This window comes from Lonchura striata, chromosome 27 (assembly GCF_046129695.1).
Source record: "Lonchura striata isolate bLonStr1 chromosome 27, bLonStr1.mat, whole genome shotgun sequence".
Classification (NCBI taxonomy): Eukaryota; Metazoa; Chordata; class Aves; order Passeriformes; family Estrildidae; genus Lonchura; species Lonchura striata.
This window is the reverse complement of record NC_134629.1, coordinates 4755969-4889691: the sequence shown is the minus strand read 5'-3', so window position 1 is coordinate 4889691 and position 133723 is coordinate 4755969. Positions and strand designations below refer to the sequence as shown.

Here is a 133723-nt window from a genome sequence, read left to right as displayed (position 1 = left end):
TGCCAGGAACGGGGGGTTTTCCCCTGTCCACCTTCCCAAAACATCCTTTCCAGGAAAAATGCATTTGAACACCAGGTCACTCACTCAGTGGGTCCTTGGCAGGACTTCTCACGGCAATCCCGATGGTTTATTTTAATGATTAAGCCCAAATTCCTGTCTGGGAGCAGCCATAGCTCGTGGCTCCTGCTCTGTGGGTGACATTTTCCTTTCCTGGTGGGCTTCTCTGATGGCTCTGCAGGCCAGGATGGGATCCCAGTGGGCACCAGATCAGGGGTTACCCTTGGCCTTGGGGCACGCTGAGGGTACTCGGGACAGCCCTGGGAAAGCTCAGTCCCTCTGAGGGAAGCAGGTGCAGGTGGAATGAGGGCACTGCGGTGCAGTAGAGGCTGGGAGCAGTGCCTGCTCTGATCCTGGTGGGCTCTTCCATGATCCCAGGTCATCCCACCTGTCTGAGCAATCCCTGCTCCTTTCTTCTCCAAGGATCAGTTCTTTCTCTCATCCTTTTTCTTCCATGAAATGAAGTTTCCAAACCTAGGTCTAGCCCATGGGAACAACGAGTTTGGCTTAAAGAGCATCTCCCAGTGCACAGTGAGCCAGGAAGCCTCTCCAGGTGATGGGATCCAAATGGATTTTGAAGCCTTTTGATTCCCAGTTCCTGCACAGCATTGTGTCTTGTGTCCCACATCTTCCCCATCCCTGGAAGTGTTCAATGATAGGGCTTGGAACAACACAAACTAGTGGAAGAGGTGGAATGGGATGAGTTTTGAGGTCTCTTCCTACCCAAACTGTTCCATAATTCCATGATTAGATGCTGGAGTTGGGCCCAAAATCCCTCTGCCTCAGAAAGGAGCAGAAGGACGATGTTTCAGGATGAAAACTGCCTTTAATTCTTGGGACAAGCAGTGTGGAACCCTATTTTTCACTGGGATCACTGCAGCCACTCTGCTTTGAGATAGGTGAGGGTTTTCCAAGTGCTGTGTCCTTCCAGCAGGATGGGTTTGACTTGCAGGACGCATGGGATGTGTTGGAAGAGGATTTAGCCTCTCCTTTCAGGGCTGAAGCTCCTGTTGGCCCACCTGGTGAGTTGAGGGCCCAGGGGAGTTCTGTGGAGGGGGGGCACTATGGGGGACCCTGGTTTCAGTGCCCGTGGTGCTGCTCCTGGGCATTTTTGGTGCTTGTAGGGGGGGATCCTGTGGCTTCTCCCTCCTGGAGAAAGGAGGACCCCTTCCCAGCTTAGCATCCGCCCCCCTCGTTTGCTGCCCCTCGTTTGCTGCCCCTCGTTTGCTGCCCCTCGTTTGCTGCCCCTCGTTTGCTGCCCCTCGTTGCTGCTCCTGCTGCCCTCCCAGCCCCGGGAGAGGCTGAGCTGACTCAGGCAGGTCCTGCTCTTCCTGATGTTCTCGGTGCTCCTCCTTGGCCAGGTATTTGGTTCAGTTTGGGATGGGCTGGTCCCCAAAACAGGGCTTTTCAGCCTTCCTGGCTGACAGAAATCCTGCTGGAAAGGGACAGGGACAAAGGAAGGTGGGGATAAGGTGGAGAAAGGGATGAAGGGTCCGGCCCCATCCAGCTGCCCTGCTGTGTGCCATCGGGAGTGCACACCTCCCTGTGTGCTCACAGCCTGCGTTGAATCCTGCTGGGGTTGGCATGCGGGGTGATCCAGGATCTCCCACTCCGGGTGTGTCACCGTGTGTGCTTCTTTGGGGGCTGAGGCTGGGAGATTTAAACCATCACAGGGAGCCTTGAAGATGCTTCAACCCCCTTGGGCAAACCTGGGAAATCTGTAACCCTTCCCTGGACACTGGGGGTAACTTCCAGCACCTGGAACTCCCCGGGTTATTGGCTCAGTATGTTCAGGCAGAGTGGAACCATTTCTTTATCAAGGCTCCCCAAGTAATTGGTGTTTATTAATGAGGAATAAACTGGGAATCGGCCCCAAGGGATCTGAGTTGGAGGTAGAGCAGAACTGACGGAGCTCTGGAGGGAATGAGAGGGTGAGCAGGAGCCAGGTAAGGGAGCTGCCCCTGGAACGGGAGCTGCCCCTGGAACGGGAATTGTCCCTGGAATGGGAGCTGTGCTGGGCTGGTCACGCACAGCTGGGAATGGCCAGTGCTGTGGGACGGGGAATGGCCAGTGCCGTGGGACAGGGAATGGCCAGTGCTGTGGGACGGGGAATGGCCAGTGCTGTGGGATAGGGAATGGCCACGCTGTGGGACAGGGAATGGCCAGTGCTGTGGGACGGGGAATGGCCAGTGCTGTGGGACAGGGAATGGCCACGCTGTGGGACAGGGAATGGCCACGCTGTGGGACGGGGAATGGCCACGCACGGCTGGGAATGGCCAGTGCTGTGGGACGGGGAATGGTCACACTGTGGGACGGGGAATGGCCACGCTGTGGGACGGGGAATGGCCACGCTGTGGGACGGGGAATGGCCACGCTGTGGGACGGGGAATGGCCACGCTGTGGGACGGGGAATGGCCAGTGCTGTGGGACAGGGAATGGCCAGTGCTGTGGGACGGGGAATGGCCACGCTGTGACACGGGGAATGGCCAGTGCTGTGGGACGGGGAATGGCCACGCTGTGGGACGGGGAATGGCCACGCTGTGGGACGGGGAATGGCCACGCTGTGGGACGGGGAATGGCCAGTGCTGTGGGACAGGGAATGGCCAGTGCTGTGGGACAGGGAATGGCCACGCTGTGGGACGGGGAATGGCCACGCACGGCTGGGAATGGCCAGTGCTGTGGGACGGGGAATGGCCAGTGCTGTGGGACGGGGAATGGCCACGCTGTGACACGGGGAATGGCCACGCTGTGACACGGGGAATGGCCAGTGCTGTGGGACGGGGAATGGCCAGTGCTGTGGGACGGGGAATGGCCACGCTGTGACACGGGGAATGGCCAGTGCTGTGGGATGGGGAATGGCCAGTGCTGTGGGATAGGGAATGGCCAGTGCTGTGGGACAGGAATGGCCAGTGCTGTGGGAGGGGGAATGGCCAGTGCTGTGGGACAGGGAATGGCCAGTGCTGTGGGATGGGGAATGGCCACGCTGTGGGATGGGGAATGGCCAGTGCTGTGGGACAGGGAATGGCCACGCACGGCTGGGAATGGCCACGCTGTGGGACGGGGAATGGCCACGCTGTGGCCACAACGGGACAGGGCAGAGCAGCTTTTGGTTCTGCTGCTGGAGCCTCCCCAAGGTCAGCTCAGGTTTAAAAAAACAGAAGGAGGAGAGGATTTATTTTGTGAAATGTGTGGTTTGGTTTGTTTTATTCAGTTTGGCTGGGTGGGGCAGGCGTTTCCTGCTCCACTGAGGGCTGGGCTTGGAGGTTCCAGTTTGGGACTGGGCACTGCTCAGTTTGGCTTGGGGGCTTTGAGCGCCCCTTCCTTCAGCTCTGCCCTGTTCCCTCTCTGCAGGTCCCTCTGGGGAAGGGAAGGGGCCAGGCTGGGGACACGTCAGGGTGGGACAGAGGGGCTGGGGGAGGTCCATGGCCCTCGAAGGACAGTGCCCAGCCCCAGGTGGGCACAGAGGGGGAACACTGCAGCCACAGGGGTGGGGGACACTGCAGGGATGCTGCAGGGACAGGAGGTGGGCACGGAGGGGACACTGCAGCCCTTCCTCCCCTCCTCTCCTGCCCTGTGCTGGGATCAGGCTGCGGGGGCTGGGAACGAGAGAATTCGATGCCAGAGTGGAGATATTTGTGTACCCTGATTTGGGGGGTGGCTGGGGGGAGCTCTGCCACCTTCCCAGACTCCTTTCCGTCCCTGCTCCTGCTCTCACTTCGTTATTCCTTCTCTTACCTTCACCTATTCCTTCTCCCTCTCACTCCTCCCTTCTCCTCTCCCTTCTCGTGTCCCATTCCCTCTCCCACCTCCTCTTTTCCTTGCTTTCTGCACCCGCCTAGAGCTGTCCACATCTCTTCCCCGCTTCCTTCTGGAATGCCAAAGGCTCTTTCTGATTTCTGGGTGAAACACGGAGAAGCTGAAACTCGGCCCCAAGCAGGCGTCAGAGCCCAGGAATGTCCCGCGGGGCTGGGACGGCCGGCCGGGACCTGCCCCAGGAGCGTTTGTTTCCCACTCAGCTGAGCTTTGGCTCACGGAGTTTCCAGGAAATGCCAGGTATTGACAAAAAAGCCCCAAACAGGACTACAGGGGCTGTGAGTCCCCATGCCTGCGGGGATGCTGCTGGCTCTGCCCGCTGGGCAGAGGGGCTGGGTGGTCGTGGCTCCAGCCACGGATCCAGCTCTGGGTGCTGGAGCTGCCCCAGCAGCGTCGCCCTGATGGCATCAAGCACTGGAGTCCTGGAATGGGAAGGGACATCAAGGCCCATCCAGTGCCACCCCTACCATGGGAGCAGCTCTGCAGGTGAGGTCTCACCTGATGGGGCTAAGCAGCAGAACTCCCCTCCCCTGCTGCCCATGCTGGGGGTGCTGAGGAGCTGAGGGGGCTCTGCTTCATCTCCAAACCTTCTTTTTTCACCTGAAATTACCCCAAAGTCCAGGAATGGATTTCCCAGGGAAGCTGTGGCTGCCCTGGGTCCCTGGCAGTGCCCAAAGCCAGGTTGGATGGGGCTTGGAGCACCCTGGGATAGTGGGAGGTGTCCCTGCCCATGGCTGGGGTGGCACTGGATGGGCTTTAGGGTCCCTTCCCACCCAAACTATTCCATGAATCTCCAGCTCTTTCTGTTGTCCATTCTCTTCACGCTGGGCTGTACTGAGAGCCTGGAGGTTCCCAGTTCCCTCTGCCACAACCAGTCCTGTTACTTTGGCAAATGGCTTCTCCTTTCCCAACATCCCACTAATAAAAGAAGCAGGAATGAGAGGCACAGGAAGGATTTACAGCTTGGTGTTTCCCAATCCCCGCCGAGTCAATGACTTCATTCCCTTCAGCAGCACCCAGATCCAGCTCCGATCCTGACGGGCTCTTGTGTCATTTTAATGAGGCTTTTGTTTGCTCTGGGTGTCACTCCCAGGCTCTGGAGCATGAAGAAGCAGCTGCAGCTGTGGCTTCTTGGAGCCTTTGGCTCTTCTGGAGCTGTGGGAGGTTTAGGAGCCAGCTCTCTGTTTTGCAACAGGTTCTGTGCATTCAATACACTGTGATCAGCTTTTTTTTTTGGTTAGAAAAGGGCGTGTGACATCCCAGTGACAATTAGAGGAGGATGTTTGCATCTGGAATTGCAGGAACATCCTTTTGGGGATTTGTGGTCAGAGAAATCCCAGCCTGCAGTGGCTCCTCTCCCAAAATCTGTGTAGCAGCAGGAACTTTAAGGGTGGGATATCTCTGGATATGGTTTTTTTTCCCTGTGAGGATTTGGGCTCATCCACAAACTGGGAGTAGAGGATGGTGGGAGTGGGAGAAGGGATAGTGCCACTGCTGGAGGCAGGAGCTGTGTGGGGACGAACTGAGGGACATCTGGTGGGCTCAGGGTGGCAGCACCTCAGCTGGAGAACCAGGGCCTTGTGTCTGTAGTTTCCAGGGCCACATGCCCAAATCACCAGGAAAAAGGTCTATTTTTTCCCATTTTTTTCCTGGCCACTTATGGGAATTAGATCCATCTCCCACTTTTCCCCTTGTGCTACCAGAACCTTTCTGGTTGTGTAAAGCAGGCCATGGCCAGACCTCACCACAGCATCACCGGAGTGCCTTGTCCTGCTTCCTAAATCATGGACTGATGGAATTGTTGCAGTTGGAAAGGTATGCAAGATCAACCTCGGACCCAGAGCCCATAAACCTGTGTCCCCAAGTGCCACATCCACTCTCTGAACACTTCCTGGGATGGGGCCTCCACCACTGCCCTGGGCAGCTGTGCCAGGGCTGGACAGCTTTTTCCATGGAGACATTTTCCCAAATCTCCAACGCTGTGGTGCAGGGTGGAGAGGGGCTGAGTCCCAGCCCTGGAATTCCTGCAGAGGGGCACTCTTGGGGCTGGTGGATTCCTGGAGCTGCCGCCCATCCTGGTGCACCTCGGAGGGGAATCGAGTCTGTGCCCCGGGTGGGTTTGGGGCCAGGGATGGAGGCTCGGGCCCCAGCCAGCACCAGAGGCAGAGGCAGGAATCTCCTGTGCTCTGCTGCTCCTGGCCCCGGGAGGCTGGGCTGACGTGGCCCGAGGCCTGTGGCTGTCCCCACGTGTGTGACGTGTGCCAGGGCCACCTGTAATCCCTGTAAAGTCAGAGACCAGGGCTGAGTCATCCCCAGTTTTAACTCCTGGGCTCAGATTCTGAGGTGCTGAGTCACACCCAGAGCACTTAGGGAGCTCATCCTGCCTCGGAGGGGCTGTTCTGTCCCGGTTTTTGGGTGACAGAAGCTCTTCCCTGCACTGAGGAGCTCTGGAGCCCATGGAATGCAGGAAGAAACATTCTCAGCATGGAATTATGGAGTGGTTCAGTAGGAAGAAGGTTAAAGCCCCTCCAGTCCCACCCGTGCCATGGCAGGGACACCTCCCACTGTCCCAGGCTGCTCCAAGCCCCATCCAGCCTGGCCTCGGGCACTGCCAGGGATGGGGCATCATGGAGAACTCTTCTTTTTCACTGTTTCTCCCTGTCTCCTTCTGCTCCCGTGGGAGGTGGGAAGTGCCACAGGTGGAGCTCGAGGCTGGAGCTGGCTTTGGGACACAGGTGGGTGTGGGTGTGAGGCTGTTGGGAGCTGGGGCTGGAGGAGGGTTCCAGGTGTGGCCCCTGCTCCATGGAATGCTGGACCTGCTCATCCCTCCCCTCCTAGGGTGGCATTGATGTCCTCGGCAGTGTGGGCGGGTCCAAGGCAATTATCATTACAATTATAATTATTGTTGACAGCGCTGAGTGCATTGATTAGGAGGGGCCGAGACAGACAGACAGACAGACGGGCCCCACCCTCTGCTCCATCAGCACCAGGGCTGGGCTGCAGCAGCTCCAAGGCTGCAATCCTGCCCTTTGCTCCCACTCTCCTTCCTGGTTCCAGGTCTCCACCCCGGAGAAGACCAGAGCAAAGGAGCGAATGGCACCTTCCTTCTGGAAGCTTCCGACTGTCATCTTTGGGTTCAGTCTGGCCCTGGAGCAGGTCCTGCTACTGAGATAAAAATGCCAGGATAAAATCCCTGACTGGGGTGACAGATGGGAAGGCTGAAATCCCAGATTTGGGAGCTCGGTTCTCCCTAGTTCTGTAGGAGGAGAACCCCCTGTGAGCCGGGCTGGCCCCTCGGAGGCAGGGATAACTCAGGGGTTACAGCAGCTGTAAAATCCTTGTAAAACGTTCTTTGTTTGCTCTGCTCCCATTCCTCCAGAGCAGCCAGTGACTCACGGGCTGGAGGCGTTGCTCCTTCCCCCAGCCCCTCTTCTCTCCTGCTCCTTCTCCTGCCCCAAAATGGGCTCTGGGTTCTCAGCTTGGAGCTGTTTTGGGAATGCCTTTCAATCTCCCCTTGTGACCAGCCAAATCTCTTACATTTCTGAGGTATTTAAGAAACGCATAGAAATACAAGAAATACATAGAAAACATTTGGGGTGAACAAACCCTGTTTGTTCAAACAAATCTGTTTGATTTTGCCAAAGATCCTGGAATTCCCTCCTGGTGGCAGAGGGCGAGGAGCAGCTCCATCCCGTGTCCTCCCTGGGGCGAGGATGGCACTGGATTCTGTGGGAGATGTTGAGCCCCAAGTCCTTGCCCATCATTCCCTTTGCCAAGGGCTGCACAAACAGAATTGGGATGGCTGCTGATGGGAACTGAACGTTCTGGGGGCAGTGAGATCCTTCCAGGATCCTTCCTGGATTCCGAAATGGGATCCACTGATGGAAAGTGACTTTGCGTCATTGACTCTGCGCAAGGAGAGGGAGGAGGGCTTTGATAAGAGCGCTTTTGGGAGGACTCTGCTGGATCATCTCCCTCCTTGCTCTGCTTCTTGCACCGTTCCCTCTGACCTGGGCAGGACTCAGGCCCCAGACACCTGCAATAATCCTGAGCTCTGCCATCCTGGTTTATTCCAGCTCCCATAAACTGATGTTCCCTCGGGGTGACCTCGCAGTTTCCATCTGCTCCGGAAAGGCCACCTGAGCTTGGAGCCAACAGGGGCAGGGACATGGGAGGAGCTGCTGAGGCCACGTGGGATCCTGGACAAGACAAGCCAGGGAGTGGTGGGGACATGGGACCATCAGGGATGGTCCAGGAGCATCCTCACCTTGGGAAGGTTACCTGGAGAAATATGGATGGAGAAAGGAGAATTTCCTAATGATTCTGTGTTTTGGGGCAGATCAGCCTGGATTGTGTCACTTCAGGAAAGACCCTGAGGGGCTGGGGTGAACTCAGAGATGGGAACAGGGCAGGGAAGGGGCTGGAGCAGCAGGGAAGGGTCTGGAGAACTCCCAGGGGATCGGGGGCACTCAGCCTGGAGAAGAGGAGGCTCGGGGACCTTGTGGCTCTGCACAGCTCCTGACAGGAGGGGACAGCCGGGGCAGTGTCCAGCTCTGCTCCCAGGGAGCAGGGACAGAGAGGAGGAGAGGGAACGGCCTCAGGCTGGGCCAGGGGAGGCTCAGGTTGGACATCAGGAGGGATTTTCCCATGGGAAGAGTGGTTGGCCATTGGACGGGGAGGTTTGATGTGCCCATCCCTGGAGGTGTCCAAGGAAGGACTGGATGTGGCACTCAGTGCTCCGGGCTGGTGACAAGGTGGGGATTGGGCACAGCTGGGACTCGATTGTCTGGAAGGGCTTTTCCCACCTCAGGGATTCTGGGATTCTGTGTTTGTAGCTCAGGGTGTCTGGAATCTGCTCTGTCCCTGGGAGGATTTGCAGTTTCCACCAGATCAACCCCTTGGAACATGAGCAGACCAAAGTCAGATGGAATTTTGTGAGGAGAGAACAGGAGTTTGCCATCTTCTCCTGACATGTGTCTTTTCCAGAAAAACTGAGCCCAGCATTCCTAGTGCTGGCAGTTTCACCCAGTGCTGAGAATTGAAGTTTTAATTTCTTTGTTTGTTTTTCCTTAAGGTTTTGGCTGTGGGATGGACTCTTGACTTTCATGTCAAAATTATGCAGGTGATGATGATTATCCATAATTATAACTATATTTATACATATACCTTCAGGTTTTCTTGTAATCACAAGGTCTTGTAATTTGGGGGAAAGGGGAAGAAAACAGCTTTAAAAGGGGAAAAGAACAGATTTAAAGGGGAACATCTTTAAAGGGGAAAAAAACAGGTTCTTGTCCAGTGAGCTGGAGAGGGGGAAGGTGCATGGCTGCAATACTGGTATCACTGGCCAGGGGCTGTGCACAAATCACCAACGGGACGGGACTGCTGAGGAACGCGTCCCGAGCTGTTTATTTTCCAGCATCAGTCTCATTACACGGTTATGACAATGGGAAGATGCCAGCAGCTCACACCCCGGGTAGCAGACAAAGAACTTAACGTTACAACTTATTTTAAAAGCGTTTTGACCAATCACACAAAGCAAAAGCATATTGACAGTAGTTCTATCCAACCACTATAAGCACACGTGCCTTTGGTTAAAACAATGCTTGCTTATTTCAAATACAATACCTGCTTGTAAGCCTTAAGATACAATGCACAGAGCTCCATTATTAAGCTTAAAACTTCCTAATATCTCACTAGATATACTTTTCTGCAACTTAGGGAGTTATTCTAGCCAAGCATTAACACACTGACCATTGTTCTATTTGTCTTTACTTTCTACTTCTTGTATAATTTTTCTGCTGACAAATCTTATGGCTACTGCTCAGCTCTGATCACAGATCTGCTGCTTCTGAATCCTGCCTTTTGCATCTTTCCCCAAACCCTCTGATTTTAAGGATTCCCACAACTGGGATACCTTCCCCATGTGTCAGACCACGTTCCATGTCCCCGGGAAGGATCCCTGGGAAGGATCCTGGTCTGGGCTGGATTTCTGGTGTGTCCAGGAGCTCCTGGCAGTGGGCAGAGCAGTGGGGGTGGAAAAGCTCCTCTGCAAAGAGGGCAGGAGGAATGTGGGTCTCCATGCATGGCGGAAAGGCAGCCCCATCGCTGCACTGAGCACCTGGGAGGGGCTGGAAGGAGAAATTCCAGCAGGAGGAACTCCTTGGGGGGGTCCAACTTGTACATAGAATCATGGAAAACCTGAGATAGAAGGGGCTCATGAAGATTATAGATTCCAACTCCTGAACCTGCACAGGACACCCCCAAATCCCTCCAATCCTAAAATCCCAATCCTGACCACGCTGTCCAAGTGCTCCTGGAGCTCTGCCAGCCTTGGGGCCGTGACCATTCCCTGGGGAGCCTGGGCAGTGCCCCAGCAGCCTCTGGGTGAGGAACCTTTTTCCAATATCCATCCTGGCCCTCCCTGGCACAGCTCCAGCTGTTCCCTGAGTCCTGTCCTTGGTCCCAGTTCCTTGTGGTGCTGGTGATTGGTTTTGTGCTGTATCCAAACATTTAGGATTTTGGCTGATAGCCCTTTTGGGTTGCAGCAAACAGGAGAAGTGTGGACAACTCTGAGCTCCAAGAGCCATTTCCCAGAGACGGATTTCATGGCCAGCAGCTTCCAGGAGTGGCCAAGAGCCGAGCCCAGCCTCAGCAGGGTGGGCAGAGCCATAGGAGAGGTGAAATGCAGCTCCTGGAGGGAATTAGGAGCTTGTGGGAAGCTTTGGGAACACAGCTGGATCTGTCACCCTGGGCAAGCTGAGACAATGCCCTAGGTGCCCCGGGGACCTTGGGGCTCATGGAGAATGATGCATGATTTAGGAAAATTTCCTCCCTGTGAGAGTGGAGAGGCCTTGGAGTGGATTTCCCATAGAAGCTGTGGCTGTCCCATCCCTGGAGATGTCCAAGGCCAGGTTGGACAGGGCTTGGAGCAGCCTGGGAAAGTGGGAGGTGTCCCTGCCCATGGCAGAGGCGTCACTGGATGAGCTTTAAGGTCCCTTCCCACCCGAACCATTTGATGATTCCATGATCCCATTATTCTGTTCCTACTTGTCCCTGTGATAATTCATATTTGGGTTTTGCTGTGTTGCAGCAAGAGAAATGCCTGGATGAGAGTTTCCTGGATGAGAAATGCCTGCATGAGGAATTCCTGGAAGCCTTGGACCTGTTTGGGTGAGCCTGGACCTGGCCGCCTCTGGCAGAGCCCTGATTCCTGTCCCAGTGCAGGGCTGGAAAAGTGGAGAGGAAAATGAGGTTTCCATGTGTAAACCCACGTGAAGTTGCAGCCTGAACAATCCACTGGCCTCTGCCAAAGGCTCTGGAGCAGGGAGAGGCCATGGCAGGGAATTCAGGGCCTCGAAAAAGCCACTTCATGGAACGTGAGGAGTTTGGCCCGTTCAGGTTGTGTGGGATAAAGCTCGGAGTGTGTGACTGGGATGGTGGAAGGTGTCCCTGTCCAGGCCAGGGGATTCCATTGCATAAACCCCAAGGTCCCTTCCAACCCAAACCATTCCATGATGGTTGCGGGACAGGCTGTGGATGTGTCTATTTGGACTCCAGCAAGGCCTTTGGCACTGCCTCCCACAGCACACTCCTGGAAAAGCTGCAGCCCACGGCTGGGACAGGAGCACTCTGTGCTGGGCTCAGAACCAGCTGCATGGCCAGCCCAGAGCGTGCTGCAGCCAGCTGGGGACAGGCACCAGTGGTGTCCCTCAGGCTCTGTGCTGGGACCAGTTCTATTTAATATTTTTATAGACGACATGGATGAGGGCATCGAGTCCTTCATTAGTAAATCTGCAGAAAACACTAAGCTGGGAGTGTGTGTTGATCTATTGGACGGAAGGAGGGCTCTGCAGGGAGACTTAGATCGGTTGGATGGATGGGCAGAGTCCAGCATGAAGTTTAATAAGTCTAAGTGCCGAGTTCTACATTTTGGCCACAAAAATCCCCTACAATGTTACAAGCTGGGGACAGTGTGGCTGGCCAGTGTTCAGGTAGAAAGGGACCTGGGGGTGCTGGTGGACAGCTGGTTGAACATGAGCCAGCCGTGTGCCTTGGTGGCCAGGAAGGCCAATGGCTCCTGGCCTGGATCAGGAATGGCGTGGCCAGCAGGAGCAGGGAGGTCATTCTTCCCCTGTACTCGGTGCTGGTGAGGGCACACCTCGAGTGCCGTGTCCAGCTCTGGGCCCTCAGTTTGGGAAGGACGTTGAGATGCTTGAGCACGTCCAGAGGAGGCGACGAGGCTGCTGAGGGGCTTGGAACACAAGTCCTGTGAGGAATGTTTGAAGGAACTGGGGTTGTTCAGCCTGGAGAAGAGGAGGCTCAGGGGTGACCTTATCGCTCTCTACAATTTCCTGAAGGGAGGTTGTAGACAGGTGGGGGTTGGTCTCTTTCACCAAGCAGCACTAGCAGAACAAGAGGACACAGTCTCAAGCTACATCAGGGAAGGTACAGGTTGGATATTAGGAAAAAAAAAATCACTGAAAGAATAATAAAGTACTGGAATTGTCTTCCCAGGGAGGTGGTGGAATCACCATCTCTGGATGTGTTTAAAAAAAGACTGGACATGGCATTCAGTGCTATCATCTAGTTGAGGTGTCAGGGCATAGGTTGGACTTATGATCTTAGAGGTCTCTTCCAACCTCATTATTCTGTGATTCTGTGAGTCTGTGATTCTGTGATTCTGTGATATGATTCCCGTCAATGGGGGAATCCCATCAGGCTCACAGGAATTGCTGCAGTGGCAGGGACAGAAAACTAAACCAGGCACCATTTAAAGGACATCCAATGGGACACAGGGTCCCACGTGCTGCCGGGAAGGAGGCAGCAGCCTTTGGAACAGATGATCCCTGCGGATCAGCAGCTGTTGCCAGGCTGGGAAGGGCACTCCCTGTCGCCGAGCTCTGGGCTGGAGCTGCGTCATTCCATTGGCTTTATGGCCTGGTGACACAGGAAATGGGCCTGGAATCCATAAAATCCTGATAAACCTGATAAACCTCATCCCGATAATCCTCCAGTTGTGGAATGTCCTGAGCTGGATCCTGAGGATCATCGAGGCCAACTCTTGCCTGGTGACATCCAACACCTGCGCTTGGGATGCAGGAGAATAAGTTCCCTTTGACCAGTTTCTACTCACAGGAATTATGATGAGCTGGAAACTTTGATTAACTTTGATTAACTTTGATCAACTTTGATCCTGGAAGGAAATCTGGGTTTGCAGTGTGGGGAAATATTCGGCATCTTGGGAAAGGTGCTGTTGTGTTCCCATTGATTTTGGGTGGGTTTAGCAGGAATAAAAGCTTGGCAGTGCCTTTGGATGTCAGGAGAATTCCTTGAGATGTACTGAGGAATTTTTCCATGGAAAGGATGGTCAGACACTCTAGTGATGGAGTCCCCATCCCACAATGTACCCAAAGAATATGGCACTCGGGGCTCTGGTGGGGACTGGTCATAGCTTGGATTCCATGATCTGGGAGGGCATTTCCAACCTCAATGATCCTGGGATTCTGGAATTCTGACAGCCCCAAGTGCCCCATCTGGGATGTCGCCATCCCCCAGAGCCTCCTGCCTCCCTGAGGCCAGAGATTGTCCCAGTATCCCATATCCATTCCCAGCCGTGAGCCCACGCAGGCATTGGGAGGTGTTGGAACAATAGTTGTGGGATTCAGGGCCCTTTGGATCAGACACCAGCAGCAGGGCCTGTGCAAGCAGAACCTATGGACACTCCTGCTCCCAAAAGCTTTCAATCCAAACATGGAAATCCAGGCAGGCAGCAGGACGGATCCCCTGAGATAACACAGGAGGTGTGGAAACCCCACAAGAACACATTCCCAATGCATAATTTCACTCACCTGTAAAGGTTTTCCTCTTCCAGTGCAATATTTGAGTTTGTTAAATCGTTTTTTTTTTTTGCACTTTCCAGCTGGAATTGCAAGCCTGGCTTGTTTTCCCAAGGATTCATGAAGGGATTGATCATTTGTTGGAGTTTGGCTGCTCTGGAAGCGCTGGAGCCAGTCCTAGGTGTGCAGAGCCAGGGGTGATATGACTCCCAGCATGGCAGGCAGGGAAATCACTTCCCCAAAAAGTCAAAAGTGAGCCCGGTGTCACCAAACCCCAATCCCTGGGGTCACTCACTAGGGCTAGGAGGAATTTACCGGTCGGAGCAGTTGTGGAGCAACCCCGGGTTGCCATGGAACAATAACACAACAAACCATGGGACACCTCTGGTGGCCACGTGGCTTCAGCCTGGGCTCAGACAGGGAATATCCACCTGGCAGGGGGGGAAGGGAGCAAAACTGGGAACCGCAAGCAGGGATCAGCTGCCTGATCCCACCTGGATTGCTCGTGGTGAAGGGAAGGAGGGTTGGACTTGGGTTGAAGATGGGCTCCCCCTGACCCAAATCCAGGGTGAAGTCCAGCTCCCCAGTGCCAAACTGGGATTCCTGGAGGGTACTGGGAGCAGCTTTGCCTTTGTGGCAAAAGGTTGGGATTCACCTGCCTGGATTGCTCCTCCTGTGCCTCTCATGTTGTGTAAAAGCTCCTGTGTGGTGATCCAGGCTGGAATCCAGCCTGCGAACAGCCAGAGCTGGGTGGGAATTGTTGCCTGAGTGTCAGTCCCACACTCAGCTTCCAGCCCTGCTTTCTCGGGACATCCCAGCGCTGTTCAGGAGCCGCCTGGCTGTGTGAGGCTGGACACTGCCCTGCTTCCAGCTGTGGATGGATGGAGAGGTCCCTGTCCTGTCCTCCAGCCCCAGGAGAGGTGCAGGGCATGTCTGTAACACTCCACTTTGTCTGCACTCAACTGATTATTTTTATAATCCCAGGATCAATAATTAGGCTGGAAAAGACCTCTGAGATCATAGAGTCCAACCTGTGATGGTGGGAGCCAAGCCAGGTGCACGGCTGGCAGGAATCTTGCAGGAATCCTGCCCCATCTCTCTTCCTGGATCGAATTCCCCCTTTTCACTCTTTAAAAAGAGAATTTCCCTGTAGCCAGCAGGCTTCTCCTCTCCCCCCAGAGCAGGACGGGTGGATTTTGAGCAGGCTGAGTTTGCAGCCGGCCTTATCTCCCTGTCCTGGGGACGGAAAAGCTGAAGGGTGACACTTTCAGGCCAGACTTTGTAATCTCCTGGGAATTTACGACCTGATAGTGAAGGGCTGAGGCCCTCTGGGACTATTTGGAAATGGTGAAAACCCTGAAACCCAATTTTTTCTCTGCTTTTTCTTCATAGAACTCCAAAATTCAAGCAAGGGCCCAGAATGCTGAGGCAGGATTTTAATCGTGTTTCCTTTTGAATGTGGACTAAATGTCGGGTGGGTGCAACCCTCCTAACCCACTTCGGTTTTGAGGATTTATTTGAGGGATTAGCAGGAGAGGGAAGGGCAAATGCATCCCCCTGGGCGGGCAGGCTCTGGGTACTGCTGGCAGGGCTCGGACAGTGCCCTGGTTTATACTGAACAGCCAGGACGTGGCGCCGGGGCCCCTTTATCAGCTTTGGGCCGTGGCCAGGGGAGAGCCCGCCGCAGCACTTCCCAATCCATGTGCGTCCCCTGTGCCCGCTCGTCGTGGCAGCCGCCGGGGCGCGGAGCCCGCAGGATCGCGGCTCGGCGCTCGGGTGGCGGGGACGCGCCGGGTGCGTCCCGTCCCTTCCCTGCGGCCCTTCCCTCCTCCGCTGGAGGGTGGGAATGCAGCCAGGCACACCCAGCCCCGAGCAGTAAAACGATCCCCGCGGTGCCCTTGGGCCAAGCCCAGCTTTTCTAACGGATAAAAGGGGAGGCGGCGGCAGCGCTCTCACTGCCGAGCCGCAGCGCAGCCGGTCCCAGCTCCAGCAGCATGTCCCGCTCCGTCACCTTCAGCTCCCGCTCGGCCGCCGGGCCGGCGCTCAGCCAGCTGCGGGTCAGCTCCGTCTCCTCCGGCCGCAGCTCCGGGCTCGGCCGCGCCGGCGGCTTCGGCAGCGCCAGCCTCTACAGCCTGGGCTCGGCCGGCAAGAGAGCCAGCCTGGCCGGGGGCGGCTCCTTCAGCGCCCGCTCGGGATACGGCTTCGGCGGCAGCCTCAGCCCCGGCGGCATCCAGGAGGTCACCGTCAACCAGAGCCTCCTGACGCCCCTCAACCTGGAGATCGACCCCAGCATCCAGAGGGTCCGCAAGGAGGAGAAGGAGCAGATCAAGACCCTGAACAACAAATTTGCCTCCTTCATTGACAAGGTGAGGGCTTGGACGGGCTCGGAGCTCTGGGGGTGCTGAGCAGTAGCTAGGGCCCAAAATCGGTTTAGTCACGAACCGGGTGAGGATCAGTCCTGGAGAATGTGGTGGGATTTGCCCACTGCAATCAAATAATTCTTATTATTTGTTGTATTAAAGCCTTGATGGCATATAATCCTTATCATTTGATGTATTAAAGCCCCGATGGCATTGCCAACAGAACAGGTCGCCTTGCTCAGGTTGCCTTTGCAGCCTTGATTTACCTAGGATTGCCCAAATGGGGGGGCAGGCTTTGCACCCCCACCCCAGCACCAGATCTGGGAAGGGAGAGGGTCCTGGAGGGAGTTTTCCCAAGACAGCAGCTAAAACCAGAGTCTGTCCCAGGAGATGGAACCACAGCGTGCCCTGGGTGTTTACACTGCCCTTCACAACTTGGCTCTCTTGCACTAATTAACCTTGTGTAAATCCCACTCTGGCATCCCCGAAATGTGAAGAATCCAGCCCTGGAGTTGGAGCAATTGAAGGGTTTGATGTCTGGGGCAGGTTTGATGTCAAGTGTCAGCCTAGCAGAATCTGCTTTTCTTTAGTTCTTCCAAAGCCTCAAAGTCGCAAACCAGGTCCGAGAGCAGCCAACCTCTTTAGCATGGGCTCCATGACCCTCCTCTGGTGCTTCCCGTGAGCACCCAAATTCCTGGGCTAGGATTTCCATCTGCAGCCCAGTCCTTCCATCCCCTGGAGCCTATGCTCCCCTCTCTCCCACCATCCCAAATGACCCCTGCTCTCCCTCTCAGGTGCGGTTCCTGGAGCAGCAGAACAAGATGCTGGAGACCAAGTGGAGCCTCCTCCAGGAGCAGAAGACGACACGAAGCAACATCGCTCCCATGTTCGAGACCTACATCAGCAACCTGCGTCGGCAGCTGGACGGGCTCCTGGCAGACAAGGGGCGCCTTGAGGGAGAGCTCAAGAACATGCAGGACCTGGTGGAGGACTTCAAGACCAAGTAAAGTATCAGTGTCCCCCTAAATCAGTGGTGACAGTATCAGTGTTCCCCTAATGGGGTGGTGGAGCTGCCAGCTGGGCCAGTGTCTGGGCATGGATGTCCCCAGTTCTCCTGCCAGGGAGGGAGATGTTTTCTGGCCTGGAATGAGGCGTTTAGTGCAGGGAAACTGTCTGGATTCTTCTGCTCATTGTTTCCGACACCTTGTTCCTCCATGAGCCTGTGCCTCCATCCTCTTGGCTTTGCTTTGGGGCCTGCTCAGGCTTGGAAGTGGAATCTTGGGGCCTCCTCAGGGTTGAAGGTGACATTCTGGGGCCTCCCTGGGGTTGGAGGTGGTGCTCTGGGGCCTCCTCGGGGTCAGAAGTGGTTCTTTGGGGTGGCCAGAGCCCCAACAGCTCCACAGGAGCTCCTGGCTGATTTCCTGGGCAGGGAATGGAGCAGCTGCCCTGCAATTCTTCAGTGATTTCAGTGTCACCTGGGAGGAGCCACAGAAGAAAGGTGGCCTTTGTCCCAGCCCGGGACAGCCCAACCCAGCCAGGAAATACCTCTGAGAAGGGAAGGGAAGAATAGGACAGAGCTGGCAAACTGGATCAGGCAGGAACTGCAAACAAACACAGCTGATAATTCCCAGGGTGTGTTTAGGGAGGGTCAATACCTAGAGATTCCCAGAGAGCTGCTTGGGAATGATGCTGCCCCCAGCCCTGCCTGATTATTCACAATCGGCCTTGGAATCTCTGCAAGGAGCTGGTTTGCAGCCAGAGGGATTAAACCCCAAAGTTTAGTTACATTCCCATGGATTCAGTCCATGGACTCATGGATTTATTCCTGTAGCCTACAGATCCATGGAAAGCCAAACCCTCTGTGTGCTAGCAGAAGCAAAGCAGGAATTAGGAGCTGAGGGAGTGAGGATGCAGTAACTAGAATGCAGAACCTGCTGCTCCCCGTTTATATGGAGAAAATCTCAATTATTGATGGAAAACCTAAACCATGATGTGCTCTGGGGGTGCCTGTGGCCTCTTTTCCATAGGTTTGGTTTCTACAGGAATTCCCAGATGATATTTAGGGGAGGAAAGGCTCCAGCCCCTAACTCAGGAATTGCAGGGGGTGAGGGTGTGGAGCCAGCTGGGATCATGCTACTCACGGGGCTCAGTTCTAAGGAGTGAGTGTTCTGGGCTTTCAGAGGTGCATTGGGACACTATTGGACAATTTAGGAAGAAATTCTTCCCTGTGAGGGTGGGGAAACCCTGGATTGGATTTCCCAGAGCAGCTGTGGCTGCCCCTGGATCCCTGGCAATGCCCAAGGCCAGGCTGGACAGGGCTTGGAGGAGCCTGGGATGGCAGAAGGTGTCCCTGCCCATGGCAGGAGTGGGAATGGGATGAGCTTTATGGTCTCTACAAACCCAAATCATTCCAAGATTCCATGCTTTACCAGCTCATTGACCAGCTTGGTGGAGCTGCCCCCAAGAAAATGAGGAATTTGATGATCCATTCTGGAAGAATTCAGTGTTTTTACCTCTCTCTGCTGATCCCTTGTGTGCAGAGGTGGCGCCTCTGCGTCACTTCCTGGGATTTATTCCTCTGGAATAGCACTGGCGGCTCACTGACCTCCAGAGGGGCAATGTCCATTAGTCCTGGTGTGGATGGGCACAATTCCAGGTGGGAGCGGGAGGGAGGGGCAGGGAGGCTGGGCAGGTGAAGCAGCTCCTGCTTTGGAAGGCAAATTCCAGCTCTGGCCATGCAGGGCCTATGAAAATAAAGAGCCTTAACCTGGCAACAATTCCCAAACAGCCAAAGTGCTTCCTGCTCTGTTCCTTGGATGGCTTTCTGGATTCCCAGATCCCCAGAGCAGACTGGGGTGGATGTTTGGGCCGGTCGGGAGTGCACAGACAGGTCCAGGTGGGCTCCAAGATCCAGGTTTGCAAATCAGTCGAGGTCTTGTAAAATCAATGGAGAGGAATTTTTATCTGCTGGAGACGTTCAGGTGAACCCCCGGAGACTTTCAGATGAGCCCCTCATCTGAGGGTGAACACCTAAAGAATGGGAGTCACCAAGACTGGAATTTGGTGAGGCTTTGGAGGAGAATGAGGGTAATTAATTACCTTTGGCTCTTCCCAGGACAGTGCCATGTGTTAAACACCTGCAAAATGTTGCCAACAGTCTGGAGGAGGGAAGTGCAGAGTGGAAGCAGCTCCAGCAGGTGCTGGGATCAGCCCAGAGGAGTTTGTGGGATCTGTTTGTGCCTCTCCTGCTTTGAATTTGCTCCCTGAAGGGTTGGTGAAAAAGTGAGGGCACAGACTGGACGCACCCCAAAGGAGGAGTAGGAATCTTCTGAAGCACAGGGAATTTTAAGGATGGTGGGAGAGCAGAGTGGGATGCTTCTCAGGTGGTGGTGGTGGTGGTGGTGGTGGTGTGGAGCAGCTCATCCAGGGCAGACCTGTGGCACCACTGGTGCACCAGCCCTGGGGAATGGCTGGGCTGGCTCCCAGGAAATGGAGGCATAGAGAAGAAATCTGGGATAACCTTTGACTGGGATGTTTTTCCTGTTATCCAGACTCTAACTTCACAGAAATCCCTTTTTTTTGGCAGATACGAAGATGAGATCAACAAGCGCACGGCAGCTGAAAATGAGTTTGTGGTGCTCAAGAAGGTGAATATCATTGTGGGTCAGGGAATCCTCAGATGGCTTGGGTGGCAAGGGACCTTAAAATCCATCCCATTCCCACCCCTGCCGTGGGCAGGGACACCTTCCATGGGCCCAGGGTGCTCCAAGCCCCATCCAGCTTTGGACACTTCCAGGGATGGGGCAGCCGTGGCTCTTCCCTGGGATCGATCATCAGTGTGTGCAGCCCTTCCCCCTGTTTGCCCCTACTCACAGTTTACTCTTTGCCCTACTCACAGTCTACTCCAGCTCTGATGAAGCTCTGAGGGGCAGAATTCCATCCAAAGGCTGCTCAAGGGAAGCCTTGAGGTTTCCACACATGCAGGGAAGAGGTCCCAGGGGTATTGGAGATGATGCCAGATCCTTCTTTGGGATCTTTCCTGAGGTCTCCATGCCCAACCTGACACTGAACTTGCAAACAGGGATCCAAGGGATCCCCAGGACGCTCAGGATCTGCAGTCCAGCAGTGGTCAGTGCCCTGGGAGATTTTTGTAGGCCCTGGGGTACCACTGGGACACCTGGAGCTGCTTTGGGGAACTCTCATTTGGAAGCCACCAGAGGCTGGGTGGGCTCAGACATCAAAGCTCCACAATCTCAATGGCTTATTCCTCATTTTTCCAGGATGTGGATGCTGCCTACATGAACAAAGTGGAGCTGGAGGCCAAGGTGGATGCTCTGACGGATGAGATCAACTTCCTGAGGGCTTTCCATGAGGCGGTGAGGACCCTTCTGCTCCTTCAGAGGGGGACAACAGGGAATGCTGGCTGGGAAAATGAACATGGGGAAGGTGATGGATTCATGGAGTCTTTCCTTCCATAAGACAAAACTATGCCTGCAAGTGAAGTGATTCCTCTGAATTCTGTGGATTGTCACATGGATTTCTCTCTGTGTGGGATATGGGATGGATGGATTGCAGATATAAGGGGACAGAGGTTGTATTTGGAATGCTGTTTGCATGAAAACAAAGAAAATGAGTGGCTGGGGGAGGTGGTGCTGTGTGACAGGAATGAAGGAAAGCTGCTTGTTCCAGGCTCCTTCCTCCTCCCCATTGTTTGCAAGATCAGGGATTACCTGAGCTGGACACACATCCTTGAGAGAGGTGCTGGAATTTGGCCCCTCCAGGTTCTGTACTAGCTGGGTTGTTGTCTGAGGAATGGGATAACAGTGGGATAAGCAGCCCTGCTGCCAAAGTAGGGATAAAGAGCTCCAGCTCTGCTGTTTGCTGTTGCTCTGTGCTTTGCAAGGTTGGTTCCCTCCTAATTAATAATTATTTTGATGGAATTCTTGTCTGCCTCCCTTTCCCTTTTCTCCTTGCATTCTCCCTTTAATGAGCTTCTAAAAGGGGGTTCCTGAAACCTCACTGATTAATGGGCCTGGTTTTCCTGCAGGAGCTGAACGAGCTGCAGGCCCAGATCTCCGACACCTCCGTGGTGCTGTCCATGGACAACAGCCGGAACCTGGACCTGGACAGCATCATCGCCGAGGTCAAGGCACAGTACGAGGAGATCGCCAACCGCAGCCGCGCCGAGGCCGAGTCCTGGTACCAGAGCAAGGTGAGCTTTGGGAGGGGAGAAGGATCCAGCGACACCTTGGAGCCCCTGCCAGTGCCTAAAGGGGCTTCAAGAGAGCTGGAGAAGGCCTGAAGTGATGAGACACAGGGAATGGCTTCCCTGTGCAAAAGGGCAGGGATAGATGGGATACTGGGAAGGAATTCCTCCCTGTGAGGGTGGGGAGGCCCTGGAATGGATTTCCCAGGGAAGCTGTTGCTGCCCCATCCCTGGAAGTGTCCAAGGCCAGGTTGGATGGGGCTTGGAGTACCCTGGCACAGTGGAAGGTGTCCCTGCCCATGGCAGGGGTGATGCTGAATGGGCTTTAATGTCCCTTCCAAGCCAAACCCTTCCATGATCCCCAGCTCTGTCACCTGTATCCCCTGTACCATGAGTGGGGGGGCTCTGTCCTGCTCATTCCCTGCCATCCTCACCCCATCACTCTGTGTCCCGCTGCTCTGTCCCAGTATGAGGCGCTGCAGGTGACAGCTGGGAAGCACGGGGATGACCTGAGGAACACCAAGAACGAGATCACGGAGATCAACAGGGTCATCCAGAGGATCCAGGGGGAGATCGAGAATGCCAAGGCCCAGGTGAGGAGTTGCCCCTCTCCTGTCCTTCTCTGGTCTTGGAGCTGGGATCTGGCACTGATCCCTCTGGGGGCCTGGGACAGCATCTGAGGGAGCGGCTGGGGAGGGTCGGTGTGGATACTGGGAAAAGCTTCTTCCCCCAGAGGATGTCTGGCACTGAGCAGGCTCCCCAGGGAATGGTCACAGCCCCAAGGCTTCCAGGGCTCCAGCAACCTTTGGACAGCACTCTCAAGTGTTGAATTTCAGGGTTAGTGGGATTTGTAGGGTTGTCATGTGCTGAGCCATGATGGTGCTTGTGGATCCCTTCCAACTCTGGACATTCTGCGATGTTAGGGATGTTTCAGGGGTCTGGGTGTCACACAACCCCTTGAACTTGGTGATTTCACAGATCTTTTCCAACCTTCACAATTCCATGGTCTCTCAGATCCATTCTGGGGTGGCTGCACTGCTCATCCCAAAGGATTTTAGTTCTGCTGAGGAAGGGGGAGCACTGGGAGCAGGGCGATCCTGCCAGGAAGGTGGATTTGGAAGAGGATGAGTGGAAATCACCCCTGGGACACAGAGGGGCCCCCACACAGCGGTTGTGCCCTCTTGTTCCTGGGATCATTGTCCACTCCCTTTCTCAGTAGAGAACACCATGTTTGGGCACACACACAGAGATTTGGGGAGCTCTGTTTGCTTTCACTGGGGTTTTATCGCTTTATCAGGGTCGTGGCTTAGGTCTGGCCTGGAGCTCCCAAAGCTTCAGATAAAGCTGGTGATTCATCCCGGATTATTTGGTTTCAGGGCAGGGAGGCTCTGGCACTGGCTAGGAGCTGTCCAGGTGGGGCTCCCTTGGACAATGGATGGGAGCACAAAGCCTCTTGGGAGGCCTTTGTGCCAAACACGGAGGTTTGGGAGCTGTGGGGGCACAGCTGGGGCTGGTCTTGGGGTGGCTGTGGGTGTTTGGTAGCTCCAGGTGTTCTCTAGTCCACACCCGCCCAATCTCAGCCAAAGCCTGCCCATCTCTGGAAAAACTCTGGGGAAATTAGCAGAGAAGACCTGAGCTTTCCTGAACCCCAAAGGATCTGTGGGATTTCCTGAATCCCAAAGGACTGGGAAGCTGAGGATCACTTGAAAAGAGTCTAGCCAATGGAGAGAAACTTGGTCTTCCTTCTGGGAGACCTTGGAAGGAGATGAGTTTCCATCTCCATCTAATGCCCAAGAAACCAGGTAGGGATGAAGACCCAGGGATCCAGGTGAGCTCCATGTCCACAAAGCGGGTCTGGGCAGCAGAGCCAGAGGTTTGGAGTCCAGGATCCTCCCCCAGGGATCAGGAGCCCCCTGATGTGGCTGCTCTGTCCCTGCAGCGAGCAAAGCTGGAGGCGGCCGTGGCTGAGGCCGAGGAGCGCGGGGAACTGGCCCTCAAGGATGCCAGGGCCAAGCTGGAGGAGCTGGAGGCCGCTCTGCAGAAAGCCAAGGCTGACATGGCCCGGCAGCTCCGGGAGTACCAGGAGCTCATGAACGTCAAGCTGGCCCTGGACATCGAGATCGCGACCTACAGGAAGCTGCTGGAGGGCGAGGAGAGCAGGTGAGGACAGCTGGGGGGATGGTGAGCAAAGATTCCCCGTATTCCCTCTGGGAGGGATCCAGCCCTTTGCTCCCTTTGCCTGGGGACACTGTGAGAGCCCAGTTCTGATTTCCACAAGGAAATGCACACAAGGAAACTTTTGAAAAACTGAGTTCTGGTCCTGGAAATTCTTTGGCAGAAGAGCCAAACTGGCAGATTTTGAAGAGAAAAAAAAAAGACTGGGCAAAATAAGTGAAGAAGGAAAAATTTGGTTTCCATCATGTTTGATGCTGTGGCAGAACATTTCCAAGAGAAAATCCCTGTGGAATTAGGACAGAACCTCTGTGCTTTGTCCTCCCCCACAGTGGTGATAACAAAGCTGGTAAATGCAGGGCTGGAACAAAGCCCAGGAGGGCGCAGGGATCCTCCCTGGATCGGGTACAGTTGGAGTAGTAACTCCCTGCCTCTTCCTCCTCCTCGACCCCCAGGACCAAGGAAAACTGAGTTTAATCCCTCCCCTTGCCTTTATCTTTCCAGGTTGGCTGGGGATGGAGTTGGCAACGTCAACATCTGTGAGTGGATTTTGTTGTTTGTAGTGGTTCCACCTCATTCTAAACCCATGGAAGGGGGCTCAGAGTGTCCCAGTTCACCCAGTTGAGCCCCTCCTCAGTGGGAGCACCCTCGGACTGGGGGTGGTGCTGGGGCTCCATCCCAAGTTCAGCTTCAACTCACCCTGATGAAATTGGAATTGGGGCAGCATTTATCTTCCTTTCCTCCCATTTTTGTATGGATAGAAAAGCAATAATGGAAAACCCATTCCCTAGGGTTGGGAATTAGTGCACAGGTGATGGCAGAGGGCATTTTTCAGCTTGGGAACTGTTGGATCCTCACCTGGCCCAGACCTTGGGCAGGAGCTGCTTACTCGGGAATGCTCCAAAGCAGTGGCTCTGATTTTCAGCCACTTAATTCCTGCTGGGAATTGGGGAACCACATTCCCACAGCTTTGGGGCACCAGGAGATGAGCTGAATGTGTTTGTGAAATGGGATTCTCCATGGATTTTCTAGGGGCTCTCCATGAGTGCTCCAAGCTCAGGGGATCCTGAGCCAGGTTGGGTGATGGAGTGACATGACAAGAAGGAAGGACTTTAAACTGAAAAAGGGGAGGCTTAAATGGGATATCAGGAAGAAACTCTTCCCTGTGAGGATGGGGAGCCCCTGGAATGGCTTTCCAAGAAGATACCCCATCCCTGGCAGTGCCCAAGGCTGGGTTGGACAGGGTTGGAGCACCCTGGGACAGTGGGAGGTGTCCCTGCCCATGGCAGGGGTGGCACTGGATGGGCTTTAATGTTCTTCCCACCCAAACCATTCCATGATCCCATGGGAGCCTTTCCTGAGGGTGCCCAGCTGGGTGCAGTTTCCAGGTGCTCACATTCCCTTTGCTCACATTTCCCAGCTGTGGTCAGCTCCAGCGGCGGGGGTGGATATTCCAGCTCCAGCGGATTCCTGGGAGCAGGGATCGGAGGAGGCCTCAGCCTGGGATCAGGAATGGGCAGTGGAGCACTCGGGTTCTCCTCTGGAGGCTCCACCAAGTCCTACACCATCACCACCACCTCCTCCAGCCGGAGAAGCGTCAGGAAGTAACTCCAAGAATGGAGCTCGGCATTCCCAGAACCTGAGGGAAACCATGGAAAGAAAAGTCTTGGAGCCTTTTGCAGGATGAATTGGCTGCAAAATGCCTGCAGTGCTGAGGCCCTGCCCCTGTCCTGCCGGGGCTTGATCCTGCACTCTTGGATTTCAACCATTCCTCTGGGAGCAGGACCAAGCCTGGGGGGTGAAATTTATCCCGGGATGCAGGTGGGGTATCCCTGCTGTTACCTTGTGCTTGGTACCCTCTGCTCCGGGCTGGATTTCACCCTTGGAAAGGCAAATCCCACATTTCTGCTCTGCTTCTGTAAAAGACCTGAAGATTTTCTCCCTCTTAACAGGATTTGGAAGGCGCTAATCCCTCAGGCTCCTCAGCCCCTGCCGAGGGCTCACCCTGGGTTGGGTTTTTAAAATATACCAGGAAGAAAACAGGCTTGGGTCTCCCCTTATTTTCTTTGGAAATGGGCTCAGGGTTGGGGTTCAACATTCTCCTGTGACTGAAGCTTTTTCTGACCAAAGGCAGCTCTGACATTTATTCCAGGCTCCTGGTAGCAAAATAACTCCTCAAGAACCTCCTACACCCTTTCCCTCTCTTTAAATGAAGCCCAAAGCTTGAGGGATCTAAAACTGCTTCAAATGCCATGTGTCCTACTGAATTGGGAGATAAACTCCCTATTTTTGGGTGTCTCTGTTTACCACTCCCTATTTAGGGCTGTTTAGTGATATCTAGGGTCTCCTGCAGTGATGGTTCAGTTGATACCCCATTACAAAAACTCCTTGTTCCTGCCAAAATGGGTCTTCAACATACCAGGGAAGTTGTTGTTACTGCAGGAGGAAGAGTTTTTAGGAAGCTAACTCCAAGGACCTGCTCCCAGTTTTTGTGTTGATGTTCAGTCCTGGCACTGGGGTTTGGGTTGGATTTTTACAGTTTTTATGTCTCTCACAAGTCGTTTAATAAAGTTTCCCTTTTAGCTGCATGTCCAGTCTCAGCCAAGTTCTTTGTGCTGCTCTGGGTGCTCAGGAGCTCTGGAAAAGATGCAGGAATCGCCTTTCTGCCAGGTCCAGAGCCTGCCCTGGCTCTGTCACCTGAGGCAGGGCTGTGGGCAGGAGCAGGCTTTGGGATTTGCTGCCTGCACAGCTCATTCCTGGCTGGGTTTTGCCTGCCTGGAGTCTGGGCAGAGGGATGGGGGGAGTTTGTTTGGAGTCATGGTTTGAGCTCAGGACTGAAGTGGAATCTGGTTTTAAGGGGAGGGAGGAGCGGGATCTTTGCCCTTCTCCCTCCTGGATTCCCTGGAAAAAAACAGCCAAAATCCTGAGCATGGAAAAGATGCTTTTGTGTCCCAGTGCAACGGGAAACGTGGGGAATTTTGTTCCCAGCTTTGTTCCCAGCTTTGTTCCCACCTTTGCCACAATCCACTGTCCCTGTCCCAGCCCTGGCTCCCTCGTGGGAATGTTTGAGCCTCCTTGGAGCTGGGAGATGGGGTCTGGCTCATTGGGAGCAAGGGCACAATTCCTTCTGCCTGGGGCTCCGGGGGAGCTGGGCCCATCCCAGGGCTGGCTGTCTCTCCCAGCCCTGTCCCAGCCTGTGGGGACAACCCCGGCTGGAGCCGCAGCTCAGTGGAGCCAGGGCCAGAGGCTTTGGGATCACTTGGGAATGCTGATTCCCCTGCGATGAGGGGTGAATCCTTGATGAATTCAGCTGCCTCTTACCCTGCCACGGCCCAGCACCACCCAGCTGATCTGTTCTGAGCCAGTCTGGGGAGAGAGTGCCACTGTTTGTCATCCTTTGCGTGGCTTTGGGATACTTGGGCAGGAATTGTGTGGTTTTGGGATACTTGGGAGGAGCTGTGGGTCTCACTCAGCATTACCAGGGATTTCCAAGTGCTCCAGTGCTGCTCTTTGAATTTTTGGCTGCCAGGACTTGGGAAGGGCAGTTGGTCTGGGTGGCTGCAGGTGACAGCCCTGAGGATCGGGGCCGTCCGGAGGGAGCCGGGCAGCGGCCTGGGGGGATCTGCTGAGGTTTCACAAGCCCGAGGGCAGGAGCTGGGTCAGGGCGACCCCCGGATGGAGCAGCCCTGGGAGAAGGAGCTGGGGGTGCCGGGGGCTGAGAGCTGGGCAGGACCCAGAGACCCCCGAGCTGGGCTGAGCCCAGCGTGGGCAGAGGGAGGGCGGCTCTGCCCTCTGCCCCTGTGCCCAGGTGAGACCCCACCTGCAGAGCTGCTCCAGCCCTGGGCCCGCACAGGGACACGAGGAGCTGCTGGAGAGAGCCCCGAGGAGCCTCGGAGCTGCTGCAGGGCTGGAGCCCCTCTGGAGCCGGGCTGGGAGAGCTGGGGGGGCTCACCTCACTGCAGGGAGAGCTCAGAGCCCCGCCAGGGCCTGAAGGGGCTCCAGGAGAGCTGGGGAGGGAGCGGGGACAAGGATGGAGGGACGGGAGCCAGGGAATGGATTGCTGGTGCCAGGGGCAGGGATGGATGGGAGATTGGGCACCCTGCTTCAAGGTTGGAATTATTGAAGTTTAGGATCATCAAGTCCTGGTTGAGAATTTCATCTGATGCTTCAAAGGAATGAAAAATGAAATGGCCTGAAAGCAGCAGGGCCTGGGCTCAGCTCCCCTGAGCAGGGAGGAATAGAATAGGAGAGAGGGAAATTCCCATCCTTGGAAGACTCCCATCTGGGCAGCCTCATTGGCTTGATGAGGTTATAAAGGGCAGCACCGCAGGGAGAGGAACTTTTCCATCTCTTCTTGCTGGAGATGGTGGGATTTGGTGCTCTTGTTGTTTTCCTGGGAAGACGGGAGGGGAGGGGAGGGGAGGGCAGGGGAGGGGAGGGGAGGGGAGGGGAGGGGAGGGGAGGGGAGGGGAGGGGAGGGGAGGGGAGGGGAGGGGAGGGGAGGGGTGGACTGGGGGTTGAGGGTGCCTTTGCTGAGCTGAGCAGGACCTGGTCAAGTCCCTGGGACAAGGAGCTGCCTCCCCTCCTCCCACCTCATGTTAATCACTTGTGGGAATGGAAAGACCAGGGAACTACACAAAAGGATCTGGTTTTAATGGGAGAGATGAGAGATATTAGCCTTTCTTTCTCCTGGATTCCCAAGAAAAAAAATAGCAAAAATCTTGAGCATGAAAATGACTGTTTTTTTCTCCAAGCAACAGGAAATGTGGGGCTTTGTTCCCAGCACTGCCATGATCCACACATCTTCCCGGACACCCTTCCCATGGGAGCTGCTGCTGCTTCTGCTGCTCAGATTCCGGTGCTCCAGCCCCAGCCCTGCTGGTCCAGTGGGAATTTCTGGGTGCTGATCCTGGGGCACTTCCGAAGCCAGGATTTGGGATGTAGGTGAGACCTCACTGGGAGTGGAATGTGGCTGCAAAGGGCAGAGGAAAGGAATTGAAATTCCCTGGAGAAGAGGCGGATTTTGGTAGGTGAATATTCCAGCTTACAAGGTGTTTATGGGAAGGCACCTTCCCCACAAAGTGTGTGGAGAGTGCGAAAAGGGTCACATTATTTGTCTGTCTGTAAATTCCAACGCCTTTGGCCTCCAGTGAAAGCCTGATCCTGTATCCCGCTGTCCCGACAGTGGGATTGGCTCCTGGCATGTGTTTGCAGCTCTGTGGGGCTGGATGGGATGAGCTGACCTGTGCAGGACTGCCTGGTGGGCTCACAGCTCTGGAATAACTTTGTTCAGGAGTTTTGCCTCCCAGCACATAGAACTGAAGTAGTTGAGGAGTCCTGGAGTCCTTTCCCCCTCCGGCTCTCCTCACTCTCCAGCAGATCCCTGAAGGTGACAGTCTCCATGTTCAGGGCCAGCCTGAGGTTCAGGCCCAGCATGAGCTCCTGGAACTCACAGAGCTGCAGGGCCAGGTCAGCCTCGGCCTTTTCCAGAGCCATTTCCAGCTCGGAGACTTTGTTCTTTGCATCCATGACAGCAGCCCCAAGCTCAGCACTCTGCAAGGAATGGGACACAGCAGGGAGTGGGACACGGCCAGTCCTGGCTGTCAGGGGTGACAGGGGTGAGGCTGTCACAGCTCTGGGAGCAGCAGCAGCTCCTGAAGAGCCTTTACAAGTTGCTCCAGTATCAGGAAAGGTGGCTGTGGAGTTCTTTGGAGCAGCAAATCTGCCCTCCTTGCAGAAGTTCCCACACATGGCTGTGCTCACCTGGCCCATTGCGCTCCCAGTTTCTCACCTGGCCCTTGGTGATCCTGATTTCTCTCTCCAGTCTCTGGACCATCTCTGCCTGCTCAGCTGTCCTGGGTTGCTTCCTGCAGTGACTCTCATCTCCTCCAACTAAAGTCACAGCCATGGAATGGTTTGGGTTGGAAGCTCATCCCGTCCCACCCGTGCCATGGGCAGGGACACCTCCCACTGTCCCAGGCTGCTCCCAGCCCTGTCCAGCCTGGCCTTGGCCACTGCCAGGGATCCAGGGACAGCCTCAGCTTCTCTGGGAAATCCATTCCACGGCCTCCCCACCTTCACAGGAAGGAATTTCTTCCCAATATATCTCATCTAAACCTTCCCTCCCTCTACTTAAGGCTGCTCCTTGTCCCATAGACAGCTCAAAAGGTGTCGTTGTATATCCCAAAACACTTATTGAGTTAAACCAGAGCAGATCAGGGAGCAGGAGGTGTTTCCGTGGGGTTGAAGTTGGCCTGAAGAGAGGTGCCCCCCCACCCTCCACCCTTTCCAGGTGCTCTCACTTTGTTTTCCTGCCAGGCCTGGGCTCGTGCCCAGCTCCTGCAGACGACGTTCCTGTGCCGGGCCCTGACGCCCTCGATGGTTCCTCCGGGTGTGGATCTCGGCTGTTGCCCTTCACAGAAGTGTCTGGGGCCTGCAGCCAGTGGAGCTCCTGGTGGGGACACGGGCTGAGCCTGCTGTGCACCCAGTCCAGCCCCAAACTGGTGCCACCCCACTGTCCAGTCGGGTCCCCCTTTGCCGTGACCATTTCACAGTGAAACACTGAGAGTCCTGGACCACGCCCTGCTCCCCCAGGAGAACCAGATTCTAAATCCAGCTGGAAAATGGGAATTTGAGGGAACCCAGGGCACAGGAAATATTTCTCTGTCTGCTCTGAGGGGTCATGACCCCCAGAGAAGCACGGACTTTGACCCTCATTCATGGAGAAAGTTTCCAAGACTTCGATATAGAGTAGTCTCCACAAAATTGTGAAATAGATTATTGAGTATAGTATAGCATATCACTTGGGTGAGAAATTTAGGTTTTGGGATTTTTAGTATGTTGCAGATGGGAACAAGATGGAGGTTTTAGGGCAGAGGCAGGTTGTTCATCTTCACTTACTTCTTCCCTCTTCTTCATAGGTTTGGGTGATATCTTGTAATTGGACAGAAAAGTCAGCATTGTGGGCTTTGAGGAATCAGTTATTGGGTTAAAAGGGAAAATAATCTAGGTGTCATTTCTTAATAGGATAGTTTAGTCTTAAAAGACTTTGTAACAAGAGATTGTTGGCCATTTTTGTGGCGCACAGAGTCTGCTACAGACGGCGTGCAAAACTTTAGATAACAATAAACAGAGGCCAAAGACTGAAAAAGTCCTTTGCGTCTCCTTTTCCTGACACAGAACGGCTCCAGGAGGGTTTCCCCCTGACAGGGGAGCCCCCAGGCAGGGGCCCAGCGAGGGGCCCAGAAAGCAATAGGAATTCCTGCTGGAGTCCTGGGGAAGCCTCTCACCTCTCTGTAGAAGGTTCTCAGGATTTCACCATCTCCCTTCAGCCTCTCCACCTTGGCTTCCAGCTCAGCTTTGGCCAGGGGAACGCTCTCTGTGTTCTGGAGATGCTTTGGGGATGGAAAGAGGAATTTGAGGAGGGAGAGCAGACTTGGGGCTGCCCTCAAGGTCGGTGCCATGACCGTGCTCTGGTTCCTGGGATCTGGGGTCTGATTGGAGTTTGAACAAACCCAACTTCTGCTGGTTTTTGTTTCCTGTGCTGCCTTGGAGAAAGAAGTCACTGCAACCACCCAAAAACCTGAACCAGAAGGGGAAAGTTCAACCAGTGAGTCCCTTGCTCACCATCCGCAGGACAAGTAGCTCCTCCTGGGCATGTGTCTGTGGGCTCTGCTCATCCCTGGACCTGTGTGGGAAAATGGGAGGTTTTGCTGGAGTTCAGCACAATTCCCTAATTCTTTGGGTTCCTTCAGGCCACAAGTGAAAAAAATGAAAGTCTGATTTTTTTCACTCTCCCCAGACAGTGTTTTGGGATACCTTACTCTTATTTTGTAGCCCATGGGAAAACAAATGTGTTTTCAGAGAGGTTTCTGCTGCAGAACTGCTGTTGTGCGACGTCAAATAGCTGCTGAACACTTGGAAATCTTGAATTTCTGAGTCAGGAAGGAGGGAAAGCAAATGTGGAAGAGGGAAATTTTGCTTCTTTCATGTGTCTGTAAATGTGGATGTTACTTTCTCCACTGAGATTTTTCCATCTTCTTCACCTCCACCACGGGAATCTGCTGGAGGTGAATCTATTTCATCTCCACCTACGAGTTCTCTGCAAACCATTTGCTACCCCAAAAAGTCTAGTGTTTCTGCCCGTTCACAAATTTCAAACAACATTTTGAGCTCTGAAGTTGCATTTCCTTGGTTTTTACTCACATTTTCCTGTTGGTTTTCCAACCCTGCTTTGCTGCTCTCAGGCCTGTTTGTAACTGGGCTCTGCTGCTCCTGAGGACTCCCAGTTTATCCCTCAAATTCCAGATAAATGCTCTGAGCATGGCCTTGATGGTGCTTTGTGACTCTGCAGGAAGCTCCACTTGGTCTCCAGCACCTTCTTCTGCTGATCCAGGAGCAAAACCTGAATCCCAGAGAGGAAAATGGGAAATGGGATGAGGATTGTGAAGATGGTGGCGAAGAGTCTGGAGGGCCCCCATGAGGAGCAGCTTAGGTAATTTGGTTTGTCCGGGTGGGGAAGATGAAACTGAGAGGAGACTCATTGGGGGCTGAAGCTTCATCCTGAGGGACAGTTCCAGTCTCTGCTCTGGGGATCAAGGACAGGACCCAGGGAATGGCTGGAGCTGTGCCAGGAGAGGGTCAAGCTGGATATCAGGAAAAGGCTCTTCCCAAGAAGGTGGTCAGGCTCTGAACAGGCTCCCCAGGGAATGGTCACAGCCCCAAGGCTGTCAGAGCTCCAGGAATGTCTGGACAATGCCCTTGGGCACAGGGTGGGATTTTGAGGAGCCTGTGCAGTGCCAGGGCTTAGACTGAATGATCCCTGTGGGTCTTTTCCCAGGCATCCCATGGCAAAGTGCTGATGCCCTGGCAGTGGGATGTGTTCCTGCTCTTGGCACACCTGACAGCGTTTTCCAATCCAGCAGCTTTTGTTTGGGGGCACCGGTGTGGAAATGCACAAAAAAGCAAAGACATTCTCAAAACCAGCTCTGCAACAAATTTGGGCTGTGCAGAGAGGGCTGAGAGGGGACTGGAGGGGCAGCTGGAACTGGTTTTATCTTGTTCCCTGCCCCAGTCAGGCCCAGGGATCAGAGCAGCAGTGCCTGGACACCAAGGTTTTGTAAATACCAAGGTTCTCCCCTGACAGCTTGTGCAAGCTCCCTTGATGTCTCTAATGAGTTGTCCTGCCAGGAGTCTGTGCCCTTTCTGTGCCCTTTCCATGCCCTGTCCATGCCCAACACCTCCCTTGTGCTGCAGACCCTGGGAACTGGAGCTGGGGGAGGTTCTCAGCTCACCTGGTCAATGAGTGAAGCAAATTCATTTTTGAGGGTCTCAAGCTGCTACTTCTCTTGATACTTCACCATCTGCACACTGGGATGGAGCTCTGGGCAGAGCAGCAGCTCTGGGGTGGTGATGATGATGGGGGTGATGGCGATGAGGGTGATGGTGATGGGGGTGAAGGTGGTTCAGAGGGTGATGATGATGGGGGTTGATGGTGATGGGGATGATGATGATGGGGGTGATGGTGGTTCAGGGTGTGATGATGATGGGGGTGAAGGTGGTTCAGAGGATGATGATGATGGGGGTGATGGTTCAGGGTGTGATGATGATGAGGGTGATGGTGGTTGAGAGGGTGATGGTGATGGGGGTGATGGTGACTCAGGGTGTGATGATGATGGGGGTTGATGGTGATGGGGGTGATGATGATGGGGGTGATGGTTCAGGGAGTGATGGTGATTGGGGTGATGGTGCTGGAGGTGATGCTAATGGGGGTGATGGTGGTTCAGAGGGTGATGATGATGGGGGTGATGGTTCAGGGTGTGATGATGATGGGGGTGATGGTGTTTCAGGGTGTGATGATGAGGGTGATGGTGGTTGAGGGGGTGATGGTGATGGGGCTGATGGTGTTTCAGGGTGTGATGATGATGGGGATGATGGTGGTTGAGAGGGTGATGGTGATGGGGGTGATGATGGTTCAGAGGGTGATGATGATGGGGGTGATGGTGTTTCAGGGTGTGATGATGATGGGGATGATGGTGCAGGGCTCTGCCTAGCCTGGAACCAAAGTTGGCACTGCTGTAGCCAAACCCTGATTTGGCTGCACCAAAACTCTCTCCACATCTTGCAGGACAACTTCCACCTGCCTTTCTGGGCCTCAACAATGAACCATCACAGTTTCTGCTGCTGGAAAGTGTCACACTGTGGGAGGTGGAGCCTCGGTGGGATTTGCTGCAGTTCCAGCAGTGATGGTCTCTGCTGTGTCCTCACTGATGTTACAACTGGTGGTAGCTCAGTCATTGGCTGTACTGGACCCTTCACTCGGTGCTCAGGTTACTGACGAGCCTGAGAGGTGCAGCTCATCCAAATCCCATCAGAACTGCCTTTATTGTTCCCATGCTCTGTAAGAGGTTTGGAAAACCACAACTTGGGATTGCAATGGACACCTCAGTGTCCTGAGTCATCGTTCCCCAGGCTTTGGTCGTTCCCTGTCCCAGACAGTCTCTGGTCACCTCCACAACTGCAGTCTTTGTGTCCAAGGAGCTGCTGTCATTCCAGGGTTCCTCTCAGTTCCTCACATCGAGGAGAGCAGGAACATGAGGAATACTGACAGAGTGAGGAGATGAGTCACTGATCAAATCCTTGGTAGGATTTTGGGGGCTGCAGTCCCAGAATCTGGAGGTTTGAGGCCAAACCTTTGTTTCTGGGGATGTGAGTGACTTAGCAGCAGCAAGAAATGGACAGAGGATGTGTCACAGACAGGGAAACCCTGTGTGTGGTTGGGTTGGGAATATCAACCTTTAAAAAGTCTTTTTAATACAAATTTGGAAATCTGAAGAATGAAGCCCTTGGCATCTCTCTTCCCTATCAGGTTGGAACAAATTCTTTTGGATATTGCCCAAATAGTGCAGGAGTAACGTCTTTGAAATGCAGAGCAATTGACTGACATATATGCTTGGAACACCAAAATCTCTGGGATTTAGTGATGGGTTGTGGGAGCCCAATTCCATAGAGCCCCTGGAGGGACATGGCAGGAAGTGCAAAGGAAAAGCTGTTGCAGCTTTACAGAGGCTCCTCAGTGCCCTTGGATGAAGCACTCCACCTTGGCTTTCAGCTTGACTTTGCTCACGGAGGCACAATCCATGTGTCCTGGAGCACTCAAAGGGTCTGGGAAGTGAAAAAGAAAAGTGTTTAGTGCCAGCAGATAATGCAGATACAAATTTCCAGGGCTACTCTCTTCAAGCACACACATTTCCCTATGCTGTTAAAGCCTTTTACTCCCTGATCCTCTCAGGAAGACAATGAATGTCACTGGACACAGAGAGGAGAAGGAAAATTTGGGCCAGCTGGGGTTCCAAATATCCTAAATGAACACATTCAGCTAAAGTTGACCCACTTAAGGTGGGATTCTACTCTTTTTAATTAAAATCTGCACAAAAGTTGGCCCTTAGGTCCCTCTAGAGACTCCAGAGAGGGAGAGGCCTCATTTTCCTACTGACAACACTGGCTGCTGTTCTCCCTAAAAGCCTGGAATAAATGTTGTATTTGGTTGAAACAGCTGTCAGTGCATCAAACTTCTCCTCTGAACAGGCGTGGTGGGGGGTTCATTCTTCATATCTGCATGGGGAGGAAAAACCAATTTTGCTCCTCATTATTCAGCTTAAACACATGGTGGGATCCTTGGGATTGTCCTGGGCAGAGGTAGGAGTTTGACTTGATGATCCAGCTCAGGATATTCCATGATTAATCAGGAATATTAATCTAATCCTTCTCTTCCACCTCCAAATGCCCAACTCCAGCAGCTGTTGATGGAAGTCACCCACGAGCAGCTGGAGCAGATCCTGATCCTTGTGCAGCCTTTGCCATCCCCAAGATCATGGAGTGGCACCTCTCATCACTTGCAGGAGTGTCTTCCATGCGGAATTGCTGCCAGGAAAACCAGACCTGGGCATGCATTTCTGCTGGCATTGTTGGGCAAATCCCTGTGAGTTTGGACTCTACATGTATTTATTTTTCAGTGAAAGAGGTGTTCAGAGTGACAAAACTGCAGGAAAGGTGGATAAATCTTTCCTGGAGACATGAAATAGGTGATTTTCAGTCCCACCTTGCTGGAATATCAGCAGGGCTCTGTGACGTGGGTGGGAACACTAAATTCCTTTGGCTGCAATGGGATAGGGCTTAGCCCTGGAAATCCCTCTTCCAGAAGTGCTTTTATGTGATTTTTTTGGCATCCCCATGGCCTGGGAACATGTTCTGCTCCATGGAGAAGTTCCTGCATGTAACCCCAAAAGCCACTCAGTGTTTCAGGGTGAAGCTGTGTGGGAGTTCTGGGAGTTGAGCATTTTCTTTGGGATCCAGCCTAACAGGAGCTCAGAGAGTTCAGCATTTTCCTGGTTGGGCCCTGGGTGGGTTGGCAGCTCCTGGGAAACAGAAGGAGTGAGGTTGGTTTGTTCTCTCCAGGTGTTTAATTGCAGAGCTGGGCTGATCTTGGCACCTCCAGCCTGGCTGACCCGGCCCAAACCCTGGCTTGGGAGCTTCTCCCTGCCCTGGAATCGCATCCTTGGTAACTCTGGTCTGGTGGCTCTGCCAGCTGTTCCAGACAGGGGATGGAGATAAAGCCTGACTGCTTTCCCTCGTCTGGAATGAGCGTTTCCAAAGGTTTAGCTCTGGTGCTTGGGATCCATCTTCCTTGGTTTTAAATTCCTCTGGAGCATTCCTGCTCTTCTGACACCTCCAGGGACTGCCTAAAGTGCTCTCAGTCAGTGGAGCTGCTCCTGGGGAACAACTTTGGACCCCAAATTGTCTTTCTGCTCCTTGGCTGGTTGGGATGGTGGTGTCCATGCCAGGTGAAACCAGCCCCACCTTCTGGTCTCTGTTGGCTGTTAAACGTGGAAAACATCCCAAGGTGCTGCTCTGGGATCTCTCCCAGTGCTCCGGTGTTCCTCCTCTTCTCAGAACAGGGACAGGGAGGAGTGGGAGACGGGAAGGCTCTGAGCAGCAGCTGGTGACGAGGCCAAATCTTCTAAAATTACTCTAAAATGACACTTTCAAGGGGATTTCATGGTGGCACAGAAACCCTACACTGCTCATTGTTTGATTGCAGTTTATTGAAGAAATTTAATACAATTCATATAAAAAGTTCATCAGGAACAGAAAATGGGGTGAATGAGCTGGTTACATTTTGGCACAGAATTTCCCAACCCTTTTCTTGAAAAAAAAAAACAAACAAACAAAAAAAAACCCCAAAAACCAAAAAACTATACTCAAAGGTGTTAAACCAAAGAAGAGATGTTTTTCCAAATTATGTAAACATTATAGTTTGTGTTTTCAACAATTGTTGTTCATACTTTTTTTTTTTTTCCCCCTTCTAATCCCGTTTTTTTCTCTGTTTCTAACCTGTCTCCAGCTTCTGAGAAGGGGAATGATTTTCTGCTGGGACACCTCTGCATTGTGTGGGCTTTGGGCTTAAAATGATCCCTTCTGTGTGGGTGAAGAATTAATTGGACATTAGAGAGAGCACTTTCACCTATGGAAAATTAAAGTTGAATTTTGGGATGTAGGTAGAGCAGGAGAGCCCTGGAGTGAGCCAGCAATGCCAGAGGAATTGGGGAATGGAGAAACTGCCTGTGGGAAGATGTTTTGTTTTCAATTTCGTAAGAATTTGGGGAGTGAGGGAGGAGTAGGTGGGAGGGAGCACCATGGGCTCAACTCTCCTGGATTCCTAGGCAGGTGAAAGAACAGGCTCTGTTTCCAGATGTAAACAAAATTCTTGCCCCTCCTCTAGATCGGCAGTGGGGCACTGGGAAGGTGCTCGCTGAGCTCTGACGTTAATGAGACTCATTAATGAGACAGCTGATTATTCACTGACAAGCGGCGCTCAGGGAGGGATATGCAGGGGAATTGTCTGGACTGGGAGAGCGAGCATTCCCAAGCTGAGAAACAGCACTGGGAAAGTTTTTCCTCAATGGCAAAGTGACAAGCAGGGATTTTGAGATGATTCCAAGGCTTTGTGCTGGCAGGTGAAGGTGCTGCTTGCCTTTCTGTGCTGCAGCTGAGTGGAGCTCACTTCACTCAGCTCTGGTGGCTTTCCTGGCTGGTGCTTTTAGACACAAATCTCACGCTGGAGCTGCTTCCTGCTCCGGAGCTGAATCCCCCCATTCCAAAACCCGTCCCCAGCCCCAGTATGTTCCCACCTCTGCAGCTGCTCCCAGGTAAGAACACAACTGCGGTGGGAAAGCAGGGGCACAAGGTTTGTTTGGAACAGCACAAAGGAATTTCAAGCTTTAGTTTCACACATTCAAATTATTTCTTGGACAGTCTATCACTGACTGGATTTCACACATCTTATTCTTGGGCTTTTCTTCCTGGTCTGAGGCATCTGAGTCCCCCAAGGGACAATCTCAATGTATAAATCCCTTCAAGTTCAAATCTGGTCAAGGAAAATGTGTCTCAGGCTCTTTGGCCTCCTTAGTCCCACCTAAAGGGCTGGAAAAATTATATTAATTTTTGTGCAGATAACTACAAGCTGCATCTTGTCTTATCCTCAGTTCCAGGTACAAGCAAGGAATCACTTAATATATTGTTTGTGAGATGAATTACTTACAAATATTTTTGGCAACAACACCTTCTCCAGACAGCCTGGAAGAAAGAGAGGATGGAGAAGTCAGGGCTCCTTATAAGATAATTTCAAGCAGTATTTTTGCACCAGGGACCTTGGAAAACAGACACGGTGTGGCTGATGGGGACTATCCAAGAGGATTTGGAATGACACCTGTTACTGTGTAGGATGGGGGTGAATTCCCTCTGCAAAATTTTGTGACACTTTCACCTCCTTGCAAGGCGAAAGTGAGAACATGGTTGGATTTGGACATGACTTGGCTTGCAGGGGCGGTTCCCACCTGCTCTCCTCTCCCTCCAGCAGCTTCCTGTAGGTCGCAATCTCGATGTCCAAGGCCAGCTTGACATTCATGAGCTCCTGGTACTCCCGGAGCTGCCGGGCCATGCCAGCCTTGGCTTTCTGCAGAGCGGCCTCCAGCTCCTCCAGCTTGGCCCTGGCATCCTTGAGGACGATGTCCCCATGCTGCTCCATGTCAGTGATGGCCATCTGCAGCCCAGCCACCTGCAGGAACAAGTCCAGGGACCACATGATGGGTCTGGATCCCAATTTTCAGGCCCCTTCCATCCAGGGGTGGAGACGGGAGTGGCACACGTTTCGTGTGGTCCTGTGCCTGCCCCTTCACACTGGGATGTCTGAGCGGAGCTGCTGGACCAGGTGGTTCATCTCTGAGATCCCCACCCTGGTGTTCTGGAGGTCATCCCTGTGCCAGCCAGCCTAGAGCTGCAGGTCCTTGTACTGGGTGGGCAGGGAGGGGACATGGGGGACAGGCAGAGACTGACCCTGCCCTGATCCCCTCTTCACCAGGACTTTCCACACTCATCCCCTTGAACTTCCTCCTTCTGTGTCCTTCTGCATCTCCATCTCTCATTGTCAAAGCAGCATTTTCCCACAGAATCGTGAAAAATCATGGAAAGTTGGAGAAGACTTTTAAGATCATCAAGTCCCACTTCCAAACATCTCCAAGGAACTATTTGAACTCCTCTCCAAATCCACTTAATTTTTCACCTTTCCCCCCTATCCTCGCTGCTTGTTCTCTCCAGTATAAATCATCCTTTGGGAAATGCTAAACAAAATTCTCCCTGTTTGTTTTCACCTCCTCACCTTGCTCTGGTGCACGACTCAGCCCTGGCACGGCTCCAGTTGGTGATCTCCTCATTCTGTGCCTTGATCTCGGTGATGATGCTGTCCATGTCCGGGTTCCAGCTGCTGTCCATGGACAGCACCACCGAGATCTGGCTCTGTTTCTGGGACAGCTGCTGTAAGTCAAACAAATTCATCTTCTGTCCCAAATGTTTCACTGTTTGTCCTGAGCCAAAGTGTAGAAGAGAGCTGGGGAGGAGCTGTAGTACTGATGTGAGAGATGCTACTCACTTCAAAAAATTTAGAAAGGTTTATTAAACCTTATCAAAAATACAGCAGAAGACTGAATAGAGAAAATATTACGGTGCTGGTAGCAAAGGATTTTTCCCACCATGTTCTCACCCACACCATGGAGGTTTTGCCTTTTAACCCTTTAACTCTTCCCAAAGTTCTGTCCATCGACTCCAGTGGTGGAGATCACGTCCTTAAATCTTGATTGGGGGCCAAGTAACAAGCCAGCCCTCCCAAATGTCCCAAAGCCAAGCTGTCCCCTGATAACAATGTAAGGGGTAAAACATAACTTTAAATCAATAAAACTTCTCTTAACATATATACATGGTATTTGCCTTTTAATTGTGAGAGTCAACCATCACATTCCTCATCTATCACACTGACCAGCTCTTGGGCTCTTTGAGCCTCTGGAGCCTGGGAAAATGGGGGAACAGCAGATGGGAAATTTGGGATGCTCTTACTACTTAATAGAGGGCTTGTAGGAAGTTTATCTCATCTGTCAATGCATCCACCTTGGTCCCCTGATCCACCTTGTTCACTTAGGCAGCATCCACATCATGAAATGGTGAAAACAGAGCTTGGACTAGGCCTTCTCTGGGTCATTGGGTGAAGTCTTTGTATCTAACACAAACCTTTGGAGTTTCAGATTAAATTAAGAACTGAAATACAATATTAAACCAGAAATGGAGGATTTCTTGATTTCTGTCCCTTTAAACAGAACCAAGAGTTAAGTGATTTCTCACCTCTACCTTTTTTTTGGGAGGGGAGGTGGGAGGATGTCCATGGATCCAAACAATGTCACACCACTGAATTTCCCTTTTCCTGCCAGTGCCCAGACACATATTTTGTACAATACTTGAAACAGCAGAAGCTTCTTACTGTGTCTCCTGCAGGTGAGACCAAGGGTCTGTGGATGCTGGGATTGGACACAGAAAGGCTGAGGACTGGCAGAGCATCTGGTGAAGGGACAAGGTCTGCATGACCCAGGCTGATCTGGGGGACCAGATCAGTGGGATCTGTGGAATCTGTGCTGACCTGTGGGACATTCCTGAGTTTGTGATGAGGGACCTGAAGCAAGGAGGAATTTCAGCCCAGCACTGCTCCACTGGCACAACCAGGTGTTTCTGCTTCCTGGGACTCCAGCTGTGCCCCGTGGTGTGGGCCTGGCACTGCTGGATACAAAGAGTCATTTGAATGTGGTTTGCCTTTCCAAAGCTGTCCCTGCTTTGGTGGTGGTGCCTCTTCACCTTCTTGAACACGACAAAGTTGTTCTCTGCTGTTGTGTGCTTGTGGATCTCCTCCTCTACCTCTGGGGAGGGAGAGCTCAGAATCCCTTCGGAGCCTCCACCAGGGGCCTGTACAAACCCCCTCTTCACAACAGGAGAGACCAAAGGGTCTCTTCCTGTGGTCATTTATCAATAATCCACAGATTTTTGGAGGGAGCAGCACGGGAGCAGAATCATTGATGGAGCTTTATTTTTTCTACTTATGTCACTGATTATGACAGAAAAGTCAGCACCCCTGCACTGGTGGGTAGGAAGGGCCGTCTAGAAAAGCTGAAGGTCCTCATTAAATGTACCTTTTGTCCTGTGAATGGGAGCCTTGTGCTCCCAAAATATTCTGGGTGGGGCCAGGGGTGAGCTCATTGCCACACCTGGTTCATCAGGAGAGCTGGAATCTGCGATGCAGCTCCAGCGGGATGGCCGGGGAGGAGGGCAGGGGGCGGCCTGGGCAGGGAGAGTCCAGGCCACGCTTCTGGGAAAGGTCAAAACCCAGCGGGAGCCTGGAGCCATGCCCAGCTCCCATGGAACGTTTAAGTGGGGGAGATGAAAGAGAGAAAGAGAGGAGTTCAAAGGATGGAGTCCGTGCAGGTAATAAACCACTGCTCTCTCCTGGCCCTTTCATGGGGGAAGATTTATTCCCATCAGGAATATCCATCCCTGAATATAATTTCCATTAAGCAGAGCCCCAGCTTTGCATCTATTTGTGGGTCTCGAAGCTCTTGGCCATGTAGAGGAGAAAAGTTAATGACTGTCTTCCAGTTGCTGTATTAATGTTTGGCCCAGAGAAATCAGAGGTTTGGGTTGGAAGGGACCTTAAAGATCATGTCATTCCAATTCCCATATTAGAAAGTAAAATTGGGATCTAAAAAGTTTAAAATAGTTAAAGGTGGGAAGGACAAGTTCCCAGGAAGCGGGGCAGGAGCCCGATGTCCTGTTGTAGATGCAAGAGGATGGTCCTTGCCCAGCAATGTGTGTGATGTCATTGAGCTTCTCCCAGAATCCACCGATCCCAAAGGAATATTTGGCACTCTGTCAGACACAAGCGGAGCTCCAAAGTCCAAACTGCTTCTCTGACGTGATCTTTGACTGTTCAAGGATTTCATGTGCATGCTGCTTTCCTTCCCCAGGGTAGTCAAGGATGTTTCAATGGTGTTTTGGGGTGGGAAGGAACTTACCCTGTTCGGAAAGGTGGCACAGAGTGGCAGGCACATGATCTCCTGGGAAAGGAGAGCAGAGGGTTCAGGCAGGGTGCATGTGCCCTTGTTGGGAGCTGGGACGAGCACCTCATTCCCACATCTCATTTTTCTGGTTCCGCACTGACAATTTAAACTCCTCATTTATTCATATCCATTCCCAGCAGATTCCTCATGGCTGTGAGAGCAGACACAAATACTGGATGGATGTTTTCCTGAAGTGCAAAAAGCAGAGGAGAGAGGGAACTCCTGCTCCCAACAGCCCAAAGATTTGCTGAGCTGAAACTCAGGCCCAGGATCCTGGCGACTTTCCATGGGGTGGGAGGTAACTCCTCACTTTCCAAAGTGCTCAAATTATCCAATACACTGAATGAATTCTGATTTAGTTTTAAACTAAAGGAGGAAAGATTTATTGGGAAGAAATTCCTCCCTGTGAGGGTGGGGAGGCTCTGGAATGGATTTCCCTGGAAGCTGTTGCTGCCCCATCCCTGGAAGTGTCCAAGGTCAGGTTGGATGGGGCTTGGAGCAGCCTGGGATGGCAGGAGGTGTCCCTGCCCATGGCAGCAGGTGGGATGAGATGATCTTTAATGTCCTGTCCCATCCAAACCTTTCCATCATTCTGAGGTCACGGGTTTTTTTGGGCTGTCTTGGGCCTTTTCACTGACACAAGAAGAACAGAGTGAAGTAAAACTGGACAGGTCTTTCTATGGGTGTTGCCTACCTGACCCTGAAATCAACCACCACATCCTGCATGGCCTTGTTATAAATGAATTCCCAATTTATTAATGAAGGAAAATTTATTAAATGGCCCAAATATAAATTTAGAGAATAACAATGAAAAGCTACTATCAAAAAAAAGGTCAGTGCTGAGCCCAGGTATCGGCGCTGGGTGAGAAACAGGTTTGACCGCTGCAGCAGAGGGTCTCCCATGCTTTCACACCAACTGTCCTGCCCAAGCGATTTTTGTACGATTTTTCTTGCCCAAGGCAGAGTCCCTTTTCTTCCTTTTTGGAGTGCACGTATTCATGTGGAGCTCTTTCTCTGTGGCAAGTTGAACAATACATGTCTGGAGAGTGATGAACACCCGTGATCACGTTCCTGGAATTCAGTATTGAGATGTATCTCCCTGATGGCTCTGGCTATCTCAGTTTTGGATATTTATTGTGTATTTATTGTCCAGCATTCCTTGGACTACCTTGATGGATGATCCATCTCTGGGCGGGCCACGTTCATTGATTGCAAATGAAGTCCTCCCTCCTTTGTCCAGCTGGTTTCCACATTGTGTTGCAATCCCTGTCAGTGGCTTGTGCATTTTAAAAACTTCTTATAAGAGTTTATCTTGACAGTACATAACTATAAAATATATGACAACTTTATTTGCATGAATTATCATATACACATATAACAGCCTTGAGCTCAGAGCTGAGCTGTAGCCTCTCCTGTCCCAGAGCTGCCACCTCATGTTGCTGATGTACAACTCAAACATGGGCTCCAGGTTATTCTGCACAATTTTCTGGCCTTTCAAGAGGCTACATTTTGCCTCCAGAACTTTGTTTTGTTGCTCCAGGAACTGCACCTGAAACCTATCAGAACAATATAAATAATTCAGGATCCTCAACTCAAAACTTGCCTTGCTTTTCATGAAATGGAAGTTTAATATGGCAGGGATTGTAAATGTTTTCTGTAATTTAAAGCATGATTTGATGGGCATGTTACCAAAAGGTCATTGGTGGGAAGATCTGGGAGAGAGGAGAAATATTCAGCTGCAAGGAAACCTGGAGAAATAATTTGCTCCGTATTCAGGTTGTCAGAAAGGGCTATATGGACAGTCTGGATATGGAACAAAGTCCTGCACAAAATCCTTAGCTCTGCTTTAATAATTTAGGATTAAATTTCTAATGTTAAGAACTTCCTGATTCCATCTCCAGGTAAGGCCAGAGCTGGAGGAGCAGAATGTGCCTCACCTTGTTGATGAAGGAGGCAAATTTGTTGTTGAAGGATTTAATCTGGTCCTTGTCCTCCTGCCACACCTGCTGCATGTCAGGGTCAATCTCCAGGTTCAGGGGCACCAAGAGGCATTGGTTGAGCATTGTTGCCAGGTAATAATTGACATTGACTCCATGATTACAGAAGGCTGATCAATTGCTTCATTATATCATCTTATAATATATTGTACTATATATCTTAAGAAACTCAGAAACCCGTACAGCCAGTTGGATACAACTTTGACCTAATTGGTCAATCAATCCAAACACCATCCAATGTCTAATTAAGGAATCACTCTTTGGTAAACAAATCTCCATGACACATTCCACAAGGGCGCAACAGCAGGTGCAACAAGTGGACATAAGAACAGCTTCTCATTATTTTCTCTGATTTTCTCATAGCTTCCCCAGGAAAATGCCTGGGAAAGTCTGTGCCTGCTCTCTGTGGCCAGACCATGACCTTTTGGATCCCTCCAGGGCCACATCCAAGCCCTGCTCCTCCAGCTCTGCTATGTCTGGGACTGTATCCTGGTCTGGCAGCCCCAGGTCCTCTGCTCAAGGCCTCGTGGTCGCCCCGAGGCTGTGAAGGCTCCTCCTGCTGAAGGCTCCTCTGGCCCTTCCCATGCCTCCAGCAGGGCTGTGGGACACGGACATGGAGCTGCAGCTGCTTCCCTGGACGGGCATCGTGGCAGGAGCAGCACCAACTCCACAAGACCCAGGACTGAAAGGGAACAATGAGGTGAGGTGGCAGAGGAGCAGGAATCAGCTCTAATGCCATAGGCTGGCAGTGACAGCTCGTAAAACTTTCTGACTTATATTTTATAAGCTGTTTTTCAAAGAGGAGATTACTGGCTGGGCAAAAAAATTCCATTTCCATCCACAAGTTGCCTTTGGGTTTGGTTTTAGCTTGGTTAAAGTGGTTCCTGTTTAAAGCCAATGAGACTGAAGATGCCATGAGAGGGAATCCAGAGATTGGGAAAATGGCAGTTTGATGTGCTTTGCTAAAGAAAAATCCTGACTCTGCCCCCAGATTTCCAAACTGTGCTGATCCAGGCAAGAAGTTCCTGTCTTGGTCTGCACTCCTGAGCTTCCCAGGCAGAACTTCACCTGCACTGAGGTGCTGCTGGTAAAGGTAGGGATTTGGGAGACACCAGTGCCTTTCTGGGAGCCCAGGTACTTTGAGTCCAAATGCCGAATGATGAGAATTCTGAAAGTCCAGGGTCCCCTGAGAGAAAACAGCCTGACGTGTGAAAGTCCTGCTCATCAGATCAGTCACAGAATGTCCTGGGCTGGAAGGCACCCACAGGGACCGTTGAATCCAACCCCTGGCCCTGCACAGACACCCCAAAATCCCACCCTATGCCAAAGGACATAGTCCAAATGCTTCTGGAGCTCTGGCAGCCTTGGGGCTGTGACCATTTGTAGTGGTTTTGGTTCACCCATTTGAAATTCCTGGCCAATGAACCAATTAATGTGGTGGGTCTAGCGCAGGTCACACACCAGCCCACCCACTAGAATATACTTACTCATTTCCTGCTGTGAGATAGGATTAGGAGAAAGGCAAAGCAGGCTTAAAACTTTAAAAGGGTATAAAGAAAGCTTTATTAATAATAACAACCAAAAGAAATAATAATAAGAATTAGAATAAAATCTTGGGAACACTTCTCCCCTCTACAACCTTTTCTTTCCTACTCACAATATACAGAAACAACTCGGTTTATCTCTTCTAGAATATTTGTTCTTCAATTCACTTAGGGAGAGGAGTCCCTATAGTTAATTTATGTAGACTTCTCCACAAGAAAACAGTTTTTTCATGGCTTTTAATTTCCACGAATAGCAGCCACCTGGGAATCTGCAATTGTGAAGAGCCTCACATCTTTCACAGCTTTCCCACAGGTGCTTTTATAGGCTATGTCAAGTTATGGGATATTAGTTTGAGGATGAGCTGTTCCAGAGCAAAGGTTTTCTTTATCAATCTCTGAGACCATCTTCATCTCTGAGAACAGAAGTCTTCTTCTTCTTCTTTCTGTGGGGCAGAGGGCCTTCATCACTCTTCCCTCTCTCTCTGTTCAAACTTCTCATGGGATCACAGCTGTCACTGCGCCACTCCCTGTGTCCACTCAGGGACTCCCGGCTCGCTCCGGCACAGCGGACTGCGGGTCACTCTCCCGTGCCTCGGCAGGTCGGGAGGGTGCCTGAGGCTTTTGGCCTTGTGGGTGAGACGGTTGTGACGATGGTGGAAGAAAGGAGTCAGCTCCAGTCAGGGATGAAGTCTGGGTTTATTAAGGAGAATTACGAAGAGATCCGCAACCCAGGGGAACCAACTGACAGAATCCCCTCAACTGGGCCATGCAGCACAATATAAACGGGGGTGGAAACAGCAGGGGAGATCACCCACCCACCAAGGGGAATGTTCGGGGAGTGGAAGGTGGGGAGACAGACACATGGGGAATTCAGTAGGGGAGGTGGGAAGGAGGGAACCTGGCCCCTGTCCAATCACTTGACACCCTTTGTGAAAGGTTCTGGATGAGTGGGATGTGGAGTTGAGTGATGGACAAGGCACCAGGGAGGGGACAGGGCAATGATCCAGCAAACTGGGGGGAGATTGACATCAGGGAAGGAGGTGGGGATTGACATACAAGGAAAGGGATACTTCAGGGTAAAACCATGGTGGGGGGTAAAGGATGAACCATTACAGACTGGTACAAAATCATGAAACTTAAAAACACAATGCAACACACAGCTACTTCAACATTTGCTAACTTTAGCATTAAGGCCTTTGCTCATATCTATAATTTGAACACTTGATCTCCTCATACTTTTCAATGAGTTACAAGGAAAAAGAGTCTGATTTATCAATTGCATCTTTATCCATAGCTTTACAAGAGAATTTCATCCCCAAGATCAAGGCATCTCCTCATCCCTTCCATCTGGGAATTGACTCTTTCTTTACTGACCTTGGTGTCTTCATGTTATTCCACTACATGTTCTCACTCTGTTCTTTTCTCTCACCTGGGGGAGGATTGCTGTCTGTAGGTCTCATCTGTGTACTGAAAGAGTTAATATCTCACCCAGGCCTGCATATGGTTATGTGATTTCTCCCAGGTGGTGGTGGAACTCTTTACGGTAGGGACCATCCTGGGGCAGGGCCAGGATCTCAGCAGCCAGGCCAGAGCACAGCAGAAGCATGGCCAGGGCTGATGGCTTCTCCTGCCCTGCCCAGGGGTTGCGGATGAACCCCAGCAGTGGCAGAATCTTGGCCGAGCTGGCTTGGCCCGGGGCTGCTCCTGGTGCCAGACCCAGCTTGGCCTGGGCTGGTGGCAGGGCAGAGCTTAGTAGCAACAAGGTTGTTATAGATAAAAATTGATCCAGACAAATTAAAAATGCAAAATAGAAATTTTATTATAGTGATCAAATTCTCTCTGAGCCAGCCACAAGGAAAAGGACAGTGCCCAGCCCAGGACTGGCACTGGGTACATCACAGAGTGGATAGCCTCAACAGAGGGTCCCTCTATGCCCACACACCACCCTCCCGGTACAAGAGGTTTTTATAGGGAATATTTCACCCGAGGCCGGGATTTCAGTGATCAGCCTTTTCTTTCCATTCAAAGTCCAACATATTCATAAAGTCTCTTTGTGTTGAGTTGGACAATCCGGTGTCCGGTGGTGATGAATCTCCCTGATGTAGTTACTGGAACATGGCATTCAGATGTACCACCCTGGAGGGTTCCAGTGATTCCAATCTCGAGTTGCTGCCGGGTGATCATCGCCTGGGTTCCTGTATCACCTCAAGAAATGACCCATCTCTGGACGAGCCACATGTATTAGTTTGCAAATGAGGTTTTGTCAGAGACTGGTTTTCAAATATGTGGGGACAACTCCCAATGCCGATGTGTGTGTGCTTCCAACAATATCAAATATTACATACATCATATAATATTGGCACAAATTATATTCATTACATACCACAAGATGTTAACAACCGCAGCCTGGCCCAGCCTCGGCCCCGTGGCTTTCCCTGCTCTGCCCGGCAGCCGATGGGGACTGGCGGCTCCCCGGGATGGTGCCCGGCCCCACGGCAGAGCCCACCCAGCCCAGCCTGGCTGAGATGGGGCCTGGGCCGGCCTTGTCACCTGCTCTCAGGCTGGAAGATAAATGAGAATTCCCAGGATTTTTTGTTTTCAACAAGTGTGTTTACAGAGGCGTGTTCAGCTTTCTAGTGGTTTAATAAAATGTCAATATTCAGAACAACTCACTGATTGGTTTTATCAGGCACAGAGGAAGCTCCCAGCAGCTCTGCTCAAAAAAACCTCACTTCTGTGGTGGCTCCAATGATAAAACCAGCACACCATTCCCTGGGGAGCCTGTTCAGTGCCCCAGCACCCTCTGGGGAAGAACCGTTCCTGATAGCCAACCTAAACTTCCCCGACACAGCTCCAGCCATTCCTGGGGTCCTGTCCCTGGTCCCCAGAGCAGAGATTGGAGCCGTCCCTCAGGATGAAGCTGCAGCCCCTGAGGAGTCTCACCTCAGTCTCCTCTTTTCCAAGGTGGACAAACCAAGCCTCAGCTGCTCCTTGTGTGGCCCCTGCAGACCCTTCCCCATCCATGTAGCTCTGGATAGAGCTTTGATGGTGGATGGTGCTTAAATAACAAACCAAACTCCAGCTCTGCTGCTGTCAGTAGGATGTGGACCGGAGAGGCCGGACAAAGATGTGCAGGTGCTGAAGAAGACAAGCAACTTCCTTTCCAGTGCCCTGAGGGTCTTTCACTGTCTCACAACCTCCTCTGGGACATTATTCCTCCAAAAGAGGGTTACTTTGGGGGTTTTATGGGTGTTTTCCATTTCTAATTATGGTAATGGCAGTGGAGGTGTTTTATCAGTCCCTGTAGATGTGTGGGCAGATCAGACAAGCTGCAGCACTCATTTTCTTGGGAAAACCGGATTTATATCCCTCCATGACTCATCCCATTCGATTACAGAAGTTTGAGCACAACTACTGTGGCATAAGGCTGAGACGTCTTTAATGTAGGAATTAAGATAAAGGACTTTCTCTTGTGCCAAGTAGGAAGGGTACATATCTTCCCATCCTCATGGAAATGGAACATCCAAATGTTCTGTTCCTGTTGGATATGAGGTCCATGGAGTTGGAGAGGAAGGGGCTGTCTCAACTTCTGTGTGACTTTTTTTACCTTCAAAGCAGCAAAGTTACTGTACTATGCCAACCACCCTTTGCCACAAGTAAGATAAAAGAATTTGAATTAATAAGAGGATGCAACATAATTAGTTCCACATGCCTTTTATTAGACAAACACTGGGAAATGAAGAATGTTGAGGGTCAAAGCACAAATGAGAGCACAGCATTTTTTATATAAATAGTGACAGATGGGTTTGATTTCCAAATCTTTTGAAGGAGCTGGATGAGAATTGGACCCAAGAGAAGCCTAAGCGCTGGTGGCACTGGGGGCTGGAGTCAGTTCCTCAATAACATCCCCTGGTGGAAGAGCTGGTGGAGATGGACTTGAAGCTGGAGCTGCTGCCTCCGAGCACGCATGAGCCACCTGTGCCGTATCCGCTTCCGGAGATGTAGCCCATTCCCATTCCAGCACAGACCTCGCCTCCAGCCCCACCGCTGGGGCTCAGGCAGCTCCTGCTTCCATATCCCATTCCTGAAGTGGTTCTGGTCACAGCTGCCAGAGGAAAACACCCTCGTGAGAGGAATCCACAGGCAGTGGATGAGTGGGATAGGCTCTGAGCCGGGGTGGGAAGTAGATCTAGAAAGTGCCAAATATCTCCAGAAGTTACTTACAAATGTTCACTGAGCCGGCGCCTTCCCCAGAGAGCCTGTCAGGGAGCAAAATAGAGCCAGTGAGACTTCAAAGGGAACTCGTGAGCAGGACCTGCTCACAAAGGCAGGAAAATTTCCATTGAATATTTTTGACAGATGAGAAGTTTGTATGAAAGGCTGCTGTTCCCAAACAGCTCCTCTTCACAGGCACTCACTGGTCTTCAAACAGCTTTCAGGTCTGAATGTGGGCCCAGACCTGACAGGGTCTTTAACTCCACTGCACCTCTGAAAACTGGTCTCACCCACCTGCACTCCTCGCCCTCCAGCAGCTTCCTGTAAGTCACAATCTCGATGTCCAGGGCCAGCTTGACATTCATGAGCTCCTGGTACTCCCGGAGTTGTCGGGCCAGGTCGGCCTTAGCTTTCTGCAAGGCTGTCTCCAGGTCCTCAAGTTTGGTCCTGGCGTCCTTGAGGGCCATCTCCCCACGCTGTTCTGCATCAGTGATGGCTGTCTGCAACCCAGTGACCTGCAGGGGAAAATCCAGATTTTCTTTCTTTATCAAGAGCATAATCCATCTCTTTATATCCTGAGGTCCCAATCCCAGGTCTGATATTTGGGTTAACATCAATAGGTGTGATCTTAACCATCACTGATCCATAAACTGAATTCAATTTGTTGAACTGATCCATGTTCTGAGCCAGGTGACAATCTGGATTTACCTCCGCAACTCTCAGAATTTCCTTGCGGTCATTGATACTACACTGAGTAACTCTTGGTGATGTCACTACTCTGATACAAATCCTGTCATATTCATTCCTGATCCAGCAGAACTCCCTTGGTTGAATTTATTTTTATTCCCTGGGCAACTCAGAGGTCAGGTCACAGCAAGAGTTATATCTGATGCATTGCTGGTGCCCTTTACCTGTTTTTTCACGCTGTCAATCTCAGATCGGAGACGCTGGATGTGGCGGTTGATCTCCGAGATCTCCTGCTTGGTGTTCCGGAGGTCGTCCCCATGCCTGCCAGCCGTGGCCTGCAGCTCCTCGTACTGTCACAGAGAGGGACAACCAGTCAAAGGAAAATAAGCTGGATTTAGAGCCCAACACAGTGTAGGTCTGGGGGTGTTTGCGCTGCAAAATGTGTGTGTGTTCCCAATCCCAAATTAACACTTCTGAATTTCATAGGGTTATTAAATCTGAAGATATTCTGTGTTTCAAAATCACAGTGGGATCCACCTCCCCGGGGGAATCTGGGGATGGGAGGATGGTTTTCCCATTGCAGGAGCCTTGCCAGGTGCTTACCCTGGATTGGTACCAGGACTCGGCCTCGGCGCGGCTCCGGTTGGCGATCTCTTCGTACTGCGCCTTCACCTCGGCGATGATGCCCTCCATGTTCAGGCTCCGGTTGTTGTCCATGGTCAGGATGACAGAGGTGTCGGAGATCTGGCTCTGTATCTGGGACAGCTCCTGCAAAAGCAGCAAATTTTCCTGAGAGTCACAATACAAATGTTGCTTGGAGGATGGAAAGCCCCAGGGTTAGAGGGGAGAACTGGGTGAACAAAAGGATATTTCCAAGACAGCTTCATGCAGAAATGTGAAATGGAAAAACCATTGAATTATTTAGTGCAACAGAGGGGAAAGAGGGGAAAATAATTAGCCCTGAGGCTCTGAAATGAGAAAGGAAGGCAAGGACTCGGAGAAGGATATAAGCTTTGGTGCTCACTGCTTCGTAGAGGGCTCTGAGGAAGTCGATCTCTTCTGTGAGTGAATCCAGCCTGGCCTGCTGCTTTGTCTTGTCCATATAGGCAGTGTCCACCTCCTAGGAGAGGAGACACATCACCAGAATGAGATGAGTTTCAGAGAAGCAGAGGAAAAGATGGAGAAGAGGTTTATTGTAGGGCTGGGACGCCGTGTGGGTGGGCACCCACCTTTTTCAGGGTCACAAACTCGATCTCGACATCCGCGTGTTTGTTGAGCTCCTCTTCATATCTGTGGAATGGAGGTGGAGGGGTGGTCTAGGCTTGTTTTAAAATTATTTCGTGTTTTCAGGACCAGCCTCTAAATTTTTTTGTATGCACAGTTCTGCATCTTGTTCTTTTTGCCCTGTATTTTTCTGCCTGTGACTTTTCAGCCATATCTTGTATTAAACTCAGGCTTTTCTCAAAGTATTAAATCAGCAAAAAGGCTTTTCCCCCCATGTTTCCTGCATCTGTTGCAGCCCACCCAGGCTCAGGAAGACCATGAACAGACTCACTTGTTCTTGAAGTCCTCAGCAATGCTGTGCATCTTGCTCAGCTCCCCTGCCAGGTTCTCCTTGTCTGTCATTAGGCTGCTCAGGTGCCTCCTGAGGTTGTTTACGTAGGTGTCAAAGAGGGGCTCAATGTTCTTTCTCACTGTTTTGTTCCCTTGTTCTTGCAGAAGAGCCCATTTGGTCTCCAGGACCTTGTTTTGTTGTTCAAGGAATCGGACCTGGAGAGAGAAGGGTGTTTTAAGATGGTTTTCCTTGGAGCTGTGAGGGACATCCTGCAAGGATTCACTTGCTGGAAGGTGGGAGGTCTCAGCCCTTCAGGAACAGCTGACAATTTAAATACTCCTGCTCTCTTTCCCAACTCTGCTTCCTTACATCCAGTACCACCACTTTGTCCCTGTTTTCTGGTCTCACTGAAGCATTCTTTCAGGATGTATGTAAATGGTCTCAAAGCTGGAAACCCTCAGGATTTGTTCCCAGGCTCCTGGGATTTTCTAAGTGGCAGTATAGGAGCAGCAAAATTGTGGTTAAAGATATAATTCACCCTTGTTTGTGCTTCCCCACCAAAGAATCACCACAGCATAACCAGGAATCTCAGATCTCACCTTGTCGATGAAGGAGGCAAATTTATTGTTGAGGGTTTGAATCTGATCCTTCTCATCCTTACGGATACTCTTGATTTTGGGGTGAAAGTCCAGGTTGAGCGGCTTCAGAAGGCTCTGGTTGATTGACACTTCATGGATGCCCCCAACTGGAACAGCAGGGAATCCAGGGCCACCACCAAACCCAAACGGACCAGCAACTGCCCCACCAAACCCATAGGAGATCCCAGTGCCAGCACCAAAACCTGCAGGTCCGTAGGAGACACCACCTCTTCCAGCTACGGAGATCCTCTGGCATTCGCCAAGGCTGTGGAGGCTCCTGCTTCCAAACCCTCCAATGAACCTTCCATAGCCAGTGGTGGCCCCACAGCTTCCAGCTTGGGATACGGGGCGCAGGCAGAGGCTGGAGCTGCTGGCATTTGGGATGAAGGCAGAAGCAGAGCTGAAGCTAGTTCTGCCCAAGCTCCTCACAGTGCACTGGCGGGACATGGCAGCTGCCAGGAGTGATCCAAGGAGTAAAGGAATGAGAGGATGTGGCTGGAGGTGAAGCTGTGCTCCCCCAGCCTGGGACTGGCCCTTTATACCCTCCTGAGGAGGGGATGGTTCCAGTGTGGGGCTTATCCCACTGATTAACTGGGCCCGGCACACCCACAGTGAGTTCACCATGAGCATCTATGGAGCTTTCAAAAAAGGGCAGAGGTTGCATTTTTTTTGTGTTGAAATATCTGAGAAAACCTCGATAGTGGCTTCTCAGCTCCTGTTTGCAGCCACCCCTTTCCCACTCCCTCCTTCCACTGCTGCAGGAGATGGTTCCTTGTTGGGCAAGTGCTTGCTCATCTCCAGTCCATGGATGAATCAACACAGGTTGTGTAAGGTTAATTCGGTTGATTTTGGAATGTTGGTTTGTGATGCAGGGTCTGAACTTTGAGAAGTCTCTGATCATGGGCTGAGGTTTTGAGCAAACTCCAGAGGGGCAACAGCACCTCAGGTCCCAACCTGATGGGAACTGTTCCCTTGTTCTTGTGCCTAGATGAGAATTCTTTAAAGCACAACTGGTGCAGGAGAGGGAAAGAGGTGATGGAGGGAGGGCCAGGGTGGTGATGGGGGAGTCTTTGAGCATCCACCACCAAAAAACAGCTGGGGAGTGGGAAGGATGTGGAGAGAATTTTATGGATGGTGTTCTCAGACCTTTTCTTTCTGTGAAAACTGTCCATATTCCACAGAGTCATCAGGGTTGGAAGAGACCTTCAGGATGATCCAGTTCAGCTGCCAGCCTAGCATTACCATGACCACCTTAAACCATGTATCCAAATGTGCCAAATCACCCTGATTTGGACTGACAACAGATGGTGAAATACCAGAACGTGCTCCAGAAGGGAGTTTCTGTCATCTGTGATGCCACAAACGCTGACTCGGCGATTTCTCAGGGCTTCACCTGTGCAGATTTTTGATCCGTTTCCTGAGTCATGGGATGACCTTGTCTCTACATGGTGTTACCAGGCTGCCCTCCCCACGCCTGTTGTTATCCCCCTCTTACTCACCAGGAAATTCAGTGCTGACAACATTGCTCACAGACAACTCTCTTCACTCCTACCCTCTGTGGCTTCCAGGAAAGCCAAACAGGGCATTTCGCTGGTGAAGGACATGGTGTCGGCTCCAGCACACAGGGGATTGTCCTAGAGCAGGTGAGATGCTCCCAGCTCTCTCCTGGTGCCTTGTCTGGATTCCCAGGGGTGGGCATACTTTTCCCAGCCCCTGCAGCCCCTGGGGTTTGTCATGGTTTGTCTCTACTGCAGGTGCCTGAGCTGAGCACCCACTCCTTGGAGGAGGTGGCAGCCCTCCCACAGAGCATTCCTGGGAATCCATAGCTTTCCCCAGCCATGTCCAGGCACTGGGATGTGCTGCAGGTGTTTGCAGGTGCACATTTCAGGAGCTTGTCCTGGCACACATGGCAGCCGGACAAAAAAGTGAGTGTGACCAGAAGATCTCAGGCAGGAAATGGATGGTTTCTCATCATCTTGTGTTGTTTTTCAACCAAGATTTTTAATTTTTATTTCCATTTTTCTCTCTGTTCTTGTAACATTTGCATTATATACCCTGGAATGGCAATAACTGTCCTGGGAGTGTTTCCGCTCTGTGTGTTACAACAAGCAGCAATTTTTAAGAGAGAGGAGCTCCTGTGACTGAGCCTCGGGCTGTCCTAAAGAATTCTATAAAATCCTTATGGGCACCAACCTGCAATCAGCTCCCTCCACACACTGCAAATCCAGGCCCCTGAGTGCCAGCGCCATCCATGTCATTATGACTAAGGCTTTAATCTGGGCTGGGCTGCAATTAATGGGAATCATTTTCTCCTGCTGAAATACCAGCCCCAGGTCATGGCTGCAATCTGATGGGATGCAAGAGGTGACAGCCTGGAGACCAGGGCCCTGCTCTTCAGCAGGGACAGCTGTAGATTGGTTGAGAATCCAGAAGTGTGATGCCCTGGAAGAACAAATATTCTGGCTCTGGCATTTCCTGGGCTGGGTGACAGGCTTTGAACTCCCTGTGCTGTGATCCAGGTGTGTATACAGTGGGCAGCACCTCCTGATGTCCCTGTTGGATGTGGGACCAAGTGTTGGTGTCACAGAGGATGGAAACTCCCTTCTGGGCCAGATTCGGATATTTCCTGATCAGGGTGATTTGGCACATTTGGGTTTAGGGTGGTCATGGTAATGCTAGGCTGGCAGCTGAACTGGATCATCCTGAAGGTCTCTTCCAACCCTGATGACTCTGTGGAATATGGACAGTTTTCACAGAAAGAAAAGGTCTGAGAACACTATCCATAAAATTCTCTCCACATCCTTCCCACTCCCCAGCTCTTTTTTGGTGGTGGATGCTCAAAGACTCCTGCTAATGCCCCATGTAGTGACCCCGCACAGCATGAGGGGCTGGAGTGTGTCCACAGACAGGAAGGGAACTGGGAAACGGACTGGAGCACCAGGGAAGGGGCTGGAGAACTCCTGAGGGACCTGCAATGGCTCAGCCTGGAAAAAAGGAGGCTCAGGGAATTCCCTGACAGGAGGAGGCAGCCAGGGGAGAGTCAGGCTCTGCTCCAAGGGAACAACAGGACAAGAGGAAGCAGCCTCAGACTGTGCCAGGGGAGGTTTAGGTTGGACATCAGGGGGAATTTCTCCATGGGCATTGGCAGGGGCTGCCCAGGGGGGTTTGGAGTCTTCATCCTGGAGGTGTCCAAGGAAAGCCTGGATGTGGCATTTGGTACTGTGGGCTGGGTTACAAGGTGGGGATTGCACAGGTTGGATTCAATGATCTGGGAGGGCTTTTCCAACCTCAGGGATTCTGGGATTATACAATCCCATATCCTCTGGTTAGAGAGGGTGTGTTTGGGCAGCAGAAGGAAGGCCATTGGCTGAGCTCCCCAGCCTGCTGTTCTGAGGGAGAGAGGATATTGCTCCTTCCCTGGAGGCTGCTGAGAGAGGTGGTGGAGCAGGAGCGGAGACCCACAGCAGATCCACAACCAAGGCTGCAAGACTTCAGGAAGGAGATTTCCTCAGGGATACACATGCAGAGCACAAGGCATCCTAAAAATTAGGGGAAACTACTGGTCCTGAAGGAAAGCCTGAATCCAGCCTGCCATTCCAGCACTGCCAGTTCCCTTTTATTTCCACAAATCCATTAATATTTTCTTAAGAGAGCCTCTCTACTCATTACTTGAACCTATTAAAATCCAGGGAGTGAGGGCTGGCATGTTTTTTCCAGTCTCAACTGGAAAAAACTCATTCAAGCAACCTTTCAGCAGTGAGATCTCTCACTGCAGATGTTTCTCTGCTTTTACTTCTCCATTAATTCCTCCCAATTAGTCAGAACCACATCTGAAATCCCTACACCTCCTCTGGTTTTTCTTTCACCTTGTCAAAACAAGACCTTGTCTCCAACATATTTTAAGAACCTGAAGAAACACTAGATCTTGAACACTTTGACTTTTCAACAATGAAATAAATCTCTTTCTTGTTTTTGTTTTGTTTTGTTTTGTTTTGTTTTTGTTTTTGGTTTTGTTTTTGGTTTTGGTTTTGTTTTTTTTTTGTTTTGTTTTTTGTTTTGGTTTTGGTTTTTGTTTTTTTTTAATAGCTACTGGATTATTGACATTTAATTCAGTGTAGGACCATATCTGGTTCATGATTCTTACTGACCAGAGTATGGACCTGATCTTGCCTCTCTGTGTGCTTAGAGGAGATGGAACATCAGCACCAGGACCCTGAGCCATGGAGGGCTCTCAGCCTGCTCAGGCAGATGTTGGCACTGCTGGCTCCAAGGCGTGGGTGACACCAGGGGTTTGGGATGGATGATTCACATGAACAAGCCAGGGGGTTGCTCTGGCTCCCTTGGGAATTAATTCCCTCTTGTTTGGGGTTTGTGCATGCACATCACACACCTGGCACTGGGATCCCACCCTCAGGATCCAGGCTCCTGGATGCTCAATGGGCTGGGAGCTGGAAGTAAATGAAGCTCAGACCTTTTCCCCTGTGCCTGACTCTTGCCTTGGCGTGTCCTGGTGTTTGGCTTCCAGGTGTTTTCCCTGAACAGTGGGGAGGGAATGTCGAAATCAAACACCAAACCTCCCTCTGAGGTTCTGCTGGGCTGGGGTGTTCTGTTTGCTGACAGTGAAATTCAGTAAATCTGAGTGAGGAGCAAAAATCTCAGTCTTGAACTGGTCAGGGCCTGAGGGAAAGTTCTTGTTACCTGTGTTTGCATTTGCTCTTGCACCTCTTTAATTAAAAGGACTACAAAATAGAATAAATTACATGTGCATTTTTATTAGACAAACTCCAGAAAGTAAAGAGAGACGAACAGTCATAGGACACATTTTATATACAAAATCCGGCCAAAAAATTGCTGAGCTGGAGCAAGCGAGCTGCAAATTTAACCCAGTGAGACTCAGGTTCCAGGGCTGAGCCCAACAGGATGTGTGCAAGACAACACAGCTGAGAGAGAGTTCCTAAAGTAAGGCTCCTGTGGGACAGGACTTGGGGTGCAGGTGGCCCTGGTTGTGCTCACCCCACCACGCTCCAGTAAAGGACCAGTTTTGGTGTTTTATGGTGCGTGGTGGTGAATGGAAAGAGAATTTTAGCTCCTGTAACTTCTTCTGGTGGAGGAGCTGGAGACAAACTTCATGCTGGAGCTGCTGCCAGCTCCAAGGGTGGTGCTGCTCACCCCGGGAACGCTCCCACAGTTGAAGCTGCTCCCCAGATTGCAGATCCCCCCTCCCATGCTGAGGTTGCTCCCTCCTCCGTATCCCGTTCCCACTGTTGTTCTGGTGACGGCTGCAAGGAGGAGAAGGAAATGTTTCAGTATCTCTGGGCATTGGCTCCTTGGTGTAGAGACACAAGAATGTTTAAATAAAGGCAATTCTTATATTTTAGAGACTTACAGATATTCACTGGGACCCCATCTCCAGCCAGCCTGTTCAGGGATGGAAGACAAGAGGATTAGAAGTCTTTTGATATTGTGGGGGAGCAATAAAATACATTTCCCAGAGGCCTTTGGGGAGCAAAATAAATTCACAGCATAATTAATGGACTTTTGTTATTTCCATTATCTGGGATAATCTCCCCACTCTGTGGGGATTTCAGAAATGCTGAGCTTTTCCTGTGCCATCCCCAGCCCCAGGGCTGGATGTTTCCCACCCACCTGCACTCCTCGCCCTCCAGCAGCTTCCTGTAGGTTGCAATCTCAATGTCCAAGGCCAGCTTGACGTTCATGAGCTCCTGGTACTCTCGGAGCTGCCGGGCCAGGTCAGCCTTGGCCTGTTGCAGAGCATCCTCCAGCTCAGCCAGTTTGGCCTTGGCATCCTTGAGGGTCAGTTCCCCACGCTCCTCGGCATCGGCGATGGCAGCTTTCAGGTTTGCACACTGTGGAACACAAAGTTCTGCTCGAAGTCCCCATCCCAGACCCAGGTTGTTCTTTACCTCCCCTGCAATCACAAGGTTTTATCCCAGCACCATCAACTCCACCAGTTTTAGTGACAGTTTTCTTTTTCAATGAAAAAGGGTCAAACTGAGTAGAACTGCTCAGGTTTCTCCAACCTTTTCCTTCCTCTCCCTTGCAAGTCAGGGGCTAGATTGGTTAAAAGTGGTGTTTGCTGCCCCTTACCTGTTTTTTCACGCTGTCAATCTCAGATCGGAGCCGCTGGACATGGCGGTTGAGCTCCGAGATCTCCTGCTTGGTGTTCCGGAGGTCGTCCCCATGCCTGCCAGCCGTGGCCTGCAGCTCCTCGTACTGTCACAGAGAGGGACAACCAGTCAAAGGAAAATCCAGCATTTTTGGAGTTTCCAGGAGCCCTGGGAGTCCCTCCTCAAGCCCAGATCAACAGCTGGGAAGGTTTTCTTGGAAGAATCGGTCTTTATCTGTTCCAGACAAGATATGAAGATAAGAGCAAGGAAACCCCAGATCCTTCACCTTGGTCTGGTACCAGGACTCGGCCTCGGCACGGCTCCGGTTGGCGATGTCCTCGTACTGTGCCTTGACCTCAGAGATGATGCTGTCCAGGTCCAGGTTCCGGTTGTTGTCCATGGTGAGAACCACAGAGGTGTCAGAGATCTGGGTCTGCATCTGGGACAGCTCCTGCAAAGAGCAGAGGTAATCCCCTTGGGAGATGCCTTTTCATCCTTCCAGGTGAGTTGCAGACCTGGGAGAGGCTGTTACAGATCCTTATCTGAACAGCTCAGGTGCTGGTGCAACTCAACAGAGGGGAAGGATTTAGCATCTCCTGGAGGGAGAGAAGCTCTTCACTGAGGGCTGGGATGTTTTGGAGCTGCTTGTACTCACTGCTTCGTACAATGCTCTCAGGAAATTAATTTCTTCACTCAGTGCATCTGCCCTGGCTTGGAGTTCCACCTTGTTCATGTAGGAAGCATCTACATCCTGGGGGATGAGAGATTCTTGGGTAGTTTACACCCTATCAGTAAATCAGGAACATGTATTGTGATAACAGTCCAGGGAAGAAACCATAATAGAACTGAAGGGGTTGGACTTGTAATGGGTGGATTTGTGACTGAGTGGGTGATCAGAGCTCTACAATGAGCCATCCCACAGTGCCTGGAATTTGCTCTCACCTTCTTGAGTGTCACAAATTCGTTCTCTGCAATGGTCCTTCTGTTGATCTCATCTTCGTACCTAAAGGAGGACGGCACAGGGAGTTTTTGTTTGGGCAGGTAACAGAAAGATTTGAGCTTGCTGGAATGAATTTCCTTCAGAGCATTTTGCATACAATGCTCTTTTGCCTCAATGAGAGACCAGGAGCTGAACCAGTTAAAACAAGTACATCAAAACAATTCGAACAAATCTATTATTTTTTACTTATTTCTGGCCATTAGTCATCCTCCTTCTGCTGTTTTAAGCAAATGAAATGTGCTGCTCTGAAACTTTCAGAACTACTGTGTAATTTTTTCCTCTCAGTAGGTAATTTAGTTAATAAGTCTTTGATCATGCTCCAAATTATTCCCTAAATGTTGGTGTACTTGGATCTGTTACTCCGTTACTGAGAAAATTTCTCTTTGAGAAAATGTCATTGCCAGGAATTCCGCGATCCCAGACTCTCCTGGATCCCCCCAGTTTGTTTAAGGATGTTGAGAGGAGAAAGGCTGCACCTGCCGAGGTGAGTACAGCATTAGCTCAAGACTTACTTCTTCTTGAAGTCCTCAACCAGGTACTGGGTGTTGACGAGTTCTCCCTCCAGCCTCCCCTTGTCGCTCAGCAATGAGTTCAGCTGCACCCGCAGGTTGTTGATGTAGGTCTCGAAAAGTGGCTCCAGGTTGTTTCTCACTGTTTTCATTCCCTGCTCCTGCAGCAAACTCCACTTGGTTTCCAGCACTTTGTTTTGTTGCTCAAGGAATCGGACCTGGAAAGAGAAATATCCTGAAGGGGCTTTGAAAGAACAGAGACTGGGGAGAATTTCCCCAAAAATGAGAGGGTCTCAGAACTGGGTGAGAGGGTAAAATGCTCCTTCCAGCTGGTTTTCAGAGCCAAATTCTCATCTGTTGGGAGATTTGATTGCAGGGACCCTGTTCAGTGTTAGAAACTCTGGAACAACCCTTGATTTTCTGGCTTCCTGTTTATTGTTTAAATTGAGACCAGGTATAGGGATTTTGTGTGAAAAACATGAGCAAAATCACATAAGGAACAAAGCAGGGCTTGCTCTTTAATTAAAATAATACTGTTAAGGTGCTGCTTCTCCTTCCCTTCCATAGAGTTCCCCTACCCCAGTAAATGTCAAAAATATTGCAGGATTTTCCTTGAAACCACAGAGGAGCAGCTTGACCAGAGCTGGATCTGAGCAGATGTTCTTGCACATCAGTGAAATATGGTGGTCAGAAAGATTTGGATCAGATTTTGATATTTTGAACTAAAAATCCAAACATTTTGGTGGCAGATTTAAATGCCTTTGAGAGCACTCAAGCATTGAGAAGCTGCTTCTCTCTTGTGCCAATTTCTTGGTCATTTTAAATGGGTTTCTGGAATTCATTTGATCATTTACAAAGCTCTTCCCAAGGCTCCTGAAATGCTCAGCCTAAAGTCTCCAGAAGGGTGGGATTCTCCTCTGGAGATTTCTTTCCCCACTGCCCGTGAGATGTGGAGCAGCAAAAGAGGAGGAACTCAAACACTGAATGATTAATTCATGGCAACCGCTATGGAACAGGTGCCATTCCCTGGAGCTTCCAGGGCATCTTCCAGTCTTATTCCTCACTTCTGTTCCTCCTCAATCAGGTTTTGCCCTCATCAAGAAGAAAAGAGAAGTGTCCCTGTCAAAAAAATCAGATATTTAGGAAAGCTCACCTTATCAATGAAGGAGGCGAATTTGTTGTTGAGGGTTTTGATTTGTTCCTTCTCCTCTTTTCGGATCCTTTGGATGTTAGGGTCAATCTCCAAGTTGAGCGGTTTCAGAAGGCTCTGATTGATGGAGACTTCATGGATGCCCCCAGCTGGGAATCCAGGGCCACCCCCAAAGGCCCCGTATCCGTAGCCAAGGTTGGCTGGAACACCAAAGCCGCCCCCGTACACGCTCCCGGCGCCACCACCAAACCCTGCCGAGCCATAGAAGCTGCCACCCCTTCCAGCCACAGAGATCTTCTTGCAGCCACCAACGTTGTAGAGGCTTTTGCTTCCAAAGCCCCCCCCGACCCTGGCAAAGCCACTGCCAGCATTGCAGCTGCCCAGGCGAGTGACGGAGCAGGAGCTGAAGCTGGTCCGGCACGTGTTGGGGACCATGGCCGAAGCAGCACTGAAGCCACTTCTCCCCCTCTGAATCCTGACGGTGGACTGGCGAGACATTGCTGGGGCTTTTGGATTGGGGTGGATGCTGCAGCTAGAATAAAGGAGCAAAGGTGCTGGCCTGGAGCAAGGAGTAGGAGGGAAAGGAGAGAGGTGAACCTGTGCTCTGCAAGGGCCAGGGAGAGCCCTTTTATGCATGTATGAGCCTGGGATGGGTTGGATGAGGTGGATCATCTTTCTGATGAATTAGGCTTGGCATGTCCAACAGCATTCTGGAGAGTGAACTCACTCTGCACACACGCCCTGCTGAAATAATACAGCCCATGTTCTCAGCAACAGGGAATTGTTTGGGAATAACTGTCGCCGGTCTTTGTAGACAGCCAGACTCGTCCCCATTTCAAAGCTGGAAAGTGCTGATGAGTCATGCTGGGCACTGGCAGCAAAACACCGCTCAAGTGCCTGTCACTCAACAGCTCTGTCATTGGAAAACTTCATCCCTCAGGATTGCTTTTGCCCCTTTTGTTCACAAGCAGGGATTGGGAAAGTTTAAATCCTTGTGCTTTAGGAGCAGGACCGGTGCCAGTTCCACAGCCAGCCCTGCAGTCAACTGTTTTATCCTGGGGTTTTGGGATAGCTTTGTGATAAGATTCTTGTGAAATTTGCCCAGAGAAGTTGTGAACTCCCCATCTCTGGAAGTGTCCAAGGCTGGGTCAGATGGAATTTGGAGCAACCTGGTCTATGAAAGGTGTCCCTGTCCATGGGAGTAGATGATCCTTAAGGTCCCTTCCCATCCAAACCATCCTGTGATTCCATGGACCACATGATCCCCTCTGAGCCACCACAGAAATCAGCAGATAGAGTTTTTCTCCCATTCCTAAAAAGCTCAGGTCCCTCTGGAAATCCTGCTGGAAATCCTGCTTTTCCAGGCTTATTCCACTGTCTTAAAAAATATAATTACATGAATAAAAATGGAATATTTTGACAAGATCTTTTTGTTCCGTTGTGGTTTTTGACAGCTGCCACTGAGCTGCCACGTGTCACAAACATGTGCTGCCAGCTCGGGTTTGAGGGTTTGGACTTTATTTTAACAGGATGAAAACAAACAAGCAAACAACTCAGAAATGTATACATGGGAGGAAAGATTGTGGGAATGGCAAGTGCTTTGACTCCACTGGCTCTGTGGAAATGGAGTGCTTCGGGGCTGTTCCCAATGCACACTTAATAAACACAATGTCATTTCCCAAGGATTTAGTCAGCTCTTTCAGCACATCTTGAAGTGTGATCCTGCCTGCTGAAATCCACTGAAAAGCACAGGATTCCCTCTGCCCAGAACCACAGGACCCTCTAGGACATCATGGGTCTTTCCACATGTGCCAGCACAGCCCTTTGCATTTAACAGGTGGTTTGAGTAAAAAATAAAAGATAAAAAAGTAAAAAATAATTCATTTTGAGGGACAAAAAGTGCTTGTGGTGTTTTGTGTTGCTCAGGAAAATAGGATTTGTATTTAATTTATTTATAAAAAAGGCTGAAATTGTAAAGTATACCCCTGAGCCCTTGTGCTGGCTGCAGGCCAGAGCAGCTGCTGCTGCAGCACAGGAAGAATGGAATAATGAGGAATCAATTGAATAATGAGGAATCACCATGGTGGGGGCAGTTGTGCTTCCATCTGCCCCTGCTTGGCGACATATCTAAGTGCAGGAAACTCAGAGAAATTTTTTGTGTGCCTGTTGTTTCCCAGCTTTCTGAAAGGTGATGTTTGCAATGGAGGTTTTAAATTCATTGTTATTCTTAGGCAGGGTTTGTCAGGTTGGTTTTGTGTTTATTGCCAGACTGAGATTTTATCGCAAGGAAGGGCTGAATCCTGCAGGTTTTGCACAGTGAGACCATGTCACTGAATCTGCATCCTGGGAGCTGGACGCAAACAGATTGGAAGCAAAGTCTGTGTCCAAAGGGCATTTTTGAAAGGATTATTGAACAGTCTGGCGGCTTTGCCCACCAGCAGACAGATACCAAGACTTGAGTTCATGAGGTTCATTCCCACATGCTGGATTCCAGTCCCAGGAAGATTTTCAATTGAAAGAGGGGAAAATTAAGTTGGATATTGGAAAGAAATTCCTCCCTGTGAGCATGACGAGTCCCTGGCACAGGCTGCCCAGACAAGCTGTGGCTGCCCCTTCCCTGCAAGTGTCCAAGGCCAGGCTGGAGCAGGCTGGGATAGTGGAAGGTGTCCCTGTCCATGGCAAGGATGGACTTTAAAGTCCCTTTCCACCCAAACGACTCCATGACCATAAGATATTCAAAAGCAGCTGGAAGTTGTCAGCCCATGGTTCCTTTGGGAATACTCTCTCAGGTCTCTCCATCTCCCCTAACTCCGAGTACCTGAAAAGAATTCTATTCCAATTTTTCCAGTGGAGATCAGCACCAAAGGGCAGATCGTGCCTCCCCAGGGAGATTCACGACGTGGGGAGTCCAGGTGTGCAGGGTAGAGCTCCCCCAGTTCTCCTAGTGGGATGTGTCAGTGCTTTCCTTTTTCCCCTCAGGCTCCCTTTGCATCTGAAACTTGTCTTTTTTTGGCTAAGGAATCCACTGAGTGCGCTGGATCCCGTGGTTAATAACAGTAGTAATAATGCAGCTCCTCCAAGCAACTGAGAAGGAATTAATTTCTTTCCATTCCATGTTCTGCCAGGGTGGAGGTGATGTGGTCGTCACTCATCCGGAAGGAATTTCAGAGGTAATTACAAAAGGCAGAACTGGGAGCACAAGGAGCTGCAGCTACAGGTTTGGGGTATGGGCTGATGGAAAGGGGGGGTCCCCACCCTGCTTTGTTGATGAAACTCAGGGTTTCCAGGTAGCTCCTGGGGGTGTGTCTCCCATGCTTCTGCAGCTCCAGACATGGAATGGATTTGCTGCTCTGGTGCAGGGACCTCCTGATACAGAGGTTCCAGAGGATGGTGCTGGAGCTCACCCACTGCTCAGGAGCTTTTCTTCCAGATCCCACCTCAGGAGCGGTGTCTGGGCAGGTCCCTCTGGGCCAGAGTCCCTCCGGTGTGAGAGAGGCTGAGCAGGTTCTGGAGCTCCCTTCCCTCCCCCTCCTTGTTTCTTTCCACCAGGATGAGCAGTCGCTGCAAGCCAAGAGCAAGAGGCAGGAGAACACTTTAGAAACGCTGTAAACCTGGGAGTAAACTCTTGGCTGAATTTGCATCTCGCACCATGCTGCTGTCAAGGTAAAAACTTCTCCTTTGAGATTAGGGAGTTCTGCCTCTGTCAGGACAAAAATTGCAACTCAAGCCCCTTTAGTGAGAAATCGGAGCCATTTTCCTGTGGTTTAGTGAACGGGGATGTCTCCAACAGCTTTTCATCACCTCCTCTCCATCCCTCTACTCCACTGCTCCTATCCAGATTCCACCTGAGAATGCTTCATCTGATGCAACTTCTCAGGCTGAAATTTTTAGATGCTCCTCTCTGTGTTTTGTTTGCAAAAATAACCATATTTGTAAAACAAGAGCATGTCAAAGTACCTTGCATTGGTTCACCTGTGCTACTTAATCTCAGTTTAATTATCAGCAAAGTCAAGGCTGTAATTTAGGTTAATTTCTTAAATTAAAGCCTTTGGGTTAAACTTGGGCTTCCAAGCTAAATTCAAACCGACTCATTGCGGGCGTAATTTGCTATTTCATCCTGCATTAATGAAGACCAGCAAGACAGAGGTTTTTCCACAGGAGCCCACTGAACTCACAGCACCCATGTGCTGTGGGGCCAGGCCCCTCTGAGACCTCCTGGGTGAGAGGTGAGTGTCCATGAATCCCATTTCCTGAAGGGATGGATTAGGACGAGCTCCTCAGAAGTTTTCCCATAGGTGTTTCCCTGTGCTGGGTCCTTTGAGCCTGTTCCCAGCAGTATCTGGAGGCCAGTCAGCTCCAGCTCCTGGGTGACTTTGAAGTGTAGGTGTGACCTGCTTTCACCAGGTAATTGTTTTCTGTGCCAGCACGGAGACTCTGGGTGCACTCCAGGCTTTGCGAAGAACTTCAGCTCCATTATTTCTCCTTGGCACATGCCTGGGGAGGGCTTGTTCTCCCTGGGCTCAGCTGCATCTCGAAGGACTCTCAGACTTTTGGGGGGGGTCTGGTACCTCCTTTATCCTGTTCTGGTACCTGGTTGGTGGCACCTGAAGGAACCTGGATCCTCCACATCTCCTTGTAATGCCTTTGGAAAATCCCCTGCCCTAGGCTGGGCTGCTGGGGCTGTGACCCCACATGAAAACATGAACTCCAAAGGCTGATGGTGGTCGCAGGGTGTTTGTTCTAGCCTATCCTTTCTCCTGGCCCTGGGGCATGTCTTTTCTCTCAGTAAAGAACACAGAGCCTTGGAAATGGTGTTGCTGGAGAGTCCCACAGTTTTGGCAAGCTCTGTGCACATTCCACATCCCTCAGCTCCATCCCTCTCCCGGCTTGGTTTTCCTTCTGAAGATCCGCAGTGCTGGTGTGGAGTTTAATTTCTCCCTGTTGAAAAAAACCTGGATCAGCACAAAGAGCTGGGAAGACAAACAAGGATTATCCATGTGTCCTGTAAAGTGGATCCAATCACAAGGCAGTGATTCCAGGGGGCCTCATGTTCATTTACCACTCAGCTGTCCCAAGGGATTGGTTCCATTCCTGACTTCCATCTGCTCTGGGCAGCAGGGAATATTGTTCCACTCTGGATTTGCTGCATCCTGTGTTGCCTTCCCTGCAGGCATTCCATGTCTTGTTTCATTTTCAGCCTGTGCAAATAAACAATTTGCAAATTAAAATAATTTTATTTGATGGAAATTCTGCTTTTTAGTCAAGAAAGCTGCAAAGTTTTGTTTTGGAATTGTTAAGGGGAGTTGGTTCAGTGTTTTGGGACAGGATCATTCCCATAGGAAACACTGAAATTAAATGTTGGGTTTCAGAAAATGTTTCACCTGGTGTTTTGGTGGCAGCTAAAATCACGTGTCACATTTAACTTGAGTGTGTCAAATTTTTCAGGTCTCTGCAAATCAGGAGGATGGAAGTTGAATACGGCTTTCTGCATCTGCTCTGCAAATTGTGCCAGGATGGCTCTTAGAACACTTCACTGGAAACAGAAAACACACAGAGCTGCTCAGAGCTTTTTGGTTGCATCCTCACCCTCAGAGTGCAGGAGACAGACCCAGCACTGGCTCACGGAGGCTCAGGAGGTCTCTTGGTGCCATGGGGCTGCGTAAGGATTTGGCAAAGATGTTTCATGGAGGGTTCACTGGTGATGGACGTGGCTGATGGTCCAGTGTGTTGTGCAACTTGTGTCAACAACCAGAAACCATCAAATTTGACATTTTCAGTGATAAAACCCAACAAATTGGGCTGCTCTGCCTCCAACCACCACCTCAGCTCTGGGAGCTTGTCCCCATTTCCTCAAATCAGTCTAAGGAGCAAGGCCAGATGTGTGAAAAGTGGACAAAATTCTTCAATTAATGCAGCGCAACCATTCACCCACCATAAAACCTCCTGTGGTGCAAATGGGCTGTCCCAGCTTTCCCAAGACATTGTCCCATGGCCCTTCCCAGGTGCTGGAGTGGAGCCTCAGGATGTTCATCCCACCATTGGACCATTGGGCGGGACCATCCCTTTCCCTGCTCTGGGTCCCCACCTGCTGGAGATGCTTGGCTGGCTTGCCTGGGATACTCACACCTGCACCAGGTGATGGACAAGGGGGTCCCGTTGGTGTGGGAGGCTTTTCTCTGGAATGTTGCACAAGGGGCTTTTTCTAGCAGACCTGGCTTACATGCCATCTCCTCTCCACCCCTGGCTGGAGGTTGCAGGGATTGAGGGATGGGTTGATGCACAGTGACCATCTCCTTTTGGGACCAGCATTCCCAAAGGGCTGTGGGTCCTTCCTCATCTGCCCCCTTCTGCCCTGGCTCTTTCCTTGCCCATGGTTCTTGTCCTGCCATTGCGGCTGGATTCCCACCTTGCCTGGTGCTGCCCCGCTCCTGCCGGGATCCACACCTGGCACTGGCAGGAAGTGGGATCAGGAGATGCCTGTGGAGCCACAGGAGGGAGCCCAGGCTTGGTATGAGATCTCAGCTGAAACCCCCCCAACCGGGCAGGTCATGGAAATCTCCCGGGTGGCTGTGTGGGAATTGGGAGACTGAAGTGTTGTGGGCACTTTGGAAGACCTTGGGTTCACTCCAAACTTGAGGCCCTGAAACTGCTCTTGCAGAGGAGCAGCCAGGATGTTTCATGGGATATTTGCACATCCCAGAGAAACCTCAGTGTGCAAACAGCGTATGTGCAGATTTTGGGTGCCTTGGCCTGTGCCTGCCCCTGCAGCTGCTCTTCCCAACCAGGTCAATGCCCACCTGCTCTAAACGCTTCCTGCTATGTGCCAGTCTCACTGTGTCCTCGCCATGGTGCTGATGCCAGAGATGGGCTCCTCTGATTTACTCCTGCTTGTACAAAATAATGGCTGAGCCATGCCCTACATGAGGCGGCCCATGAATCCCAAATAAACCTTTGGGAATCGCCTTCCTTTTCCCACTTCCCTGCACTTCCTCCTGCAGTGACAGGCAGAAAGGATAACTTTGCGGGTAACCACCGCAGTGGGCTTCATCCAGCTTTTGGCTCTGTTCTGAGGCAACATTTCCTTCCTGTGCCTCAGTTCTCCTTCCATAGAATCATGGAATATTTTGGGTTAGAAGGGACCTTAAAGCCTATGCCGTTCCACCCACATGCCATGGGCAGGAGCACCTTCCATAGACCAGGTTGCTCATCTCACCCTCCTTTCCATTTGCCCCGACTTGTCCTGGAGCCCAAGTCCTAAAAGTGAGTTTTGTTTCCTCAAGGAGCCAATCCTGTCTCAGGAACTGCCCTCAGGGTGTCCCCAGTGCAGCAGGGACACGGCACAGACCAACACTCACATCAGGAGGAGGGAAGAAAAGCCAAAACCCCAGAGTTTAAAAATGACAAATGCTCTTTTATTGGACCTTACAGTAGGTTAGGCAGGGAAGTAAGGAGGCTTGCAGCCACGAGGACGAGTAGTTAGAAATCTTATACACACAAAGCAAAAACCTTTCCCACAAGTGCCGGAGAAAACAGAAGGGGCTGGAAGAAATCTTGAATTGCAGGCAAAACCTTTGGAGGTTGTAACATGTGTTGGGGGGCAGAGGCTTTTAGAGCCTTGTGGAGATGTTTTCACTGCTGAAAACCTGGGACTGTGATTCCACAAGGCTGTGATTCACCCTTGGAATGGGATGAATGAAATGATTGTCCCTGTTCCATAGTGCTTCCATTTTCCTTTAAATGCCTGACCTTGAGGAGACACCAAGGGCTTGCTGACAGAGGGGCACCACAGGCTCCATGCCTAGCCAGTGACCTGTTACAACCTGTGCTTCAGCCAAAGGTACTCCAGATTCTCACAGAGGGGTCCTGGTCCCCCCTGCTGCCCCAGAGGTGAAGGACGGAGGAAGGAGAGGCTCTAGCGCAGCTATTTACACCATGATCTGCAGGGCAGGAGGCCGGAATTGCCGACGGCCACGTGCTTGCCAGCCTTATCTGATGGTCTTTTTGCTGGTGGTGGTCTTGGAAACGATCCTGACGCTGCCTCCTGTGCTGGAGTTGATGCCCCGGCTGCTCCCGGAGCTGAAGGAGCTGCCTCCACCGTAGTTGAGCCCCCCAGAGAAGCCTCCGCTGCCGCCTCCGAAGCCGCTGCTGCTCATGGTGTAGCTGCTGCTGCCGCCTCCACCGCCCATGCCGAGCCCCCCGCCCAGGCCCAGGCAGCTCCCGCCACCATAGCCCATCCCGCTGGAGCTGCTGACCACGGCTGAAATGAACCAGGAACACCCGCGTGAGGGGACAGCTGGAGTCCCAAGGTGGGGAGATCTTCAGTGTCACCCCCTTGATGAGGGGTGGCTGGGAAGAGGGGGAAGGGAGACAAAGAGGTGGAAGGAGGGGGGTATGAAGGGGTGGAAGGGAGGTGATACTCACAGACACTGACAGCTCCGACTCCTTCTCCAGCAAGCCTGTTGGGAAAGGGGAAAGTGAGCAATAGTGCCAAAGCCTCGTCCATGGGACCATCCAACTAGGACTGTAGGGTGGGGTATGTCTGTGTTACAGGTGAACGGTGACAGTGCTCATTTTTATCAGTATCAGGTGCCAAGAGCTGGAGAAACAAAACTTTGCCTACAAAGTTCACAGTTTCAACCATCTGTCTGTCTGCCCTGGTGCACCAGCCCCTTGGGAAGAGCTGTTTGACCCCAAGGACATGGTCCTTGGTCAGCACACAGCATGTCCACATGTCCTCACCTGCTCTCCTCGCCCTCCAGCAGCTTCCTGTAGGTCGCAATCTCGATGTCCAGGGCCAGCTTGACATTCATGAGCTCCTGGTACTCCCGGAGCTGTCGGGCCAGGTCAGCCTTGGCTTTCTGCAGGGCATCCTCCAGCTCGCTCAGCTTGGCCTTGGCATCCTTGAGGGCCAGTTCCCCGCGCTCCTCAGCCTCAGCAATGGCTGCTTGGAGGTTGGCACACTGGGAGTGGTGAGAACAAGCCATTGTTTCATTTGGGCTCCCCAAACCACTCTCTCTCTTGCTGGGGGGTTGTGGACACTGGCTGGTGGCTCCCAGGATGGCACTGAGGGCTCCTGATGGGACCTGGCTCCTCCTGCTGTGCCTGACCACCATCACCTCCCATCAACCTCCTCCTGCACTGCAGGACCATCCCTCTCCTACCTGTTTCTTCACACTGTCAATCTCATTCCGCAGCCTCTGGACCATCCGGTTGATCTCTGAAATCTCAATCTTGGTGTTCCTCAGGTCATCCCCGTGTCTCCCAGCAGAGACCTGGAGCTCCTCATACTGGTGCAGGGAAAGGAAGAGAGCACTGGTGAGCACTCAGAGCTCAGGGAAGGGTGAGGGGACTTTGGTGGACAGGATGGATGAGGATTAAGGGGTGGGGGACAAGATTCCTCTGAAATCTGCCCACAGAATAATGGCACTTGCCCTTAACTCTCAATATCTTCTGGGAAGGCAGTGCTTGATGGCACAGGGGACCTGGGCATTGTCACCTGCAAGAACCTGGAAGGGGAAGTGTTTAAGGCCAGTTCTGCCAGTAACTCTGTAAGCCCAAAGTCAAAACTTTTGAACAGCTCATCCCTGTCTCCCCTCAGCTGATGGGAAATAATTTATGATAATTTCTGACCACAGAAATCAGTGTGTCACCCCAGTTGCCCACCTTGTTCTGGTACCAAGCCTCGGCCTCGGCGCGGCTCCGGTTGGCGATGTCCTCGTACTGCGCCTTCACCTCGGCAATGATGCTGTTGAGGTCCAGGTTCCGGTTGTTGTCCATGGACAGAACCACGGAGGTGTCAGACACTTGCTGCTGCATCTGGGACAACTCCTGCAGAAGATGCAAAATATGAAGTTAATGGTCTCGTATTGATGGTGGAAACCACAGAGATGAGGTGATTTGGGAGTCCTCCCCGCCAAGATGTTTTCTTGCATTTCCCTTTCTCCATCTCCATTTTGTAACTGATTTAGTTACAAAGGCTGGGCCACTTTCTCCTCTGGTCCCGTAGAGCCCTGGGTGTGGAGTCCATGGGGCAGGAGCTGGGAGATGCTCTCCAGGAGCCACTCACCGCCTCATACAGAGCTCTCAGGAAGTTGATTTCATCTGCCAGAGCATCGGCCTTGCCCTGGAGCTCAACCTTGTTCATGTAGGCGCCATCCACATCCTAAAGAGAAGATACCAATGGTTTCTGATTAAACCAGAACACAAAGGGCTTCAGGACACCAATGGAACCGTATTGGCTTCCAGGTCTATTATTCATATGATTGTGAAACCATGGAATGATTTGAGTTGGAAGGGACCTGAAAGCTCATCCAATTCCCACCCCTGCCATGGGCAGAGACACCTTCCATAGACCATTCATATTGCCTTGGACTCTTCCAAGGATGGGGCAGCCACAGCTTCCCTGGGCAACCTGTGCCACTGCCAGCAGTTCCTTAGGCTCATTTTTATGTCCCTGTGATGAAGGTATTTTTTTAATGTAATGGACATTGACTGTGAGCCAGAACCAGGTTCTTGGGCAGAAGGCAAAGGTCTGACTCACAAGGATGTCACCAGAGACTGAGTTGAGCTGAGCCACAAGAGACCAGAAAACAGGGCAGCTCTATGGGCACAGTGAAGGTTGTGTCCATTCCTGGCCTCAGGAGGACCCAACCTAGGATGTGCTGATCTCCCAGCTTGACCCAGTCACAAGGGTGCAGGACCCCAACTCCCACCAAGTCTTTTTTGAACTCTGCAAGGTGAGTTAATTCCCTTTCCTGGCCCATAATTCCCAACCCAGTCACCTTTTTGAGGACCACGAACTCGTTCTCAGCACCTGTGCGCCGGTTGATCTCATCTTCATATCTGCCGGGATAAAAGAGTGAGGAGGGTTGGATGGAATGAAGAGGTGGGAGTACTCCATTCCCAAATCATCAGTTGTGGCTCATGGATATATTCCCTACTCCCACATGTTTATCCAGAGCAGACGCAGAGCAAATATTGCTGTCTTTGAACTGTGGGACTCCATGGTATGAGTAGTCCCAGTTAAATTAATATATTTTAATCACTGTCCATAAAGTCAAGCTCATACATAAATGTGCAGATTCAGAGCCCGTTTTGGCAGGAAGCAGGAGCAGCCATTCCTGGTGACCTTCGCTCCAAGCAAAGTTATGCAAAAGACTTCCAACAAAGCTGCACTGCAATGTCTACAAATGTATAATAAAGCAATCATTTGATATTTGATATTACAATAATGCTAATGGCTCTGAAGAACCCACTGCAGCATTTAATTAAAACAAAAAACTCCATAGTTGTGCAAGAGAGGATCATTACAGCTCTGACAGTGGTTCTGTGGAACTTTCTATGGCTCTGAGCAATATTCTCTCATCAGATAATCAGGGCAGGGCTTAGCTAGAAAGTAGACAAAACATGCAGGCTCTTGAGACAAAACCTGGCTTTCAAAGGCAGATTCGTGCTACTCCTCTCACCAATACTGGCCAAGTTTTACCTACAGCTGGATCTCTTAGTGGACAAGGGAAGAGGGGGAATTAGCCAGTGGACTGGGAACAAACTCTAGACTTAAAATGTGTTCACTTTCCCAGGAGGTAGCTCTGAAATTCATACTGTAAAATGGATTATTTTGGGCCTAACCGGTATTTCTAAAAGCCTAGAATACATTTCAAGACCTCAAAAGCACCCAAAACCACACCAGAAGCTCTGCCAGTCCCTCCTGTTGGATTTAAGCATTGTCTTCCCAGCTCCCCTCGCAAAAAATCTGTCTCTTCCCATGCTTAACTACTTAATATTAACATATTCCAGCCCTGAAGTGTGAGTCTCAAATTTGCAGCCAGGACTGGTTGAAGAAGGGACATATTGTTCTCAGACAAATAAAAGTCAATGGCCTCACCTAAAAATCCTCCCCCAAAAATCCCCTCCAGGCAGCAGGTACTAACTGGTGTGTCCTGAGAATGATCCATCCCCCCTCCACTGGATCCAGCATCTCAGCAGGGGTTAATTCCCTCCCCAGGGAAATTTTTGTCAAAGGGTTTATCATCTTCCAGGTGATGGGAGCTGAGTGAGCCAAAACAATCCCAGGTCACCTGGGCCCTCCAGAAAGGCTGGAATTTCCTTCACAGAATGGGAAATGGGGGATTTTGGAGCTGGAAGTTTATTGGCTACATTTAATAATGGTTTTGCTGGTCTATTATCCTCACAATTTACTAATTTTTCTGTCTCCTGGTATATTATTTCAGGAGACTCTAGGGATCAGACTATGACTTCTGTTGTGCTGGAGCAGTTCCCCAGGAATGCTGTGCTGAACACTGACCTTGCTTGCGATAAATGTAAAATAACAAAGGGTAAATCTGGGAACACGTCTTATGATGGGAAGAGGAACCCGGATCAAACACCAAATGTGCACCAGCAGGAATGAGCACCAGCCCAGATTTTCCTGGCTGGAACAACTCATGCTCCAGAGTGGAATCCCTTACTTGTTCTTGAAGTCTTCCACCATGTCCTGCATGCTCCGGAGCTCGGAGTCCAGCCGGCCCCTCTCTCCCATCAGGCTGTCGAGCTGCCGCCGGAGGTTGTTGATGTAGGCTTCGAAAATGGGCTCCAGGGACTTCCTGGTGACAGTGTGACCCTGCTCCTGGAGGAGGGTCCACTTGGTCTCCAGCACCTTGTTCTGCTGCTCCAAAAAGCGCACCTGGGGAGAAGCAAAACCAGGGACATGTGTGGAAAAACCTCACAACTGCCAAGAGAAGGTGGGATCACCAACAGAAAAGGTCCAGAGGTGCTGGAACAATCAGAAATAAATTATTAGGAGTGTTCCAGTTTAGGGCATTGGATTCTTAAAAGTATTAGAAGCTTCTGGAGATGCTTAGCAAGATTTTTTCAGGAGTTTTAATCAGGCCAAACACCCGTACTTGCAACTTTAATGTTTCTCCCCCCAGTAGATGTTCAGCCCACCTTACTGGTTTAAACTGGTTGTATCCCATTGTAAAGGAGAAGATTCATCCACCCCAGGATTGTTTATACAGGGAAGAGAAAGAATTACTTTGTCAATAATAAAAAGATGCTGAACAACTCATCCTTGCAAAGAGGAAACATAAAGCAGTTCTTAGTTTTCAGCTAAACCCATGTTGTTTGTTGGCTTGGATCAGTTCAGGCAAGTCCCTAAATCCAAATGAAGTTTCTTCCTGAAGTTTTTTTTCCGAGGCAACTGATAACATGCGTGGCTTGATGGTTCAGACCAAATTCTCACCTTGTCAATGAAGGAGGCAAATTTGTTGTTGAGGGTCTTGATCTGCTCCCTCTCCTGTGTTCGCACCTTCTGGATTTCCGGATCAATATCCAGCTTGAGGGGTGCCAGGAGGCTCTGGTTGACAGTCACTTCATGGATGCCACCAGGTGGGCAAACAGGGAACCCGGGACCACCTCGGCCACCAAATCCGGGCCCTCCTAGCCCAAATCCACTTCCCACCCCATAGCCACCACCACCGGCTCCTCCTAAGCCAAAGCCAGCGCCTGCTCCGCCACCATAGCCAAGACCAAAACTGTATCCGCCCCCGGCTCCACTCCGTAGACCTCCACTGACCGAGCTGTAGGAAATTCTTTTGCTTCCACCCAAGTTATAGAGACTTCTGCTGCCGAAGCCACCACCAGCTCCAAAGCCTCCTCCACCTCCAGCTCTTCCTCCTCCAACTCTGGAGACAGAGACAGAGCTAAAACTGCTTCTGGTCCCACCACCACCACCTCCAACAATAGCAGAGCCTGAGCTAAAGCCCCTCATGCCCCCTCCGGTAGATGATCTGAAAGAGATACGGCTCATGGCTGGTTCAGTTGGGTAGACAAAGAGTAGGAGAGAGGAAAACAAAAAAAGGCTGCGCAGCAGGAAAAGAGCAGAGGGCAATGGAGACAGAAACCCCTGTAATGGGAGAGCTTGGGAGCCTCCTCTTTTATCTGCTTGGAAAACTTGGCACGGGAATTCAGAACTTGACGTGCCTTGCAGCAACTTGCCTTGTCAAACACACCTCGGCTACGGCAAGGCGCTGAAAAATGCATTGTTTGCAGGCAGGAAAGTAACGGCAAGAGGGAGCTCCCCCCTCCACCAAAGCCGCCGCTCTGAGTCATGGAATTAGCATTGAATGGGACGAGGTCTGCACTCCGGGCAGGATGCAACATGATTCCCGAGACCCTGGGAGCCGCTTTCCCTCAGGCGAGCCAAGGATTCGCTGGCTTGAGCAAAGCGAAGATTTTGCAAGTCGCATTTTCAGGTTTAACATGTTGCATAGGCAAGAAAAACAGGGGCTTTTCCAAGATTTCCAATTCTGTGACTGGCCATGCATGTCCTATTGTTGGCTCGGGAAAGTTTGTTCTGAAGGTGTTTTTAATGATCAGTGCTGGTATTGTGCTCTTTTTAAAAAATATTCAAGTTTGATTGATTTTTTTTTTTTTTCCTGGATCTAAATCGTCATGGGCTTGAGGAGATGAGCTGAGTGGAAGTTGTGTCATGGCAGTATTTTCTGGGATCTTACCAAAAGCCATCTCCCCTCATTCCAGGGGAAACTTAGGAATTAGTTAACACGATTTTGAAAGACAGCAAATGCCTTTTCCAAAACCACGTCAACATAGATTGAATAGTACTTTCCTTAATAGAGACTTATACTACTAAAAAGCTGCTCAAAATTATTGTGGTTCTGTAGTACCTCCTTGTCAGGCTCCGAGTTCAAAAGCTCTGTCTGAAGTGGTATTTTTATCACTTTTTCTGCCTCCCTCCGCCCCCCCTCTATATTTATCCAACAGTTTCCACGTCATTGCTGGCTCTAAAAGATGTTCTGTGGAGGGGAATTCACCCACTTTCCTTCCCATGCCCCTCCTTCACTCCGCTGAGATCACACACTTGAAAAAAACTTTTAAAAATAGCTTTTGCCTCTTGATGTTGCTTCTGAATGAACCCTTTTGCAGGACTTTCAACCTCCACAATGAGTCTGGGTTGTGTAAAGGCTTCAGAGCTGGGGATCCTTCTCTTGTGTCCATGAAGAGCTGGACACAAGATACTAGAGAAAAAAATCCCCTCATTGCTACTCAAAATATCTCCCCAAATGCTTTCCTGAACTGGATTCTGCCCACTGGCCAGGGCTGCCCACCTTCGTCAGGTGAAGCAATAGTGAAAGACAAAGAGATGAGACCCTGAGCAGCTCAACCAGAAAAATTCCCAAATTCATCTACGTGAGCAAAAAGTGCAGGGGCTCAATCCAAAAGGAGGAGTTTAAACGGATCGGCTGCGTCTCAGAGATTGTTTGTGTTGTTGTGTTTCCAACCGCTGCTTTTTTTCTGTCTGGGAACTTGAAAGAGCCTGAGCAGGAGGGGTTTGGTTGGGCTGGGTCGGGTTTGGTTGGGTTTTGCCTCCCTGCGCTCAGACAAGAGCAGCGCTCCCGTCTCCTCGGAGCGCTCCCGGTTCCACGGTGAGTCACGGCGGGCGCGACCGGAGCCAAAATCGCGCCCGCCACGGGCCGGGCTGTAGCAAGGGGGTGCTCTCGCCCCGGGAGTGGAGATGTGGGCATCTCCTGCTGCGAAAACTTCACTCCTTGCTCCATCCAAACCCAGATTTCACAGCGGCAGCAGCCTCAGCCGTGAGACCTCTGGGAGCTGAAAATCACACAGTGATACTGAAAATAAATAAACTCTGCGCCAGGCATGGCAGATCCATGGACATTTGCTTCCCTATGCCTGCCCATGTGAACTGGCACAGCTGTGGCAGGAGCCTGCGGACGTGGGCCAGGCAGGGAGCTTGCCTTTGACTCCCAAATTGCTTATGCAAAGTCACACCTGGGAACAGGAGCACAGGTTTTAATTAAAGCAGAGGGAAAGGATTCATGTGGAAGGGAATCATTACTTCCCCAGCTCTTCTAGGAAAGCCTGTTGCTGCAGACAATGGCAATTAAGTGGAATATTACAAAGGATTTGGAAAAGCAAAGCAAAGGATGGTTTAGGCACCAAAACAAGGAAAATTTTTTCAGAATCTCTCGGTCCCTCACACTTTTCCTTTCTTGGTTTGTGTCGCTCACATGCAGTGTCCCACTGAAGGTGCTCAGGGCTGCAGGGGAGCCCAGCTGGCCCCTCAGCTGGGACAGTTCCCTGTGGAGAAGCAGGGCATGTCATGGGGGTTGTCTGGGGGGTGAGGGCACTGCAGAGAAAGGGGAGGAGGAACAGGGCTCCTGTCTGCAGGAGCTCAGCTATCTCTGAGCTCTGAGTTGCTCTTTTTTTCTGAAGGGACTGATAAAAAGATGTTAAAGACTCTCCAGGTTGGTTAAGGTTGGGCTGTCATGAGCTGTGTTAAGTCCTCCCACCCAGCCTGTGCAATTTGGCGGGATCAGAAATCGGGGTGACTCAGAGTTTATTTTTAACCTTCACTGTTTTTTTGGCCTGTATGCAACATCCTCTGGACAGCAGAGACTGAGGAGTCTTGGTGGATGACAGGCTGACTGTAAGCCAGCAGTGCTCATGATCAGAAGGAATGGAATTCCCAATGGAATCCTGGGATGCCTTGGGAAAAGCATGGCCAATGAGGGGATCCTGCCCCTCTACTTGGCCCTGGTGGGGCCACGTCTGGAGTGTTGTGTTCTGTTCTGGACTCTACAGTTCCAGAAGGACAAGGAGCTCCTGGAGTGGGTCCAGTGGAAGTCACAAAGGTGATGAGAGGTCTGGAGCATCTCTTTTGATGAGGAGAAATGGGAGGAGCTGGGCATGGTCAGTCAGGAGAAGAGGGGACTGAGAGAGGATCCCAACAATCATAAGAATATCCAAATATCCATTACAATATCTTATCTGAGAGGGTCTCTCATCAATCCACGTGAATATCTCCAAGGGGTGGAAAGAGGATGGTGTCAGACTGTTCAGTGTTGCCCACTGACAGAACAAGGATCCCAGAATCCCTGAGGTGGGAAAAGACCTCTAGGATCATCGAGTCTCATCTGTGCTTGATCCCCACCTCATCACCAGCCCAGAGCACTGCGTGCCACATCCGGTCATTCCCTGGATGCCTGTAGGCATGGCGATTCTACCACCTCCCTGGGCAGGGAGAAATCATGGCCATAACCCAGAACACAAGAAATTCCACCTCAATATGAGGAATAACTTGTTTCCATGGAGGTGGCAGAGTCCTGGAAGAGCTGCCCTGGGAGGGCATGGATTGTCCATCTCTGGAGACATTCCAAGCCCACCTGGACGCCCTCCAGTGTCACCTGCTCCAGGTGTCAGTGCCTTGGCAGGAGCTTGGACTGTATGAGATCCAGAGTGCCCTTCCAACCCCAACTATTCTGGGATTCTGGGACTCTTGAGTCTGGTTTTGTCCCTGGATTTAGTCTTTCACTGAGGCTCCTTCGATTTCCTGGGCAAAGGGGATGGATATTGCTGTGTTTTGGTGCACCTGGGTTTGAGCAAGGTTTTGCTGAAGTGTCTCCTTTCAACTTGCCAGGACATGCTGGCATGTCGGTTCCTGCTCCTTCCCATGCTCCTGCTCCTTCCCAAGTTCTGCCCGGAGTTATGCAGGGCCAGGATGTTGCAAGGTCAGGGCAGAGCAAAACATCTGAACCTTTGAAATTCAATAAGGGCTTTGCAATAACGTTTGGCTGAGGGTTTTTCTCCACTTTTTCTTTGTTTTATTCTTCTTTTACAATGACTGACTGAAATATCTGCATCAGTGCTCCAAAACAAATATCTGTTTTGTGCTCCAGCACCCATCCCCAACCCAGATCTTCCAGATAAATCTTCCCCAAGAGCCCTGCAGACACTTGGGTTGGCTCTGGCTTTTTAAGAAAGCAAAAATTGAATCCAGAGGTTTTGCCTGGCTGTCCCAAACCCTCCCTCCCATGGAAGAAAATATTTTGGATTAACCCAATTAAGTTAAGAAATGAATGGCGATTAATTATCTTGTCACTTAAGGATAAACCTCCACCCTCCTTCTCTTCCTCCTCTTCCTCCTCCAGTTTTCTCCAATTCTTCAATTTATTTTGGGACAACCAATTTCAAGATTTTCATTCTAATTTAATCAGAATTTCAAAGCTTTTCCCTGGAAGTAAAGAAAATACACCTCCAGCTCATTCTGAGGAAGGATAAAAATATTTTGTATTGCTGGTTCTGGTTTAGAATAGAAAGATAAATAAAAATAACAGATAAATTACCATCTGTTTTTATTGGACATATTCCAAATGCAGAGAGGAAGGGAAACATGGAGTGGCATCAGTATTACGGAAGTATAAAAAGATGAAATTTTCCTTTTTAATATTGCTTTCCGAAAATAAAAAGACACAGTGGAAGGATAGAGGGGTAAATTCCACCAGAAAAGGGGAAAATAGATTTGGGATGCTGGAGTTGCTTTGGGATCCTGCTCTTGACTGCCTTGTTTCCTACACACTGGGCTGGAACCTGCTGCACTTCCCAGTTTCCCAGTGGTCTTTCTTTTGGCAGAGGAACCCACACAGAGAGGAGATGCTGGAATTCCCCCAGGAGCTCTGGACATGGCCCTTCAGGCAGCTCTTCCAGCATGATTTTTGCAGTCTCAGACTTTCCCCACTTTCTGCGACCAAGGCCATGGGGAAAGACAGCAGGACTTGGATTGCTGGAGGATTTGGGAAGTTTTGAAGACATTCCAGCAAAACCTTGTATGGAACAGGACAGAAACCCCATTTAACAGCAAGCATTGATCCTGCTTTTGAAGGACTCGTGTCAGACATTATTTAGAATTTTAAAATCCTATAATTTAGAAAACAAGCCCTTCTTCATAGGTTTTGGATCAATCACTGGTGAATCCTCTGACAAAAACCACCCCCGAAGTTTACGTGTAAGGGCCACTGTGAGCAAGGTTATTTAGGAAGAGAAAGGACAGGAATGGGACAGTGATTTGGGAAAAGCTTTTTGATGAGCTCGTGGCACACAGAATTCTCATCTGTGGGTGGAGGGATCTCAGGTTGCTGCTCGAACATTAATGCTCCAAATCCCTGGTCAGGCTCACATGCCTGAGTTAACTCAGCAGCAAAACTTGGCAATATGTGGAAGAATCATATCTTTCAAAACTTGGCTGTGAATGGAGGAAAGAGGGATTTTCCATCTCACCAGAGTGACTCAGAATGAATAAAATTTTAAGAGGGACATTACAAGCTACTGCCTGGGATCTTTGAGTAGCCTCCAGGGGTTTTTCTAGACAGCAGAAAAATAACCCACACCTCTGATGCTGATGAGCTTCTCTTGTGAAGGGGCGAGGTGGGCTCTTTCCAGCAGTGAAGGCAAAGCAGGGTGAGCTAAACACATATTCCCAGCCCATCCCTGGACTTCTGGGATGAAGAAACCAGAATTGAGCTAAAACTTCCCCTGCTATTTGCTCTGTTTTAGCTGATGGCTGTGGGTGGCCACAATCACAAACTGCTTGGCCTTATTAAAAACAAATGGAAAACCAAACCAATTCCCCATTCAGAACAATCACTTAGGCTGGTGTTTTCCTTTAACTCCTGTTACAGGGACTTGGAGAGCTCTGGTTGCTGTGTGTTCCACTGCTTTTCTTGACCTGAGATCCAAATGCATGAGAACTACAGAGCAGGAGCAGGGCAGGGGCAGCTGGAATGGTGGAGGTGGGGGAGAATGGTGGGCAGGAGGAACAGAGGAGGGTCTGGGCTTGGCTTTACTCGGGCTCTGTGGCATTCTTCAGGCTTTGGCTTTTTATGCTCTTTTTGCTGGAGGAGGTTTTGGAGACAATTTTCACACCTGGGTTGGTGCCTTTTGCACTTCCAGAGCTGAAATTCCCTCCGCTGGTGCTCAGGGTGCTGCTGCCGCCTCCGGCATGGCTGTAGCTGCCAGCAGTGCCCAGACCACTCCCTCCTCCAAATCCACCTCCAAGACCACCTCCAGCCCCGAGTCCAAGTCCTCCTCCGCTTCCAAAACTGTAGCTTCCTCCTCCTCCACCGCCAGCTCCAAGACCGAAACTGCTCCCACCTCCTCCTCCAAGGCCAAAACCATTTCCAACACCTCCTCCAAGGCCAAAACCACTTCCGCCGCCTCCTCCACTCAGGCTCAGTCCACCAAATCCTCCTCCTAAACCAGCTCCACCAGCAATGCTGGAGCCAGAGCTGATGACTGCTGCAAGGAAAAGCAACCAGAAGGTTGGACATCTGCTTGGCAGCCATGGAATCATGGGATGGGCTGGGCTGGAAGGGGCCATAAGAGTCATCCCCATCCCTGCCCCTGCCATGGGCAGGGACTCCTTTCATTATCCCAGGTTTCTCCACACCCCGTCCAACCTGGCCTTGGACATTTCCAGGGAAGGGACAGCTACAGCTGCTCTGGGGAGTCACCCAGTTCCAGGAAGCGCCATCATCAGGACCCTGTCCCACAGGACTTGAACCCAAATTCCATCCCCTGTGCAAGCCCGTAAAGACAGTGGAGGGCTCCAGAAGTCTTACGTGGGGCAAAACTTCACTTTTCCCAGGGTTTCCCCCAGGCCTTGCTACCAAAGCCAGACTTGGGATCCAGAACTATGATACTTACAGTAGCTGATGGGGTTCAGTCCCTCCCCACTGAGCCTGTTGGGGGATTAGAGAAGATAAGAGCAAAATTACAGAGACAGTCAGAGGAATCAAACTCTGATGGGAAAAATGATAGTCACTACTATCCCCACAAAAATTTTGCTCCCACCTGCTCTCCTCTCCCTCCAGCAGCTTCCTGTAGGTCGCAATCTCGATGTCCAGGGCCAGTTTGACGTTCATGAGCTCCTGGTATTCCCGGAGCTGCCGGGCCATGTCAGCCTTGGCTTTCTGTAGGGCGTCTTCCAGGTCAATCATCTTTGCCTTGGCGTCCTTGAGGGCCAACTCCCCGCGCTCCTCAGAGTCTCCGATGGCCGTCTGCAAGGTGGCACACTGCAAGGGATGGGGGGGGCTTGGAAAGCTGCTCTTCCCTTTGGGTGAGAGTCACCCAAGAAAAAAACACATTCTGGCTGGGATGTTGATGGAAAATGTTCCAGCTGAGCTAACACGGCTGGAGTTGAAATGCCAGACTGACAAGAATGACTTAATAGTTAAATTTTACAGTGTGAAGCCCTTTCCAGGAGGGAATTCAACACCTTTAATGAGGCTGGAAAAGTCACTGATGGGCAAAGTTGAGCTGTGGTGTTGAGGGACAACAGAACAGGGCTCCGTTGGCTCCTTTTGCAATTCCTACCTGGTTCCTTGTGTTCTCTATCTCAGAACGGATCCTCTGGATGAGCCGGTTGAGCTCTGAGATTTCACCCTTCGTGTTGCGCAGGTCATCACCATGTTTCCCAGCCGTGGCCTGCAGCTCCTCAAACTGAGGTGAGAAGGAAGATGTAACCTGAACCATCTGAGGTGTCTGGCTGGATGAGACATGGCTCAAACAGACCCTCTTAGGGGCAGCAGGAATTCTGTGTGGCAATGATAGGTCAGCTCACCTTGGTTTGGTACCAAGCCTCGGCCTCGGCACGGCTCCGGTTGGCGATGTCCTCATACTGAGCTTTGACTTCAGCAATGATGCTGCTCAGGTCCAGGTCCCGGTTGTTGTCCATGGACAGGATGACGGCGGTGTCAGACACTTGGGCGCTGAGCTGGGCCAGCTCCTGTGGGAAGCACACGGGAGCTGCACTTACCTCTCCCAACCCTCAGAGTGGTGGCATTCCCCAGCCAAGGACAACGGCAGGACAGGAATAGGGGATTTGTCTGTACCGCCTCATAGAGGGCTCGGAGGAAGTTGAGTTCATCACTCAGGGCGTCCACCTTGGCCTCCAGCTCCACCTTGTTCATGTAAGCAGCATCCACGTCCTGGAAAAGAGCAGCTGTGGGGACACCTGTGGCACCTGAATCCTCTTCTCAGCCAGGAAGAAGTTCCTTGGCACAGCCAAAAAACAGCCAAGCCTGGATACAAGGCTGCCCCTTTCCCTGTTGCCTGGTAGAGAATCTGTGCTTGGCACATCCCACTGGATGAGCACCAAGACGGCATCTCTTGCCTCAGAAAAGTTCTGTGTGTAATTTGGAAGTGGATAAGGAGGGAAGTCCTAGCTCTTTGGCCTTGGTACCTGGGATTCCCAAGCATCACTGACCCCCTTTGTCTCTACATGGTCTCTTTAGCACCTGTATGTGTTGTGGGACTGGACTGGGAGGAGATTTTGCTTCCTTCCTACAAGCCACTCATTTCCCGCAATACCATGATCAAATAGTGATTTAAAGCTCTTCTAAAGGATGAGGATGCAGTTCCATAAGATCTCCCATCCCTCAGGATATTCCCAGTATGTGCAATGGTTGGAGTTGGCTCAGCATCTGCAGCACCTCCTGTCTCACCCACCTTCTTGAGCACCACAAATTCGTTCTCTGCCGCTGTGCGCCGGTTGATTTCCTCTTCATATCTACAGGGATAAAGGGAAAGAGGTGCTGGATCAGACCTTGGGAAGAAGAACAGGTGTCCAGGTAGGACTGCAAAGTGATCTGAACTGGGGGTGGCATGTCCAAATCAACCTCCTGGGAACTGTCCAGCTCAAATGTGTGAGATTCCTCTTTCTCAAAAGGCAGAAAGGACATTTTTGACTTAACACAGATGGAACAAGAAAGGTACAGCTGGTTTAGAGGATTTTCCTTTGCAAGAGCCATCACAAGGTGCTGTGTCCTGGCTGAATCTCCATTTTTTGATGGGAAAAATGTCGATGGACCCTTTTTGGTGCTGTTGAGGAAAATGGGTCCTGAAGGGAGAGATACCTCTGAGTAGGGGTTATTGGAGGTGATTAGTGATGTTCTGTGTTACGGATTGGAGCACAAACTGGAGACACTTTTTTCCCTTTCCTAGAGAAATTTCCATTAATACTTCAGTCTTGATGCTTGAGTTTCAGAAACTGAAATTTTTTACATGAATCATAGAATCATGGATTTACAGAATCATAGAACCGTAGAATCATAGAATTATAGAATGACAGAATCATAGAATTACAGAATTGCAGAATCACGGATTCAGCTGAGTTGGAAGGGACCCATAAGGATCCTTGAGTCCAACTCCTGGCCCTGCACAGGACACGCCACCAATCCCACCCTGTGCCTGAGAGCATTGTCCAAACACTCCTGGAGCTCTGGTAGCCATGGGATGGTGACCATTCCCTGGGGAGCCTGGGCACTGCCTGACCACTCTCTGGGTGAAAACTCCTGCTGCTTAATGTTCAGCTGAACCATTTACACATCATTTCACACTCACTTGTTTTTGAAGTCCTCCACAAGGTCCTGCATGTTCTTCAGCTCCCCATCCATGCGTCCCCGCTCATTGAGCAGGTTGGCCAACTGTCGCCGCAGGTTGTTGATGTAGGCCTCGAAGAGCGGGTCCAGGTTGCTCTTGCCAGAATTGTTTTTTTGGCCCTGCTCCTGCAGAAGGGTCCATTTGGTCTCCAGCACCTTGTTCTGCTGCTCCAGGAAGCGAACCTGAGCATTGGGAAGCAGAAGATAAGATAGAAGACATCTTAGGCAGAAGATACCTGTGAGCTGACAGCCAATATTCAACACTGGCAGTGATGCATGGCAGGAGCCAAGGGATTCCCGAACTAAGAGTTTCCAAGCTGGGAATATCCTCTGGATTACCCAGGACTATGTTTAGCCCAACCTGTAGCTGAGCAAATCCACCCTCATTGGACAGTTCTCTTCAGAGGCAATTTGATTTAGGAAGCCAATGAGGAATAGTAAGAAAATTTGGGTTCAGCTCTTTCTTCACCAGACAGTGAAGCTCTTCTTTCACACCCTCTGGGGTTTCTTTCTTTGTAAGATATCTATCTTCCTTCATTAAAGCCAAGGTCTGAGTGCTAATGCTAAATGGCTTAATTGTCTTTCTTTTTGCTCACACAACAACATATTTATCCAATTAAAAGCTGAGGAAGGACTTGAGTGGCTGAATCAAATGAGTCAATATAAAAAGGATTATCTTGCAGACAATAAACAACAAAGACCAAGACATCTGCTGTGATTGCCCAGAGACAGAATTGTGTTGAGCCACTAGACCTGGACCCAAAACTTATTTACTCCATTTCAACTAATCTGTGTTACTTCTCAGGCACAAAACCTGGATCTAATCCCATTACTACAATTTTATTGTCTTGTTTTCTCCCCTCTAAATGTTCAGAAATACGTTATTGTTTGAGGGAGTTAATGAAGACATGCAGGGATGAAATGAGTGAAAGACCAGAGATCTCTGAAGTCGTATTTTAGTACCTACTAGATCCTCACTCCCCCTCAACCACAGATCCACAGCACCCAATGAAACCTCACCTTGTCAATGAAAGAAGCAAACTTGTTGTTGAGGGTCTTGATTTGCTCCTTCTCATCTTTCCGCACCTGTTGGATGTTTGGATCTATCTCCAGGTTCAGCGGTGCCAGAAGACTCTGGTTTACGGTCACTTCTTGGATTGTACCCACTCCAGATGGGCCACCAGAAAATCCCGCAGGGCTCCTGCCACCACCCAACCCCACAGGGAATCCTCCCAGCGCCCCCAGTCCACCAGGGCCAAACCCTCCACCACCTCCATAACCACCACCATAGCCAAGCCCACCAGCACCTCCACCCAAGCCAAATCCACCACCTCCAGCACCAAGCCCCAGCCCAAGCCCACCACCAGCTCCACCACTGCCAAGCCCCCAGCCACCCACTCCGCCACCACCTCCCAGGCCAGAGCCACCAGCAGCTCCACTTCCAAAAGCAGCTCGGAAGCTGCTTCCAACCCCGATGGAAATCCTCTTGCTACCACCAAGGTTGTAGAGGCTCCTGCTGCCAAAACCTCCACCACCACCAGAACTGCCACCACCACCTCCTCCAATGAGCCTCCCAAAGCCACCTCCTCCTCCTCCTGATCGTGCCACAGACACAGAGCTAAAGCCAGCCCTGTTGCTGCTTGGAATTATGGCCGAGGCTGCACTGTAGGATCGGCCTCCACCTCCTGCCCTCATGCTGAGCGTCCGGTTCATCGTGGCAGCACAGAAGGGCCCCACACAGCCAGAGAGACTCTGCAGCTCTCTGAGGAAAGGGAATACGGGTGCCCCTTTTATCCCCCACGGATCTGGGCTTGGTTTCATGGAAGTCCAGTGATCAACTTAGTGCCTTCATGGTTTTGACATGCCAGGAGGCAGCTGTCTCCCCGAGACTTGTTAAACCCTGATTCCACCCGAACACACCTCCTGGAGCTGGATCTGCTCAGATGGAAGAGTTATCTAACACTCAGATTTCTGGCAGGGAGAGCTCAGCCTGGTGCAAAACCTCTATCTCCTTGCAGAGATGGGTTACTTTATTTTGTATAATTTTTCCTAACCCTGCAAGTGTCCAAGGCCAGGTTGTGAGGGGCTTGGAGCCACCTGGGTTAATGCAAGGTGTCCCTGTGAGGGGTGGGTATGGAATGAGATGGTCTTTGAGATTCCTTCCAACCGAAACCATTCTGGGATTCCATGATTCTATAATTTCCTTACTGTGAAAGAAAATAATTTTTAAATGTTATAAAGCCAGAAATAATGTCTTGGATTCCAAATTCTACTGAATAGATGCAGCACACCAACACAGAGATCAGTGGAGAGGCTTCTGAACTAACTCAAGTGAAAGACAGTGAGAACAAAATGGTTAAATCTGAACAAAAATAATTCATGGAGTTTCTTCACCTGAAGGCAGAAGGCAGCTTGATGTTGATGAAACCTGAAATCCCTTTTGGGGCTGTAATTTATCCAGTTTGCTGTTCCTACTCCCTGGGCAGGGACCATCTCTTCAGGATAACTAGACAAAGAGGTCCTGATCAAGTTTTCCTCTTTCTTCTTTCCAGATGTAAATACCACCTCAGATTTTGCCCATTTATATTAATTATTTAACCTATGGCAGACTTTCTAGGCTTTCCCTCTTGATATTGGCTTTTCCAGAGGACAACTCCATTCCACACAGAGGCTGTGTTGTGATTTCTCCAGCTAGTTGATGATGTGATTGACTCATTTTCACCTTGACCTAAAAACCATTTCAAAGAGGCAGATTTTCTGAAAAACACTCTGCCCAGCTCTGTGGAACGATGTCATTTGCCCACTTTAGGATGTAGTCAGTCCTGAGTTTCTGGCTCTCTAGCTGTGATTTCTTTTAAAGACCTTTGAACCTTCCACCCAAAATGCTTCCAAAAGCAGATTTAACCAGCATGAAAAATACTCCCACAAATTCTCCTTACTTTACTTTCTGAAGTCCTTGGGAAAAAAAGATAAATTCAACAGGGTGTGGTGGCATTTTCTGGCATCTCAGACTTTGTGGAACTGCAGTGCTGAGAGTATTTTATCCCTTGCATGTCAAAGCTCAGCTGGTTTTTGGCATGGGGCTGCCCTGGTGGCTTTGCCTGAATTCCGCAGGACTGCAGCTTAAATATATTTACAGGACAGGACTCTACTTGCCTTTCAAAACACATCTCTGTTCCCCAGAGCTGCAAAACCATTAAGGAGCTAAAATCCCACTGGCATCTCTGGAAGAACACTTAAACAGGTGCTACTGAATACAGATGACCAAATATCTGATTATCCCTGGAAAAAAATGCTGCTGGGCAGGCTCGAATGGGAGAGCTGGGGCACTGAAAGAGAATTTCCCTTTGCAGTGAGAAATTATTCCAAGATGGCGCAGACAGTGCAGGTCAGCTTGTTTCTTTTTGGAAAATGTGGGTCTGAACCTGGAATGTCACTTTAAATTCATGAGCATCCATTGCCTCGGTGATTTGCATAAAATTCAAAGCCAGGGTGTGATGGGAAAATGAGATTTTTTTTTTCTTCATGGTTCCTTGACCCCAGTAAAGGCAGCTTGTCCTGAAGCTGAAGAACGGGTTCAGATCAGATGTTAGAGCTGAGTGACTGTAATGGGATTAAAGGTGGGGCTGCCAAGAAGAAAGAGGGAATTGTCACTTCAGGCTCCCACACTCTTCTCCGCTCGGCTCGTTATCCACAGGGTATGTGAGCAATTCGAAGGCCACCTGAAAAATGCTCCCTTTCCTTCCTGGGGTGGTTGGTGGTGTGGAGATGAGGCTTGGGGCTCCAAACCCAGAGGTAGATGTGGCATTTTCATGTCTGTTTGGATCAACTCTGCCAGGCTCTGGGCTCAAGCTGAAAGAGGGAAAGTTGAAGTTAAATATATGGAAGAAATTCCTCCTGTGATGGTGAGGAGACCCTGCAGTGGATTTCCTGGAGCAGCTGTGGCTGCCCCATCCCTCAAAGGGTCCAAGGCCAGGCTGAATGGCACTTGGAGCAACCTGGGATAGTGGAAGTTGCCCCTGGCCATGGCAGGGGGTGGAATGAGGCAGTTTATAAGATCCCTTCTAATCCAATCATTCTGTGAATCCATAGGTTTAGACTCTATCAATTCACAAAAGGGTCTGTCCAGATTGACACTGTGCAGGATTTGACCTCCATCTTCCCCAAACCCACATTCCTAGCTTTTTTTCTCTCCAAAATACCCTGATCTACATGAACATCTTCAAGCAGGCAGCAGAAAACATGGCTTTTGCAATAGCTGGGAGTTGAGGACAGGGATGATTAAAGGTTTTTTCCCAGAAATACAAGAGCTGCCAGACTACTTTTGCCCCCTGGGGAGCTGGCTGGTGTTTGGTGTTCAGGTATTGCTTTGCAGGGAGATGATCAACATAAATTATGAGCTGTTGGGGCACTGGAAGCTTCTTGTTTTGGGTGTTTCTGCTTGGTATTTACATAGAAATGAGATGGAGCCTGAGTCGTGTTCATGGAGCAGAAAAGATGAAGACACCATTTCCAAAAACATCTTTAGCAGAGTAAGTTGTGCTTTCCCACCAAGGGCTGACCCACTTGGCTTCCACCACTCCCCAGCCAACTGTGGCATTTATTAAAATAGAATTAGTGCTCTACTCCCCATTGATCACATCCAATATACCATAAGGGGAGCTAAAATGCTAGATGCTGGGAGAGAAGCAGAGGTCAGAACTCATCTCATGACAGGTTCATCCCCATCCCACCAGCAAGGACAGACTGAGTGTGGTGTGGCGGCTGACCTCATCCTCCAGCCCGGGAGAGGTCCAAGGAAAGAAGCCATGATTCAGCAGGGAAGTCTTGGAAGCAGAGCAGGACATGGGGGATTAAATTCCAGGCCCTGGTTCTTGGTGAGCCTTTCATGGGCACAAGAACCTGCCCACACTCTGTGCTGCTCCAGGCTGGACACAGGGATTTCTCCAAGGGTGATGCAGAGCTGGCTCAGGGGCCTTTGGCTATACCATGGGGAGCTGTGGGAAGGGAGGGGCTGCAGGGCTGGTTTGTGTCCCTGTGATTCCAGCTGTCCATCCAGCTGGGCTGAGTTGTCACCATGGCAAGATCCTCCCAGCCAAGTTATAGAGACCCATCAGGGGGTCACTGTCCAGGGAAGTTGAGAGCCCTGCAGAAGTCCAGGAGTGTTGGGACAACACTCAAGCATCCAATGGGATTTTTGTGGTTTCCTGTGAAGGGCCAGGACTGGAATTCAATGATCCTTGTGAGTCCCTTCCCACCCAGGATATTCCATAATTCTACGAACCTCAGAGAGAAAAAGGAGAGGCCAATATAATTTCTCCTAAATCCCAGTGTCCTAAAATTGTGGGAGAGGGTTTTTCCTCCCTGGAAGGGATAATGGAGCGGCACATCTAGCCACATCTCCAGACCCTGCTCTTTGTGTGAGTTCACATATTTTAAGGAAGGTGGTGGTTGAGGAAGAAGCCCCTGGTGCCACATTTTGGGAAACTGCACTTTGCTCTTACTTTCTTGTAAAATCAACCCACTCTCATGAGAGGGTTTCACAGGTGTGGTGTGGGATTATTTTTCTGTTCCTCCCTGAGCTGGTTCTCACTGATTTCCTTAAACAAAGGCCTGCCTTTTTGTTCCATCTCCAGAAATGCCAGACACTGTGAGAGATCCCAAGAAAACTGCATACCCACGGATGCTTAAATAGCCTCCTTTCCAGACTTCCCTGTGGCCACACTAATCAGTGGATGGAATAAAGGTATGCAAAGGTGCTTCAGGAAGGAGAGCAGACAAAACTTTCTTGAAGCTCCAAACTCCACCCATTTGGAGACTCAGGTTTGAGGAAATTTCTATGATTTGCAATATCAGGGAGGGAAATAAAGCCCAGGCAGTGCAGCATGAATTATGCATGGAGTTTATTGAAGGTACAGCTGAAAGTCTGGAGTAAGCGAAGGGTAATAACTCTGTTCACTTACACATGAAAAGCTTTAACTCCGTCTATTGCACACAGGAAAAACAACACATGCATTAAACTACAGAAATATAAGGTGCTCATTGGGGTGTAATTAAAATCTGCTCTACCAAAACACAGTGTAGCAACCTGGACCAATTTACATAAGCATTCCCAGCCCTCTTGTAAACAGGAAAAATTGGATTTTCTGCTGTCATCAAAGAAGTTAAATTACAGCTGCAGCTTTGTTTCGGACAATTAAATTGTGGTTTCTCTCTCTGAAGTTGGGATGACCAAATTTTTCATCCTTTTGCAATAGCTGCATTAGGAGTCTCTGCTGGAAAGGGGTCAAGCAGGGAAGGGTGACTGAAAAGCCAGGATGAGTGGAGACAGGAATGGTCTCTGAAATTAAAATCTCATCTGGCTCAGTGGGGGGGGGGGGGGGGGAGTTTCCCCCAAGAACGACACCAGGGAGAGGGCGGGTTTTGTCAGGCTAAGGGTTTAGGCAGAGCGATGTCCTAGCGCATGGCTGTGTGATCCCTGTGGCTGTCCGAGGGAGGGGAAATACTGTTTCATTGCAGAAATGCTGATTATTACAAACTCTGCCGTGTCGGGCCCCGCCGGTCTCTACCGGGTCGTCCTGACCACGCGCACGGCTGTGCTGAACCTGTTCCCGCAGACCCCCGGGGGCCCGGGGATGAGCACGGGCCCGGGGCCGCACGGCTCCACCCCCGCGCACACCACGCTGCCCAGGTTGCCCAGGTTGCCCAGGTTGCCCAGGTTGCCCAGGTTGCCCATACCGGCGGCGCACTGGACTCCGTCCACCCCGGTGAGCACTTCCCTCCCCACGCAGCTGACCGCGCTCCTGGCCCCGAACCCTGCCCCGACCTTGGGGACACAATCCACGCTGCGGGCGCTGAACCCGGCGTTGCCGAAGGACGAGACCATGCCCAGCCCCGCGCCGGCCCCTCCGCTCTTCACGGTGCATTTGCCTCCGATTCCGGACAGGGATCGGCACTCCCCCACCGTGCCCCCGCCGCTGACCACGGCTGCGGGAGAAAAACAGGCTCGGTCACCCCCAGAGAGCGAAAACCCGGCTTAAAAGGAGAGTTACAAGCTTTAAAAGCTTGTAAGGAAATCAGGGCGGGGTTCATGAACTCACCTACGCTCACAGGGTTGCCGGTGCATATCCTGCCAAGGAAAGAAACGTCTCAGAGATATATTTAGGGACATATTCCTCAAATTCACAGGCAAATAGAGCCCAGCCACTGCCTCCTTAGAAACCTTTCATGTCCTTCGGCTCTTTAGGTGCACCCTGCTGAGAGGTGCTTTTTCACATTGCCCACCAAAGCACTGCAGGGTTGGATCCCTAATTTCACGGTCATACTAATGTTCCATCCTCTTTTTGGATGAGAACGTGATCCCCTCTGCACCCAGTGGGAGGGAAAAAAGGGACCCCACTCCCCTCTGCAGCCCTGGGTGCAGCCTTTCTTTCTCCTCCCATTGTCTTTTGCTGATCATCCTCACAAGGTGCATCCAGGGCTGCTCCTACCTGCTCTCTTCTCCCTCCAGCAGCGTCCTGTATGTGGCAATCTCAATGTCCAGGGCCAGCTTGACATTGAGCAGCTCCTGGTAGTCCCTGAGCAGACAGGCCATCTTGTCCTTGGCCTGCTGCAGAGCTGTCTGCAGGTCCACCAGCTTCTGCCTGGCATCCTTGAGGGCGCAGTCTCCTCGTTGCTCAGCATCGCAGATGGCTGTCTGCAGGGCTGAGATCTGGGGACAGCCACAGGAGGACATTCCCACAAAGCTTCAGTCAAGTCAGGTAAAGCCCATCCAGTCCCATCTCCTGCCGTGGGCAGGGACACCTTCCACTAGCCCAGGCTGCTCCAACCACATTCAACCAGGCCTTGGACACTTCCAGGCACAATTCCTCGGGGCAAGAGGGCAGCCAAGGGTGATATTAAGGGGTATCTCCACAGCATTGCTCATATATTTCTCAGTCAGGAAGTGCCAGAGAGCCAAGATTTAGGCTGGATTTGTGGTAGCCAAGCTATTTGGGATGAAGGGGATGGGATCAGTTGGCTGCAACCTGGTGAGATGTTGGCTGTAACCTGGTGGGAGCCCACAGCAAACACTTATTCTGATACCACCAAACCAACACACTTATTTGCAAAGTGAGAAATAAATCTCCTTTTTTTGTGTGCATGAAGAGCAGATGAGAAGTTAAAATAGACCTAATCTGGGGCAGGGGGTTCTTTGCAGCTCCACAGGGTGGGAACTGGTAGGACAATGCCCTTTGATGGAGGAGCTGCACTCCCAGGTGGATCCATCCCTTGGTCCTACCTGTTTCTTCACGTTGTCTGACTCACACTGCAGCTTCTGGATCATCCTGTTGAGCTCAGCAATCTCACTCTGGTTGTTCCTCAGGTCATCACAGAACTTGCCCCGGCTGCTGTGGAGCTCCTCCAGCTGTTGCACAGGAAGAGGATGATGTCAATGCACCCAAATCCCCCTCCCCAGGGCCCCTGCCTTCCCGGGAAGATGGAAATCTCTACAGCTGCACCAGGGTCAGTGTCCCCAGGACACCACCCAGACATGGCCTCAGACTGGGTAAGGTGAGAGTCTCAGGGGAGTCCTGGACTTGCTGATCTTGGAGGTCTTTTCAGCCTTAGGGTTCTATGATTTTCCCTTTGGGAAGTAATGATGCTCCTCAGAGTGCACAAAGGGGACATCTCTGAACATTCTGATCTGCTCTGCTTGTACTGAAATGTCTCAAACCACACTTCTAAGGTTGGTTTGTGTTTGGGGTTTTTTTTTGGTACGACTTTCTTAAGCAAACTGAAGCTAATACACAGTGTGAGATGGGTTAAAGTTGCATTATGGAGGATGGGAATGGTCTCAGAAATAGTCTGTCAAGGAAATTCATAGAATACTCACCCTGGTTTGGTAGAAAGCCTCCACCTCAGCCTTGCTCTTCTGGGCAATCTCCTCGTAGCAGCACTCCACGCTTTTGATGATGCCTTCCATGTCCAGGTCCCGGCTGTTGTCCATTTGCACGATGACAGAGGTGTCACACAGCTGACAGTCCAGCTGAGCCCTCTCCTGCAGGACCAGAGCATCAGTTCCATTCCCTCAACCAGCCCAGCCACGCCAGCAGCAACCCCAGCAAGGGGCATCTGGTTGCAGGAGGTTCTCCCCTGAACTCCCAACACGGGTTTTTCCGGTTGGGCAACTGGTGTCCAGCAAGACCTGGCAGCTGGGACTTGTTTTGGTGGCACATCATGGGATGGCTGGATGCAGTTCCCTAAGGAAGGGTGGGGAATCTGGTGAAGAAAGCCACTTCTGCATTTCTGGCTGTGCCAGTGCTCTCCTGGATTGGGAATCCTCACGTTCTTTGAGCCCCACTGACCCCTGCTCAGGGGGTTTAGCTCAAGAAGTGTCAATGCAAAGTGTCTCCAGTGTGTTTTGTTAAAAACTTGCAGAATTTTAGACAGAAGTGTTATTCTCATAAAAAACGTTTTGACCAATGTAAAAATAAATAAATAAATAAATAAATAAATAAATAAAACAGAAAAAAAAAAAACAAAAAAAACCCACCACCACAAAAAAAAAAAAAAAAAAAACTAAAACAAAAACAAAAAGTGCTAGAAACATTTGGCCAACCCAGGGATGATTTGGATTAGAATGTGAGAGGTTTTCAGGCAAAAGATTATTCCCCTTATGGGCAGCAATGTAGCAACCAAGACACTCTTCACCTTCCAAACTAGGTGTGACAGCATTGTTATCAAATACATCTAAAAGGCATACAGTTTTGGGCTACAATTCCAGGATTTTCAGAAAAGACACCTTTCCCTGCACTCTTGGTGTAAGACTCAGTGGGAAGGGCAGGAGATGGTGCCTCACCCCAGGGAGCAGATTGAACCAGGAGCTCTTACCTCAGCGTAGATGCACTTCAGGAACTCCAGCTGCTGCCGCAGGAGACCCACCCTCACCTCCAGCTCCTCCTTGGTCAGGTAGAGACAATCCACATCCTGGAGAGATACCAGGAACTTGGTGAAAAGAGGTGAAGGAACAACTGTGGCAAATCCTAGGTTTCCTTTAGATTAGGAAAAACCCCTACTCTTTCCAGTACTTAGCACTATGTGGGTTTCAGCTTCATGAGCTACAAACCTCAGAGGCCTTCCAGATTCCTTGGGTTGCCTCATATTTGGGGCATCACGCTGTGCCATGGTGCCAGGACCCCCCACTTCTCCCATTGACCCCACGCCCAGGGTTTGCCCACCCTTATCTGGCCCTGACTCACTTTCTTGAGCACCACAAATTCATTCTCCGCTGCCGTGCGCTTGTTGATCTCATCTTCATACCTGCAGGAAAGCAGAGCAGGGAGCTGCTTAGCCCTGGGGATCCCATCTCCATCACCCAACCATCCAGTGCAGACCGTGGGAAATGAGATTTCATGTTACACCTCATTTTTTATCATTATTTTTCTTTGTTGCTGTTTCTTACCCCCTCACTGATTTTACTCAGCAGTTTTAGCCATGCCAGTGGTTTGGGTGGCTGGAATCAGAGGACAGAAAAATATCTGGCCAAACCACCAGAAATGCAAAGCTGGAGGCTTGGGCTGCTGCTTCCAGCCCTTCTGCTTTGTGAGATGTTTTTCCAGAGCATCCAGGACTGTGCTCAAAGTGTTTATGGGGAGACTGGCCAAAATGCCTCAGGGGAAGTTCAGGAGCTTGAGCAATCTGTGAAACTCCAGGGTGCAGTGGGGAGCACAGTCAGGGCATAATGAATTAGTAAGTGAGACCTGCAAGAACTTTCACAAGATGATGATTCTGTGAGTTGGACCTGCTCGATGGTGGCTCAGCCAGAAAAAACACCTGAAATTATGAACTCTGTAGAAAGATGATCCAGTGACCTGGTTTGTGGCTTAGCAGAGCATATGGGGAGATATTAAGGAGTATCTACATCTTAGATTAAAAATAAATTAATTTTCACATTCCCTCTGGGGAGAATGAATCCTAGCATGATATGGGCAAAGAGTGGGGTGGAGAAAATTGGCTGAGGGTTTTTGTTTGTTTTGTGGAAATGGATGGCACTGGGGAAATCACAGGCACAGATGGTGGGGGAGATTTGATATGGCAAGCCACAGGGGTGTGCAGGAGGCAGAGGAAGAGTGGTTTCCTGCTCTGTAAGGAAGCTGGGCTTCAAAACATCTCCCAGTTCATCTCCAGTGCAGCGCTGGATGCCCAGTGCAGGAAATTCACCCAGTACTGCGATGCCTTGCCCTGTGCCCCAGTTTGTTGATCCATCCAGTGGAACTTCCTTAGATTCATACTCAGGGACACCACCCAGGCCAGCAACATCCGCGCCTGCAACTTCCCTCTGTGTGACTTACTTGCACTTGAACTCCTGCACCAGGTCCCGCAGGCACCGCTCCTCATTCTCCAGCCGCTCACGCTCCCCCATCACACACTCCAGCTGCTTCCTCAGGTTGCAGATGAAGTTCTCAAACACAGGCTCCAAGTTTCTCCTGGATGCTGGGAGCACATACTGCTGCAGCAGCTCCCACTTGGTGGTCAGCACCTTGTTTTGCTGCTCCAGCAGCCGCACCTGGGCAGGGAAGAGATGGGAGAATCAGGCTCTCCTGTCCCAGGGTTTCTGTACTTCCCAAAGGGAAAAGTGAAAATCAAATCAGAATTGCAAATGGTCAGATGCTGCTTTCTCAGGGGGTTGAGTGGAACCAGCATCTTCTCTGAGCTAAACTGGTCCCACCCAGGTCTCGAATCTCAGGCTGAGCAACATCAGTGCCTTCACTCTGTGCTGAGGCCAAGCCCGGGCTCAGCCAGACACCTCCACTCCTCCCCCAGAACTGGATCCTCCTGATGGGCCCAGGGCACTAACAAGTCTTTCTCAGCACTAAAACTCCATCCAGGACCTCATTTGGATGTATCTGATTTAAGCTCCAATTGTGGATACTTATCATGCCTTTCCACTTCTAGATTAAAGGGCTCTCTAGGAGCTTGATGGGTCATGAATAAGTCATTTTACAAATAGGAAGAAGCAGGAGTTGCTGCACCTGGGTGGATTCAGTTTTTCCAGTTGTAGAACAACTCTCCAGGAAAATCAAGATCAGATCAGACAGAGCAGATTTTCTTTGCTGTTTGAAAAATTCTTTCCCATAACAGCTCTCTAAACAGTCATGAAAACCCTTAAATGTAGCCAAGAAAACAATGATAAATTACATCTTTTTAGGATATCACCAAATAATTTTGTTCACAGAGTGGAGGGACAGAGAAATTAATTCCTCCCATTTTAGTTAAATTCATCCTTCCACATCACCTTCATGAAACACAAACTATTTTAAGAATACAGAAGTCCTTTGGAGTTTATAGATTTGTGAGAGCAACATCAGATTAGACACTTGAAATAAAATTTCCTATCCTTCAATGTCTTCATCTCATCACTCGCAGGTTTGGATTTACTATATCCCTGGAGCTGGTCCTGACTGACCTCTTTAGCAGGTTGGTGACCATCCAAAGGTACAACACTGGTGGTGTTGCCTTGGTGCAAGGCTTAAATCCAGAGGGTCTCCAGGCCAGGACCATGTGGCTCATAAGAAATGTTTAAATAGGAGGGCACCAGGAGAAAGAGCTCCCTGTGTTGTCTCTGGGGACATGCACCCTTCGGAGCTGAGGGATGCGGGGAGGGGAAAGCAGGGTCTCACCTTGTCAATGAAACAGGCGAACTGGTTATTGAGGTTCTTGATCTGCTCCTTCTCATGGGTCCGCACTTGGCACTCCTCGGGGTCCACGCCCACGCACAGGGGCTTGAGGAGCTCTGGGTGGATGCTGACGCCGCGAATCCCCTCGGACCTCCCTCCGCCGAGGCCAATGCCGATGCCACCACCGTAGCCCCCCACGGCCACGCCATCCCCCAGGCCTCTGTAGCTGCCCAGGCCCCCGAAGCTCGCACAGTTCCCAAAGCCCACGACGGTGCCAAAGCGGCCCCCGCCGTAGGCGACGCCGCAGCGCCCAATGCCGGCACCGCCGTAGACCCCGCTGCGGCAGCTCCCACCAAAGGAAATCCTTTGCCCTCTGCCCAGGTCACAGACACTGCGGCTGCTGAAGCCACCGATCCCACACCTCCGTCCCACGGGCTGGCAGACAGAAGCCGAGCTGCTGTTGGGCCTGCCCAGGCCGCAGACGGCGGATGCCGAGGAAAAGCCTCGTCGTCCCAGGATGGAGCCAGAGGTGTAGCACTGTCGGCTCATGGTGGCTGGGGTGGGCGGGCAGTGACAGTGATGCAGAGGAGCAAGAGAGGAGCAGGGACTGGAAGAAGGAGATCTCCTTTAGCTCCTCCGAGGCAGAGCCTTTCTCCTTATATACATTTCAGGAGGTGCCTCAGATGCAAAAATTTAATTTATCCACTGGGTTTGGTCTGCCTGGCAGCAAGGAATGGCTTCCAACATTTTAAACCCACAGCAAACACTTCTATCTCATATGAAATAATGTGGAAATTAAAATAAACTGCTTTGCTTGCAAGCTTCTGTTTCAGGACTTATATTTTACTTAATTAATCTGCTTCCTTATTGTGTAATTATAGTTTAGCAAAATAATTCAAGGGGTTTTTATTCATGGCTTGTTTACGGTTTGGTTTCACCACAGCGTTTAATTACGTTTCAGGACCTCCTGCAAAATGTCATGGGGATGCCGCCCCTTTCAGGGTCCGTGGCCATCTCCGGGCGGGCTCTTGGGCAATGACAGCTGCTGACAGGGAGAAGGAAGGCAGATCCATCCCGGCTCAGCACTGACGTTGTTGGGAGTGCTCTCGTAAGCATTTATTCCTTCCTCTTGTGGGGATGGCTGTGGCTCTTGGAGAGGATTCGGGTGCGGATCATCAGAATGGGGCTGGTGGTTTCCACAGGATGGGGCAGGAACCGTGTGAGGTGGTGCTGAGGATGAGTTTGGTCATGGGGAAGATGCTCTGGGGGTTCAGAGAATCATGGAGTCATGGAATTATTTGGCTCAGGAGCCCTTAAAGCTCATCTCAACCCACCCTCTGCCGTGAGCAGGGACACCTTCCACTGTCCCAGCTTGTTCCAAGCCCCATCCAACTTGGCCTTGGTCACTTCCAGGGAAGGGGCAGCCACAGCTTCTCTGGACAACCTGTGCCAAGGCCCAGTGGGGCTTCCACTGTCCCTTAGCATACCTGAAATTGAAGATAAGGCATTTCTGGGAAATGAAAGTGATTTATTACTGAGTTATGTGCCCAGGGAAAGTGCTACACTTCGAACATGGGCATGATGGGACCGGGGCACACAGCAGATTCACGAGAACAGGAGAACTAACAAAGAAGGGAAATGTTGCAAGCAGGTTGAGAAATGTCAGGTGGAGTGAAGGTTTTGTCTGGTCATCCCTAGACACACCTTTTTGACGTTAAATCTGTCCAGTAGTATCTGGTAATGAGAAGGCATTGTCCCATCTTAATTAAAATCCTTAAAAAGATTTTTGAATTTACTTGGAAACAAAGATCCCTTTTTTGCCTTAAAAGGGGGTCTAATCACATAAACAAAAGAGATTGCAGAGCTTGCCCTGAGAAATCTTTACATCTTTGCTGGAGCAAAATTAACTGGTTCTGGGAGGACTCACTGCTATTGTCAGTGGTCAGTGTGAAATGCACAGGAATTCAAGAAGACGAATCAGGATATTTAGAATATTTGTGTAGTATTTCCTGGAAGGATCTTTCCTTTTTTTTTTTTTTTAACAGATCTCATAATGGATTCAAATTTAAAAATTACTATATTTACTTATAATCACCTAGGGTTCCATTTTAGCTATGTTGGTCTGAGTATACACAGATGCACATCTTGCAATGACATGTACTTTCATAGAATGCTGGAATCATGGAATGTGTTGGAAGGGGCCATAAAACTCATCTCATTCCAACCCCCTGTTGTGGCCAGAAACACCTTTCACTATCCCAGATTACTCTCATTTGCAGATAGTTGGAGAAACCATATGAGCTTTGGGGCACCACATGCTTCATATCACTTCAAGGTAACCCAGGCACTGGGACCTCTTGCATGCAAGTGAAAAGAGAAGAAATATTTTGGAGATGAGTTTTATTTTGAGCCAAAGCATTGGTGCAATCCCTGGAGAAGACTCTGGGTGTATGAAGCCAGACATGGAGCACAGCCTGGGGACAGGGCGTTCATGGAAAGGACAATGCATCACTGAGCCCTTAGGGAGGTCCAGACATGACCTTCATGAACTTTTTCAGGCTGGCACAAGCACAGGCAAGCTGAAAAGGGGGAGAAGCCAGGCTCTTGTTCTGCTTTCCATGTGGCTCAGCCCTGCACAGCTGCCTGGATCGGGAGCAGCTGCTGCTCCGAGCTCTGCTGCCCAGAAGAACCACAGAGAGACTGCATCTCCTCTTCATGGCAGGAAGACATGGCCCTTTTCCCTTGAGGACAACAACTTTCCAGTTTTTCCAGGTGTGAAAAATCTGCATCTGGCTGGGGTCATGTCCCAGTTATCCCCCATATCTCTGCTCAGCCACTGTGGACTGCCTTGTACCACACAGGTGACACACATTTCAGGGAGGTAGATGCTCCAAACCCCTGGTTTTGTTGGAAAACAGGGGAAAATGCTGCTCATGGGACAATCATCCTCCACCAGCTACAAGCCCTGAGATCCCTTCTTGTGTATGAAGAGTTGTTGGGCTGTTCCTCCAACAAACCTGATCTTCAACCTCTGACTCCTGCTCCTGTCCCTAAGAAGTGGCTTCTCCAGGTGCCCAGCCTTGCACATCAGAGGAAGTCAGTCCAGGGCAGCACCTGTGGTTAGCAGCTGCTGAGCTTTCACAAAGCTGTTTTGGTGTCACATGGTGGAGGTTCCACCAACTTCAAAGCAGGAAGGACTCCAATGGGATTTGGGCTTTCCAAGAGAAGGGTTGCAATGGTTTTTGTGCACAGGTTGTCTTCCTTGAGACCTTTTCATGTGTCCAGACTTTATTGTGGCTGGGACAAAATGAGATGGTATTGGCAGAGAGGGACCCAATCTTCCACTATCCAAGGAGGATATGAAACCGCTTCTCTCATGGATTCATCTTTTATTTTAACCTACAGCTTCCACACAGGTTTACAGGGGAAACCCCTGAGCTGCTTGGCCCTAAACATTCCTTGAGCTGTGGTGGCTTTCATGAGACTTTAAAACCTTTGAGATTTACATATGCTCAGATAAATTCATGGTGCTTAAGCACCAACTAAACTGGGACCTGCTAAGCCACTCCTGCAGACAGGGAGAGCTTGGGGGTATTTCCAACCTATTGTTGGGATTTTGTCTGAAAAAAACCATCCAACAGAGTCTGATTTGTCCCAATGAGAAAAGCACTTTTTAAGACCCTCTCCTTGAAAAACAGGGCTATCAGGGCTGGCGGTGTGCTCCCTCCCTTCCTGCAGGCTGGGCAGTTTTTGTGGCTCCCTTTGGAAAGGACACAAAGTCAACATTAAAAGGGTTAATGAGGCCCCCAGGACACATCCCACTGGTTTGGCTGGTCCCGCTCTCCAAAGGTGGCTGTTCCCCATCTCTTAAGTGCAGGTTGATTTGGCTCCCACATCAAAGCAGACAGGGATTAGTGGGGACAGGAGTAGAGATGATGGTCTGAAACTGGGAACCAGTAACCTTGCTCCACAGCCTCTCCTCACCCTCAGCCTGGGTCGTCCCTGTCCATTTATGCTGCTTTGGGGCAAAGAGACAGAAGAGAATTCCTGAGGTTCCTTCCAGGCTGTTCCATGATTCCTGCCCGTATGTACCACTTGCATTTGAGGTGTTTACAGGTATGACCTTCCCAAAACTTCATCCTTCCTTCTGCTGGACTGTAGGTGACCCGTGTGATCCTATCATAGTGTTGGGGTGTTGAAACACCTACCCCCCGCAGCCCCCCACAGTTACCAGTCTAGCCCAGATTGGCGCGGCCTTGGGGGGAAGCATTCCTGGAGCACGGCAAAGATTCCAAAAGAGGCTCCAACCCCCGGTGTGGTCCAAGATGTTTATTCCATAGAAGGAAGGGGGAAAGAGAATGAACAAGGAAGGGACAGAGCCTTATCTAGGTTCAGTACAGGAGGGGCTACTTGGCTCCCAGCCAATTGAATCAGGAAAGGAAGGAAGGGTCAAATTAACATGGTCACAGCTACAGGGGTCTCTGGGGAGTGAAAAAGCATTTCCCAGAGCAACACAAACAGGGTGTTGTGACCAAGAACAAAATGAGAGTTAGGGTCTCTGCTCAGAGAACAAAATTAGAGAATAAGATCCACCTGTGTGCCCTGGCAGCCAGGAGGGACAGCACCTCCTGGGGACACCAGGCCCAGGCTAGCCAGGCCAGGGAGCAGGATTGTCCTGCTTTGCTCTGGGCTGAGGTGGCCTCACCTCCATTCGGGGGGGCAGATTTGGGTGCCATAATATAAGGAAGACCTAAAGATGTTGGAGAGGGTCCAAAGGAGGGACATGAGGATGAGGAGAGGTCTGGAGGGGCCACATGAAGTCAGCCTGGAGGAGACTGAGGGAAGACTTGTCAGGGGCTGCATCTTCATCTTAAGAGCCAACTCCAATCTCTGCTGTCTGTGAGCAGGGATAGGACCCAGGGAACAGTTGGAGGTGTGTCAGGAGGGTGAAGTTGGATATTGGGAAAAGGCTCTGCTTGCAGAGGGTGGTCAGGCACTGAACAAGTTCCCTAGGAAATGGTCATGGGCCCAAGTCTGCCAGAGCTCTAGGAGTCTTTGGACAGCACTCTCAGGCACACGATTTTTGGGATTTTTGGCATGTCTTGTACAGGGTCAGGAGCTGGACTGGTGATTTGGGTGTGTCCTTTCCAACTCAGGATATTCCATGGTTCTATAAAATGCCCCCTCAAGGTGATGTGTCACATGAGGAACACATGGAGCCACCTTTTGCAAGAGACAAAGAGGTTTCATACCAACCACCACAAGTGTCCACCCCTTTCTTTGTAACACTCCTCCTTTGCATAGGAATTTGTGAGGCATTTTGACATCATTCAGACAACTTTGTGCCAGTCCTCATGGCTGAGGGACCGCAAGGGCTCTAAATAATAGGGTGGGATCAGAGTGATGGTGTCAGGATGAAAGCAGAGCAGCCAGAAAGGAGCACTGGAGAGAGTCTCCCTGTCGAGAAGGAACCCCCCAAAGGCACAAGGTGTCCACTGGAAGAGTTTTTTGGGGAAAGGTTGGCAAAAAATCTCCCATGGGGAGGGCATCAGGTGTGGAGGTGGGAAATAGAGCTGTGCTGTTTTACAGGATAGTTGTCTCTTCTGTGGTACAGATGGTTTTAATCAGAAAATGTGTTCCTTCACGCACAGAGCTAGCTGGGGACTCTGGAAGTGCCTTTCACCAGCTGAGTGAAAGGGGAGAGTGTGGAAGGAGGGAAATTCAGCCTCAGAATTTCAACTAGTTCCCATCAATGTCTGGAAATATATCTGTGCATCACACCAGTATCTTCAGTACCATGGGGGTAGCTGCTTGGTGCTTGATGTAACAGAGTTAATTTTGCAAACTTTTATCTTTGAGTTTTCTGTAAAGCAAAAGTGAAGTGGAGACAATGCACAAACATTTCATGCCGTTTGCTGATAGCAGAGCAGAGAACACTGAGATTTCATCAGCAAAACAATCTCTGTGCTGAATTTAAAAGTGAAGAAGGAATTAGATTATGAGGCATTTGGCTACTTAATAAACACATATACAATTATATATATGTCTCTCTTCCACATTAAGTAAAGGTGGCCTGTCCACCTGTCCAGATCAGAATTTAGAGCCCAAAGTATGGGCTACTTGACATGCTATGAAGGATGAATCCCTCCCACCCATGGACTGATTCCACTGTCCAGCAACCACCACTGGGAAGGGGCTTGTTTAATTAAGAGGGTACAATTGTTTGAGCTTTGCTTGCAAAAATCTGTACCATTTCAACAGAGGCAACAAGGACTCTGGATGTCAGGGCCCGGGCAATCCTCCCTAGCCTCATTTTAGAGAGGCCCAGGGCCAGAAGCAATTCAGAGTTCTTATTGAACCATTTTCCTCTATCCCCAGTGGGGAAGCCTATATACACAATTTCTACCACATTAGTAAGCTCTTTTATCTGTGAATGAAGGCGTTGATATTTTCTAGCCTTCCCTTAGTGAAGAGGTGTTGTGCTCATATCTCATTGACACATCAACCACAAACGCCTTAGTCCCCTTCACAAAGATTAAGCCTGGTTTAAACAGTTCATTTACATTATCTCTCAAGTGTGGCTCATGAAATATAGTCCAATCCTCCCTCTTAGCCTCGCAGCTAAGGATCTCACAGATGGCATTATGTCTCTTAATCCTGGCATCTTAGTTGATTGGACAGTTCCCAACAATATGGGCTACAGTCTCAAAGTCAACACCACAGTATATACAGGTTCGAACACAGGCCTCATGCCTACCTCTAGCCAGGAATTCCCTTGTTGGGTAGACACTGGCTCTTAATTGCAAAGCTGTTATTAATTTTCTGTGAGGTATGCCTTTATACTGCCTAATCCAGGCATTACTGATATCGTCATTCTCAAAATTCTCAATACCGTGGCCCTGGGCAACCAGATATTTCCATTTCTCAAATTCCAATTTCCGCCACTTACAAGGTCTTGGGTAGCAGATTTTAGGAGCAGAGACCTCCCATTCCGATAGGCCTTCATCACCACCACTAACAGCACCTTCTATCATTGGAATAGGCTCCCAAATCGACGGGATGGACTCCTTTTTCCCTCCAGAATGAAACAATAGCTTCTCAAATAACAATTCCAGATACTCCCCTTTCAAAGAACCCACCATAGCCTCATCCAAAGACTGTGCCAATCTATGCAGTCTTCACACCTGAATATTGGAATAAACACCGCTAACTTGATACCTAAACCACTGTCTTTATAACTCGAATACAAGCTGGCATCACACATACTCGGGGGGAGATGAAGCCACTCCTTGACAGATTTTTGAACCAGCAAGTCAAGGGATTCTAGGAGCCCAACACTGATTTTGGTATGGTCAGCCAAATATACCAGTCTCTGGATGGTGTAAGTTCTAAGTATATCGACTTTCTGAAGAGGTTTAAGAGGCAAATCCCCAATCCAATAGAGTCAATCCACCAGTTTCTCCGATAAACCTGAATCGGCAAAGCCAATCCAGGGATCAATCCATGTGCCAAGATATTTCTCAGAGCTCCCTGGGTCAATCATATTCAGGAGAGATCCATTAATCAACCATGGGAGACAATAATTGATAGTATAAGAGTCCCGTGTTGGCTTGATGTAGAAACCATAACATTTTTCACCCAGTGTCCAAACACCTGTAAGTTCATGAAAGGTCTCAAGAATTTTGATGTTACAACACATACCATCCCAAGAGTCTCTCAGCAGCACTAAATTGTCAGCAAAAGCCATGGCCGTTAGGCATTGGTTAGAGAACAAAGTCTCTCACAGGCCATGTAAAAACAACTCCGCACGTGAGATCACCAATAAATAAAAACACTTCCAGCGTGGGAGTCCTTTACCTAAATTCAAATGCCTAAAAACCAGGCACCAAGTTGAAGAGAGAGACTGTGAATAGCCAATGAGAGAGCTTGGGATCATCAAGGAAAAGATTGTTTTCTAAAGCTGCCATTGCAGGAGAACCTGGAGACAGGAGTCACAGGACCCATGGAGGGTGATCCCAGAGCAGAAGTTCTTATCTTCCACAGCTGCCTCAGCAAAATAAAGGAACAAATTCAAAGCAGGAGAAATAACAATGGTGCGGTGAGCACCTATTCATTAAACTTCCCAGATGGACACTCAGATTAAGGAGATGACAGAAAGCTGAGCTTCTGGAGGATGTACCTATTACTTTAATGAATGGTTGGAGTCACTTTTGTGATTCATTTTGTCACCAACATGCAGAAAACCTCAGTGTGCCACCCCAGCGGTGGCAGCTCAGTGGGTGTGCCATGTGTGATGGTTTCTCCACTGAAATAAGTGGAGATAAAGGTAGGATTTGTCCTGGAGGAGTTGGCAAATACCTCCATCGCAGCCCTAATACTCAGGGACATCTGCTCCAACATTCCCTAAAGCCCCAGTGCCCTGGAGCAGCCAGATGGAACATTGGACTCCTCACTCTTTATTTCCCTGGCTCAGCAAAGCCTGCAGGGTTGGAACCTCCATTTCCAGAGATTAACACCGTGAATTGCCACAAAACCACACGTTCCTGGAGATGCAGCAAAGCAACAGTCACGGCACCTCTGGAGTGATGATCCTTCCCCACACTGAGCAAGGTCATGGAATCATAGAATCATGGGATGGTTTGGCTAGAAGGGACCTTAAAGCTCATCTCGTTCTGCCTCCTGCCATGGGCAGGGACACATTCCACTGTCCCAGGTTATCCAAGCCTCACCGAGCCTGATCTTGGACACTTCCAGGGAAGGGACAGCCACAGCTTCCTTTGGAGGTGCAAAGTCACATTTTGATTTCATTGCTTCTGATGGGGATTCTGTCACTGCTGAACCTACATCTCCTGTTTTGGGAAACTCTTCCTTTCATGGCTAGAGATGTGCCCATACTAGCTTTGAAATCCAGCTGGGCCCCATCTGTTGCCACCAGGCTTGGGAACCTAGGCTGCAGGAAAACCCAGCACTGACTGGAAAAGACAGCCAAGAATCAGAGAAATGGGAATGGAAAATCCTCCTGTGAATCCTGTCCTGGGCTGAGACCCCATCATGGGCAGCAGGCAAGGGGGGTGGTTCTGCCACTCTGCCCTGCTCAGGTGAGACCCCACCTGCAGAGCTACCCCAGCCCTGGGAGCCAGCACAGGCAGGACCTGGAGCTGCTGGAGAGAGGCCAGGGGAGGCCATGGAGATGATTAAAGGGATGGAGCAGCTGCTGTGAGGAAAGGCTGAGAGAACTGGCATTGTTCAGCCTGAAGAAAAGGAGGCTCTGGGGTGACCTAATTGTGGCCTTCCAGTGCCCGAAGAAGACAACAAGGATCATATAGAGAGACTATTTGTAAGGGCCTGGAGTGCCAAGACAAGGGGGAATGGCTTCCCACTGAAAGAGAGTGGAGATTAGGTATCAGGAAAAAATTCTTCCCTGTGAGGGTGGGGAGGCCCTGGCACAGGTTGCCCAGAGCAGCTGTGGCTGCCTCACCCCTGAAAGTGTGCAAGGCCAGGTTGGACTGGGCTTGGAGCACCCTGGCATAGTGGAAGGTGTCCCTGTCCATGGCAGGGGTGGCATTAGATGATTTTTCAGGTTCTTTCCAACCCAAACCATTTCATGAATCTCTATTTCCTGCCAACAGGACTCTCTGGCCATGCTCCATTGGAGGATCAAAGAAAGCACTTTAGGTAAACCTACACTTTTCTGGGCAAACTGTGCTGAGTGGGATCTTAGAAATTCACATTTTCATTTCCAGCTCAGCACTTGGATGATCCCAGGTGATTCAGGCTCCCTCTTCCCCCTTGGCTTGCCAGGATAGACACACTGGGGACATTGACTGAAGGAACTCCAGGGCAATTTCTCAGAGCAGCAAACACACATCAGTGTTTGGCCTTGTTATTCCCTTTGTTCTTGTTATTATGTGGGTGATTTTTCTCCCTTAATATCCCATGGGGAAATCCACCTGCTGGGCACTGCGTGTGATCCCAGGGAGGGTGAAGCACCTGTGTCTCTTGTTCCCTATGCAGAATGGTTTGCATGTGGAAATCTCAATGATCCGATGCCAGCTTGGTGTTCAAGACATCCCAATAATTGCACCCCTGGTATTCCAAGCTCCTCCACGGCTTCACCTGGAAATCATTGCATGTTTTTTTTCCTCTGGGGCGTTTTTGCAATGCTGTCACTGCTCAGCTTAGCCTTCCTTATCCTGTCTGCAGCCAGGCTGCTCCCAAAGCACAGACAGGAGGCTTTACTTTCCCTTTAATTACTGAACACGACAGCTGTGGCTTCCTCAGCCTCATTTCATTAAGGGCTGACAAACACCCTGGGCTGTCCCCAAAACATCACTGCCCCTTTGAGCAACTCCTTTCAAGTCACTCCAAGAGTTCATGATAAAGGGGACTAGTTGCTTCTGAGATTGCTACTGGGTCTGGCATATGTGCCTGTCACCCCACAGGGTTTAGCACCTCCTTCCCAGCCAAACCCTCATCACTCTCACACACATAACCCTACAGGGCAGGCTGTTGGCCACCACTCTGAATCCAGAGGTCTTGGATGTACAGTTCACTCCTTTACCCTAAATCCTCATTCTTTGAAATCAAAACTGAACAAGAACCTTAAAATCTGAAAGGTTTTTATCCTTTCCCTTCTTTCCCCTTACTTTATTCACATAGTAATTGCCAATTTTATTTTTGTCGTACAAAACAAAGCAGCTGGCAGAGGTCCTGTTTAATTCCTTATCCCAGATCAACATCTGGGCTCCTCCAGAACTGGAAGTGCTCTTGTGCAATAACATTCAGAGGCAGACTCCTCCTTCCTTTACTGTTCCAAGTCTTGAAGCCTGCTCTGGGCTGTGCCCTGTGATTTCTGACAGGGCCTGTATGCCAGAAATTGTCCATTTTCACAGCAATGGAGGCGTCACAAACCTTGTGCCTAAAGGTGGTAGCAAAGCTGCTGTCCAGAGTGAATCCCCCTCATTTGCATCACTTTTGGGGAAATGCAGAACTAATTATCTAATGGGAGTCTCCCTCATGCAGCTACAGCCCAGGTTGGGGTGATTCAGCACAGAAGAAAAAAAAAAAAAAGGAATTTCCACTAAAACCACCTGAAAGGGAAGCTTTGTTAAGCAGCGGAGAAAAAAACCCTGCATGATCCCACTTTGCTTTATCCAAGGAGGTGGAGAATCCTCCCCACACACTAAGCCTGGACCATAGGCCTGGAATATCTTTGTCCTGCCCTGATCCACCCCTTCACAACTCAGATCTCTGACCAAACCTTCCCCCTCCCTCCCCATTAGTAACATTGACCACATCACAGGGAACAACTTGCTTTGGAATAAAGCATGGATTGTGGAGCCATCTGACTGCAAGGAATGAGTGTTGGCAGGAGGAACTAAATAGGGACTAATTTCTTACCTATTGTCATGGTTTGACCCTGGCGCAATGCCAGTGTCCCCATGAAAATACACCCTCCCCAAATGAGTGCTGTGAGATGCGATCAGGAACAGAGCAGAGCATGCTCAAACTTAGAAACAAAGGAAAAACTTTATTAACCCTCAACTACAATAAAAGACACACACTGAATTCAGGATGAAAACTTTCCAAAACATTCCTCCTCCCCCCACCCACTTTTCAACAAAACACAATGAGATACAACTTGGACCCTCAGTCAAGTTACCACCCTTCAGATAATCAATACTCAGTCCATCAAGGGAGACAGGAGTATCTCTTGCACCATAGACCCCCCAGGAAACACAATTGCAACCTCTTGTGTTTCCGTGTCACACATGGCACTGCCCGGAGAAAATCTCTCCTCTCTATGTCACAGTTCTCTCACCACCGTGCATGGACAGAGATTGCTCATAGGTCTCCTTGAAGGATGCTTCGCCAAGGACCAAAAGAACAATAGTTTCTCATTTTCGGGACAACAGTCCCCCCCATCTTCTCCTCCCCTGGGGTCAAGGGTCTTGAGGAGAGAGATCTTCTTCTCTGAAGACAGAGGGCATCACCACACCCTCCTCAACTCTTCTCTGTTCACTCCATTCCTGCACTCACTTGGCTCAAGTCATTGCATCCCCCTAAAAATGCAGTCTTTGTTGCAGGAGACATTGGTTCAGTCTGTGGCTAACAGGAAAAGTCCAGCCAAGACCACTCCATCATCTCCTCCCGCCTAGAATTTCTTCTTTCAACATCTCAAGTCCCAGACTGTCTCTTTTTCAAATCGAGGAGGAGTAGTGTTATGCAAAGCTTTCTTTTTCCCAGGAAAGGGTTAAAAGGTTAAAAGAGTTGACTCCCAGGACTCCAACTCTCTAGCACCTTCCCCCCGCCCCACTTCACTTTCTCCTCTGTACTGCCAGCACAGTCTGTGTGTCTCTCTCCCTCTGTGGGGGAACAAAGACATCTCAGATTTTCTCCACCCTTCTGTCCACAGGGGCCAAGCCGGTTCCAGTCCCTTCAGCCCTGGCCTACCTCCCCAGGCTGCACGTCTCCCCTCTGGCACCCAGCCCGTGGCTGGGCAGGGGAGAGCCTGCACTTCCCACTCACTGGAATCAAAGAGAGCCAGTTCCCCGGGCGTTCTCTGCTGTTAACCCTGTGTTCTCAGAGGCGTGTCCAGCCTTCAGTGGTCACTCCAAGTGCCAATGTCCAAACCCGACTGCTGATTGGTTTGACCCCAGCTTCCTGAGAAAATTCACTTCCACGTCAAACCATGACACCTATCTATCCACAATCTGTTCTATTTCAGGTTCTTTGGATCTTGTTTGTTCCCACCTCCCCAGGGCTGCAGGGCTGAAAACCCAATCTTGGATTTCCCATCAGTGCAGTTATGAGTCCCTCATTTGGCTCCACCTTTGTGTGCTGGAACTAGCAACAATAGAGTAATGGGTGTAGTAAATTTTGTGTTTGGTAATTAAGAGAAAGCAATGTCTCAGGAGAAGAGACATCTCATTTGGGGTCAGAAAGGGGAAACAAAACCACTGGACTTCCCAGGAGATGGAAACAGACTGATAATTGAATAGCCAAAACCAAAGGAGCCCAGATTATTCCTGATAATCATTCTCTGGGAAAAATCTGCATCCACTTCACAGAATCTCAGAATCACTGAGGCTGGAAAAGCCTTCCAGCATCACTGAGTCCAGCCTGTGACTGATCCCCACCTTGTCACCCACACCAGAGCGATGAATGCCATGTCCAGTCATTCCTTGGACACCTCCAGGGATGGGAACTCACCAGTCACTTTCTGTCCTACCAGAACAACTTCTAAGACATTTAAACCTTTTTTTTAACACCTAAAATCAAAAGCTGAAATAGCACAAGTTGATTTGGTTTAAAGTGAGATATTCCAAACCAAATCACTGGGGACTTCCCAGTTTGACTCTGTAAGGAATCCACCATGGAGAAAAGTAAAAATCCCATTCCTACATTGTCAGCAAAGGAGGCAGATTTGCTCCTGAGATTTCTATATCTCTCTCACAGTCCCAGGTGATTCATCCCCAGAACTCTGCTCGTGCTCCAGCTATTTGATTTTTTTGTAGATTGGAGGCAACATGATGATCACCATGATCACCAGGATTCATCCTCCAACTTCTCTGCTGCCAGAACACCAAATCTCTGCACTCCCCAGATTCTGAGATTGTTAAAGCTAAGCCTAAGGCACAAACATCCTCCCATCGTGTCCCTCTCCTGATGTGCTCCACCACCATCATCTCCACAGAGGCCGAAGAGGGTTCTTGTTCCTGCAAATCTGATCCAGTTTTTGATGTTGCCATTGATTCAAAGGCTGGATGAGTTTGGTTTTCCCTTTTCTGCTGCTCCTAAGCTAAAAGGTTTGAAAAACTCCTCATTCAGTGCTAAAGTGCAGAGGTTCAGCATCTTTATCTTATTCCAGGTCAGGAGAGAAGGAAGGGGCAAAGAGGCCAGGGAGTGTGGAACAGTTAAGAAAATGTTCCTTATCTTGGATTCCTTATCTAGGCTGGATGGAAGAAATGTCTCTTGAGCTTGCCTGGTTTTGTTTGGCTTGTGATGGTTGGTGTCAGCTTTTGACGTAAAAAAACATTTTGGTAACTCTTACACACAGGGAAAAATTAGCAAGTGGAAAAGCTTAAATGACAGCATTGGCTCAGAGACCATTTCCTTGTTCCATTCATTCTGCCAGGGTTAATTACCAGCTCAACTATTTACTGGGATGGGTGTTCTTCCCGCTGTGGCTGCAGTTGTGCTGCTGTTCCTGCCTTGTGCTGCAGGGACACGCTGTGGCCAGCACTTCTGAGAGATGATTTTCTGGGAGATGGTTTTCTGGGAGATGGTTTTCTGGGAGATTACTTTCTTTCTGTTCCTGTCAGAGTCCCACCTCTTCCTCCTCTTCCTATATTCCGGTCCTGGTGCAATCAGTGCAGAGAGATGATGCAGGAGAAGAAGAATCCCACTGAAGGATCTTAAAGCCCATCCCATTGCAGGTTGCTCCAAGACTTGTCCAAACTGGCCTTGGAACTTCCAGGGATGGGGCAGCCACAGCTTCTCTCAGCAACCTGTGCCAGGCCCAACCCTCACTTTTCTGTCTATAAATTAAGCTCAGGTTGGGTGGGTTGGTGCTGTGAATCTCTCCTGTTTTAAAGACAAATTTATGGCAGAATTGTCCCACCCTGCTCAGGATAATTGAACTGGAAGATGCTTTTAGGAAGGGTGGGGAGGGGCCTGATGCAGGAGGAGAGCCTTCCCTCTCCTCATGCTGCTCTTCTGGCAGCACAGGTTTGGTTTTTTGGAGGAGGAACCCTCTGACTGATCCATGTGTCCCCTGGATGATGAAAGGGACCTGGACTGTGCCCTCAGCCTGGATGGCTTTGCTTCTTCCCATTCTCTTCTTCATCTCCTCAGCTATGGTAGGCTTTGGTTTGGTGTCCTGAGTTTGGTTGGGATGACGTTAATTTTATTAAATTAGTCAACCAAACCCAAGACATTAAATAGAATAAAATTCCTGGAATGGTATTCTAGTTTTTTTTCTTGCTAGAAAAACTTCATGGAGACGTTGCTCCAGTATCAACATGTTTTCTTTGATTATTTTTAATTGACAGAAATTCCAGTTCCCCAAGTTATAATGAGTGTTTGAACTTGTTTCTATTGAAAAGAAAGAGATAAATAGTCAAAATACTCCTTAAGACTAAAAAGGAAATAAAAATAATAAAGTCAAAACAATCCCCAAGATTAAAACACAAAATAAATATTGGGAAGGCAGGTAGCAATGCCTTGCCAGGAGAGAATTTTGAGCTTATTTTACAGCTTTAATGAATGGTTTGAAAACCATTTGAGGTGAACCTTTTTCCTTTGCTCCTGAGATAAAATTTTTAAGAGCTGTAGCCAGAGAGAGAAAAATAAATGCAGCCTTCATTTCCCTCTTTGGTCTGCTAATATAGCTCAGAATATCTGGGAGTTGACTCCAGGAGGAGGAGGAGGAGGAGGAAAGGAGCTGCCCTTGTTTTGGGTGAGGCAGGATCATCTCCCTTTCTTCTCTCCATTATTCAGGCTAGTAAAAGTTAATTATTCCTCTGAAATTAGGCAGTCACCTCCCACTTCCTCAGTCAGGAATGGGAAGAGTCACCCTTGGTAATGCTCCGAATATTTCAGGCTTCTGTCTGAGCTCAGCTCAAGGCCCACAGGCTCGAGTCCTCTCTCACCTGGGGCTGCCTCGGTGTCTGACTTTAATGGTCGGGGGGAAAGCTCTGAAAATACTGGGGCTTGCAAGACCCCTGCCCCTCTAAGCTGGGAATGCCTTGCAAAGCCAGCTCCTGTTTGTCCAGAGCATAAAGCAGAGAAGGTAGGGGAAGAACAATGGGTCAGGTCAACCAGGTGAGGACCAAACGCCAGCTCCAAAGCAGGGCTTCCTCCTCCTCCTCTTCCTCAACAAACCATCTTTTTAGCAAAACCCAACAGAAAGGGACCTCAGCACAAAGCCAAGACGAATAATGCCAGGTATGAATTGGGAAGGGATGGCCAGGCCTCCTCACAGACACAAGGCCCAGATTTGGAGCTGCAGAGTTTCCTGAACACATGACCAAGGCTCAGTGACATCCAGACACCACACGACAAATCCATGATGTTCACACAATTAATGGAAGCTGACTGATGTGAGAGACTCCTGTTTCCAAATTACACTCGCAAGTGGTGAATGAAGCAAGCTCAGATGAATAATTTCCCACTGAGGTGGGCTCCATCCGATCTACCTGGAGCCAATTAAAAATGAAACTTCTGATCTGGGATTCCTCGGAGAGAGGGCACAGGTGGAGTACAAGCGTCCACCTCACTCTACCAGGGTCTGACACGCAGCTGGTCAAAGCTGGATGAAGCATTTTCCACTCTCAACACAGAAATTACATCCCCTGCTGTTCACCAAAGGTGCTGATCTCCTTCCCCACCTCACCCTTTAATTGTCCCCTTTTTTCAGGTTGCAATTAGAATGTTGCCCTGTGAGAGTGAAGAGATTACTGGGGCTGCGTGGCCTGTAATTCTTCCTGGACTGGAGACAGGAAGAAATTCCCTGTGATAATAACGTCTGCAAGTCCGGCGGGGAGAGGCAGGGAGGATTCCTGGGAACTTGCAGGCGCCAGGCATGGGACACCCATGTTTGGGTTAATCCCCCTGCCCGGGGCTGCCTCCAGAGCCAGGATGGATCCCATTGGTGCAGACGGCCTCAAGCTTGTTGCATTTTATGCTAAATTATGCACCTGTGTTTGGCCAGATGAATCACCCTGTGGAAATGTTGTTTTTTCCATGAAATGAACCCCCAGCAACCCTGATGAGCTCAACATGGGAGACTCCAAAACATGGGGCAAAGTTAATCCCACCTCATAATGGCCAAGAGATCTCAGTGCCTTTAAGTTACACAGTTCAAATAACACTTTGTCATCACCAAAGCCACTAAAACCAAGTTTTTGTGTCTGAAACATGTCTCTGGTCCCACAACCCTGATCACCAGACCTATGAGCCTAGAAGGGCAGTGCTGAATTCATCTTCATTCAACTGCTCTGACTTGAAATGATCAAACAAATACATTGTTTGAAGGTTGCAACAGGCTGGAAAACACTATCAATGTATTGCTTAGGATTATTTTGGAGGTTTCTAGAAATCTTTGACATTAATTGTTAATTGGTCTATAAAATGTCTTATGTGATATGGTATGAGCAGATAAATAAAACACTGTAACCCCAGTGACACCTGAGCCCCATCATGTCCCAGACTGCCCACAGAGAATCCAAAAGTCTCTTTGGTTCTTATTCTCCCTGGAGTATTTTTTCACCTATTTTGTAGTTTCTTTAAATACCATCTATGGAAAAATAGAGAGACAAAAGATGTCCTTTCAAAGCAGTTTATTGAGGACACAGTGAGAAGCTGGGAAGTTTGAGCAGTCAGTGGGAACACCTCCATTCATACAAGGTGTTAACATGGACAATTTATGCATCAATAACTTCCCTTGGCATTTCGGGGGGGATGGAACAGGAAAGAGGGTGATTTCTTCTAAAAATCAGCATGCCTTGAGCCAGCCACCCCAACATGCAGAAGCAAACAAAAGTACTATGTGTTCATCCACGAGCCAATTCCACACACACAAAAAAAGCTGATGGCTGTGAAGTAAGCAGCTGGTGCTTTGAAAATTGCCTTGTTTCATATTTAAGCATAAATATGCAGTGCAGGATATTCTTGGACCAAAAAAAGACAGGATAAAAATAGACACAGTCTGCTCTTTGCAGCATCTCCTGGGAAAGTTAAGCAGTTAAATCCTCACTCTCTTTTCTGAAATGCTTTGGGAGGAGCTGGAAGAAAAAAGAAGGCTCTTGGAGCAGAGAATATTGTTAATTAATCTACTTGTTATGGGAAAAGACAGGGAAGCAGCGCAACAAACAAACCCTTAAAGCTGTGATAACCTAAAGTTAGGATTCAGAAATCACACTGTGCTGAGCACCTGCAGGAGAAGATTCTAGAGGGGTCTTTAGGCTTGGGGATTCTGAAAACACAGCTCAGGGGGATAGATCTGGGGCTAATAAATGTGGGAATGGGTTTGGTGATAAGTGTTGCTACTAATGGGCAGAGGACTCACCCTGCATTGTGTCGGCACGGGGCTGGTGCGTCTGAGCACCGCTGTCCTATGGGACCACACAGGGGTCTCTGACAACCCCAAAATTCCCCACCACACCATTGTTGCACCCCACAACCTCAGGGCTGCTGGACACGACGACAGGGGGCCCTGCCAGCTGCCGGATGACGCAGCCCTGGTTCCCAAAGCTGAGCACTTGTCCAGCCTGGCAGGGCCCCATCCTGGCATTCAGGCCCCCGCTTCCAGCGCTGACCACGGTGCGGGCTGGGTATCCCCCGCTGCGGGAGCTGAAGCCTCCGGCTTTGCAACTGACCCCTCCAGCCTGGCAAAAAACCTCTGGGATGCACTGCTTGGCCACGGAGCTAAGGACTCTCTTGGGGTGGATCCCAGCGCTCCGGGAGCTGAATCCGCCGGTCTGGGAGCTGTGTCGCCCGGCCCGCCTGCCCAGGGAGCCGTAGCCACACACAGCCCCATTGGCCATCATCCCGCAGTCATCAGGGATGTTGTAGCCACTGCTGACCACAGCTGCAACAGAGCCCATGGGGGTCAGCAGTTAGGGAGGAAAATGATGACTTTCACAAGGCACTCTGTTTTGTGAGTGACAGAACCAACCAAACCTGATTTCCTCAGATTCATCCAATGTGTCTGAGCCCCTGCTCCTTCCTACTCCTCCCCTGTGTCCCAACACATCCCCTCGTGGGTCCTCCCCCTTCCCATGTTACTGGAGCCTCACAGGTTCAGTACGTATCCCATGGTCCCCAGGACATCTCCCTGTTGCCTCCAAGGGTAGAAAAGGGTCTTGAGTTTGACCTTCTCCCCTCACTCCAAAAGCTGGGCTTTTTTTAATTCAAAGGTATTTGAGATTTCTGGGGCTAAACTTTCCAGAACTGGAAAAGGAAGGCAGAGGGACCTGGGCAGACAAATAATGCTGCTCCCAAAGGTATCTGTCCTAAAACAAGAAATCTTCATTGCTGAAAAGGTGCAGTTACTTACACACGCTCACAGGGTTCCCCACACATATCCTGTGGGAGAAAAGAGAAACACACGTTACTCACAACTTCCAGCCACAATCCAGACCACTTCGTTTTTTGTTGCAGCACGCCTCACTATCCCTAGGACAGAAACTGTTTTTGCTGGCACCCATGTGGCCTTCATGGCCTCCAGGCACCTCTCCAGGTCCAGTTTCTATGAGCCTGGGGAGATCTTGGAGCTGTAGAATTCACTTGGGAGCCTCAGATACACAGGAGGGAAATGTGTCACCAACCTGCTCTCTTCACCCTCCAGAAGAGTCTTGTAGGTGGCAATCTCAATGTCCAGGGCCAGCTTGACATTGAGCAGCTCCTGATAGTCCCGCAGCATGCAGGCCAGCTCGTCCTTGGCCTTCTGCAGAGCATTCTGCAGCTCAATGTGCTTTTCTCGAGCATCTTTGAGGGCACAATCTCCACGCTGCTCAACATCACAAATGGAGGTTTGCAGGCAGGAGACCTGTCAGGGGAGGAAACAATGTAGGTGTCTGCAAAACTTATCTTAGTTTTTGGACACTCTGGGTTTGGATAAATCCACTCTTCCAATTGCAAACAGGGAAAACCCACCAGTCTCCCATCCCTCTCCACCCACTTTTCACTTTCCAGCCAGGGCCTAGAGAAGATGTCAAGTTTTCTAAAGATCAGTGTATCACCTTGCCTTGTGTCCGAGCTGTCCTACTTCTCTGGAAATGTCTCCTACCTGTTTCTTGACGCTCTCCAGCTCACACTGCAGCTTCTGGATCATCCGGGTCAGCTCTGAAATCTCACACTTGTTGCTCTGCAGGTCATGGCAGTATTTCCCTCTCTTATCCTGCAGCTCCTGAAACTGGAACCAAGAAATAGGACAATCATCACTTCTGGCCTGTGACATTGCCAGGCACAGATCCAGATGGCCTCTTACTCACCCTGGTCTGGTAGAAAGCATCGACTTCTTCTTTGCTTTTCTGGGCGATCTCCTGGTACCAGCACTCGACGTTCTTGATGATGCTTTCCATGTCCAGGTCTCGGTTGTTGTCCATCTTGACAATGACTGAGGTGTCGCAGAGCTGGCGATCAACCTGGGCCCTTTCCTGTGGGGTGGGAAGGGCTTTGTCAGCTCTTTTCACCTCTCAGGCTCTGCAGGGAGGGAAGGACTGGGACACAGAGTGGCTGAGGGATAGAAGAAGTCAAGAAATGTCCCTCAGGATGGCTTAGCCAAAAATCCTGCAGCAGGATGAGTTGCCACCTGTGACTGCTGACCTACGTGCTGACCTGCAGCAATTCTGTCCACATCAAGGGCAAGGAATTGGAGTGACTTAGCCCTTGGTATCCTCTCATCTCCTGCTGCCTGAGTGATTTAATGACAGGACTGAGCTGGGAGTTGCTTCAGCTCTAATCAGGCAGCTGCAATCCAGAGGAACGAGATGGACTCATCTTTTCTCTGGGGTAGAGTTAGGACACAACCAATTCCTACCTGGAGCTGCATGAAGGAAGGGGGAACCACCCTATCTCTAGCATAATCATGTTAATTTTATATCAACCTTGTACTTCCAATGCTTGTAGTTATTCAGGGCTTTGTATGAGACACATCCCAGAGGAGTTTCAAGTAGAAATTTGGAGCACCTGAAGGATTAGACAGGACCACCGAAGTTCCAGGATGTACCAGAGGAACTCACCTCCTCAAACACACATTTCAGAAGCTCCAGCTGCCTCCTTAACAGATCCACCTTCACCTCCAGCTCTTCCTTGTTCAAGAAGATGCAATCTGCATCCTGCAAGAGGAGAGACACACACATTCCAACCCAAACCTGGCTGCAAATGTTGAAGAAATGCACCGAGGCAACAACAAGACAGAAATGTGTCTCAACAAGATTTCAAGAGAAAAAAAAGGTGTGAGAGGGTGAGTCAGGATATCCTGGTGCCTCCTGAAGGAAAACGAAACCATTCCAACATGACTTACAGGAATTAGTTGATTTATCATTTAGGATGCAGCTACAAACCCACAACTGACTAATGAGTATTTAAACACAATTTTTTAATATTCTTCAAATGATTCCTGCTTTTCTGATGTCCAAGAATAAAGGATGTGGAGAGACAGACAGAAATAACCTGGTGTTCTGGTGTGACCTGTCCTTCTCTGTCCCCCTCCCACATGTCAGAAATGTTTTTGAGGCAAAAAAACTGGTGCTGTAGTGCTGATGATGGAAACTTTGAGGAGACATTATTTTTGCTTTGTACTTGGCTCTTTTCCCAACCCTGTGCCTCTTTCTAAGTCTCCCTCCAACTCGTCATAACGCTTTTCTGGGTTTTTGTTAATAATTAAATATTTCAGCCAAGTTTTGACCCAAAAAAACCTACTACAGGTATAATGATTCATGTTTGAACTTCTCACCTTTTTGAGTGCCACAAATTCATTCTCCACAGTTGTGCGCCTGTTGATTTCCTCTTCATACCTGTTGGGAAATGAGGAAAAAAGGGCTGAGGAACGAAAAATGCTCAGACACTCAGACATCAACCATCAGGTACAAATGATAATAACTTCAGGCATAAACGACAATTACCACCAGGTAAAAATGACAACTCTTTCTTGCTGGGACTGCCACCGGGCACTGCTAAATCAATGTCTGGAGCCCAGCATTAAATCATCCCAAGATCAGATTCTTCATGAGCAACATTATTACCAATGCAAAGAGCTTGCCAGTGAGACAGAAGAATGTGGCACTCCCAGAGGGGACATGCCACAAGTCTAGGAGAAGTTGCCCGAGATGAACCAGAAAAGCAAAATGCCACCAGTTAGAGGAGCCCAGAAGGTCCTTACTTGCACTTGAACTCCTCCACCAGCTGGCTTGTGGCACATTCTTCACTGCCCAATTTCTGCTTTTCACACAGCAAACAGTCCAGGCGCTTCCGCAGGTCACAGATGTAATTCTCGAAGTACAGTTCCAGGTTTTTCCCCTTTTTTGGCAGCACATATTGCTGCAGGAGGCCCCACTTGGTCTCCAGCACTTTGTTCTGCTGTTCCAGGAATCGGACCTGAAGGCAAAAGATAGCAATTCTTCAAGTAAAGAGGTGAAGGCAGGGACTCAACACCTGTTTAACTCTCTGTGCTTAACCACAGGTGCAGTAATGGGATTTTCAGGAAGTGAGAGAAAATACAGCACCATGACCTGAAAGTTATCTGCCCTTATTAAGAAGTCTTTATGCCACGAGTCTGAATTATTTCAATATCTAGAATTCAGACATGTAAATTATTTAGAAATCTAAATGTCATGTCTACATTATTTAGAAATCAAAGAGTCCCATGTCTACATAATTTAGAAATCTAGGAGCCTGGTGTCTGAATCTGCATTTCTTAACAAGTATTAGGAACAAAACTGCAAATGGTGCCTCTGATGTATTTTAGGATAAAATCAAGTTCCCAGATAGTGCAACTGCTTTGTCTCTGTTTATTCTACAAAGGGATCCTTGGGTGACAGATCAGATTTCATCTCCAACCTTCATATATCTGGATCAAGATTAACCAGCTTTGTCTTCAGGAAAGATTTTGGAACTGTCGCTGTATTTAAAGTCAAACAGAGGAGGGAATCATTGGAATTATTTAACACATTATATTCACAGAAAGATGAACCTGTCAGGGCTGTAACTTCAACCTAAGCTGCAGAAAGAAATCAAATTTGGACTGAGACTGTCCAAGAGGAAACAAGTGCGATAAAGTCCAGTGCAACCATGGCCATAATTCAAAAGCCATGGAATGCCAGAACAGGGACAGGGCTGAAATGAGCCCCATTAGAAAAAATCTCAGTCTGGACCAATGTGCTCTTAAAATTATTATTAGTTATCAAAAATTCTTAGAATTATCTTAAAATTCTCAGTGGAAAGTTGGAGCCCTGTGTGGACCCAGCTCAGCGATTCATGGCAGAGCTGGACTGGGGCTTTGGAGGAGGTGGCACAAATGGGTTTGGTCAGGTTTTGTTTTCCCTGAGGAAGAGCAATTCTGGAGCAGGTCTGGACTCACCTTGTCAATGAAACAGGCAAACTGCGTGTTGAGGGTCTTGATCTGCTCCTTCTCCTGGCAGCGTATCTCGTGTTCCAGCGGGTCCACCCCGACGCAGAGGGGCTTCAGCAGCCGCTCGTCGATGCAGATCCCTTGGATGCCGTCAGCCTTGCGCTCAGGGTACCCCCGCACGATGCTGTATCCCCGGGGGCCACACAGGCCAATCCTTCCTCCTCCAGCGTTCCCATAGCCCATGCCTCCGAATCCCATCTCCCCAAAGCAGCTGGTGGAGCAGCCCCCGTTGACATAGGAGATCCTCCTGCTCCCGCCCAGGTTACAAACGCTCCTGCTGCTGTAGGCGCCGCACCGCACAGGCTGGCTGGCGGATGCGGCGTAGCTGCGACCGCAGATCTCCGAGGCTGAGCTGAAGCCTCTTCGTCCCAGGACAGATCTCACCGTCGGTGCCTGCCTGCTCATTGTGGCTTATTTGAAGGTGGAATAGCAAAGTTATGGGGCTGCTCTGGTGCAGAATAGGAACAGGGATCCCACTGGAGAGACGTGGGGATGCTGTCCCTTATATATATTTTGGGAAGCTAGCCTTGATAGGATCAGGACGGTAATTTAAGTACTTAAGGGTTTGGTTTGCCTGGCAGCAATAAATGCTCCTCAAAATGCAAACCAGCCCAGCAAATAGTAACTACTGAGGAAATAAAAAGGAATCTAAAAGTGCTCTGTTTGCAAGTTGCCTTCGAATACATTACAGTTTGAAGTGCTCCCCTAACTTAGTGCTAATTATAGTTTAGGAACATTTTTGAAGGAACTCTTTGTGATTTGTTTGCAGTGTGTTGTTTGGGGTTTTGTGTCTCATAGAGCTGTGTGTGATGGGATGTTTTGCGGACTTGCACTTTGTGGGGGTAATTTCACAATTTTGGGTGCGGAAAAGTAACTCAAAGGAAAAATAAAAGAAGAACATCATCTGTAGAACAACAAATGCTGTGGAAGTTGTGTCATAATGGATCATTTCTCTGTCTCAAACACCAGTATATTCACAGAGCTTAAGGTCTGGATTTGTATGCAAGGACTCAAAATATTTCCCAGTTACATGCACAGAGTCACAGAATTCTGGGAATTATGGGAATGTGAAGAAGCCTGGGAATCTACAGCATTTCACAATGGCCTTCCCTGAAACACCAGTGAAGTAGATCAGATTTCATCCAGGATCTGTGATGTATTTCTGTTTGCCCACAGATGTATGTTCTGTGCCATCAGTGACCATTTTTTCTAGAATTACGTTGTGAGTTCTTATTTGTGACAATTAATTCTTTGCCTTTTACTATTCTGGAGCTTCTCACAGGGCTGGGTGTCAGAGCCCTTTCAGACTTGCCTCCTGGAAGTCTCTATGGGGAACAAAAAAGGAACAACAGTCTGTTCCAGCTTGGTGAGATCCGCCCCATTCACCAAGTGACGGCTGAATTTGGGTGACTTTGCCAGACATGTCCTTGAGACCTGAGGAGACAGCTCCAAGGCAAGGAGTCCCTGGGGCCACGTTCAGGGGAATGGGGGTAATTTGCTCTCCGCAGGGGCTGGGCTTCTGCACCAATAGAGGAAGTCTTAGTGAGTGGATTAGGCTGGACACTGGGGAAGGCTCTGACTCACACCAGGGGGATGAATCCCTCTCTCTCCTAATCACCAGCCCAAGGAGGTGAGGCAGGAAACCTCTCCAGGCCTTCTCCAAACTGGCAGTTGGAAAGTCAAAACAAAAGAGCTCTTTCAGCTCTTCATGGAAGAAGTGTTTGAGAGAAAAAAAGGACATAGTTCAAACAAGTGAACACCCTCAGTCCTTCCTTTCGAAAGGAGCAATGCTTGGAGGAATCTCCATATTATACAATGGGATGGCAGCTGGAGACACTCAGGTTCTATACTCCCTCACCCTCATTGACCTCCTCCAAAAACATTTTCCAAGAGTCATGATGACAAAAATTATGCCAAACCTCCAAACACACAACTTTCTAATAGCAAGTGGTTGAAAAGAAGATGCACATGGAAACCGCGGGATGTGACTGCATCTCCAGGATCCCCAAAGCCATTAATTGAAGCTGTAATTGCAACTTCTGTGAGTTTGAGGGGCTGGTGGTATTAAATTACTTGTGTAAACTGCTACTTTTGCTCTATCCAAAAGGGATAATTCCAGATATTTACAACATTCAGATGACACCTTTGTTTGTAGTAGTTCAGGCTTACAGTGTAAACTGGGCTGCCAGCACAGCTGGAAATATCAGATTAAACAAATATGAGAGGCTTCAAAAGCTGCAGTTTGGAACTTCCACAGTCCTTGAAGTTCTAAACAGATTTATCAGAAGCAAAATGCAGATTTGACTCCAAAGAAGAGCAGTTGTTCAGAACCCTGTGGAGGAAACCAGCCTCATCATCAGACTGAAGATGTGCCCCATTCCTGCTCTGCACCCCATTATCCCAGTCGGATGTGTGGGAGACACTTGGAATGCAGCATAGGCTGCAATTAAACATCTGTGAAACAGCTGTGCTGCAGCAGCCCCAGTTCCCAAACTCGTGAGAGCCACTGGGTTCCTTAGAGGAAAGAGATTTTGGGTAAAGTTGCTCAGCATTGGGTAAAATTTGTGTATTAGCCAAATTCCTGTTGCTTCTTCTGGATCCCAGTGGGACGACAGCTTCATTTAATGTCTTTTAGGTCTTTCCAAGGAATAATAAGTGGTGCATAAGACCTCAAGAATAACCAATTTGTTTTTGTGAATATGGACATGGGAAAGGGGAGAGCACTCAGTAGAAAAACCTGCAGCTTTTTGACTCAAAAGGGAAAAAAAAAAAAAAAAGGATGAAGTGAGGAAATCAAAAAGGAAAATATTTTGATGAGGGATTGGATAAGTCATTTTGACAACTTGCAATCGCTTCCTTTGTCAGCATTTCACTCCCTGAATGTGCTGCTGAAAAAGGAATTAATTAGAGGAGTGGTGGCATTCACTAATTTGTTTGTTGCCTCTGGAGATGAATCCAGATGAGCTCTCAGAAGGTGTTTTATGCGATAGTCTCAAAGGGCTCTGTTATTATCCTTAGCCATTGAGAGTTCCTCACAGTCAGGTTGGACAATGGCAGGAATCTGCCTGTGCCACAGACATTTGATACATGTAAGATTGGGTGGGAACATGGACTTTTACAGTTCCTTGGACTGGGCAGATTCTTGACCAAATTATTAATAACATGTTGGAGGATTGATTTGATTAGTGCAGCCTCTTGTATCCTAAAGCCAAAGTTATCCAAGGCAATTCAGTCTGGTCACATGTTTTTGCCTCTCATTAACAATCCAAGTGAGAAGTCAAAGCTGGGATTTTCAAGGGATATTCCTCATAAAATTCATCAAACACTGGGCCTCGGTGCACTTTCCTCTCTCCTTCAGCCATTAACCTGGCCACGGATTCTAATTTCCTCTTTCAGACTCCCTCTCTGGCTCATGGAAAAAGATCTAGCATCTCCAGACAGTGATTCATCAACTCCCAAAATAGGCAGTGGAGGCAGGTGGGAGGAATCCACCTCTGTAGCTCCTTCCCTCTGTTCTTCCTGGAGACCAGAGGCCGTCTAGACAACCAGACACCAGCCCCGGCGCCTGCTTGGGGAGGTTGAGGGAGGTGAAATGAGTCCCACCCTTTGGGCACTAAATTTCTTCAGCACCTTTGAAGTCCTAATGAGAGCCCAAACATCCCACGCCCCTGGATCCACTCGGCTCGTGGTGCCACATCGCCCGATCCTGAAATTGGAGGCTCCCAGCAAAGCAAAGGCTTGATTTGATCTTCCTCCTGTTGTGATCTTCCTCTTGTAGCTTTCTTCCTCCCACAGTGGAAATGAAGGTGAGGTGTATGGGAATCCTGGATCAGGATGGTGTCCCACTGCCCAGAACAGCAAAAGTGTTAGAAAAGGTGAGAAAATATCTCAGTTGTTAAAAGGTTTCAGAAATGTCCCTGTAAATCCACAAGATAGCTGATCCTTTCCAGCTGAAGCAGTTTTCCAGCTAAAGAGATACCCCGAGCCATCCCAGGGAAGGAACTGCCTGTGGAAAGTGGGAAGTGTATTCAGCCAGGAAAAAGGCTCTTCCTATGCCAAAAGTCTAATGCCCAATAAGGATTGGGTTGGATTGGTGCAGCTTTGGGAGGTGCTGCAGAATGTCTGATGTTCAGAGGCCAGGTTTAAGTTCAACACTTGCCAAATCAGTTTATCACATCTTGAAATTGTGATAGGGAAGTTTGGAGGCAAAGAAATAACCCTAATTCCATGTCATTGCCCTGATTTATTCTTCTCTTGCATAAAAAGTGAGAGGATGATCTGTTTACAATGGGAAACCTTTGGCGATCAGAACCCTCCTAATGAATATTTATACCTGTTTGATTGCTCTTTTCTTGTCAAATCTTTCTTGTGGTTTCCTTCATTAATGATTGAGCCTGACGTATTTTGTGCTTCTCATATTTGATTGGGAAATAACTTCTTATCACATGAAAGTGTGGGGGAAGAGGAAGATCTTCCAGTTCTGAATCCAAATAATTTTGGTGAGGAAAGACCTTTATTCTGGATTTTGCCTTTGGTAAAATGTATCTGCCCAACCTCAGGTTCATTTCTTTGTTATGCTCTTTCCTCAGTTTAACCACAAAACACTTTAATATTTCTTTTTATTATTAATTTTATGTTGATTTATGTTACTTATTTCTGGTTCTTTAATCTGCTCAACTGTACAATGAAAAAAAAAGATCCCCATTTGATCTTTTTGAAAGCCTGAATCATACTCATAGGACCTCGAAAACTTTGTTGAAAAACCAACCAAGCACATTACAGGGCTTTTTTCCCCATAATAACCTCTTCCAGCAGATTTTGAAGAGCTGTAAAAAAATGCATTTTGTCATCTCATGTCTGCAACAGACGGAATATAAAAACACAAAGGCTAAGATTATTTCATTCTGAATTTTAGAACACCTATTGAATCCAGGTAGGAGTCAAATTTGGTGCAAATCATCTTAAAAGACCTTAAATTTACACCAACCAAAGACTGGATCTACATTATTGGATCCATATTGCCCCAGCCCTGGAAGTCTCTAAGGTCAGGCTGGAAGGGGCTTGGAGCGACCTGGTCTAGTGGAAGTTGTCCCTCCCCATGGCAGGGTGTGGAACTGGATGGCCTTTAAGGTTCCTCCCATCCCAAACCATTCCATGATTCCATGATTCTCTCCAGACTGCTCTGCCTCCTCTCTATTAATTAAGACTTCTAATCATTAGATATGTCTTGTGCAATTGATGAATGGGCATTTCTGTACTTTTGGTAAACACCTAAAAGCAAATGGTAACATGTTGGCTCTCCATTAATTTTACTGGAAAAGGAGCAAAAGGTTTAAAGCCACCCAGGAGAAATGAGGGTGGTGTAATTTATCCGTGTCCAAGGAGCACAAGTGGAGTAATTAATCTTTGCTGAATCCAGTGGGTGGAATTCTGAATTAAGATTTTCTTTATGGCTTCCCCGCCTCCACATGGATGACCAGTCATTCCCAGGACATCACTAAAATCCTTCCTTCCTCTCCGTGACTCCATGTGTCCCACTGCAAAACTCCACTAAGTCTCCTAAAGCTGCATCAGAGAGACTTTGATGAGCTCCTTTTCCAGAAACACTTCCCAGAACACTTTAGGGAAAAGGTTCTGGATTATATCTCACTGTTTGGCACAGTGATAGCAAAGATTTAGTGAGGAAAAATAAAAGGGAAACAGGAATTGAGTGATAAGAGGATAAGTGCCCCAACACAACCAACAACCTTTTAAAGAAAAAGTGGAAATCAAAAGGATTTGTGGGTTTTTAATGTTCCAAGTGTCCCTTTTTGATGTGATCCCAGTGGAGGAGCTTTTCTGATGTGGTTTCCTGATGCTCCAGTGTTCTCACACCCAGTCTGCCTCTCCCTTGTGTTGAGGTGGAGTTGAGGTTACTTTTAGCACTAAAAGTGGAGCAGGACTTTCATTTTTCTACTTTAGCCCTCAAATCTGCATGTCACAGCCTTCACAGCTGAAGTTCAGATCTGGCTGTTCCTGGGACAAGGAAGTCCAGTTAAAATCACCATGCCTGGTCCACACATCCCTCATGGCTGAGCAGAGCTGCCCATGCTCTTGACAGCCCTGCAGCTCTTGGCAGCCCTGCAGCTCCTGGCAGCCCTGCAGCTCTTCCCACACCTCCCAACTGCCCCAATGTCTGGAAAGGCTGAGCCCCTCTAGCCCTAAATTCCTCTCTCCTGGGGATGCAGCCAGGAGCACCAGGGATAAATTTCCCCACTTCAGAGCCAGCCACGCTTCTAGAGGTGAATCCTCCATGAGAGGCACAAATGTCGTGGGATCAGGATGCAGTACTGTAGGAGGACTTGAATCTTCTGGGCTGTCCAGACCCACATCCCAGGTCAGTCCTAGAGCCAATGGAAATCACTGCTGGGGGAAAACATAACAGGAGTCACCCATGTGGAAGACGCAGACTTCCTTCTCCTCCCCCTCCAAGTCACAGAGAGATGGTTTAATTTTGTACTGAAATTTGAAAACCTTTATCTTACTTACATACTCCAACAGGGCTCCCAAGGCAGATCTCAGAGGAGAAGGAGGTCTCAAGGTTATCCATGATGCAGCAAGCATTTCTAGCACTTTTCATCCTTCTGGGGCTGTGAAGGAGCCCCAAGGTCTGAGCACTGCCTACACATGGCTGTGGTGGAACCCACCTGCCCTCTTCACCCTCCAGCAGAGTCTTGTAGGTTGTAATCTCAATATCCAGGGCCATCCTGCCATTCCACAGCTCCTGGGAATCCTGCATTATCCATGCCAGATCATCCTTGGCCTTCTGGAGCTCATCTTGCAGTTCACTGTGTCTTCCCCAGGCATCTCTGAGAGCATGACCCCCACGCTGCTCAATGTCACCAGGTGATGATTGCAAAGACAACACCTTCTGGGGGGATATGAGACATCCTGCTTTTTTGTGTCTTCTTTTTCACCATTCCCAGCTCTAAAAGAAAAAAATCCTACTTATTTTGAGAGTCTTAAACTTTTTTTTTTTTTTTTTCTTTTTCGGGGGGGAAGGATTTGGGCTATTTTAAAGGAAAGCCAAATGTTTCCAAAATCAATAATCAATTATAAAATATTCCAGAAGTCTGAACATGTCCCTGTGCTGCCAGACTGTGTTTGAGTTTTGTTTGGAGGATACCAATATTCTGCCCTAACTGGAACTAATAATTAAGGTTTCCCATTGCTTCCCGTTATAAACTATATAATGAATTAGATGGTCTGGAAATTATACCAGTTTCTACAGGTGCTGAATTACTGGTGAGTCATTATTCTGCCCATTTGTTGGATGCTTTGAACCCATGTCAGAAGCCAGAATTCCTGCTGAAGCAATTTCAGCAATTTTCTGAGAGCTGTAGCTAATCCCATGATCTAATTTGGTGCAATTAGTTCTTTGCAATAATCAAAAGGATCCAACAGAAAATGGGCTGGGAGATAATCCTTCTTCCCTGCTCAGCTCTGGGAAGAGCTTTCCTAGACCAATGGAGCCAGTGTGAGGCAACTCACTTTGATAAAGATGAAAGAAATTGTGGAATCGTGGAATTGTTTGGATGGGAAAGGGCAGTAAAGCTCATCCAGTCCCACCCCTGCCATGGGCAGGGACACCTCCCACTATCCCAGGCTGCTCCAAGCCCTGTCCAACCTGGCTTTGGGCAGTTCCAGGGGTGGGGCAGGCACAGCTGCTCTGGGAAATCCATTCCAAGATCTCATCACCCTCACAGGGAAGAATTTCTTCCTCGAATCTAATTTAAATCAATCCTCCTCCAGTTTAAAACTATTACCCCTTGTCCTGTTGCCACAGGCCCTGCTAAAAATTTGTCCCCATTTTTTTATAGATGCCACAAAGGTGTAGCAAACACAACTTGGGATGTGACACATAGGATCCAGACAGTAAATCCTATCCATCCCACCTGTTCCTTCATGTTTTCCAGGTGACATTGCCTCCTCTGGATCACAAAACTCAGCTCTTCATCTCTTGCTGCTGGGACCTCAGCTTCTTGAAGTGCCTACACTTTTCCTCCTCAAGCTCTTGGAACTGTTAGTAAGGAAGGAGAAAGCTGGGAGTCGATACTAGTGTCTTACACAGGAGCGTTGAGTCTTTTCCCAGAGAGAATTAAACTCAGTTTAGAAAAAAAATTGTGGATCTTGAGAGTGCTAGCAGAAAACAGTAAATTCTCCTACAACTCCCCATTCCCAGCACATGCCATCACCTCTCTTCCAGAGGTGTTCTCCCAGCTTTGAGACTCACAGAGTTTATCAGAAGGGAAAATTAGATCCAGAAATCACTTATTGAAGACAGGAACCAAATCCCACCACTTTTGCACTGTTACTTCTGACAGTGAGAGGCTTAAGAAGCTGTCACCAGACCTACCCTGGCTCAGTACAACGCTTCCAATTGGGATTTGCTTTTCCAGGCTATGCCCTCACACCAGTGCTCCATGCCCCTGAGGATAGTCCTGAGGATTGCCCCCAAGGATGCCTCCATATCCAGAGCTCAGCTGTTGTCCATTTTCACAATGACAGAGGCATCACAAGGACTTCTCTCCAGATTACTTCTCCTAAAAGCTGTGCTCAGCAGCCATAAGTTACCAGAGCATCCCTGTCCCCAGATTTCTTATCTCACATACGAGTAGAAGTAACATCACCATGGAGAATCTGACCTGAGCCACAGGCCAGGAGTTGAAACTGGGTTTGGTTTATTTTTTTCGGATCTCAAGATCTTCTTGATCTGGGATTCCCAAAAAGAGCCTGATTGGTTAATCTGGCCCACATTCATCTAGACAAGGAGTGGATGGGAGGAAGAGTTGCCATGAGGAATGATTTAAACAGGAGCATCCCTACCTGAGCAGAAATACATTTCAGGAACTCCATCTCCTGCTTTAGGGTTTCCACCTTTGCTTCCAGCTCTGCCTTGGTCAGATGGACACACTCCACATCCTAAAAGAGTCCAGACATTTAGGAGTCAAAATTATGCCTATACAAGGATCTAAGGCAATTCCATTATATTTTTGGAGTAAGAAATTTTGTTTGAGAAACTCAGTTATCTCCTAACCAGCAACAGCTATGGGATCCCCATGGATATATCCAGTATTGAAGAGATCTTGCTGAAAAACCATCACAATTCAAGGACAAGGAGCAAAAACCACCAGTTTGAATGAAGTATTCTCTCAGTGGTGTGTTTTTCCACACCCCGCACCTGTCCAAGGTCTTCTAAGAGTCTCTATACCTGCCCCTTGCCTTGCAAGGAGTGGATCAGAGGAAACCCCTTGAATCTCTGCACCCAAAACTTCCATTTGTCCCAATTCTTTACATTCTTCAGCAACATAAGTCACTCTCAGCAGTGGTGCATCTGTTCACTTTTTACTCATATCTGGTGAGGAAGAGACCAGTGAAGGGGTCATTCAAAGAATGGAGACCTTCTTTGAGTGGATATTTAGGGGACAGAGTGCTTTGGATCTCATCTGTTTGGATCTCAACCTTTTGGATGTCAGCTTTTGAATCTCAAACTTTTGGATCTCAGGTTCTTGGATTGCAACATTTCAGGTGTCAGATTTTTGGATCTCAGGTTTTTGGGTGTGATCTTTTGTATCCCAGATTTTTGCCCGTCACCCTTTTGGATCTCAGCTCCTTAAGTCTTAGCCCTTTGAATAACAGCCTTTGGATATGGCCCAAGCCAAGAGTACCCTTAGTGCAGCTGTTGGAGCTCCTGCCACGAGGGTAGTTTCTCCTCACTCACTGGCACTTGAACTCCAGCACAAACTTCTCGAGTGGCTCAGCTCAGGCTCCACCTGGTCCTGTTCCTGCTGCAGTGAGTCCAGACACTGCCAGCAGCAGCAGGCAAACCTGCCGAAGACATCTTTGATGTCCCTCTGGGCTGGCAGCACCTGCTTCCACAGGACATCCCACTGGGCAGCCAATGCCCTGCTCTGCTGCCCTGGAAGTCGCACCTGCACTTAGAGAGCAAAGCCACCTGTTCAGGTGTGTGTTGGGATGACTCCTGCTGGGACCACAGGAGTGTGGGGACACAAGGAATCTGCTCTTTTGGGTCAGCAGTCCCCGGGCTCATTGAACCACGTGAGAGGAAAAAGGGGTCAATGTGACCTTCCTAAGCCTACAGTCAAGTGAGAGGTGTCCCTGCCATGGAAAGGGGTTGGAACCTGATGATCCTTGGGGTCCATCCCAACCCCAGTTATACATGGTGGGATTGTTGAAGTGTCCTGCATGGGGCCAGGAGCTGGACTCCATGATCCTGGTGGGCTGAGCCTTCCAACCTAGCATATTCTGTAGTTCCATGATTCCATGAATCCTCGAGAAAAGTGAGCCTGCTGCTCATCCCTTCTCCAAGGAAACCCTGGACAGCACAGCCCTTGTGATAGCTACAGAAACAACAAACTTTTAAATAAATCTGCATCAATGGGCTGAAAGTGGAAACCCTCATTCATACATCTGGCTGCAGAAAGAAGCCCACAGTACCAAACCTCTGCTGGACACTTAAGAGGAACAGCCCCTCCCACTATTACTAATAAAACCAGATGCAGTTCATCAAACTATTTACAAGTATAAATCAGATTAAAAAAACATAATGTGCTTGACCTACATTAATGGCACCAGGGTCACACATACCAAAACCAGCTCAAGGTTCATGAACTGCAGTGGAGAAGAAGAGATACCAAAGTCTGGAACACCAAAGTCTTCTCTCAGCTCTCACCTTGTCAATCAAAAAGGCCAATTGGTTGTGGAAGCTCTTCAGCTGCTCCTCTCCTGCTTTCAGATCCACTGGATTTCAGGGTTCACCTTCACATCCAGGGGCTGCAGGAGGTCCCTGTTGACCTGCACAAGGTGAGCACCTCCACATTTGCCCACCAACCCATCGGTGCCCCAGCACCCCTGACCTCCCCAGAGCCCAGAACAAACACATTTCTATCCCTTTGTGTTTTGGAGAATCTGGCCATGGCTCCAGGTTCCATAGCCTCTCCCAAAGAATGCCTGGAGGCCAAAGTGCTGCTTCAGCCAAGGGTCAACACTAGGAGCAGAGGATGGTGAGAAGAATCTTCTCCCATGGGAAGCTCACCCAGCTGATAGCTGCTGGCTCATGCTGGGAGACACCATGGAGGAGAGGATAAAATCCAGAAGGACCCCTGTGCTCTGGCATGTCTGTGCTCCTCCTTTACACATATATCAGGAGTGGAGCTTGGTTGATGAAGAGGAATAATTGGGGCCTTTCCTGGGGTTTGCAGTACCTGGTAGAAATTAGGAGGTTTCAATATGCAATACAAGTGAACATTAGTGAAATCCAGTGGAATTTCTCTAAGTGTAAATCATGCAGTCAGCTTGAATTCTTTTATTGGGTTAGTTTGTTCTGCTTCCGTACAGTAAATACAGGCTAGGAAATGGCCTGGGGAGTGTTTCTTTCTTCCAAGAACAGTTTCCTCTGCCATGAAGACAAGGTAGGAGAGTTAATGGTGTTAGCTTGGAGAACAGAAGGTTCCAGGGAGACCCTGGAGTCCCTTCCAGGGCCTAAAGGTACTCCAGGAGAGCTGGAGAAGGACTGGGAACAAGGGATGGAGGGACAGGATACAGGCAATGGCTTCCCACTGCCAGAGGGCCGTGGTGGATGGGATATTTGGCAGGAATTCCTCCCTGTGAGGGTGATGAGGCCCTGCAATGCTTTTCCCAGAGGACCTGTGGCTGCCCGATTCCTGTAAGTGTCCAAAGTCAGGTTGGATGGGGCTTGGAGCAGCCTGGAAGTGAAAGGTGCTCCAGCCCATGGCAGAGGTGGAACTGAATAAGTTTTAAGTTCCCTTCCAGCCCAATCCATGGTTCTGTGATTCTTGTTAAGTCTTTGGCATTGATTGTGTAGATCACCTGGAAAACAAATCTCACATGGAGAAGACAATAAAAAGCTTTTAAACTAGGAGGTTCTAGCCCAAGGCTGTTAATTGGACATTGGTTAATATTTAACTGAGAGCAGTGGTAAACTGGCTGTGGTGGGCAGAGCATAAATGTGGGCAGAGCATAAGGCAACCTGCATCCTGCAAAATTCCTTATTAATCCATCTGCTACTCCTTGTCAGTATCCTTTACATGGGAGCTTGTAATTAAAACCCTTGGGATAGCTTAAGGCACATGAAATGGGATTTATTAGAGTGTCTTGACAGGTGGAGAAGAAAAGGCTGAGAAGTTTCACAGAGTTGCTGAGAGCCCAAGAGGTGGAGCCAAGATTCAATCTCTCTACTCAAGGCTTCCTGCCAAAGTCTCTTTCAAAACAAAACATGATGAAAGTTTCATTTCAGATCACTGAGAAGAAATAATTTTCCTCTGCTACTCCACCAGATCAATCCTGAACTTTTTCAATAGGCTCAAACCTCAGTCAATGTTTTTATGGCCATTAAACATTTAAGCATTTCAAATTACCAATAAATATTTTCCCTGTTCATTTAATGTCTTGGTTTTTCAGGGATTTTTAAAATTTTTAAATTATTTTTTTCAATTCCTGGGTTCATCCAAGTGGTTTTCACAAGAAAGCAGATAAAAAGCAAATCTGGTTACAAAGAATCTTGCTGGAATTCTGTTTCCAAGAGCAGCTGATGCCAAAGGTTTCCCTGCACCTCATTATGTGCAATGTTCTGTTCTGGAACACTTTGCCCTCAGCCCAGCAAGGGAGATAATTGATAGGATGAAGCAGCTGGAAAGACGAGCAGCTTAATTAGGGGTTCTTGACAGCGCTATCAATTACACCCACACAGGACAGCAATTGAAGTTTGCATGTTTCATTTCAACAGCGGCAGCATGCATGGAATTCCCAGCTGGAAGATCAGGATTGGAGCCCAGGGGAGGACATTTGGCCTGGAGCTGCTCTGATTCAGCTTCATTTTGTGCCTCCAGTTTGTCTCTTCTTGGGCTCCGCTGAATCCCCCTCCCAGTACTCCTGTGGTACCCCAAGGTTCCTGAGCAGGGTTCTCACAGCACATGCCTTGAAAATTTGGAGCTTTTCAGGCAAAGAAGGGGTTCACACAGAGTCTTTATTTCCTTCCTGTGGCCAGAGCCAACAGGTTCATGGCTGGGTCCAGGTTGTCCTCCCAGAACAAATAGCAAAAGACTGTGGGTGGTTTAATTGAGTTTTCTTCTACTTTTCTAAGCCAAACTTCTGAATTTGGGTTTTCATAGCCCTGGATGTCACAAAAGATTCATCCATTGGATCACCCTCCATTCTGGCCCCCAGCCCACTTGAACCCTAATGACCCCGAGTCCCCAAAAGGTACCTGACGCCACCTGATGCCACCCTGTCAGCTCTGCC

The 133723-nt window shown here is 49.8% G+C and overlaps 7 protein-coding genes and 2 pseudogenes across 8 annotated transcripts; 1 reads left to right on the top strand and 8 right to left on the bottom strand.

The window, feature by feature from the left end:
- Positions 1 to 15380: 15380 nt before the first annotated feature.
- Positions 15381 to 26032, top strand: LOC110477831 (keratin, type II cytoskeletal cochleal). The gene is made up of 9 exons (XM_021543940.2): positions 15381 to 16072; positions 16861 to 17069; positions 19653 to 19713; positions 20347 to 20442; positions 21114 to 21278; positions 21740 to 21865; positions 23212 to 23432; positions 23949 to 23983; positions 24865 to 26032. Exons 1-9 carry the CDS (start codon positions 15701 to 15703, stop codon positions 25050 to 25052), a joined length of 1473 nt encoding a protein of 490 aa, XP_021399615.1. The 5' UTR covers positions 15381 to 15700; the 3' UTR covers positions 25053 to 26032.
- An 8483-nt stretch (positions 26033 to 34515) lies between these two features.
- On the bottom strand, positions 34516 to 44574 carry LOC110477817 (keratin, type II cytoskeletal 75-like; annotated as a pseudogene).
- A 4795-nt stretch (positions 44575 to 49369) lies between these two features.
- LOC110477830 (keratin, type II cytoskeletal 75-like) lies at positions 49370 to 53015 on the bottom strand. Its single transcript, XM_021543939.3, has 9 exons — positions 52530 to 53015; positions 51931 to 52145; positions 51605 to 51665; positions 51400 to 51495; positions 50979 to 51143; positions 50600 to 50725; positions 49983 to 50203; positions 49698 to 49732; positions 49370 to 49578 (listed from the first exon to the last, which is right to left on the bottom strand). The coding sequence occupies exons 1-9, from the start codon at positions 53013 to 53015 to the stop codon at positions 49370 to 49372; spliced, it is 1614 nt and encodes a 537-aa protein (XP_021399614.1).
- Positions 53016 to 57650: 4635 nt separating this feature from the next.
- On the bottom strand, positions 57651 to 61853 carry LOC110477829 (keratin, type II cytoskeletal 75-like). Its single transcript, XM_021543938.1, has 9 exons — positions 61359 to 61853; positions 60209 to 60423; positions 59639 to 59699; positions 59352 to 59447; positions 58983 to 59147; positions 58677 to 58802; positions 58215 to 58435; positions 57955 to 57986; positions 57651 to 57847 (listed from the first exon to the last, which is right to left on the bottom strand). Exons 1-9 carry the CDS (start codon positions 61851 to 61853, stop codon positions 57651 to 57653), a joined length of 1608 nt encoding a protein of 535 aa, XP_021399613.1.
- A 7487-nt stretch (positions 61854 to 69340) lies between these two features.
- LOC110477828 (keratin, type II cytoskeletal 5-like) lies at positions 69341 to 75244 on the bottom strand. 2 transcript variants are annotated; one of them, XM_031507235.1, is made up of 10 exons: positions 74596 to 75244; positions 73823 to 74037; positions 72137 to 72197; positions 71422 to 71517; positions 71019 to 71183; positions 70517 to 70642; positions 70095 to 70315; positions 69777 to 69811; positions 69580 to 69612; positions 69341 to 69486 (listed from the first exon to the last, which is right to left on the bottom strand). In XM_031507235.1, the coding sequence occupies exons 1-10, from the start codon at positions 75160 to 75162 to the stop codon at positions 69341 to 69343; spliced, it is 1665 nt and encodes a 554-aa protein (XP_031363095.1). In that variant the 5' UTR covers positions 75163 to 75244. The 2 variants fall into 2 exon arrangements, with proteins under 2 accessions (XP_031363095.1, XP_021399612.1); XM_021543937.1 differs by having other exon boundaries at positions 69341 to 69612.
- A 5765-nt stretch (positions 75245 to 81009) lies between these two features.
- On the bottom strand, positions 81010 to 86328 carry LOC110477816 (keratin, type II cytoskeletal 75-like). The gene is made up of 9 exons (XM_077788592.1): positions 85628 to 86328; positions 84570 to 84790; positions 83676 to 83736; positions 83060 to 83155; positions 82789 to 82953; positions 82542 to 82667; positions 82020 to 82240; positions 81873 to 81907; positions 81010 to 81464 (listed from the first exon to the last, which is right to left on the bottom strand). Exons 1-9 carry the CDS (start codon positions 86318 to 86320, stop codon positions 81010 to 81012), a joined length of 2073 nt encoding a protein of 690 aa, XP_077644718.1. The 5' UTR covers positions 86321 to 86328.
- A 4844-nt stretch (positions 86329 to 91172) lies between these two features.
- On the bottom strand, positions 91173 to 97815 carry LOC110477815 (keratin, type II cytoskeletal 6B-like). Its single transcript, XM_021543913.2, has 9 exons — positions 97270 to 97815; positions 95941 to 96155; positions 94849 to 94909; positions 94481 to 94576; positions 93483 to 93647; positions 92889 to 93014; positions 92098 to 92318; positions 91708 to 91736; positions 91173 to 91594 (listed from the first exon to the last, which is right to left on the bottom strand). Exons 1-9 carry the CDS (start codon positions 97813 to 97815, stop codon positions 91173 to 91175), a joined length of 1881 nt encoding a protein of 626 aa, XP_021399588.2.
- Positions 97816 to 115382: 17567 nt separating this feature from the next.
- On the bottom strand, positions 115383 to 120808 carry LOC110477814 (keratin, type II cytoskeletal 7). The gene is made up of 9 exons (XM_077788610.1): positions 120353 to 120808; positions 119156 to 119370; positions 118730 to 118790; positions 118014 to 118109; positions 117264 to 117428; positions 117059 to 117184; positions 116598 to 116818; positions 116327 to 116355; positions 115383 to 115858 (listed from the first exon to the last, which is right to left on the bottom strand). The coding sequence occupies exons 1-9, from the start codon at positions 120806 to 120808 to the stop codon at positions 115383 to 115385; spliced, it is 1845 nt and encodes a 614-aa protein (XP_077644736.1).
- A 5594-nt stretch (positions 120809 to 126402) lies between these two features.
- LOC144247550 (keratin, type II cytoskeletal 2 epidermal-like) overlaps positions 126403 to 133723 on the bottom strand; it is a 16039-nt pseudogene continuing 8718 nt past the window's right edge.

Coding starts and splice junctions, on each gene's coding strand:
- LOC110477815 (XM_021543913.2), bottom strand. CDS start 97,815: ATGAGCCGACAGTGCTACACCTCTGGCTCCATCCTGGGACGACGAGGC. Junction 94,910..95,940: donor GTGCAGGAGTTCAAGTGCAA/GTAAGTCACACA, acceptor GCTTTCCTGCAG/GTATGAAGATGAGATCAACA. Junction 91,595..91,707: donor CGGCAACCCTGTGAGCGTAG/GTGAGTTCATGA, acceptor TTTCTCCCGCAG/CCGTGGTCAGCGGCGGGGGC.
- LOC110477831 (XM_021543940.2), top strand. CDS start 15,701: ATGTCCCGCTCCGTCACCTTCAGCTCCCGCTCGGCCGCCGGGCCGGCG. Junction 20,443..21,113: donor TGAGGGCTTTCCATGAGGCG/GTGAGGACCCTT, acceptor GTTTTCCTGCAG/GAGCTGAACGAGCTGCAGGC. Junction 21,279..21,739: donor AGTCCTGGTACCAGAGCAAG/GTGAGCTTTGGG, acceptor GCTCTGTCCCAG/TATGAGGCGCTGCAGGTGAC.
- LOC110477828 (XM_021543937.1), bottom strand. CDS start 75,162: ATGAGCCGTATCTCTTTCAGATCATCTACCGGAGGGGGCATGAGGGGC. Junction 72,198..73,822: donor GTGGAAGACTTCAAGAACAA/GTAAGGGATTCC, acceptor TTATCCCGGCAG/ATATGAAGATGAGATCAACC. Junction 71,184..71,421: donor TGAGAGCTCTGTATGAGGCG/GTGAGTGGCTCC, acceptor CATCTTCTGCAG/GAGTTGTCCCAGATGCAGCA.
- LOC110477829 (XM_021543938.1), bottom strand. CDS start 61,853: ATGTCTCGCCAGTCCACCGTCAGGATTCAGAGGGGGAGAAGTGGCTTC. Junction 59,700..60,208: donor GTTGAGGACTTCAAGAAGAA/GTAAGTCTTGAG, acceptor GTCCTCCTTTAG/GTACGAAGATGAGATCAACA. Junction 59,448..59,638: donor AATTTGTGACACTCAAGAAG/GTGAGAGCAAAT, acceptor CTCATCCCCCAG/GATGTAGATGCTTCCTACAT.
- LOC110477814 (XM_077788610.1), bottom strand. CDS start 120,808: ATGAGCAGGCAGGCACCGACGGTGAGATCTGTCCTGGGACGAAGAGGC. Junction 118,110..118,729: donor AATTTGTGGCACTCAAAAAG/GTGAGAAGTTCA, acceptor CTCCTCTTGCAG/GATGCAGATTGCATCTTCTT. Junction 117,429..118,013: donor TGAAATGTGTGTTTGAGGAG/GTGAGTTCCTCT, acceptor CCCACCCCACAG/GAAAGGGCCCAGGTTGATCG.
- LOC110477830 (XM_021543939.3), bottom strand. CDS start 53,015: ATGTCCCGCCAGTGCACTGTGAGGAGCTTGGGCAGAACTAGCTTCAGC. Junction 51,496..51,604: donor AGTTTGTGACCCTGAAAAAG/GTGGGTGCCCAC, acceptor CTCCTCTCCTAG/GAGGTGGACACTGCCTATAT. Junction 51,144..51,399: donor TCAGAGCCCTCTACGAAGCA/GTGAGCACCAAA, acceptor CTGCTTTTGCAG/GAGCTGTCCCAGATACAGAG.
- LOC110477816 (XM_077788592.1), bottom strand. CDS start 86,320: ATGAACCGGACGCTCAGCATGAGGGCAGGAGGTGGAGGCCGATCCTAC. Junction 83,737..84,569: donor GTGGAGGACTTCAAAAACAA/GTGAGTGTGAAA, acceptor TTATCCCTGTAG/ATATGAAGAGGAAATCAACC. Junction 81,465..81,872: donor ACTGAACCCCATCAGCTACT/GTAAGTATCATA, acceptor TTTTCCTTGCAG/CAGTCATCAGCTCTGGCTCC.